Source organism: Megalobrama amblycephala, linkage group LG18 (genome assembly GCF_018812025.1).
Source record: "Megalobrama amblycephala isolate DHTTF-2021 linkage group LG18, ASM1881202v1, whole genome shotgun sequence".
In the NCBI taxonomy this organism is placed as follows: Eukaryota; Metazoa; Chordata; class Actinopteri; order Cypriniformes; family Xenocyprididae; genus Megalobrama; species Megalobrama amblycephala.
This window is the reverse complement of record NC_063061.1, coordinates 30,313,313-30,457,491: the sequence shown is the minus strand read 5'-3', so window position 1 is coordinate 30,457,491 and position 144,179 is coordinate 30,313,313. Positions and strand designations below refer to the sequence as shown.

Sequence of the window (144,179 nt, the reverse complement as noted above, 5' to 3'; positions counted from 1 at the left end):
ATTCGTAAAGCTTCGAAACTTCATGAAGCAGTGTTTTAGAATCGTCCATCACTAGATATTGTTGAATAAAGTCGTTATTTAGTTTTTTTGGCTCACAAAAAGTATTCTCATCTTTAGTACTTTTCTGGGCATCTGAAAGCATTAATTATCTTGCTGTCAATAGAGGCCTCACTGAGCCATCGGATTTCATCAAAAATATCTTTATTTGTGTTCCGAAGATGAACAAAGGTCTTACGGGTGTGGAACGACATGAGGGTGAGTAATTAATGACAGAATTTTCATTTTTAGGTGAACTAACCCTTTAAATCATACAAAATTAAGTTGTTTTGATTTTTTTGAAAATGTAAAAATGCAGAAAGTTTTCTGTGATGGGTAGGTTAAGGGATAGAATATACAGTTTGTACAGTACAAAACCATAACCATAAAAAGTCCACATAAAAAATGGAAAATCAAAGTGTGCGTGTGTACTCACGGCAGTGTTTCTGCTCTGTAACAATGGTTTAGTGTTTCTGAGCAAGAGTCTGTGGTCTGGATCCATGACGTACGGTTTGGACTCGTCCACTCTCCTCTCTTCCTCAGAATCGTAAAACGTTGTCGCGCTATTCTCATCAAACACGGCATCCTACAATCACACACATGATTAATGAACACAAATATCTAATGAATCCATAAATCCAAACACACTTCAAACCAAAAATAATTAAAGAGGTCTACATAGCATTATTTAGAGATATAGCACATATAGTTCTCTCTCCAACACTCCTTCATACCTGAAACCCTCAATGCTAGCATTGAAAAAGATTGAAAAAGAAAATGAAATTCAGATCAGCAATTTCGTGTTCAACTGAAACCGCTTTTCTTGATAGCTGAGCTTTAAAAATATGTAAATAATGATTAAATGCAATTTGTGCTTAATGATTTAATGAAAACACACACACTGGCTCACCTCTCTCCACGGGCTAACAAACTGTGTCCTGGCATAACGTGTCAGCATGTGTATGATGACGACCTGACCCCACTCCTCCACATCCACCAGCATGTTACACAGCTTCCGATAGTTCTTATGGATCAGGTCGATCCGTTCTGGACACACCTCCTCGAACGCCATCACCACGCTGCCAGCAACCAGCTATAAAACCAAATGACAAACAGCAGGGTTTAAAACTTAACCTGTTAGAAGCCTTTCATAAAGTGGTTCTTTCACTCTATGGAACAGTAGTAAATGTACGTTTAGAATTCTTGATTTTGATTGGTTGTTAAACATTCCAGGGGTGTGAATCAAATAATTCCATACCATTAATGTTGGCTTTTTCAAAGCAAGATAATTAACCCTCTGGTGCTCTTCAGTCACTTCTGACCAAAATATTTTACATTTTGATTTTTTTTTTTTACTTCATTGGAATGGTACTTTTGTGGCACTTGCTATGCGAACACACACACACACACACACACACACACACACACACACACACACACACACACACACACACACACAAATCGTGAACATGATTTGAAATGGTTAAATGATCCTAAAAATATAATAACACTTGTAGTCCTCTCAGTCAAAAAAGTTAACTCTTTAGTTTAGGGTCCAATTAGCAGCAGGCATATTACTAGGATATAGGCTGTTAATTAGTACTAATAAAGCCCATATTAATGCTTTATTCTGCATGACCTTATTCTACATCCCTTAATCATGCCTAATACCTAAACTTAACAACTACCTTAATAACTATTAAAGGGTTAGTTCACCCAAAAATGAAAATAATGTCATTAATTACTCACCCTCATGTCGTTCTACACCCGTAAGACCTTCATTTATCTTCGGAACACAAATTAAGATATTGTTGATGAAATCCGATGGCTCAGTGAGGCCTGCATTGCCAGCAATGTTACTGCAACTCTCAAGATCCATAAAGGTACTAAAAACATATTTAAAACAGTTCATGTGACTTCAGTGGTTCTATCTTAATATTATAAAGCGGCAAGAATACTTTGTGCGACAAAAAAACTAAATAACGACTTTTCAATAATATCAATATGGGCCGATTTCAAAACGCTGCTTCAGAGCTTTACAAATCAAATCAGCGAATCGAAGCGCCAAAGTCACCTGATTTCAGCAGTTTAGCCATTTGATAGAAGATCTGAATCACTAATTCGAGCTCAGAAGCTTCATGAAGCAGTGTTTTGAAATCATCCCATATAGATATTGTTGAAAATTTGTTATTTAGTTTTTTTGGTGCACAAAAAGTATTCTTATCACTTTATAATATTAAGATAGAACCACTAAAGTCACATGAACTGTTTCAAATATGTTTTTAGTACCTTTATGGATCTTCAAAGGTGCAGTAACATTGCTGGCAATGCAGGCCTCACTGAGCCATCGGATTTCATCAAAAATATCTTAATTTGTGTTCCGAAGATGAACAAAGGTCTTACGGGTGTAGAACGACATGAGGGTGAGTAATAAATAACAGAATTTTCATTTTTAGGTGAACTAACCCTTATTTTAAGTTATTTTAATTTCTTTGAAAATGTAAAAATGCAGAAAGTTTTCTGTGATGGGTAGGTTAAGGGATAGAATATACAGTTTGTACAGTATAAAACCAAGTAATAAATTACATTATTTTCATTTTTGGGTGAACTAACCCTTTAATAAGCAGTAATTAGGCGTTTATTAAGGCACAAGTCATAGTTAATAGTTAATAGTGAGAATTGCACCCTAATTTGGACTCTTAATTTTGGGAGGTACTATCTACATATCAGCCACAATGCAGAAAAAAGCACACAGGAATGAAGGGGTTAAATGAAAAATAATTTTTTTAAAAAGAATAAAAAAAAAACACACACACACCCACCCCTCCACAGCTTCTGTGCAATTATCACTCACCCGTTTTTCCTGCAGCAACCCTAAAGTTGTGCTGGAGGTTTATAATTGCAAATTAAGCTGATTAGGTTATATATGCGTCGTAATTACAAACCTCAGTGTGGTCTCAAAACAAACAGATGCTTGGAAGATGACAACCTGTTCTGCTTCCCACCGAGCTAATATAACACACCACTCTCACTTTAGACTAATGAACTACAGTATATGAGAGAGAGTGTGTGAAAACAACACAAAGAGAGAGAGTTTGAGCAGGTCAGGTGCTCATCATCATGTGACATCAATTCCAGCTCAGAGAAAGGAAATTACATGTAACTGATCACTTAAACCTTTACAAAAAGAATGCAAATTAACTTTTTCCCCACATTGAACAGTGGCAGGTAAACTGAAAAATACAGCATATAAATATTTCGTAGCAGCCATGAATTAGCATTTTGCCACATCTATTATTCATAAAACCAATAATGAGGGTTTGAGTCAACAAGGGCCAAATTGTTATGGCAAGGCGAATGGGCCAGAGTGTCTCTGAAATGGATTGCGTGTTGCTTCTGGTGTGTTTCTACCAACAGTGTCCAAGCCACAAACTGGTGACAGGGTGTTGGGCGCCCAAGGCTCATTGATGCACGAGGGCAGCGAAGGCTATCCCATCTGGTCTGAGCCAACAGAAGCTCTACTGTGGCACAAGTTACACTAAATGTTAATGATGGTTATGGGATGAATGCGTCACAACACGTCGCACTCTGCTGCGTATGGGGCTGCATAGAGGCAGACCAAAGACAAAGCCTATGATGACCACCGTCCACCATCGAAAGCGCCTACAATGGGCATGCCAGTGTTGGAACTCGACCTTGGAGCAGTCGAAAAAGGTCGCCTGGTCTGATGAGTCCCATTTTCTTTTACATCACGTGGACTGCCGTGTACGTGTGCGCCGTTTACCTGTGGAAGTGATTGCACCAGGATGGGACGACTGTGGGGCTCCTCTTGTTGGGAAGCCAAACACACCAAAAGAGGGACGAAACAATGTAGTGTTATAGAGCTCGCGCCACGCTGACCGTCCGTTCGGTGATGCTAACAACTCGTCCTTCCTGCACGATGACATGTCCGGCACAAGCTCTATACCGCGCTTTTTCACCCCACATTTGGTGTGTTTTGCTTTCCACACATTCCCCTTTTAGCAAACGCAAGTGATGACTGTAAACCAATCGACGTTCTGCAGTGAGTCTAGCTCCACCCTTTAGGTACTGGACTACTCTGCTAGGTACCCCAATAGAATGATGTCATACCTGCACCACTTTGTAGGCCAAAATGTGGAAACGAGTTAGCATTTTAGCACTTCCTGATCCATCGTGCCGAATTCATTGGGGTTTTTTTTTTTTATGGGATTTTGGTTAAATGGCTGAAATAAGGTCTGTGGTGAACACAAGATCAGGACACTTTCATGTTTTATTCTACGATATATAAAATACATCAGTATTACCCCACTCGTGATTTTTTTAAAGGTGCCCTAGAACCCTTTTTCACAAGATGTAATATAAGTCTAAGGTGTCCCCTGAATGTGTCTGAAGTTTCAGCTCAAAATACCCCATTGATTTTTTTATTATTCAATTTTTTAACTGCCTATTTTGGGGCATCATTAAAAATGTGCCGATTCTGTGCGTGTCCCCTTTAAATCCTCGCACTCCCTGCCCCCAGCTCGCAACTCTATAATACATTGCATAAACAAAGTTCACACAGCTAATATAACCCTAAAAATGGATCTTCACAAAGTGTTCGTCATGCAGCATATCGGATCACGTAAGTATAGTATTTATTTGGATGTTTATTTGATTCTGAATGAGTTTGATAGTAGCTAGGCTGCGGCTAACGGGGCTAAAGCTAACATTACACACTGTTGGAGAGATTTATATAGAATGAAGTTGTGTTTATGAATTATACAGACTGCAAGTGTTTAAAAATGAAGATAACAACATGTCTCTGGTCTCCGTGAATACAGTAAGGAACAATGGTAACTTTAACCACATTTAACAGTACATTACCAACATGCTAACGAAACATTTAGAAAGACAATTTACAAATATCACTAAAAATATCATGATATCATGGATCATGTCAGTTATTATTGCTCCATCTGCCATTTTTCACTATTGTCCTTGCTTGCTTACCTAGTCTGATGATTCAGCTGTGCACAGATCCAGACGTTAATACTGGCTTGTCTAATGCCTTGAACATGAGCTGGTATATGCAAAATTTGGGGGCGTACATATTAATGATCCCGACTGTTACGTCACAGTCGGTGTTATGTTGAGATTCGCCTGTTCTTCGGATGTCTTTTGCACAAAGCAAATTTACATAAGGAGGAGGAAACAAGTAGCCTGGGTGCCAGCCCGAACCCCGCCCACAACATTTTTTGGACGGGAAGTTCGGTCTGGACTCGATCCATTGTGGAGTAATTATGCTCGGCTCCCAGAAGGCCGAGCCAATCAAATTGCCAGGGCGGGCTTTAATCGATGATGGACAGGCTATCTGCGGTTACGTAACCACCCACGTCATCAAAGAGCGCTTGGGTTGAATTGGTTTTCACCAACGATGACTGCAGCTGGAGAAGTAAGATGTTTAGATTCCGCTATCACGTCTGTAATAAAAGAAATCGACAGCGCATTAATTTTAAAAGACGAACAAAGAACCGCAATCAAGGCATTTGTCGATGGGAAAGATGTGTTTGCCGTCCTTCCAACGGGATTCGGCAAAAGTTTAAGTACAAGTTCAACATACGTCACTTACTGCGTTGCTCTGATTGGTTGTAGGTCTATCCAATTGAGTGCAGAGTTTTTTTTTTTTACTAGTTCGGTTAAGACACGCCCCATAATTCAAGTGCAATGGAGCAGTATCAGACTCACATTCTGCCTAGAATATGAGTATGACGAAGTCAGGCTAGGAAACAAGTGTGTTTGAGACTCACTGTATGTCATTTCCATGTACTGAACTCTAATTATTTAACTATGCCGAGGTAAATTAAATTTTCAATTCTAGGGCACCTTTAAGCTGTTACGCGTCTTGGAAAAAAGTGGTTGCTAATAAGTGGCTAAATGGAACTACGGAGGCTGTTTGTGACATTAAACGTCATCACGCCAAACAGGTAAGCTCAGTCCGCTTTTACGCTTATAATTGTGCTCTTATAAACTATTCTAACTCAAACTATCTAGGAAAATGTTTTTATATAGAAGCTGAAAGAGTTTTCGGAAGCTTAGTGGTGGTGATGTTGAAGTCATGGGCCTGGTGTAGTTCGTTTATAGTCTACATTTAGCTTTTTACTTCTGGCAACTACATTTAGGCTTCAAAATTAATAAAAGTTGTGTTCAGCTGTGAAAATTATCTTGATGGACAAAACGTGCAAGTATCATAAACTTTTGTTGATCACAGAGCTTGTTTTTTTGCGATAATCCAGAAAGCCTATTGGGTTTTTGTCAAGGGAACCCAGCGGGATGCTAACTGCCGAATGGCCTACAACGTGACGTCATACCTACACCACTCTATGGAAGGGTCTCAAAAAATATGTACAGTACAGTCCGGTATTTTGGTACCATTCACAACCTTGGACAATCGAAACGGAAATAATTGCATACTGTACTGTACCTTACTGCTCGGTGGAAACGAGCCATAACACTTGTTCCTCATGCAACTTTGTTCCTCATTTCTGATTTGGTGACTTCAAATTGGGCTAAAAACTGGTGTCGCCACTTCAGACTTCAGACTCCTTCTACTGAAGTAACAGTTGTTAAAACATGACAGTCAATAATCTTATAACAATTTGAATTTCTTTTAATTCCCTGTTTACTTGTTGTATTTTTGGTCTACCTTTCTATTCACTGTTCATCTTTAGCTATCTTCTCCCTATCTTTCTGTTCCCATATTACCCAACAAGATCTCCAAGGTAAACTCCATCCACCATCAACAAAGCTCTTACACACACACACACACCATCAACAAAGCTCTTACTTACACACACCTCATCAACAAACCTGTGCTATCTCTGCTGCTTGACAAGACCTTAATGGAAAAATCACACTAAGCAAATGGTTCCTCTAATAACAATAAATTTCCTGTAAAATTATGAAGGGTACAGGACGTTTCCCTGGATCCATTTTGTCATGAATTCTAATTAAGGCCGGGCGTACTGACGGGAGAGGAAACGGGGAATGCTGGGTCATCAGCGAGCGAGGAGAGATAGAGAGAGAGAGACGCTGGAACGACGCCGCTGTGATTGATGCTGTGCTTGCCGGTCAGACTGAAGATACACATATTTCTTGAACAAGAACACAAATCCCAGTGAGCTTCCTGTACACACTTGCGCACCAGCGTACAGTGGAAGCTCATAGACATGTCTATTACTGCGTGACACAATAAACATTTACCAGTGCATATACGAGAAGCTCTACAGGTGAAATACGGCTCTGCACTAAAAGCCTACGAGGCTAAAAAACCTGACAACATGAGCTGAAACCCCACATCATGAGCAGACGTAATTCAGATCTGAAGACGACAGCAAAAAGCAAGTCCAGCGGACATGTTTTATGATAATGCACCGTTGAGACTTTGTCCAAGTACCTGGTGGGGATATTCTGAGTTCAGAAAGTGTTTACTGTACTGCAAGTAGTGTTTCAAATGGAGAGAAGAATAGAGATAGGGACTTGAGATAGGAAGGAATGTGGTGGTGTTGCACCATCTGGTGGTTGTGTGCTGTAAATGAAAGTTGTAAATCAATGCATTGAGCATTGAGCTTGATTAGTTTAATTCAATACAGCTCATTAGTATAACACCCCTTAAAATACACATTGTGCGGCTTTACTCGGGTATACATCATAATAGAGAAGAAAAGACTATCGCAGCTTCAGTTTCATGCTGACTTTAATGAGAACGGATAGACTACAGTTAAAATGATCTGCTTCATTATTCGACAAAATTAAAACATACACTGAGATTAATTATTTTCATCACTATGGGAATTAAATCACAATCCCATATAGTCATCCCTCAGTACTACAAATTCTTCTAAATGCACTTTATGTCTTTCTTTTGGGACAGTAGCATGTTATGTAAGGCTCGTCAAAAGTGGAACAAAAATAGAAAGATCGTAAGTTAGTCATTATTTAATTAGTAATTAAAATAAATAATAAATAATGTTTAGTGCAATATATGAGTCATTCCATGAAACCAGTATGATTTGAGTCCCTCTGACCTTTTTCACTGTATTTTATCTGTTGGGTCACCAAAATATATTTTTAAAAGCTTTTTGTATTAATTGAAATGTCTCCTTTAATAATGTTTAAAAACATGACATACATTTTATCTTCATATTAGAAATTATTTTGTTTTTTTCAGTTGACACCACCTATTTTGTCATGTCCCTCAAGGCCTTCTATGGGATATGAATAATAAAATTAGAAAAAAAAAGTTCATTCATTTTGCCATTCCCATAAATATCCATCTGTGCTTTTTTGCTGGTAATGTTTTAAGTAAATTCATGATTATTCATTAAAATCACATTATTTAGTTCCGTAGTAACTCCTCAACCCCGTTACACAAACCATTCTCCCCCTATATAAAAAAAATGAACTGATACTTATGTGACATCATTAATAGGAAGTGACATCATAGAAGTTTTCTGAACAACATTGTGAGCAAACACAGGCAAGTTAGCACCTTCTTTAATAATTATAACTAAATTATGTTGTGAAATTGTGTTTGTCAAGCTTAACGACTGAACACCGTTACATCAATTAAAGATAGAAAACTATTACTTGTGAAAATTATCTTTGTTATTTCAACATTATTCATGATTTCTTAATATCATGCATGCCACGTGCTCTCCATTTATTCACTAGATTTAGAGCAGTGGACAATTTGGGCAAAAAAAAAAAAAAAAAAAAAATCACAACCCCGTCACACTCAACCCCATCACACCTACATTTTTATTAATATTTTTTTTTGTTAAGTTTATGAAAAAGTAATTTAAAGTTTGTTGAATTCTGTCTAAAATGTTCAAAGCAATTTTAGTTCAAATTCTGAAGAAAATCTGAAAGAAATGATGAGGTTGCTGTCACAAAAGTGCCCATTTCAGGCTTTAGTAGCAAAAGTGTGAGATTTTATGTAACTTTTATATTTGCAATTACTGAATTAGTGTGAGGGTCATCTGATTAATAGGAAAATGTTGATTTTATCACAAATACATTTTATAATAATATTCAGATACTCACATGGTATCCATAGCTTAAAATAATGATCAATAATAGGGCTGTAACGATATGCGATATGAAACCGAAATCGCGATACGCAGGTCCACGAACCTGTATCGCGATGTGAGAAGGCAGAATCGCGACACACCCCTTCCAACTCCCAGAGTTATCCTTCCTGTCCAGATCCAATGCTACCACATTTTTAAATTACTATAAGTATTAGGGGTGTAACGATTTATCGTAGATGGTGTGTCTTAATCAGCTCTCTAGTTCAGTAAGTGTTTCGGGCACACATTGAATCTTGCAAGGTTTAAACGTTTCTCATGTCAGTCTCTTGCATGGTCGCGTGAGAAAAGTCGTGGCTTTCTTTCACCGCAGTGCACAGCAACAGCTGTGCTCACAGAAAAGCAAAAGACGCTTGCGATGCTTTGCTTTAAGAAGTTCTGTGGGCCCGTTCACATATTGCGTCTTTTCCGCGTGCAAGTCAGTTATTATTTTCAAATGTAGCTGCGCGGCAGGCGCGCTCATAATTGGATCAACGCGGTCGCGACGCGCATGCAATTCTCAACTTCTCAGAATGCCGCAAGCGCACCGCAGGTCGTGTGACAAGAATCAACCGATCAGCTATGGCCTTTCCGTAACAAAACATCAAAAGCTCAGCCGAACAGCTGATCATAGCTGTACATGGTGGTTTTTATATCTTATCTCCATCAATATATCTCGTAGTAAAACTAATGCAAGGGCTAGAAATCATTTATCCTTTGCAGAAACATCCTGATCCTCTTGGAGAGCTCAGTTCATGGAAAGAAGGAGAAGCGGTGCAGCCGCGCCTTCCACGCGCTTTTAGACGCGATATGTGAACGGCCCCTATTCATAATTCTAAGTTCATGTTAAATTTAACATTTTTTTTCAGTGACAGACAGCCCTATTCAACTGTTAATTTGAATACAGAAGGTTTTTATTAAAATTTTATATTTATTTATTTTATTGAAATGTGATCTTGTATGTACAACAAGGAAAATTATTTGTTGTTAATTAATTATTAGTTTTTTTAATAAATCTTGTTTGAATTTCAGTTTCATTTTGTTCAAAATATCGTGATACGTATCGTATCGTGAACTCCGTATCGAGATACGTATCGTATCGTGACCTGAGCGTATCGTTACACCCCTAATCAATAATAATAATAATAATAATAATAATAATAATAGGGATTTGATGCCTGAGATGGGAAAATATGTTTTTCTGGAAGTTAAATATGTCATTAATGTTATGGGGTGTTCAGAAAAGTAATACATTTTGGTAAAAAAAAAAAAAATCTAAAAATTGTGTAAGTCTAAATCGTACCGGTTTCGTGGAATGACATGCATTTTCTTTCCCATTTTAAATGCAAAACAGACCATTTAAATCTATTAAATCTCAATTATGTGTAGGACAAATAATAACAAGCAAAATTAAGATTTAAATTTAGATAATTTAATGATAGTAACAGCTCTAGAATAGAAAAACTGGTCGTTGTGTGTGTGCGTTTCTATCCTGGTGGGGATTTCAGCCTGAATGCACACAGACTTGTGGGGACTCGGGTCACCGTAGGGACCTAAATTGAGGTCTCCATGAGGAAACAAGCTTATAAATCATACAGAATGAGTTTTTTTGAAAATGTAAAAATGCAGAAGGTTTTCTGTGATGGGGAGGTTTAGGGGTAGGGTTAGTGTAAGGGGATAGAGTATACAGTTTGTACAGTATAAAAAACATTACGTCTATGGAGAGTCCCCACAAGGATAGTAAACCAGACGTGTGTGTGTGTGTGTGTATAGATATTTTACCGTGCTTTTGTCTTTCAGGAGTTTCTCAATCACTTCGATCAGATGTTCTTTCTGATCAGGGTCCAGACTGGAAGAAAAAAAGCAGAGACCTCTGTAAAACAACCTTATTCATTAACATTCAGTGTGTACCCCTGTATGAAAGCAAACATATTACCTGTAGAGTTTCTGAATGGCATGAGCGGCGGTTTTCCGGACGTAAGGTGAAAGGTCGGTGGATGCTTCTTTGATGGCCAGCATCATGATGGGGACGATGATGGGAACTCTGATACTGGACAGGACTCTGAGAGCACTCGCTCTGATCAGCTGATTAGGATCCTACACACACACACACACACACACAAATGAAGAAAACGTGTTAAATTAGTGCTGAAATAGTGCTAAAATACAGGCAAAACTGTCATTCTATGCAAAAAGGGGCAGGGTATAATGGGAGGAGACTAGGGGACCTATAATAATGGGACCAAAATTTTGTTATGGCTATAAAATAATAATAAAAATCATAATTATAACTTAAATATATAAAAATTACTAAAAAACAAAATAGTACTATTGTAATATTTCACTAACAAAAAGATAGAGTATTTAAAAAAAATAATTTTATTTTACATAACTGTAAAATTACTATACTAAAATTTACGGCTGTCTTAATTTTCAAATGTTAAATCACTAAAATGTTCAATCATGGGATAAGAAAGGGGTGGGACTTACCTTGAGGGCCCTCTGGAAGGTGCTGATTGACAGGAGGGCGAGATCCTGCTGTTCCTCTGCATACCGGACGAGGTACACATACACCAGCTTCTTCAGCTAAAACATACACACACAAATACACAAAATATTAAAAACAGTCCAGTTATTCTGGGCTCATTTGCTTTTGTTTGTTCTAGTTTCCTACTCACGAAACTTTAAGTAGCAGATAAACAAGCATCATCCAATACTAAGCTCATTTTTCATCTTAACACTGAGTCTATCATGAAACAGTTTTGCGCTCAAAGGTGAAGGGTCAAAGGTCAGCCCTCCGTATAATTGCGTCCAGCTCTCGAGGTGACGAGAGGTCATTAGCGATCAGGGAGTCACAGCGATGCATTCCATCATCATCACCACGGCGATTACCAGCCAAATGGAAAAACATCACTCACTTCATAAAGAGAGACATTACCCATCTGCCCCTCTGGTTAATCACATTTACATACAGCGGCCTGCTGATCAGGGATTGGAGCATCCGTGCGCATGTTAATTAGACAGCAGCTAAATGAACCGCTGGCATTTATGAAGCAGAATTATGAGGAACAGAGGGTTTGCTTTTTCATGCAAGATTGTTGTTGCTGGGTCGTTTAAAATAGGGACGCAAGGAACACAAAGAAAAGCACTATTCTGATTTGTTTGTCAAATCTTGAATAAATCCTAAGTCTATGGATTAAACCAGAGGTTTTCAAACTGAAGACGCAAGGAGGTGCCAGGGGAATCATCGGAGATGTTCAGAGAGAAAAAGTTAAAAAAAAAAAAAAAAAAAGTAAATTAAAAATTATACATTAAATTAAATGTAATAAAATAACAGTAATACAGATAAATAAAAATACAATAAAATAATAAATACAAGCAAAAATAAAAAAATAAAATCAATTATTTTATTGAAGTATTTTTTTAATTCTACTTAAAATTAATTAAATATAAAATAAAATCAATTAAAATAAATAATTTAATAAGTAATTATTATTTAATATGTACTAATTTAATAATAATTATATTTATATTGAAGTATTGAAGTATAATTATATTTAATTATTTCATTCTACTTTAAAATAAATTAAATATAAAATAAACTAAAATAAGTAATTATTTAATATGTAATAATTTAATAATAATTATATTTATATTTTTGAAATATTCAGTTAAATATAAATAAATTAAAATAAATATACTTTATATTTATTCTAAAATATAAATATAATTATTATTAAATTATTACATACAAAATAATTACTTATTTTATTTTATATTTAATTCATTTTGAAGTAGAATTAAAAAATAATAATTATTATACTTCAATACTTGCATATAAATATAATTATTATTAAATTACATATTAAATAATAATTAGTTATAAAATAAATTAAAAATAAATAATTTAATAATTATTATTTAATATGTACTAATTTAATAATAATTATATTTATATTGAAGTATTGAAGTAAAATAATTATATTTTTTAATTATTATTTCATTCTACTTCAAAATAAATTAAATATAAAATAAACTAAAATAAGTAATTATTTAATATGTACTAATTTAATAATAATTATATTTATATTTTTGAAATATTCAGTTAAATATAAATAAATTAAGATAAATATACTTTATATTTATTCTAAAATATAAATATAATTATTATTAAATTATTACATACTAAATAATTACTTATTTTATTTTACATTTAATTTATTTTGAAGTAGAATTAAAAAATAATTAATTATGATTATACTTCAATACTTAAATATAAATAGAATTATTATTAAATTACATATTAAATAATAATTACTTATAAAATAAGTAGTAGATTATTTAATTCTACTTCAAAATAAACTAAATATAAAATAAAATAAATCATTAAATATAAAAAAAGGCCTCAACCTAACAACAAGTAATATATCGCAATATTTTCCAAAATATATTTTATACACATTTATAGTATTGTAAAGGGATCCTCATATTTGGGGGTTATGAAATCAAATAGTTTGAAACATTACATTATAACTGAACTATTTCTTCAAAAAAAAAAAAAAAAAAAAAAAAAAGGGCAGTTAAAATATTTTAATGTCATAACTTATATAAAAAGTGGAATATCAATAATGAACTTTTACTGAAATTCATTTAATTCACTCCTATAGGATGTTCTGTTAAGATTGTCTCAGTTAGAAACAGTAACTAAAGAGGGGTGGAGCTTATTGAAGGGTCAGTTGTGTGTGTGTGTGTGTGTGTGTGTGTGTGTGTGTGTGTGTGTGTGTGTGTGTGTGTGTGTGTAACCCTGCAGTGAGTGGATCAATGGTTTCAGCTATAACACCTGTGGTCTTGTCTCATAAGTGTGTGTGTGTGTGTGTATGTTTGTGTGGATCAATGCCAGAGTCCCCGTGTCTCTGAGCTCCAGAGGGCAGCAGCTTTAGGCAAACAGCTGCCCAGCGCGGAGCATCAGACATGGGGGAGACAGAGAGAACGTGACTGGGCCACTAGACCACCAATTACACACCAGCCCCTCAGAACACCAGCGTCCTCTTCAGCCTGGACATTTTTCTCAACCATCTCTCATGTCTTTCCATCATCCTGTCTAAACATTCTTCTTTCCATCTAAACACTCATTTTTCATACACAAGGCCTTCCATGTCAGATGCCTGATCAAAAATAACCCCTTTTCCACAGGGGTCCTGTCACGAAGATACTCCGTGACCATGTGCGGACTATGGGGCACGTTCCCTCATTTCACATGTACATGCACACTTTTTACATTTACACTGACCGGGGATTTTGGGAAGAGATATGTTGGGGGCAAAATATCTGAAGTTGTGTAAATATATAGTTATTTGTGGTGGATGTATGTTGTCTGTATTATGGTATTTTCCATAGATGGGGCCAGGATGTTAAGATGGCCACCGGAAAGGTTCAGTGAGGGGTGTGGTAAATTGGCGTGAGCGTGGTCGGAGTACCGCCACTTTTTATACTGTTTGGTGTCCTTTGTTTGTATAATTTATTATTTATTTTTGGGTAACACTGCTTATTTTTTTTTCTTTTTGCATCTTGGGATTTATTTTTTTTGTGAAATAAATTTTTTGGGCGTCAAATGGAAATTCTGTTGTCTTCGTCACCTTAACCGCAAGGTTCATCCACGACAGGTCCTCACAGCTGTAAAATGATTTTCACTCTCAAATCAAATCAGAGAAAAAAAAAAAATCATGAGCAAAACTTATTTTGCACGTCGTGTGAGTGTTTGTGCAGTTGAGCATATTTTCTTACCTCAATGTTTTTACTTGCGACGTTCTTCACTACTGCCGGAAAAAGTTCGGATGCATTCTTTCCCTTGGAAATCAACTGATAGAGAGATGAAAATGAAGAATGAAGCATCACACTGATGTTTTTATGGCTTTTATGAGTGTAGTCATTCTTAATATGATCTTAATACGAGATGCCTGTCTCTCAGTCTGACGTACCCCGACTATCCTCTTCATAGCCTCCAGCTTCAGAGACTCTTTGTTGCTTTCCAGCATCTCCTTCAGATCTTCATTCCTGCAGGGAAACAGATGATTCAGCGTTACAGCAGCTCACTTTTAAACACACAGGAAAAACCATTTGCGTCACTGACATTCAACGTACCATGATAACCATATAGTTTTACTGATGAAATGAGAGTAGTTCAGTTTGAATGAATTTATGTAGTCAACAGATTCAGAATTTTTATTTGGTAAAAAAAAAAAGAGAAACACATTATATATATTAAACACCCACGTGATCTCATTCCTAAATGATAACGATTCGGCTGTGTCTATTAATCCTTTTACTAAATCACACCGGAACATTTAAATCTGCGTTGGTGCAGCCGCTGAGCCAGAGAGAGCAGTTATCATGTACAGTATAGGTGTGAAACGGCTTCACAAGTCTTTTCAAACACAGTTTGGTTATTTCTGCATTACAAATATTCATATAATCACATTAGTACTAGGATAAAAGATAATAGTTGAGATATAAACACTGATGTGATGTCATTGTCTACAGTAGTTGTCAAAACAGAGCAAATCTAATCACCTTTTTCCACTAGTAACTTGGCGCTTCAAATAACGATTGTATCAATCACATCGTTACGCCACCAGGTGGCGACAAGTGACTTAAAAATGTACGTAACTGAATCATTCATTCAAGAGATACTTTTAAAAACGCTGATTCATCCAGTACTGAAACAAGTGAAGTATTTATGAGTGAGTCATTGAATCATTCATTCAAACAGTTTTTTAAAATAATTCGCTTTTGCTGTGCCAAACTTGTGCAGTGTGAAACGACGCAGTGTTATAATCAGTGTTGGGCACGTTACTTTAAAAAAGTAATTAGTTATGGTTACTAGTTACTTCTCACAAATAGTAACTGAGTTACAACATTATAAAAGTAACTAATTACCAGGGAAAGTAACTTTTGTGTTACTTAAAAAAAAAAAAAAAAAAAAAAAAAATATATATATATATATATGTCAAATAACTTGAATGCCCCCAATATTAAATATAAGTCTAAGAATAAATAATTCTCGATCCGACTCGTGACTCATGATCCGCTCTTGCTTATGAAATTTATCTGTACTGTCATTAAAGAAAATGTAGTTTCATATATATGTTTAAATAGTCCTATGTTATGTTTTAAATTCATTTATTTGATTATGAAAAGTGAACAGCATGAGTAAGATGCATCATAAGATGCGCAATATATCGGGAGACATGGAGTGGCTCAGACATGATTTTGACCACTTAATTAAGTTTTGTTTTATAGAAAGCCTCTCTTTAAAGTGAATTTCGCTTTGTAAAAATTGTATCTTAATTTTAATCAATGTTTCATCAACCAATTGCCTGGATTTAATAAATAAGAAGCAAATATAGCAGACAATATAATCATGGATGCACGGGCGCGATCACTGGCACGTGAACCGGAGAGCGACTTATAGGCTAAATGAACCGAAACTCAGCGGCTGCTTGCCTCGCAGACATGAGAAATATATCTATAGAAAGCTTGAAATATCTAAAAACGAAAAGAAATAGGCTACTCTGATTATGTAGCCTAATCCAAATGAAATGTGCATTTCCTCTCTAGGCGTGTCCAGTATATGCGGAGATGATGAGAGTCAGCAATGTCAACTTCATCTTTGCAGCCGACACTGATTCAGAAAACATTACTTTATTAATAAACAATTAAAATGTCTCCTTGCCGTTTTTTGTCATATTCATAATTACTTTTGCCGTTTTTTTATGGCAAGCGTTATGCGTTCGCTTGAGTGCACAGCCTATATTACATAAACGCTCATTATTCGTTTATTCTCTCCAGTATTTAAGAAATTAAATTAATATAAATGTGATTAGTCAATGGCTTAAATGAACAACTACTAGCCGACTAGAAAAACTTATTTCACATATTTTCGTTCCAGCACGTCACAAAGGGTATTCTGGCTTGAGCTCGCGCTCAGCTCGCCCCACACACACACACACACACACACACACACACACACACACACACACACACACACACACACACACACACACACACACAGAGAGAGAGACAGAGCACCGTACATTATTATCAGTTTAAAATTATATTTGTGTATGACTAACCGCAGCACACACCAGAGAAAACTTTGCAGGTCCTATGGCTGAGAGAGAGCTTACTCGGATGAAAACCGTTTCAGTGAGCTCAATTATAGTAACGCGGCATTTTTTTTGCCAGTAACGGTAACGGCGTTGTAACGGGAGAAAAAGTCATTCGTTTGATTACTCGTTACTGAAAAAAGTAACGGCATTAATAACGCCGTTTATTTATAACGCCGTTATTCACTGGTTATAATGTTACAGCTAGACGCTTAAGCCGTGCACACACTTAACGATTGTAAGGCCGATTATGAATGTAAATTGATACTTATGACTGATCGCGCTCAAACGCGTCCAGTCAGAGCCAGTTGCGTTTAGTCCGCGATTACAGTCGGTGTTCAAATTCCATGTGTGAGTAAATCGGCTCCAGTCGAAGGAAACAATCGGTATGTGTGTTCAGTTCAGTCTTAGAATGTTTCAGCTAATCGTTAGGTGTGTCCCCGGCTTTAGCAACCGACAACCAATCGTGTGCCTCATATTCACGTGCTTTGGACAGTCACGGAAACACTGCACATTGTATGTAAACAATAAATTCAGCATTTGAGGGGAAAAATGTCAAATGCTGACATAAAACACGACAATTTGTGTGATGAAGAGACCGTTTCATTCTTACCTTTATAATCCGAAATGTCCATTCAGTGTAAACTCGATCGTACAGTCAACAATATGAGGATGTGCAATGCTAGAGCTATGTAAACAGGTCGCGTGCTGCATTTATCCAATCAATGACAATGACACTGCAAATATGCAAATAAGAATGTTAAACCGGGGTTTTAGGAATGTGTAACGTCAGTTTACGAATACCCAGGATTAATTGTTAACCCACTAGGTAAATTATGAGGGGTTTAGAATGACCCAGGATTAACTATTTAAAGTGTGAAAAGCACTAATTTAACCAGAATCACCATGAACATACAAAAGTTGTGTTAAATGACTGAAATATTAACTTAAAATCAAATAAATTGAATTATTAGTAATTCAAGTAAATAAATACTTTAGGTCAAAGGGATTTTGCTGATAAAAACGTTTAGAAATTCCTGGACACTAAAAACACTGAATTGATTTCCATTCAAGCAGATTCATGACAGTCAGACACATTAGATTAGTCTGTGTGGATTCTGGTCATTCCTCGGTCTGTACAGCTCTGTCGTTTATATAGACACCATGTGAGAGGCACGTTCTACAGACAATTTATCATGTTACAAATGGCCATTATTTAAGCAAAAGGAACTGGATTATAGAGGTTCATACCATCATATGAGTGTTTGAATGAAAGACCGAATAAGATGACAAGCTGATAAACTGACAGATATATTTCGACAAAGAAAATAGGAAGGAAAGCACTGAAAACCACTAGATATCTGTCTAATTTTTCCATCTCAGAAACAAATTCCTTGTTTCAAAGTGATTTAATCTTGCTGGGCATGAAAATCATGACTTTTATTCTTGAGCATTTCTCATACCCTCTGCTTGGTTTCTCCCCATTACCACTGCTGTGGTTGTTGGTCAGAGCCTGTTCCTCCAAGCTGAGGTCTGATTTCAGCGTGAGCTGAAGGTTTTCGGCAGAGACGAGAGCGGTCCGCAGAGCTCCAGCGGCCTCCAAGCGCAAGCTACCCAATCCTCCGTTCATCTTACACTTGTACAGAATTACTAAAACCACAAACCACAGCAGTAGAGAAGGTCAAGATGATCAAAAAAACTGGATGTGTTGGAAAAGCCATTCATCTGTCAATCACATCTTTGTAAATGCATGTAGAAACCATCCAAACAGGATTATGAGATTGTCCATTTCTCCAAATCAACCCAGAAGACCAGGTCTCAGAAGCAAAAGCCAAGAGAGAGTTTGACAGGGGATGAAAGCCAACGTCTTCTGGTTCCTCTCTCTTCACCGATGCCGTCGAGAAGACCAGAGAGGGACAAGATAGCACTATCCCCCAGTCTGACTCAATCATCTGGTTAATGGCCACGTGCAGCAGTCGCACAACCATCCAGTGTGACCATCGCACACATCAATTAAGTCCATGAGCGCTGAGAGACCAGCGAGGTTACAATGGTTCACTCTTATCATAGACTAAAGCCTGAATGCCCTCCATTTCCATCACAGCTCTACTGATATATGGTCAGTTTTCCAAAGATGTATCTTGCTTTTGGTTCACCATCAGAGTATGATAAAGCCTCAGGTCTCCATTTCTGGTTGAGAGATGCTGAATCTCAGCAGATCCAAAGTTTGCGTCCTTTTGAGTGCCAGTTGTGAATTGTAGCCAAACTAGGAAGAGGGGAAAATGGAAAAAAAGTCCAGCGAGGTCAAAACAACAAGGATGGAGAGTGTTCCTGATGTCTGAAACTATCAGGAATGCTCAACCTCAGAAAATCCAGAGCTTGCGAGTTGAGTCCCTTTGAGTGCCAGTTGTGAATTGTAGCCAAACTGACAAGTGGGTAAAATGGAAAGGAAGTCCAGCGAGGTCAAAACAGAAAGGTTGGAGAGCCGACTCCAGTTGTGGTATTTCTTTGCGGCAGTGGTCACCTCCCTTCAGAGGAAGTATAGAGGCTCTTATCTTCAACCCGAGACTTTCATCACCTACACAGAATTGCGTTCTTTGATTGCTTTCGTCGTTCATGGCAGGTCTGCTTATCCTGATAAAGTGAAACTTCCTCTGCCAAGCAAGGCAGCAACAGATAGCTAACAAGTCTGAAACCAAAGTCAAACTGAACTGGAGGCATGAACTGGAGGAATATTTTACACACATGGCCCGGCAAATGTGTTTTAGGCTGCGAAGACCATATTCAACTGGTTGAATTTGGTTGGATTTTTGTCATTATTTTCCTTCATGTCGATGCAAACCTGTATGCCGTTTATACCGGTGATAGTGAACACAGGCTTTTATAGGATTAGTTCACCCAAAAATGTAATTTCTGTCATTAATTACTCACCTTCATGTCGTTCCAAACCCGTAAGACCTTCGTTCATCTTCGGAACACAAATTAAAATATTTTTGATGAAATCAGAGAGGTTTTTTATCTCCCATAAAGAAATTACCACATTCAAGGTCCAGAGTAGTAGTAAAGACATCGTTAAAATAGTCCATGTGACTACAGTGGTTCAATTATAATGTTATGAAGTGAAGAGAATACTTTTTGTGTGCAAAAACAACAAAAATAACGACTAACAAAAATAAGCACCGGCCAATAGTGAGCCGGCGTTCGGACGTAAACACGGAAACTCTGCACAACGTACGTTGCATCAACTGCATCAAAAATGATCAAAAACATCTTGGGACAAGGTTTTCACACTGACAGTTGTCACTGTAAGAGAGTTAGCAACTCTGTTTGTTTGTCCGAGTTAGCAACAGTAACTAAGGGGGGGGGGGGGGGGGGGGGGCGGAGCTTACCAACAGGTCAATTCCTGACACGTGCCGATCGTGTGTTTGGAGCAAAGTAACATCAGGTTCTGTTTTAAGGCTGGTCGACGAGCGCATCTCTACTGGAGTGGAAGATTGTCCGTGAATAATAAACTTTGGTTTATTAATCTCATTGTATGGACTAATTTTATGATGCTTTTTGTCAATTTTGGATCTGACATCATAATTAATCATATGGAAAAGACCTGTAGATATCTATAATATCACAATTTAAATTTAAAGGTGCCCTAGAACGTCTTTTTAAAAGATGTAATATAAGTCTAAGGTGTCCCTTGAATGTGTCTGTGAAGTTTCAGCTCAAAATACCCCAAAGATTTTTTTTTATTAATTTTTTTAACTGCCTATTTTGGGGCATCATTAAATATGAGCCGATTTAGGCTGCGGCCCCTTTAAATGCTCACGCTCCCCGCCCACGGAGCTCGCGCTTGCCTTTAACAGCATAAACAAAAGTTCACACAGCTAATATAACCCTCAAAATGGATCTTTACAAAGTGTTCGTCATGCTGCATGTCTAATCACGTAAGTATAGTATTTATTTGGATGTTTACATTTGATTCTGAATGAGGTTGATAGTGCTCCGTGGCTAAAGCTAACATTAAGCCGGGCACACATTTAACGACTATCTAAAACATTCTAAGACTGTGCTCAACATACAAGCGATTGTTTCCTGCGACTGGAGCCGATTTAAATACTTACACATGGAATTTGAACACCGACTGTAACCGCAGACTGAACGCAACTGGCTCTGACTGGACGCGTTTGAGCGCGATCAGTCATAAGTATCAATTTACATTCATAATCGGCCTTACAATCGTTAAGGGTGTGCACGGCTTTACACACCGTTGGAGAGATTTATAAAGAATGAAGTTGTGTTTATGCATTATACAGACTGCAAGTGTTTAAAAAATGAAAATAACGACAGTCTTGTCTCCGTGAATACAATAATAAACAATGGTAACTTTAACCACATTTAACAGTACATTAGCAACAAGCTAACGAAACATTCAGAAAGACAATTTACAAATATCACTGAAAATATCATGATATCATGGATCATGTCAGTTATTATCGATCCATCTGCCATTTTTCGCTATTGGTCTTGCTTGCTTACCTAGTCTGATGATTCAGCTGTGCACAGATCCAGACGTTCTGCCCTTGTCTAATGCTTGAACGTGGGCTGGTATATGCAAATAATGGGGGCGTACACCCCGGCTGTTACGTAACAGTCGGTGTTATGTTGAGATTCACCTGTTCTTTAGAGGTCTTTTAAACAAATGAGATTTATATAAGAATGAGGAAACAATGGAGTTTGAGACTCACTGTATGTCATTTCCATGTACTGAACTCTTGTTATTCAACTATGCCAAGATAAATTCAATTTTTAATTCTAGGGCACCTTTAACATATCTAACATTAAGTACCAGAGAAGAAAGTAAGTCATACGGGTTTGGAATTATGACACTTTTCTCTTTTTTTGGGGTGAACTGTGCCTTTAAGTATGTGTTCTCAGTGTTGTTATCCCCATGTCTCATTCTTCAGGCTTCTCTCTCAGTCCTCATGACTTCAGCCTTCTGCTTGCAGTCATGTGAGCGAGCCAATTCAGTTAGGCCTAAATAACATTAAGAATCCTTCCGTTATTACCCTCAACATACCAATAATAACGCACACACAAACCATCCTACCATCAGCTACAACAGAAAACCATGATCTTGAATTCAGGAAGCAGAGAAGGGCTAATATTAGAAAGCAAACAATACCACACATGCAAACAATGACCCTCTTAACAACATAAAGAAATCCATACAATGTCGTAACAGTGAATAAATAAAGACTAACCAGCAGTGAAGTCTTTTTGCAGCATAATATAAGAAAAAAATTGCTTGTTACTGAAGCTTCTAGTGTCATTGCTGCATACTATAAGCACATACTGTGGTAAGTTTATTCAGGTACATGCTATCTTAAGCTGTTGTCTTAGGCTTTATGGCCTTTATGATACCTGATCATACTGCAGCATAATAAATGACACAATTCTCATACGTCCCATCAGATTAAACAATTAACAGTATCAGACTTCCTGTCTAAGGAGGGAAATTTGTCATTGAGTACAGTATTGTTGGAACAGATTCCTTAAAGCTAAATGGAGTTAAGATCCCATGGGAAGAAGACATGAGGGTTTGACGTCAGCCCTGTCTATGGCCTTCACAAAGAGGCTGGAGAAAACAAACACTGAGACAGTCTGGACAAATAGCAAAAACTATAAAGTATGCAGATCAAGATCCAGACAGCACAATAAAACAATAGAAACAATGTTATTTAGTGGCCCAGACCTAGTTTCGCCAAAGCCACTTGAAGGCAAGACTGTAAGGTTAGCAAAAAAAAAAAGCCTGCTAACGCTGTGGCATGCAGGGAAAGAAACCAGAGGCCATTTTTTTCTTTTTCTTAATGTATGTCAATGGAAGAGAGGTGTCACTTTGCTGAATAAACTGTTTTTGTGGGAAAACAGCTTATCATTTAATGATTCGACAGCCCATCGGCTAATCTTTAACATCTCTGCTCTTAAACATTAGTTTTGGATTGATCTATTTTTAGAGTTTACACCAAAAAAAGAGAAGTCACTGACAATTGCGCGACAGCCAGGTATGATTCAGTTTACAGAACTTCTCATTCGCATCCAAAAACAGTGATTGACTGTCGCAAAAACTCTGAACGAAATTCAGTGACATCAAGGCTGAAATGTGATTGGTTATCAAGGCACACATGATCCATGTTAGCCCTTTTCGCTTTCTCCAATGGTAGAGCCACTACTAGCTTGATGTAATATCTGCACCAGAGGGTCAGTAGTGCTCTGATATTACAGGCATACTGCCCCCTGCTGGAGGAGGGCTGCAACAACCAACTGCATGAGTTTGCAAGATAAACAAGGCTTAAATTTATGCTGACCCACCAGAAAATCCTTTTTTGTGCAGTTTTTTTTACAATTATTAGAAATTATATTATATATTATAATATATATATATATATATATATATATATATATATATATATATATATATATATATATATATATATATATATATATATATTTCAAAACACTGCTTCATGAAGCTTCAGAGCGTTATGAATCTTTTGTGTCGAATCAGCGGTTCGGAGCACCAAAGTCATGTGATTTCAGCAGTTTGGCAGTTTGACACGCAATCTGAATCATGATTCGACACAAAAGATTCATAACGCTCTAAAGCTTCCTGAAGCAGTGTTTTGAAATCGGCCATCACTATAGTCGTTATTTTGTTTTTTTGGCGTACCAAAATATTCTCGTCGCTTTATAATATTAATATTGAACCACTGTACTCACATGAACTGATTTAAATATGTTTTTAGTACATTAATGGATCTTGAGAGAGGAAATGTCATTGCTGGTGATGCAGGCCTCACTAAGCCATCGGATTTCAACTAAAATACCTTAATTTGTGTTCCGAAGATGAACAAAGGTCTTACGGGTGTGGAACGGCATGAGGGTGAGTAATAAATGACATTATTTTCATTTTTGGGTGAACTAACCCTTTAAGCTAATAGTTTTCGGTGTGGTATCGAAATTGGAATAGAGGATTGTGAATTTTCACTAGTCTCTAAAATACTGGTGTCAGAACTGCCTGTTTTCATTTCATGGCTGATACATTTTCTTAAGTCACTTGGCAGGTGTGGCAAAAAGTTTTAGGCCCTGTGTGTGTGAGTATTTAATATATATACATACACACACACACATATACATATATATATATATATATATATATATATATATATATATATATATATATATATATAGACCATTTTTCATTAGGCTCCAGTATTTCACTTTAATGGCAATAAAAAGGCAATTAGTCAGTGATTGAAATTCATTTTCAAAAATGTCACAGATAAAAGTAAAATTAAAAACATAAAAAATTTAAAATGCTCATTTAAAAGAAAAATGTCAGGTGAACTTAGTGAGACACAACAACCTACTGACCTGAAATAGCAAATGACAGATCTGTCAAACTCACACTGGCCTTCAGTGATAACTGTGAGGCTGGCTAATCTACTCTTCATGCAAACATTACAGAGGCAGTTGATCTTACAAAGGAAGTAGTATAATATATAATTCTGACCTAATATATCAATCCACAGCTGTCCCTCTCCACTTACACCATACTGGACGAGGCATCACCTGACACCCAATGCACAAAAATCATAAAACACACCAAATATTCTTCTTCATATGCTATAATAGCTAATAATAATATCTACAAACCACAGTAAATAAAGATGACTCCTCAAAAATCACGGTTAAATCAAAGTAAATATGTTTACTTTGTTTACGTACTTAAAAACAACATCTTCAGTGCTACTAACGGATTCATACATATCTGCTGCGTGTGTGCGTGTGTGTGTGTGTTCCGGGTCATCTCGTCTCTTACTTCTTGTAGTCGGAGCTGAAGAGGCTGAACGCGGCCCCGCCGCCGCTGATGCTCCCGGGGATGTTGCTGTTCTCCTGCGCCGCGTCCACGCCGGACTCCACCGAGCCCTGGTCATTGTACGACACACTGTTGGCGGACATCCCGAGCATTTACCCCGACTTACACTAGTCACTACAGCAGCACGAGCTTATTTACCCTCCGATGAAGCCAGCTGTGTTTTAACAATGTCGCGCTGCTATTTTTCACTGAATGAATCGAAAGACAAAAACTTTTTTCACTCCTGACGTACAACTTTTCCTCTCTTCCACGCAGAGTCGGAAGTGAGCTGGAGTTAAGTCACATGACTGTCACATGACGGCAGCATGACGAAGACCAAACACTCGACATTCTTTAAATGAAATGATCTGACTCCAAAACAATTTAAAAAAAAAATGATTTCAAGCTTTATTGTACTGTTTTGCGTAATTGCACAAGTAAAAAGGCAATTAGCTTATGACATTGCATGATGATGCATGAAGTGGCACCACTGGTTAATATAATTTGAATATAGGCTGTTGTTCTTAGTTTATGGCGCATATATATATATATATATATATATATATATATATATATATCTCCTATATTTGGAAACGGTAAGATTTGTTATGTTTTTAAACAAAGTTTCATCTGCTCACCAATGCTGCATTTATGTAATTAAAAATACAGTAAAAACAGTAATATTGAGAAATATTATTATAATTTTAAAAAACTGTTTTCTGTTTGAATATATTTTATAACATAATTTATTCCTGTGATGCAAAGCTGAATTTTCAGCATCATTACTCCAGTCTTCAGTGTCACATGATCCTTCAGAAATCATTCTAATATGCTGATTTGCTGCTCAAGAAACATTTATTGTTTACAATTCTACAAAATATTTGTGTTCAATATTTTTTCAGGATTCTTTTATAAATAGAAAGTTCAAAAGAACAGCATTTATTTGAAATATAATCTTTTGTAACATTATAAATGTCTTTACTGTCACTTTTGATCGATTTAATGCATCCTTGCGATTTAATGCATCCTTGCTGAATAAAAGTATTAATTTCTTAAAAAAAAAAAAAAAAAATTCTTACTGACCCCAAACTTTTGAACGGTATAATGTTACAAAAGCTTTGTATTTCAGATAAATGCTGTTCTTTTGAGCTTTCTGTTCATCAAAGAATCCTGAAAAAAGTACACAACTGTTTCCAACATTGAAAATAATCATAAATGTTTCTTGAGCATCAAATCAGCATATTAGAATGATTTCTGAAGGATCATGTGACACTGAAGACTGGAGTAATGATGCTGAAAATTCAGCTTTGCATCACAAGAATAAATTACTTTATAAAATATATTCAAACAGAAAACAGTTTTTTTTTTATTGTAATAATATTTCACAATATTACTGTTTTTACTGTATTTTTAATTAAATAAATGCAGCCTTGGTGAGCAATGAAACTTCTTTTAAAAACATTAAAAATCTTACTGTTTCCAAACTTTTCTCTCGTAGTGTGTATATATATATATATATATATATATATATATATATATACACACACACCTCTTATCTCCAGTCCTATAATTATATTTTCCATATACATTATTTTTTCATTCATTTGTATAGGCCTAATGTCCCTTTGTATCAAATGTCCCTTTGTATCACATGTTATTATCCTCATTAATGATTAATTATGTTATTCAAACTTTCAAACAAGGACTCTTTCTGTTTTTATTTTATGATCCTAATTAATTATTAAATAAAGCCCCCAAACATTCTCACTCACTCTTTGTATTTGTATATTTTTCTTTATTAATTATTTAAATTAATTAATTATTTATTTTAAACTTTCTTAAAAGACAAGATAATATTTTGTCAGCCCCGTACAAAAGTACTGTGATGGTACTATGTTATTAATGATGGTATACCGTGGTTCGGTTGTCACCTCATTTAACCCCTTGCTAATCAACGAATTTCCAAGGTTTTTCAAATACTTTTCCAAATATTCTAATTACTATATTAAAAAATAAATAAATAAAATAAAATAAGACAATATCCTAATACATAATATATAAATTATATACATACAATGTGTGGTTGTTATGGTAATTCCCGTAGTGATGCTCTTAATAACCAGCAGAGGGCGACAAATCCTGATTAAAAGTATTAGCACGCGTCCAGGTTTCTCATGGCGCTGCTGGTGATCTGAAAGCCCGTGTTTGCTCGTCAAATCTGTATGTCAACACAACTGGCCCGTTTCACTCGTGTTTCTGTAGTCCATGAACAAAAACCCCACTTTCTAACTTTACTATCAGCAACTATGGAAGCCCATTTCCGCCACTTAAGAACGAAAAATAATGCTTTGCAAATCATTAGACTTAGGACGAGATAAAATAAAAGTCGAAGTTATGACATACCAAGTCATAATTATGAGATTAAAAGTCGAAATCATGACTTAAAAAGTAATTATTATGACATAAAGGCCCAGTTTCACAGACAGGATTAGAGCTTAGTTCAATTAGCTTTTATAAACATACACAAGAAAAAAACATTACTGGTGTTGAGACATCTTGAGACAAAACAATGGCACTGACTTATTTTAAGATATGTCAGTGCAATTTGCTTTCAGTTAAAATGGCTCAAACAAACATTTTAGTCTGGGACTAGCTGCCTTGTCTGTGAAACCGGGGGAATAAGTTTATAACTTATTCGACATTTTATCTAATAATTTCCACTTTTTAATCGTATAATTATGAGTTAGCATGTCATAATTTCGACTTTATCACACTTTCAATGTTTTATGTCAAAATTTTTCATCTGAATTTCATTTTTTTGTCATAATTTTGACTTTTTAATGTCATAATTTCGACTTCTTATCTCTGAATTATGACTTATAATTATGAATTACCGAAGCATATTTGTTTTTCAGCGTGTGGCAGCAATGGACAAAACCCTCACCTGCTTACAATCACTTTTTTCTTTACTTCACTTTTCTTTTCTTTTCTCGTCACTTCCACATGTTTGACCCTATAGTCACCTTTACATTGTAAAGCTTTTGGAGAAGTCAAGAGTTACTCTTTAAACCAGAGCAATCAGATCATTGTTGACCAGGTCATTGTAAAAAGGCATATGTTTAAAGTTCTGCGTCTGTGCCGCAGAATATCTGAAACAGGTAAGGCTGGCGTGGGGGATGTTTTCTGTCTCGTAATGTTTATAGAGCAGAAGGCTAGAGGTCTCACAGTCTCAGGGTCAGTTAACAGGCACATTTACAGACAGCCTTACATCAGCTCTTCAGGGTCAGATTTCAGTGTCATCATGACATCATAGCTTTCCTCATAATAATTACTGCTGATCGTAAAATATTTGAGTTTAAGGGTTCACGAGACACACACACACACACACGTTTCCATGTTCTATGGGGACTTTCCATAGACATAATCATTTTTAAATCCCCTAAACATAACCCTCACAGAAAACATTCAGCATTTTTACAATTTCAAAAACCATAATTCTGTATTATTTATAAGCCATTTTCCTCATGGGGACCAAAACATTTTGTCTCCACAACGCAGGGAGTTGTTTACCAGGATCACAGATACACACACACACTTAGCAAAGAAAGAGAGGGAAAATACGGCATCACAGGATGTCATATTATTTATGCATGTGATACGAGACAAAAGCTTTAGTGTGTTTGTCTCTTTGGGCAAGAATAAGATGTATGTTTATTCATTGTAAATCTACAATCCCACACCGACAAAAACAAACCCAGTGAGCTAAATGTAAAATAAAGCCTTTTTTCAGAAATAGCAACAAAAATCTGCCCGATTTTGCCCAAATAAAAATTACAATTAAACAATACAAAAAATTCTATTTTATAATTTATATAAACACTTTTGTATTAAATTATTTTTAATACAATATTTTTAATGAATATTTAAAATCATTTAGTCTGAATGTAACTATTAAATAAAAAATATTTAAATAATCTAAATCTTGAGTTAAATTAGCATTGTGTTGTAAACACTCCATATCAAACAGAATTATTATTTTACAAATAATTATACTGATATAATTTAATTAAATAAATAATTATAATTATTCAACAACTGATTGTCAGCATTATCTCTATAAAATACACATAAAAAAGCATTATTCACATTATATCATGCATTATAGTCATCACATAATCCAACTAGTTTATTAATCAACACACGTTTTGATGAAGACATTTATTATCACTTTAAATAAGCTACACAGATCTGACCACATGTCTGTTATTATGAAAGCACTTCCATACATGAATGTGTTTATTTCAGTTTATTTGTGATTAATTACAATAATCTGAGATTTAAATCATGAAAATACACTGACTGAAGTAAAGGCTAGACTTGTTGAGTCAGTTTGAGCCTGTGAGGTCAGTAATACCTGTCGAAAGCTGTCCTTTATTCATCTCAATGACCTCCACCATCTTGGCTCGCAGACGCTCAGCTCTGGACGCAGTTGTTATTCACCTGAGCTGTAAATGTCATGTGACTAATCACCTAGAGCTTCAGGAGAATGACATCACTGATTACATCATAAGTGGCATAAACAATTATATGAACAAATGTTATATACTAAAAATTTTGCATTAAATTCTAATAGATGGTTCACCTGTGACAGATGGAAGATCATAAAAGTGTGAAATTTTAAAGTGATAAATATAATAAAATTGTATTTAGTAAATTATTATAAAATAAATAAATTGACTGTGCAATATTACAGTACAGTCCAAAAGTTTGGAACCACTAAGATTTTTAATGTTTTTAAAAGAAGTTTCGTCTGCTCACCAAGGCTACATTATTTAATTAAAAATACAGTAAAAAACAGTAATATTGTGAAATATTATTACAATTTAAAATAACTGTGTACTATTTAAATATATTTGACAAAGGAATTTATTCCTGTGATGCAAAGCAGAATTTTCAGCATCGTTACTCCAGTCTTCAGTGTCACATGATCCTTCAGAAATCATTCTAATATGCTGATCTGCTGCTCAATAAACATTTATGATTATTTTCAATGTTGAAAACAGTTGTGTACTTTTTTTTTCAGGATTCCTTGATGAATAGAAAGTTCAAAAGAACATAATTTATCTGAAATACAAAGCTTCTGTAGCATTATACACTACCGTTCAAAAGTTTGGGGTCAGTAAGAATTTTTATTTGTATTTTTTTGAAAAGAAATTAAAGAAATGAATACTTTTATTCAGCAAGGATGCATTAAATCAATCAAAAGTGGCAGTAAAGACATTTATAATGTAACAAAAGATTAGATTTCAGATAAACACTGTTCTTTTGAACTTTCTATTCATCAAATAATCCTGAAAAAAAAATATTGTACACAAATATTTTGTACAATTGTACACATTAAATGTTTCTTGAGCAGCAGATCAGAATATTAGAATGATTTCTGAAGGATCATGTGACACTGAAGACTGGAGTAATGATGCTGAAAATTCAGCTTTGCATCACAGGAATAAATTACTTTGTGAAATATATTCAAATAGAAAACAGTTATTTTAAATTGTAATAATATTTCACAATATTACTGTTTTTTACTGTATTTTTAATTAAATAAATAGCCTTGGTGAGCAGACGAAACTTCTTTTAAAAACATTAAAAATCTTAGTGGTTCCAAACTTTTGGACTGTACTGTACATATATATATATATATATATATATATATATATATATATCTCCCAAAACAATCTGTCACTAGTGAAACATTCACTAGAATTCAATGAAAAATTTCCAATAAACCAAATGTTCAAACAAATGATCTGATGTCATAATACATGTTGTATATATGATGTTCAAACAAATGATTTCTGCAACAATACTCAGGGTTACCAGAGTCATGCTTTCAATCTACATGCTCTTGTACAGATGAGATAGAAAGGTAGATAAAGAAACATGAAACAGACAGAGAGAGGTGGGATTGAGTTTTTCCTCTGGAAGAAACAGGAAACTGAGATGCCATTTCCTGATATTTCCATTCATGCTTGGCAGTTTGTGCCACAGATATCAGAAGTTCAGCCGAGCTGGAAATATAAACACAATGGACATGTTTTTTGTTCTTTTCCGAAAGCAGGGGGTTTCTAGAAAACATGTGAAAGACGATTTCCTGTTGTCAAAGAAATGAAGAACCTCAAAGGTTGAGAAACAGGACAGGCTGAAACACTGGAAAACTTGATTGTGTTGTCTTGCGCACTAAAACCAGAGAGGCAGAGAGTCACCTTTAAGACTTCTGATCTGATTTTTGCTGTGTGATATTTCAGATTCAGTGTTTAAATTGTTTTATTTAAGTCTTTTTATTGGATTGATATGTAAGGATTAGATCAGTGTGTGTGTGAGGGCTGGTATTGTGTGTGGTTGTGTGCGCTGAAGTGTGTTTAAACAGTGATTAGCAGCTGAATGTTGATGAATTCCTGCTCAGAGATGTGGAGAAGAGAGAGCGAGACCTCAGCATTAACTCTTTATCTGTCCCTCTGTCCTCTGACCTCTGTCCTCCCTCTCTTCCTCTGGGGAATCTCAAGATTGTCCCGTCAGTTCATTCATTCTTCACCAGTCAACCTCTAGTGCTAAAAATCACACAGTGAACACTAAACACTTCATTATGCACACTCATTTTGACTATACAAAACAAACTGCATACTCAACTTTAAAATATTCAAAACACACTTCACATTAGTGACACTAAAAAATATTATAATGAAAAACACTATTTCCCGAAAAAAAAAAAAATTTTATATGTTACCAACATTTTTTCTTTTGTCAAATCAACTTCAATAATTAATGTGGTTCAGATTACATAATAGTTTGAGTTTCTGTTGATTAAACCAATCACCTTCATTGTATTAACTCAATTTTTTAATTTCAATGAACTCAAAATTTTAAGGCAACTTACTTTTTTAAGTTAAACCAACAATTCTTTTTTACAGTGTACACACTAAAATAAACATTTTCAGTATTTCAATATTTATATATTTCAACAAATATAATTGATATATAATGGCCAAAACTATACTACTATAATATAGATTTTTAAAATATTAATATATTTTCAATGTTTTTCCTCATATTTTGGCCTTTTGTATATATAAAAAATTATTAAATATATTAAATATAAAAATATAAACATTTATATTCTCCAAAATACAAAAAAATAAATAAATAAATAAAATACTCAAAAAGTATTTTGAGGTAGGAAATGTATTTTCTTGCCCCTTCAAGTACATTTTGCAATACATTTTGGAATAAAATAAAAACAGACAACATACATTTAGCATATATTGGTCAGAATATTATTTATTTATTTTTTGCTGTATTGGTTAGAGTAGATGAAAATTCGAGCAAATTCGAGCTTGTTTTTTCTTTGACGTTCATTCAGAAAGTCATACAGGTTTGGAGCAACTTGAGAGTGAGTAAATGATGACAGAACTTCCATTTTGGGTGAAATATCCCTTTAAAATTCTAAAACAAACTCTGAAAAATCTACAGGAAAAAAAATGTATCATGCAATCTCAAGGAGATTCAAAGAGATTCGCACAGGTTTAAAATAAACAGAGGTGTCACTGAATTATGTGCGATTATTTTAGGAATAACAGCATCTTCTGATCTTAAATCTGCTCCTTTGGGAAAAAGGATTTTCCTTTGGTCTCATCCGCTGCACCTGTCCTCCCTCTCTCTCTCTCTTTTTCTCTCTCTCACACACACACACACACACTCAATAATGACAGTGATTTATTGGGGGTCGACTGCTGTGTTTGTAAACACACTGAGGGTCATGTAACCTCAGTGAGTCAGACTTCTTATCTACACCACACACACACACACACACACACACGCACGCACGCACGCAGAAGGAGAGAGAAACTCAAAGTGGAACACAATCGAAGGGAGTTCACAGCACTTGAAGACTTCAAAAAAGAAAAGTCTGAATCAGTGTGTCCTGATGATAAATGAAGCTCAGACTGTCGGAAGTGGACATTCGCTACAGATAAACTCACACACCTGTTGGACATATGCACAGAAACACACAGACAAGATCATGAAGATCTGCTCTGAAAAAAAAAAAACCCAGAGAACAGTGTGATTAGTCAAAGACTAGAAATTTGGACAAACCAAAACATAAATGATTAGTTTAAAACAGGTTCATAATTGGTTTTGCTTCAGGACACAGATTTCACATTAGACATGAAGTGCTGACCCATCATCAGAATAGTTGTACAATAGCAAACAAAAATCAAACATTGAAAGACAGACTTGGAGGTGGGTTCTTTTGACCAATAAGAAACCATCTAGCAACCACAAACTGACCTGGAGCTGAGTTAGAGAGTTTCAGGGCATAGTGCTTACGTGCATGTAAGCTATTTCTGCTCACTGGTGGAAGAAAATCAAGTTCAAGTGAAGAGTATGTGCGTATTGTACGCGCACCTCCAGATTTTTGTAACCACACATACTTGTACTCGCAGGTCGCACATGCGCATTTAATGGTTTTTGCAGTAATTAGTTTATCCACAGGGTGGCAACCGTGCCCTGGGGGCGTCAATTCACAAGGTAGTCAAAGAAAAAGTGCATAAACAGAACAGACCGGAACACATGCAAGCTACAGGGACAATGGAGGCCTACATAGATGAAAGATTGTGTGATTGTGTGATTTGTACAACTAAAACTGCATGTGTTGAACGTTGGTGTACGTACGTACATGAAGTATACCCAGGGCTAAATGTTAGCGAACACAAAAAGACGGAAGCTTGTTTCCCCCATGGAATAAAACAATTTTTCTCTCACAATTCTGACTTTTTTTCTCACAATTGTGAGGAGTAAAGTCAAAATTGCATGATATAAAGTCGCAATTGTGAGATATAAAGTCCAATTCAGAGGGAAAAAAGGCTCAGATTGCGAGTTTATATCTCAACTTTATAACATGCAATTGCGAGTTTATATCAGGCAATTCTGAGATAAGTCAGAATTGTGAGATAAGAAGTCGCAGTTACCTTTTTTATTTTATTGTTTTCAAAGCAATGATAAGATTTCACTTCTACTGTTAATGAAATTTTGGTACACTCTAAAAAATGCTGGATTAAAAACAACCCAAGTTGGGTTGAAAATGGACAAACCCAGCAATTGGGTTAAATGTTTGCCCAACGTGCTGGGTAGTTTTAACTCAACTATTGTTTAAAAATGACTATATGTCTGGCTTAAAATGAACCTAAACTAGGTTGGAAATTAAAAATCAGACACATAATTACTAGAGGCAACAATAATAATCAAAAGGTGAACATTTATTAATAAGGAATTTAATAAATGTTTATTTATTAATTATTATTCATTATATGTTCATTTATTAAACATATCAATAAATGTTAATTTCCAACATACTTTGGGTTCATTTTAAGCAACAGTACAGTAATTTTTAAACAATAGTTGAGTTAAATAAAACTCCCCAACAGGTTGGTCAAACATTTAAACCATTCGCTGGGTTAAAACAACCCATTTGCTGGGTTTGTCCATTTTTAACCCAAATTGGGTTGTTTTTAACCCAGTATTTTTTAGAGTGTAGGCTAAATGGTTTTCACTGTGAGATGGATAGCCTAATTGTTATCTAATTCATATGGTTAATTTTATGGTATTCCAAAAAGTGTTTATTTTTAAATGTGATCGTTGGTACATTTTACCAGTATTTACAAAGTCCCTTTAAGACAAGTCATTTCACTCGGCGGCCATCTTTGAAACGCCTCTCGGGCATCCTGGGCATCATGCCCTATCTCTTTGAATGGGGAAACATCAAATTCTACAAAACTGTTCGCCAACCTTACGATTACATTTCATATTTGAAATCACCAATGAAATCTGACAACAGCTGTCTCATAAATGTTTTATCCAAACGCTCGAATCATGACAAAAAAACTGTATTTTTTAGGTTGGATCAAGCTAATGCGCATGCACAGACCTAAATGCGCGTCTCTTCTGCCATGTTTCAGAGGCGCGCGTCTGACTGTTTCTATAGAAACCGGTGCTTCTAACGGCTGCTGCAGTGACGCGATGACTTTACCAGTCGGCGATTGGCTCTTATTTAGAAGGCGGGACTTATTCCGCCATATTGCGTGTTACACTTTCTCCCATTCAAAACAATACGAGTGACACGTCTTGTGTTATTCTATAGTCTTTGGTATTTACCATACTTTCAATACAAGTAAAATATGAAAAATATTCAATATAAAATAATTTTCAAATGAAAGCATTTTCTTTATAAAATACAAGATTTGGTCTTCAAAAAAGCTTTTTTTCCATTTTGAAAGGGGGGGGGGGGTCATCTTATATTTGGAACAATATGGTACTGTAAGCAGACATGGAAAAAGCCCGTCACTGTTCAGGGATGACGGATGACTTTGGAAAGATGATGTTACAGGAAGAAGTTAAACTTCCGCCGACAACATTCATTGTCGCCATGAGAAAAAAAAATAAAATTCATGCGCATACACACTCGCTCATAAAATACATCCCAGAATGCAGCAGGGAAATGATGTACGGTGGACAGGATGCGAGTAAGCCTGCATAGATACTCCTGAGGAAAACGGGAGGAAACGTTAGGGAGTGAGAAAGAGATGCCAACCAATAACTAACATCATCAACAGCCACCGGCTAAATTTACACCTCAGCAGGAAGTGACCTCATGGCCTACATCCTCTCCTGTACCGCGGCTCTTTTACCCTGGACAGGAAAGAACCACCCGGCACACATGACCTTTATGTGACCTCCAGCGCCCTCCGTTCTCTCTCTGTAGACGTCGTGCTCATCCAGGCCCCATGACCACACAATCTCAGGGTCAACAGTGTGTGAGTGTGTGATTAGTTTTACATCCTGAGGGCCATCAGACAGGATTTCACAGCCATATAACTCTTAAGAATGCATTAGGAGTCTCTTTTTCTTCTGATCTCTCTTCTCTGTTGCCTCTTTTCAAAATTAGCTGTATGAAAGTCCATGTAGATATTGAATGACAGGCTGATATTAAAACCCTCAGTCACAGTTAGATGATTTTGACCCTGCAGGCTTAAAAGAAGAAGAAAAAAAGAAGATGGATGTGACAAGGTGTAGAAAGAATCTCCATTAAGCAGCAACAGGAAACTACAGGGAGAAAGAAAGGAAAACTTTGATGCATCTATATTTATATTTCAATCTAGTAAACATTAGAAAAACTGATCGTTCTGGTTCATATCTTTCCTAAGCTGAATTCGCAGGTCAGAGTTTACTAAACTTGAACTTTGGTATATGCAACAGAAAGCGTTTCTAGTCTCTCATATTCACAGCATCATAAGTATCATGCTTAATGTATTTGCTTAATAAAATAATGTTTTAATGAAAGTTTATTTCCTTAGCATTTGTTTATATAATAAAAAATAGGTATGTAATACAGTTGGTAATATAACAAAATAATTTAATATTTATTTGTGTAATAACTTGCATTACTAATTAATATTAAAGGGCACCTATAATGCCCCTTTCACAAGTTTCTGCACAGCAAAATTCCCAGAGTTAAATCAACTCTGCTTAGAGTACATAGGTTCCCTCTCTAAATATTGTTAAAGTAACACTGAAGCAGAGTTAAAGTTAATGAGATAATTAAGCGATTAATTAAGTGATGATTGAGCATTAGTGATGAACACCTGCTGTTAACAAGCAGAATCACTAAAGAAAAGAGAAACACAAAAACTACAGCTGACTTTAACTCTGCTTCAGTGTTACTTTAACACTATTTAGAGAGGGAATCACAGCTCAAAATACCCCACAGAACATTTAATATAGCTTGTCAAATCTGCCCCTATTTGGGTGTGAGCAAAAACATGCCGTTTTTGTGTGTGTCCCTTTAAATGCAAATAACCCACTATCCAGAAGAGGGTGGAGCTTTAACAGCTCGCGCTTCGGTTGCTCACGACAACAAAACTGGAGAATCTCACGCAGACAAAATGATGATTAAGTATAAATATATAATGTACAATAATAATATATCTTCTATAATATTTATACTTATTTTATATTGAAATACAATAATATAATAAATACAAATACAATCTTTCAAAATAAAATCTTTCACAGTATAACCTAACATGAATAGATAAATCACTCCACAGTCGCGCAAGAGTCACTACACTGTATATAAACACATCAACGAGGTGATTTTATGATGAATGACATGAGTTAAATATTTTCTCAGTCACACATTATTAGCTAATAAAGCACATGGATGTGGTTCAGAGACGGCGAGAGAGTGAGTATCTGTGGGAATATGTCTGTTTTAAGGTCTTTGCCATCTGGGTCCACATGCTGAGAGCAGGAACAAAAGGCCAAGAGAAGGAAGGACGAGGAGAGGCGACCCAAAATAACGAGTGAAAAGAAAAACAGCAGGAGGGAGAGAAAGACAAATAAATAAATCACAGGTGGAGCTGAGACTAGACACTACGACATACACCTGACAACACAGAGTCACAGAGGAGCATGAACACACGCTCCTGTGAGTGCAGATCTGTTTTTGTGCTACTGTCACATAGAGTAAATCAACCCACTCCCACACAAATACAAGCACACTGTACGGGAACAGAGGTCATTCACCTCAGCCAAAGCATTTGGGGTGGATGTGATTGTGTACAGTGGCCCCAAAAAGTATTTGGACACTAATGCATGTCTGAATGTCATTGCATTAGATACAAAATATTAGACCAAGTGGCATTTCATTTATAAGGCACAAATACACTATTTCGATATAGTACCCTAGGGTTCTTAACTCAGTGTAAAGAACGCTTTATGCCAAAAAGGATCTATGTAAGAAGAAATGTCTATAAATGAAAAATAATATAAAAATACAAAGTGGAAAAAAATTTATTCCATTCTTTAGCAACAACGTGATGTGCATGAAACACTACATGAACAAATCAAAAGCCTTCCAAAGACAGTAAAACCTGATAGTGGCTGGTCTTTGTGTGCACTTTCACAGAACTAAGAGACTTTCTAAATATATATAAGCGATGTGCTTTTTTAGAAAGGAACATTTTTTCTTTGTATAGATGACAACGCTATCAAAATGATCCCCTTTCACACAGAGCCGTGAAAATGACTAAAAACGCTGTATTATGCTGCCAGGCCAGTAGTTGGCGATGTCACTTTGTAAAGAAACACTACGCGCCTGCACACATACGCATTCTTTTACAGAGCAAAACACAAAATACGTATGTGTGTAATGTCACTGTTTTCACAGATCTGCATTTTTTTGTTTACATGAAGATGATAACGGTATCGTTTTCTATAACTTGCACTTTGAAACCAAAAGTTTGCATTTTCAGGCCCCCAAAATGCTGGTGTGTTGTAAATGAACAGCCAAAACGCATAAAAAGTTTCAAATTTTCAGTTGAAAACTGTTTTGCGTAAACATACCCTAAAACGTGAAAAATAATTAGATGGTTATCCATAAATTATGAATGATTTACTGCCATTACGTGAATAATATGTAATTATGTAATCAAAAAAAGTAACTGTAGTCTGAGTATTTTTAAACGTAATATAATTGAATTACAAATACTTGATTTTTGGAATCTGATTACGTAATCCAGATTACATGTAATCAGTTTCTACCTAGCACTGATAATACTTTCATGTTTAACAGGATATTACATTTTTTTCCTAGTGATAAACTATGTTTACTAACAGATCAAACTCATAACCTTTTATTAAAATTAAAAATTAAAAGAAACGTAATTTCCATATGATGGGAACACCTAAACAATTCTATGGAGTGACTGATAGAACACTTTAGGTTCTGTAGAACCTTTTTTTATAAGAGTGAATGTAAAAGGTGTGTGTGTGTGTGTGTGTGTGTGTGTGTGTGTGTGTGTGTGTGTGTGTGTGTGTAATCAAAGACTATAGAATAACACAAGACGTGTCACTCGTATTGTTTTGAATGGGAGAAAGTGTAACGCGCAATATGGCGGAATAAGTCCCGCCTTCTAAATAAGAGCCAATCGCCGACTGCTAAAGTCATCGCGTCACTTCAGCGGCCGTTAGAATCACCGGTTTCTATAGAAACAGTCAGACATTTAGGTCTGCGCATGCGCATTAGCTTGATCCAGCCTGAAAAATAGTTTTTTTTGTCATGATTCAAGCATTTAGAAACCAAATTTATAAGCTGGTTGTTGTTAGATTTCATTGGCGATTTCAAATATGAAATTTAATCGTAAGGTTGGCGAACAGTTTTGGAGAATTTGATGTTTCCCCATTCAAAGAGATTGCATGATGCCCAGGATGCCCGAGAGGCGTTTCAAAGATGGCCGCCGAGTGAAATGACTTGTCTAAAGGGACTTTGGTGTAATGTAAACTTGAAGCACATTTTTAGATCTGATTATATTTCTCTACTATGACATCATCATCTTTCTGTGTGTTTGACTGCAGTGTACCACAGTCGTTTGCTTTTTGTGTAATGTTAGTAGCTGTGTTTTGCCGTCCTGAGTGAAATTCTAACCTGTGCACGCTGTCTGCATATTACTTCTTCAAATAAACTCCCTTCAGCTTCTTCCTCTACACCTCATTGCTGGCTGGTTTAGTTAGGGACACTTAACATTCAGGAATATTACTGATTTGACTGAACTGACACTATTGGATGAGAACTGAACTGAGCTGGAAGATGAAGTTTTCTCCAGAGCTGCCATGGCTAAATTAAACCCATTCAGTAAACTGAATCAGCACTGAACTGACCTCAGCTGAACACTATTTGGAGCTGCTTTAGAGGAATTGAACTCTGTTTGCAACATTGAAAGCTGCTTTGAAACAATCTGTATTCTATAAAGAAAAAAAGTCCCGAAGGATTTGGAATGTTGTAAAAGAGACACAGAAATGATGAGTAAGGTATTTTCCTGAACAGATAAATTGTCATATGTAGCTCTTTAACAGAGTTTATTGTAAAGCATTAACTATTTTGAAGGATCATTTCATTATGGGAAATTTTATTTTCATTATGCTGGTGTTGTGCTGGAATTTATTTTCAAGAAAGTACCTTGTCTATTAGGTTAGCTACAGTAACGTCTTCAGCTAGTCAGCTTGAGATCCTTTCCATCTAAACTGGTTATATCTCTTAAGCCTAGTATAGTGAATGTTTTATGCATAGTAGGATAATCTCATTTTTTTAGTTGAGAGAAAAAACCATATTCATCCGTAAAGTCACACAGAGCTGAAACACAACCAAAACAATGTTCTTCGGCAAAATGCATGCAGTTTTGTTTTTAACCTCTAGAGGGCCGAAATTTGTTTTTATTTCATTTTAAAGTTTTAGCAATTTTGTTGTGTTTTTGTCATTTTTTAAGTCTATAAAGTTTTAATTTTTAGTTTTAGTTTATTTAGTTGCAGTTATTTCAGTACTTAAACTAAAAGGAAAATGAAAAATGTTGCCTTGGCATAAGTTTACTTTTTTATATTTTATTTTATTTCAGTTAATTTTTTTATGGTTTTAGTTTTAGTTAAACAACGAATTCTCTTTTTAAACAGCTAATGTCGAATAAAAAGTGAGTGGCAGCAGATCAGTGGTGGGTGTGGTTTAGGGCGTGGCTTTTTTTTTTTTTTTTTTTTTTTTTTTTATTTGTTTATTTGACAGGGACAATGCAGTCAAACATAGTTACAGAACAAAGTTTGCAGCCGATGTGATGCACATAGAGTTTATAGCAAGTGCTAATTTTCAACTCCCGTCCCTGGATGGGCCTTTCTACTATAAAAACACAATATTCAGTTCTAAGAAAAAATACACAATGCCATTTTACATGTTCAGAACTTACTCATTCTAAAAACTCATTCTAAAAAGTACACAGTGCAATTTTACATATTCAAAACTCACTTATTCACGTTCAGACATCTACAAAATGGGTACAGTTTTGGTTTGTTTTCAGCCAAGCCTTAAGCCTAGAAGTGAACATTTTAAACTCAGAAATGATCTTAATCTCTGTGGGCAATGAGTTCCACAGTTTACAAGCCCTGTAAGAAAAGGCTGATTTGCCAAAAGATGTTCTGCACTGTGGGATTTTACAGTTTTGATTTGAGGAACCTCTTGTCATTCTACTGCTGTTTGGTCTCTGGATAAATGTACTCAGGGGTTCAGGAGCCAAATTATTGATGCACTTAAATAACAATTTGAGAAAACATAAATTGCTAAAGCTTTCAAAACTTAATAAATTATATTTCTTAAAAATGTAGCAGTGATGAAAGCGAATAGGTTTTCTATCCATAATTTTCATTGCTTGGTTGTAAAGTGAACCAATGCGCTTTATTGCTGAGGGTGCTGCCTGGGCACATGCTGTCATGCAGTATGAAATATGAGAAAAGATCATAACATGCATGTACAGCATGGCTGCCTGGTTCGGAATGTAATGTCGGATTATTTTGAAACAATTTAAATTTCGTTGTATTGTTTTTGATATTCTTTCAATATGTTTATCAAATTTTAGTTGGGGGCTTGAGATCAGGGTGCAGTATTGTTGGCCATGCAGGGGAGCAGCGATGGTGACATCACTTCCCATCTTTGTTCCTGACATTATTTTCAGGTTTTGGAATGCGATTCCTCAGAGACTGGATGTGAAAGCCCAGAACATAGAGCCTAAACTCTATGAACATCTTGTTTCATTCTTGTCTACCTCATTCAATGCAGCTGTCACATAAACATGAAATATGGTGTTTGAGAACGTTTAGGTCAGCATGACTCTAGGATTTTCAGTATTCATAGCCTGCTTTTGTGTGTGTGTGTGTGTGTGTGTGTGATGGTTCTTTCTCTGTAGGAAACTCCTGTCAGCACTGATGGGATTTGAGGGTTACTTCACATTTTCCACCCAACTTCAAAATCACTGTGTTTGTGTGTGAGTGAGAAACACTTAATTATCTTTCTGTTGAACAAATCAACTCAGATCAGCACATAATGTTTTTGTATTGTGCAACACATATGCATTTAGCAAGATGTCTGTACGTGTATAAATTTGGCTATACTTGTAAAGGCCAAATTGTTAAAAACTTTCTTGAAAAACTGGACTTTTGAAGTGCTGCAAATGAAATGCACATATTGGCATTTACAGCTTGTAATGTAATTTGCATCTGAAGTCTTCATATATATATATATATATATATATATATATATATATATATATATATATATATATATATAAAAACACACACACTGGCAGCGCAAACTGAAAGCACCTTAAGACCATCAATACTAATGTCCCTCTAAACACATTCACACACTGTGCACCTCACAAAGTCACACATCCAGGGTGCGAGGTTCATTAAAAATGTGTCAGAGCTGACACTATGTGTGCCTTTCTGTCAGCAGAACTATTAACTAAAATAACACGCATGCCCTCACACCTGGGGTGAATTATGGTAATACATAACATAAATCATAAAGCCAAATACACAGATGTGGATATCAGTTGTTTAACTGAATAAAATGAATGACATTACAGGTCTTGTCAAGCAGATATTTGCATAAGAACACTAATGAACCTCTGATTGGTTCCTTATGAAACTCACAACAGCCCAGACAGCCAATAATCTGTGAAATTTCCATTGAGATGATATGCTTGACCTCTGATTCGCCGTGTCAGCACCTGAGCTGCAGTAACACGCATGAATGAAAACTGAGCAGCCAAACACCAAACATATGTCTGGAATGACACACACTACCTATATTTGAAAGAAACTTATGTGGAGTTAGTACGATTTTGTAATGTTTTTGAAAGAAGTCTCTTATGCTTACTATAAGGCTGCATTTATCTGATAAAAATACAGTAACAGTTATATTATGAAATATTATTACAATTGAAAATAACTTTTCTATATCTGAACATATTTTGTAATTTAATTTATTCCTACACAGCAAAATCTCCAGAGTTAAATCAACTCTGCTCAGAGTACATATGGTCCCTCTCTAAATAGTGTTAAAATAACACTGAATAATAATTAAACAATTATAATAATTAGATAATTAATTGATGATTGAGCATTATTGATGAACACCTGCTGTTAACAAGCAGAATCACTGAAGAAAAGAGAAACACAAGAACTATAACTGACTTCAGTCACAGCCTTATTAATTGCTTAATTTTCTCATTAACTTTAACTCTGCTTCAGTGTTACTTTAACACTATTTAGAGAGGGACCATATGTACTCTGAAAAGAGTTGATTGTTGTCGAAGTCTTCAGTGTCACATGATCCTTCAGAAATCAGTCTAATTTGCTGCTCAAGAAACATTTCTCATTATTCTCAATGTTGAAAACAGTTGTGCTTAATACTTTTGTGGTGTTCCTCATATTTTGATGGTTTAATCAAACTTGTAGGGTCATTACAAAACAATTATCCCCTTCCGGACATCACTTTTGGCCATTACTGTACCCAAGGGAAGAAAACTGAATTAAACATGCAACACAGAGAGATCATGTGACAACAATGCAGAATACTGTCTAAATACTTCTATACTAAGTCCATTTATATGGTATTTAGTAGGCAGTATAGGCAGCGTATATAGGCACTATGTAGTATAAACTGCAGTAAGCATGATAGTATTTACTTCTGAACAAGGGAAAGAGTTCAAAAACCACACACTCGCCACCGATGGAAAAAGAGTGTGTGTGTGGTCCTGGCAAACCCTATACATTGTTGGGACAAAATGTACAGACAAGAATGGCAATACCAGAAATCTTTGACCTGGTGGGGACATTTTTGGTCCCCCTGAGGAAAAAGGCTTATAAATCGTAGTAAATTGTTTTCTATCACAGTTTGTACACTACAGTATAAAAATCATTACGTTTATGGAAAATCCCGATAAAACATGGAAACCCAAAGTGTAAGTGTGTGTGTTATTCAAGAAAGCCAGTGTCCAAACATTATTCTGTGTCTCAAATGTCCAGGAGTCAATGTGAGTTCAGGAACAGCAGACACATGTTCTTCTCCATTAAACTAAGTTTATTTCTCTTTTCTTCTCTCCATCTCTCATTTTCTACCGTCCTCTCCCAGAGGACCATTACTCAGATGTAAATAATGAAGTTTAAGATTCAGTATTAACTTTGTCTCATAAAAATCAACTAGATGTGTTGACATTTTTTACCTTTTGCTTCTGTACATGTCACCAGCTTCACCTTTTACTACAGTAAATGAATGGCATTCTCAGTCATGCTGAGTGACTGACAGCTTCTGACATAGAGGAAAGTTCTCCATTCCTCTCTGAAAATCAAAGCCGAGACAGATATTGAGGTCATAATCTGAGGGTATCTGCCCAGATGACTAAAGTATTATAAGTGTATTTTAGATGTGTGTGTGTATGGCTGCTGTTCCACTGCTTCCCTCAGCACAGAAGAATTTGGTTTCTACAATGAATGAGCCAATTTGACATCTTTCCACAAACACACACATGTAAAACCATATGTGCCATCATACACACACACACACACACACACACACACACACACACACACTGTTCTATTTTCCAGCAGTGACGTGACAGCAAGTTCTTGCTTGTTTCTGTTTGACAGATTGTGCAAAACTGCTGAATCCTGGAGGATATTTAAAGTTTAGTTAGTTCACTCAAAAATGAAAATTCTGTCATTATTTACTCACCCTCATGTCATTCCAAACCCGTGAGACTTTCGTTCATCTTCAGAACACAAATGAAGATCTTTTTGATGAAATTTGAGCACTTTCTGGCCCTCCACCTAGCTCCATTTGCATTACAGTAGTGTGTACTGTAATTTCATTAATATCATGAAACTTTGGTCAATAAAGACGTTCAATATGCTGTAGAGTATGTTTTTTTCCTTCAGTTCGGTATGTTTGCACAAAGCTTACACTCAAAATTACTAACTTTATAATTGTAAATTATAAATAATTTCTAATTTCAGTTTAATTTCCATGTTAAGTAAACTTAAATACATCAGTACACTTAAAATTAACACCAAGTTAAGTGAACTTAATTGTTTAAGTACACTATATAAACACCAAGTTTGGTGAACTTAATTTAAGTACAGTCAATGTGAGCACTAAGTTAAGTGAACTTACCCAGGTGAAAAAAAAGTACACTTCTATAAAGTGCTCTATTTTCACGCACTAATTTTGAACTTAATATACTAAAAATTCTTCTTTAGTACTACTTAAGATAATCTTAAGAACATCTTAGTGTATGCAACTGTGCTATTTTGAGAGAGCATGAAATATGAACTAATTTGTCTAAACCCCAGTGACGTGGAGGTTTAGGGGCGGGGTTAGAGGTTGGTCATTCGTACAAATTCATGCGATTTGTCTAAACCTCAGTGAGGGGTAGGTTTAGGGGCGGGGTTAGAGGTTGGTCATTCGTATGAATTCATGCGATTTGTCTAAACCTCAGTGAGGGGTAGGTTTAGGGGCGGGGTTAGAGGTTGGTCATTCGTATGAATTCATACGATTTGTCTAAACCCTAGTGGCGTGGAGGTTTAGGGGCGGGGTTAGAGGTTGGTCATTCGTACAAATTCATGCGATTTGTCTAAACCTCAGTGAGGAGTAGGTTTAGGGGCGGGGTTAGAGGTTGGTCATTCGTACAAATTCATGCGATTTGTCTAAACCTCAGTGAGGGGTAGGTTTAGGGGCGGGGTTAGAGGTTGGTCATTCGTATGAATTCATACGATTTGTCTAAACCCTAGTGGCGTGGAGGTTTAGGGGCGGGGTTAGAGGTTGGTCATTCGTACAAATTCATGCGATTTGTCTAAACCTCAGTGAGGGGTAGGTTTAGGGGCGGGGTTAGAGGTTGGTCATTCGTACAAATTCATGCGATTTGTCTAAACCTCAGTGAGGGGTAGGTTTAGGGGCGGGGTTAGAGGTTGGTCATTCGTATGAATTCATGCGATTTGTCTAAACCTCAGTGAGGGGTAGGTTTAGGGGCGGGGTTAGAGGTTGGTCATTCGTATGAATTCATACGATTTGTCTAAACCCTAGTGGCGTGGAGGTTTAGGGGCGGGGTTAGAGGTTGGTCATTCGTACAAATTCATGCGATTTGTCTAAACCTCAGTGAGGGGTAGGTTTAGGGGCGGGGTTAGAGGTTGGTCATTCGTATTCATGATTTGTCTAAACCTTGAGGGGTAGGTTTAGGGGCGGGGTTAGAGGTTGGTCATTCGTATTTGTTTGTCTAAACCCTAGTGGCGTGGAGGTTTAGGGGCGGGGTTAGAGGTTGGTCATTCGTACAAATTCATGCGATTTGTCTAAACCTCAGTGAGGAGTAGGTTTAGGGGCGGGGTTAGAGGTTGGTCATTCGTACAAATTCATGCGATTTGTCTAAACCTCAGTGAGGGGTAGGTTTAGGGGCGGGGTTAGAGGTTGGTCATTCGCATAATTCATGATTTGTCTAAACCTCAGTGAGGGGTAGGTTTAGGGGCGGGGTTAGAGGTTGGTCATTCGTATGAATTCATACGATTTGTCTAAACCCTAGTGGCGTGGAGGTTTAGGGGCGGGGTTAGAGGTTGGTCATTCGTACAAATTCATGCGATTTGTCTAAACCTCAGTGAGGGGTAGGTTTAGGGGCGGGGTTAGAGGTTGGTCATTCGTATGAATTCATACGATTTGTCTAAACCCTAGTGGCGTGGAGGTTTAGGGGTGGGGTAGGTTTAGGGGCGGGGTTAGAGGTTGGTCATTCATACAAATTCATGCGATTTGACTAAACCCCAGTGATGGGTAGGTTTAGGGGCGGGGTTAGAGGTAGGTAATTCGTACAAATTCATGCAATTTGACTAAACCCCAGTGAGGGGTAGGTTTAGGGGCGGGGTTAGAGGTAGGTCATTCGTACAAATTCATACAATTTGTCTAAACCCCAGTGATGGGTAGGTTTAGGGGCAGGGTTAGAGGTAGGTAATTCGTACAAATTCATGCGATTTGTCTAAACCCCAGTGATGGGTAGGTTTAGGGGCGGGGTCAGAGGTAGGTCATTCATAAAAATTCATACAAATTTGGCAACTTGTAAAATACATACGATTTAGCAAAACACGTACGAATTCGTACAAGTGAGGTCGTATGAATTCATATGAATTAGCCACCTCATAAAATATGTACAAATTGCTGTGAGATCGGGTTGGTAGCTATATTTAAATTAGCTAAGAAAAGACCTCAAATGAAGATCACTGAAAGACATCATGGCAGAGTAAACCATTGAAAAGACAAAAAAGTGGAATTCTGATAAAAATGGAATGAACAGGTTACATGAACAGCCCTAGTGAGCATCTGCAGCATGATCATACTGAACATTAAAATCATGAGAGATGTTTCTCTTCAGCTCTCACTCTCTAAATCCCCGTTCGCCACTTTCCCGCCCTGCTCTCACGTTGACGCAGGACTCTTTCCTTTAAGTTCTTACTCTCATTGTTCACTGTGACCCAAAGCACAATCTTCCACTTCCACACACTTCCTGCTTCCTGACTCACAGGAAGTGCTGTGCAGAGCCATTTCCTCTGCTTATTTGGCTTAATATATTCAGAATCAGAGTCATTTCATTTCATTCTCTAACACACACAAGAGAATAATGTGGATCAAATAAAAGCTGAAATCTTTTTAATAGTCTAATGTTGTTCTAATTCCCTATAAACCTACTAAAGCATTACAATGTCAGTGTCAGGACTGGAAGCAACGTCTACTATAGACCTTTTTTCTGGACTGATTTAATCTGATGGCTCAAATCCCCAAACCATAACTCATAACCCCCACCCACATCCATATAACCAGCCTGAAAGGAATAGCCCGCTCAAAAATGGAAATGGCGTCATCATTTACTCACCACAGTGACTCCCTTTCTTCTGAGAAACAAAACAGGTGAAATCGAGTAGAATCAAGGGGATTTTGAGGGAAATTATGTGGTCAAGCTCCAAAACAACAACAAAAAGACAACAAAAGACAACAAAATAGCAGCATATAATAGCCAAAATGACTTGTGTGTTCTCTGAAGCCATTCAATATAGCTTTGTGTGAGAAATGAAGATTTTTGGATTATATGTAGTCAACAAAAATCATTTAAAGAGTAAGATTAGATAAAAATCGCTCTTTGAGGTGACACATGCACCGTTTCACTTCAAATTTTTGGGTAAATAATCCTTATATTCCTAAATTGAAATCACAGGGCCAAACAGATCATCACAGTGTGTTTGCGGTCCTAGATAGAGACATGATTAACGCATACGGACTTGAGGGGCATGAGGGGAGTGTTTGTGCAGGCCAGAGGGGTTTATCAGCTCCAAACACTTGCAGGATTTCCGGTTTGGGATTGTCCGTCCAATTCCTGAGTTCCACAGGAAGCGCGGAATAAAAAGCAGGAGAAAAACGCCCAAAAGCATCTCATTCCTCGCCAGTCGGATCACGGGGAGCATCGAGACGTCGACCACACCGTGCTCTTTATCAGAGAGAAGAAGAGTTTATAAGAAATGGTGACGATGGAGAAGCGCGTCAGAGCGCGCGACAGGTGGATCGAATGGCCTCGAGCTCAGCGCGAGATCACGTGATTTTATTAACTGGGTGAGTGTGTGAACATTATTTAGATTGGCATGGAGATGTTCAGTAATAAGGCATTAAATATTATAAACAGAGTAGGCCTATTCACAATCAAATAAGGATATTAAAATTTCTCGACATTTGAATGGACGACGATTTAAAATGAGAATGCAATGTGTTCTGTCTTTATAGCAAAACTTTATAATAATTAATTGTATATAATGATGATGATGATGACTTTAAAATCATGAAGAAAAAAACGGTCACGTGTTTCCAAAATTTTTAGGCTATTAATGTACTGATTTATTAACAGCAAGTAATATTTGGAGCAGGATGTGATACTGCGCGTTAAACATAAAGGGTTATAGCTTCATTGCGTTTCCCTGCGTTTTTTGCGTTTATTTTTTTATTTGTCGGTGTGTGACCCGGTAAACTGAGCTGCTGCGGGTGAATTCCAGCAGCGATGACGTCACGCGGAGCCAGGGTCTCCCGTGAGCTCTTGCGTGAGTGTTTCTCTCGGGACGTCCCGGTGAAGGAGGGGCAGTAGTGGTGTGGTTACCCCCCTGCACGCTTTGACAGTTGTGAGAGAACTCAGAGTGTGCAAAAAAAAAAAAAGAAAAAAAAAAAAAAAATCCTAAACACGGAGAGCTGAGCTACGGGAAGCGCGCGCAGGAGTCTCGTGCCAGTGCAACTTTGGGCACACGCGTGTTTTTGGACTATTTATGAGATTATTTCACCTCTGTCCTCTGAGTTTGGTGGGAAACTTCGTTTTTGGGACGCGCTGGGGGACCACTCTCTTTCTATCCCGTTTTACATCCACGCACGAGCGGTTTATCTCGTGAACAGGAGTAATCCAGTGAGTCATTATACAAAATCAAATATATATTTTAAATTGTTTATGTAAATTCATGCATGCATCATGCATTTCATTATTGTCTATACGCTCATGCAACGGCTTAGTACAGCTCATTGTGTGTGTGTGTGTGTGTGTGTGTGTGTATTACTATAATTGTTATTAGATGAGACTTGAACTGGATCAACACTGGAATCTGTGAATGGTCGCAAATAATGTATGAAAACAGCGCCGCCTGCTGGTCGTTTACCGTTAAAGCGGCCAGACCGCGAACTATACACTCTAAAAAATGCTGGGTTAAAAACAACCCAAGTTGGGTTGGAAATGGACTAACCCAGCGGTTGGGTTAAATGTTTACCAAACGTGCTGGGTAGTTTTATTTAACTCAACTATTGTTTAAAAATGACTGTATTGCTTGTTTAAAATGAACCAAAGTATGTTGGAAATTAACATTTATTAATATGTTTAATGAATAATAATTAAACAATAAACATTTATTAAATGTCTTATTAATAAATGTTCACCTTTTGGTTATTATTATTGCCTCTATGGGTCTGATTTTTAATTTCCAACCTATTTTGGGTTCATTTTAAGTCATCCATATAGTCATTTTTAAACAATTGTTGGGTTAAATAGAACTGCCCAGACATTTAACATTTAACCCAACCGCTGGGTTAAAACAACCCAATCGCTGTCTATTTTCAACCCAACATTTTTTAGAGTGTACTTACACACCTTGCTGGTTTATTTAGCAAGCATACTCTGCATAGTTTGCATAAAATATTCAGATAACTTGGCCAAAAAACTTGATCTTCAGTTTCCAGTGTGATAAAGGATGAAGGTAACTGCTTTTTAAAATGGAATAGCCTACTAGTTAACTGCATACTGTGCAGTAGGTATTTTTTAAGCGCCAACACAGTTTTAAAGTAATATGTCAAATTTATAATCACTAGACATCCCTTACTGAATTAATTTTAGTGATAACAATGTAGCAAACTACTTTTATAAATGTTTTTATTTTTGCATTGTTACTACTTTTTAAGCAACAGTGTGCAGTATACACTGCACACTAAGCAGTATGCTAGCATTCCATTCCAAATATAAACACACACTAAAGGCTGGCCCTCCGTTAGTCTTAACAGCTTCCGCTTCTAATTAGTGCCATTATTTGTGATTATATGCAGTGATGTGGATCTAAATGTCGATGTGTGTTGACATACAGTGTTTTACATTCACTTTGAGGCTTTTTTGGGGTTTGGCATTGTGTTTAAACATACATTTTGCACTTATATATACTACGCTTTGCAATTCAGTGAATACTGTTGGGCAGAAAGTGGTGAAAGTTTGCACCATAATATCTACTTTATTGTCCTTAACCATAACTAATAGATGATTATCTTCGCTTAACATCACAAGCGAGTAAACTATAGTTTGTTTTTGATGTGTAACGCATATGACCGCTCAGAGACTGTGAGTCAGAGATCTGGCAGCGTTTATAAGACACGTGGTAAGTGTTTACATATGACGGCAATCAGATAAATTATGAGAGACGCACACGTATATAGTTTCTGTAACTCAAACAGTCTGCAGGTATATGGACCTGTAGGAACCATTAAGTGTTTGGCAGGAGATCTGTATGAAAGTCATCCAGAAGTCCTAAATCACTTTACTGCCTCATTGTGGTGTCACGTTCTGCGGTGGGTCGTCCGACTCAAACTGCCGACACTGAGAACGTTATCTGACCCACAAGCCTTAGGTTGTGATTTCAAAGCTCACCAGCTGCTGTAGAGGGGCTCAGCGCTGTGGAAAGTGTTGTTATCTTAACAAATCTGATATTAACAACCAGACGCACATACAGAAACACAGTAACACCTGAGATGAGGAATCACACACGATTAGCCAGTTGTACACACCATTACTGGCAGTTCACTTGAATTTCTGTGCGAATGTTGCTAAGCTAACAACACATGCTCAAAAAATATTGGGTTAATGGATTGAATGTTTTTTTATTCAATTTGTTACTGAATGAAACAAGTTTATTCATAACTGATATTTCTCTTGCTTTGCTCACCATCTTGGGTGGAATTTATTTCACCACTGAATGTTCTGGGATTGTCTCTTGCATAAATGATACATGTGATTCTGTCTTAGAATTTTGTCAAAATGGAGGCAGGGAAATTATGGTTGTGTCCCAAATGATGCACTATCCACCATGTACTGAAAAGTTACTTCCGGTCTGGAATGGCGTTCCTTGTCTGATAACATCAGTTTGACGGCTTGGGTTGAAAACGCTTAAACCACTCCCCTCCAACCGTTAGTCTGCTATGAGCGAGAGATGGAGAGGAGGAGCACTAAAGTAAAACCCTGCCCTCTATTCAATACTCAGTTTCACCTGGAAATACGGCACAACATTTGCAATTTCCGGTTCACGTGGATTTTAAAGCTGTGACCAGGGTTGCCAGGTTTTCACAACAAAACCCGCCCGATTGCTACTCAAAACTAGCCCAAAACTAGCCCAATTGCATTTCGGGGGGCTGTCCCCCAGTATAAATAGCATTCTGGGGGATAAAATCCACGTTTTTGGCTGGGTTCCCCTGGTAAAATTCACTTTCCAGGGGCTAAATATTATGTTATTTGGTGTCGCTTCAACCCGCGGATATGAAAAACTACAGTGTTAAAGTAGCCAATTCTGCGAGAAAACTGCAGACTTGGCAACACTGGCTGTGACAGTTAGGTGCATGAAGTGTCCAACATTCAACACTTTTCAGTGTGAACATGTAACTCCTGTTCGAACCACCCGCTCTAAGCAGGACTCGAACCCGGGTACGCTGGCATGGGAGTCGGGTGCTCTAACAAGGGGGCTAAAGACCGCAGTTTCTAGCGTCAGTCACTAGAGTGCCTCTTGAGATCAGGAGAGTGAAGTTTACACGTACATCTCTTACCGGCCAATGTCCGTTACAAACACGCTACTCTCACTATTTATAGGTACTACAAAACGACATAGAATAGTGCATAAGTACACAAATTGGGACACACCCTATGTTACCTTTATGTTAGCTTGTTGTTAAGTTAATGACAATGTAGTGTTGTCAAAAGTACCGACCGTGATACAGAGTCGGTACTGACATTTTAAAAATATGACGGGAGCATTTTAAAACACAGAAGTGTTTGAATTTGAAAGCATTTTGAAAGCGGGAACGGGAGTGTTTTGAAAGCAACGCTCCCGTGTGTATCTGTGTAAGCGCTTGGTGAAGAGCGTCACTGATGTCTATTTACAACATGTTTTTGAAGCATTGATCATTGTAGCCAATCACAGACAGATTTGATGAGCGCGTGAACACAATGGCCAATCAGAGGTGTTTACGAATCCACTCAACAGCGCTCAAAGCGTCACATTTAAAATTAAAAATTTCAGCACCGACTTGGTTTCGCGTTCGGTAGGCCTGCTTTTGACAACACTAAATTGCAAATAAAGATGTACTGCAGTACTTTAATCTTAATAGTCACATTTGGACAGTATCTTTTTTTCTTTTAAATCCAAAAATATACTCACTAAGTTTTGCTCGCTAACTTGCTCCATCACTGAGGTAAATCAAAAAACATTTAGTACCAGATCCAGACTTTAACAGTCAGAATCATTAAGCATAGATCAGGGGTAAGATGGGTCATTAATCTCCAGAAAATATGAGATGAGAGCTCATTTAAAGTGCTTCTTACACAAACACACATGCACAATCATATTCACAGCCTCTTGTGTCACTATTAGTGAGGATTTTCTATGGTCTAACCCAAGATCTACCCCTAATTAAAAATTTATAGATTTATAAGTCTTTTTAACTAAAAGTAACTAAGTAAAATGTCCTCACTGGTCGGATGTCATACTGTTTCACTATATAAGTGAGGATATTTAGCCCTCCAAGCCTGTACACACACACACACACACACACACACTCAGGTGTGGTAGGTATAATAGCTGAGGCTTTAGGCTTGTTGTCAAAAGCTCTCTAGGGAACACCGAGACCTGTTTTACACCGCGCTCTAAACCTGAACTCATTAAACCAGCAATAACCTAATGATTACTGTAAGCTGTTCAAGATGAGAGAACACACGTGTGTGTACATGCGCATACAAGTTACTATGAACTTCAGGAAGAGAAATGACTTTTAATATAGCTGGCTTTGTAAAGTCTCATTTTCATCTGAAACAGATTTGTTCGTGTGTGTGTGGTGGGACGACATGCTAAATGCTGTTTCAGTAATCAAAGCCATGTTTTTAATAACATGTTCTTCTTAAAATAATGTTTAACCTGAAATCTCCATGTTATAGATGGAAACACAGAAATGTGGCTTCATTACACCCAAATGAAAATGAAACCACATAGCTGCGTTATGAGTTATGATCTGATTTTAAATCGTCAGTACTGTTATAAAGCATGCGGATGTGTGTGTATTTATGTAAACACATTTCTTAGAGCCATGTTTGATTCAATCAGCTGTGATTTGTAACAAATGCACTACATAATGATGATTAATTTTCTCTAACTTTCTGCCTTTAAAAGTGCATTAACTCTCTAATGTTTAAACATGAAACAGGTCATAACTGTGTGCTTATGGGAAATGGTTACAAATTGCATGATTTAATTCTTAATGTCTATCTGAAGAACAGTTCTGTGTGCTGTGTGTACAGTATGATGAAATCCAGCTGTTCAGTAAGGAAGTATAGTAGAAATAACATTTCGTAAAGACTAGTTCAGTGCTCTCTAGGCAAAGATCTTAGATAAAGACAATACCATACTCTGATGTGGGCATTTTCAACTTAAAGGTGCCCTAGATTAAAAATTGAATTTACCTCGGCATAGTTGAATAACAAGAGTTCAGTACATGGAAAAGACATACAGTGAGTCTCAAACTCCATTGCTTTCTCTTTCTTATGTAAATCTCATTTGTTTAAAAGACTTCCGGAAAACACGCGGATCTCAACATAACACCGACTGTTACATAACAGTCGGGGTGTACGCCCCCAATATTTGCATATGCCAGCCCATGTTCCCAACATTATAAAAGGCATTAGTCAAGGGCAGCCAGTAACGTCTGGATGTGCACAGGTGAATCAACAGACTAGGTAAGCAAGAACAACAGCGAAAATGGCAGATGGAGCAATAATAACTGACATGATCCATGATAGCATGATATTTTTAGTGATATTTGTAAATTGTCTATCTAAATGTTTCGTTAGCATGTTGCTAATGTACTGTTAAATGAGGTTAAAGTTACCATCGTTTCCTGAATTCACGGAGACGAGCCGTCGCTATTTTCATTTTTAAACACTTGCAGTCTTGTATAATTCATAAACACAACTTCATTCTTTATAAATCTCTCCAACAGTGTAGCATTAGCCGTTAGCCACAGAGCACAGCCTCAAACTCATAGAGAATCAAATAAAACATCAAAATAAATACTTTACTCACATAATTCGAAGCATGCATACAGCATGCATGACGAACATCTTGTAAAGATCCATTTGAGGGTTATATTAGCTGTGTGAACTTTGTAAATGTGCTGTAATATAATCGAGAGCTCTGTGGCAGGGAGCACGCGAATTAAAGGGGCGGCGCGCTGAAAAAATCAGTGCATAGTTAATGATGCCCCAAAATAGGCAGTTAAAAAAATTAATTAAAAAAATCTATGGGGTATTTTGAGCTGAAACTTCACAGACACATTCAGGGGACACCTTAGACTTATATTACATCTTGTGAATAAGCATTCTTGGGCACCTTTAAATGTCATAACATTTATTTATTTTTTATTTTTTTTCATATATTATTGCTATTATTATACAGTATATTATTTTTATTATATATTATTTAATTATATGTTATTGCTACTGTACCTTTAAGACTCTGTAAATAATGTTTTATCTATCTATCTATCCATCTATCTATCTATCTATCTCAGGTAGCTGATTGGGGGACAGACACACCTGAAAGTCTCTCTTCCTGCTGTCAGACACACCCGAGAGAGAGAGAGAGCGACAGATAGACAGAGAGAGAGACATGTACACAGCAGTCCTGCTCTCCTCCTCTCTGTTTCTCCTGCATGTGACCTGCACGCCTCAGATTTCACGGTCACCACGGGTAACAGCTCACATACATACATACACACAGTAGTCAAGTCAAGTCAAGTCAAGTCTTCTTTATTTATATAGCACTTTTTACAATGCAGATTGTGTCAAAGCAGCTTTACATTGATAACTGGTACATAATTTTTGCTGCACAGCAGCTCTTAAAGAATAGTGTCAATGCAGGCAGATCAAAGCACTGTTGAATAAATGTCAAGAATACTGTTGAATATCAAATGTCAAGTCAAATGTCAAGTGTCCCCAACTAAGCAAGCCAAAGGCGACAGCGGCAAGGAACCCAAACTCCAACAGGTGACATCAGGTGGCAAACAAGTGGCAAATAGGTGTTAAAATGGAGAAAAAAAAAACCAGGCTTAGTCGGGGGGCCAGTTCTCCTCCTCTGACTTTGTCTGAAATCGAATACTTCCCTACTATATAGTAGGTGAAAAACAGTATGCCAAAAGATAGTAGTATGTCAGAAAACATAGTATTCAAAATTCCCCGGAAGACCTACTACTTCTGCCGAGATTCTGATAGACATTTGGTAGACACTTTACTGTCCCATGAGGCCATGGGAGGAGATTTATGAATGGAAGTGAAGTGACACAACTGAAGCTGGTAGGTCACATGACAGTAACAACATAGCGGATGTAGTGCATCTGAATTTCATTCATACAATATAGAACAAACTTTTTGAACAGTCGTGAAGTAAATTCAAATGTAGTACTTAGTACATTATTTCAAATGCAGCAGTAGTGTCAGGAAGTGTCAATTCACTTGCTCTTGGGCCTCAGTGGGGTCATGGGTCACTATAAGGTCAAAGGTCAATGCATATAATAGCAGCTAATTACATCAGTCAGTCATGTCCAGTTAGAACTGATGGACAGCAAGCTTTTGATACACAAACAAGAATGCAAATGTTTTTCCCAGCATTATATTCAACACACATTCATATAATATAATATAATATAATATAATATAAAATAATACTATAATATAATATAAAAAAATTATAATAATTTTGAGTCAAGATATGATTACACAAGCTATACACATACACCTTTCACAATATTTATAAATAATCTAAATATATATATATATATATATATATATATATATATATATATATATATATATACAAAAGTTTGGGGTCTGTAAGATTTTTTACAGCAAGGACAAACGATTTTTCCTTTCAAATAAACGCTGTTCTTTTGAACTTTCTATTCAAAAAAGTATCATAAAATTTCCACAAAAATATTATTTTTAGTTTTCAATTAAAAATAATCACAAATGTTTCTTTCAGCAAATCAGCATATTAGAATGATTTCTGGAGGATCATGTGACACTGAAGACAGGAGTACTGATGCTGAAAATTCAGCTTTTATCACAGGAATGAATTGCATTTTAGTATTGTCAATTGTAATAATAATATAAAATATTCCTCTTTTTGATCAAATAATGCAGCCTTGGTGAGCATAAACTTTCTGACCCCAAACTTTTGAACGATAATGTAAATATAAGCAATATTTGTGTGTGTGTGTGTTTCAGGAGGAGAGTGTGTGTTGGAGATGCGTGGAGTCGTCGTGTGTCCTACAGCACAGAGTCGTTCCTTCAGCCTGTACACAAACCTTACATCACCATGTGCCAAAACCACCGCATGTGTAGCACGTACAAGTAAGAACACACAAAACACAAGAAATATATATTATACTGCATAATGTACCATCATTTGACTGGACTATGTGTTTTACAGGACAATCTACAGGGTTTCTTACAGGCAGGTGAGCAGAGCAGCTCCTAATGTACACATCTACCCAGAATGCTGTCCGGGATGGCGACGTATACATTCACACAACTGTAACCAAGGTAAATGGAGGTCTACAAGCAGGGCCTAAAATTAACGTTTGCCAAGTGTCAAATGCGAGTAAAAATTTGTTGCCGAGTATATGAAACACAGTGTCAATCGGCAGTTGGCTGGTAACTTTTTTTTTATGAATTCTTCTAACAATGCAATATTGTGAGAACATGAACAAGCATGAACAACGCTCGGGACAGATGACGGGCCAGTGCTGCGTTGCATGAAAGTTTAACTGCAAAAAAGGGAACTCAATTCATTACTCGCACACTGTGTGGGAAGTTTTCTGTGAGCAAACATTCTAAGCGAGCGCCCAGAAATCTGTATCTCAGACCGCGTGCGAATACTGAATTGAGCTCTCTTTCACGTCTTCTTGCGCTTGACAGACATATTCAAAGAAAAGTATGTCAAAATACCAGTCTTGGCAAGTATCCTTGTAAACATAGTCAGTTATGTCTTAACTGAACGTAAATAGTTGAGAAGGAAAACGCACGTGTAACAGTATATTGGATCCGTGCATTAGCTCTTAAAGTGACAGCAGCCTAATATTCCAGCTGCTGTCTGTCTTTTCAATGTTAATCAAACAACAAAAGACAAAGAAAAATCTCTCATTGCTCTAGACTGAATAACTTTTGCAACTTGTAATGTTTCATGGCTGGTAAAAAATATTTAAAGGGGACCTATAATGCCCCGTTCACAAGATGTAATGTAAGTCTCTGGTGTCCCCAAAATGTGTCTGTAAAGTTTCAGCTCAAAATACCCCACAGATCATTTATTATAGCTTGTCAAATTTGCCCCTATTTAGGTGTGAGCAAAATCATGCCATTTTTGTGTGTGTCCCTTTAAATGCAAATGAGCTGCTGCTCCCGGCCCGATTTCCAGAAGAGGGCGGAGCTTTAACAGCTCACGCTTCAGTTGCTCAACAACAACAAAGCTGGAGAATCTCACGCAGCCAAAATGAGGATTGTCAGTAACGGTGTTCAGCCTTACATTGTTTAAATTGGAGTCGACACTGATGGAGGGACTTTACAACTTTTATAATGAAACCGGACGTTTCTGAATGGTTAGTGGATAAATTTATGTAGTTGTTGTAGAGTTGATTCAACTCATCGACTAGCATGTGCCGTCATGTTAATCTTTTGTGCAAATCCAGCATTGAATTGACCCTCGTTTGTGAAGCAGTTCGGCGTAAAATGACGGCATGGTAACAACACTCTACTACAACAGCTCTTCTTCTTCTCTAAAGCAGCCCAACATGGCCTCACCCCCTTTTTGTGTGTTCTCGGGGGCGGGGTTTATGTAAATTTGGGGGTTTGTGATGTCACTAACCCAGGAAGAAGCTTGTTGTAGTCCCTACCAGCCATTTGTTGTAGTCCTTAAAAAGTGATTTCTGTAAAAGAAAATATCTCCCTTTGCATTGAACTTTGAGCGTCGTAACTTTGCCGTTGTTTATGCTCAAACAGCAACATTACACACTAACTAAAGTTAAAAAAGTGAAATCATAATCAAGGATCGCTTTAAGGCCAGTAAATGTTCTTAAGTCTAACAAAAAGTTAGTTTTAGGCACTGTCTACAAGTCATATTGGTTAACGTGAGCTCTGAATGTGTTTTCGCATTTGGATCCATACATGCATATGTGTGTGTGTATTTCCATTCATCTCTCTCTGTAGCGGTGTGTGAGCAGTCTTGTGCAAATGGAGGGTCGTGTATAAGGCCTAATCACTGTGCATGTCTGAAAGGATGGACGGGACGATACTGTCAAATAGGTACTCACAAACACACACTAACGTTCATTTACAGTTATGTTCATGGCGCAAGACTTTTAAAAGATGTCTTTCTTTTTCAGATGTGGATGAGTGTAAAGAAGGTCATCGCTGCTCACAGAAATGTGTGAATACGCTGGGGAGTTATCGGTGTGTGTGTCAGGAGGGATTCAGTCTGGCTGAAGATGAAATAACATGTTTAAGAATTCCTCCCCCCTCCCCGCCACCCGTCGCTCCTCCAAAACCAGACAGTCGCTCATCCAGTAGCGATGCTGGTAAGACAAGACGTGTATATGCATTATAATCAGCCGCAGACATACTGATGTTGATACCCATCATCCACACTGGCTTAACACTCAAACTCAGAGTATCAGATACAAGAACCATGAATCTCCAGACAGATACCAGTCAAACTTTCGAATACATTTCAGAATAAATAGTAAGATTATCAAAATATATATATATTAATTGCTCCCCAGTTTGCTTATTTCTAATAGACACTAAAATGATGTACTTTTGTGTAATGACATCAGGACAAACTACACATACTTTTGAGTATGGAAGCATTGGGCCACATGACTATATCTTAAAATTTCATTGCAATACCACAGAACCCTGTTCGCATCCATCTAAATTCATTAGTTTATAATTCATTATAAGTTCATACATTTATAAACTACTATGGCAGTTTTGTCCTCACATTCCAGACCACTTTTCTGCAACTGAAAATGTGGGAAAATAACGGTCTCAGATTCCCCTTTTCCATTGCACAAGGGGTTGTGGGCAATATTAACCAATAAAGCATGCACAGATGCATACTTCACAAATCCACTAGAAATCCCAGCACTTTTTGCATACTGCGTGCAAAGTACTATGAATAAAGACACACTTGCATACTATTTAGGAAGAAAAGTACTCAAGCGTTTTGAAAACAAAACAAGTGAAAATGGGCTTAATTGGTAATACAATTACACTGTATCAGTATGTCATTATGGATAAGGTTGGGCTACTGTACTGCAGTATATAAGTGTGTTTCCCCTCTAGCGCCCCCTGCAGGTGGAACCCTGACCAGCCTCACGGTTCATTATTACTTTTGGTACGCGCTATGCCACTCTCAACTCGTACCGTGAGTAATAGTGCACTGTGACTGGTGACCACAGCGACAACATACGGGCCAACCACAAACCTGGACGACATCCGTCTGCCTCCACACAGTAATAAAAGACCACCTGCCCAACCATGGTATCTTTAAAAATATGAGCCTCGGCTGCAATGGCTCTCATTGACCTTATTTGTTAAGAGCAAATCATTCCACAGATACAGTGGGTACAGAAAGTATTCAGACCCCATTAAATTTTTCACTCTTTGTTATATTGCAGCCATTTACTAAAATCATTTAAGTTAAATTTTTTCCCTCATTAATGTACACACAGCACCCAGAAAAACACAGAATTGTTGACATTTTTGCAGATTTATTAAAAAAGAAAAACTGAAACATCACATGGTCCTAAGTATTCAGACCCTTTGCTGTGACACTCATATATTTAACTCAGGTGCTGTCCATTTCTTCTGATCATCCTTGAGATGGTTCTACACCTTCATTTGAGTCCAGCTGTGTTTGATTATACTGATTGGACTTGATTAGGAAAGCCACACACCTGTCTATATAAGACCTTACAGCTCACAGTGCATGTCAGAGCAAATGAGAATCATGAGGTCAAATGAACTGCCTGAAGAGCTCAGAGACAGAATTGTGGCAAGGCACAGATCTGGCCAAGGTTACAAAAAAATTTCTGCTGCACTTAAGGTTCCTAAGAGCACAGTGGCCTCCATAATCCTTAAATGGAAGACGTTTGGGACGACCAGAACTCTTCCTAGAGCTGGCCGTCCGGCCAAACTGAGCTATCGGGGGAGAGGAGCCTTTGTGAGAGAGGTAAAGAAGAACTCAAAGATCACTGTGGCTGAGCTCCAGAGATGCAGTCGGGAGATGGGAGAAAGTTGTAGAAAGTCAACCATCACTGCAGCCCTCCACCAGTCGGGGCTTTATGGCAGAGTGGCCCGACGGAAGCCTCTCCTCAGTGCAAGACACATGAAAGCCCGCATGGAGTTTGCTAAAAAACACCTGAAGGACTCCAAGATGGTGAGAAATATGATTCTCTGGTCTGATGAGGGTCCAAGATAGAACTTTTTGGCCTTAATTCTAAGCGGTATGTGTGGAGAAAACCAGGCACTGCTCATCACCTGTCCAATACAGTCCCAACAGTGAAGCATGGTGGTGGCAGCATCATGCTGTGGGGGTGTTTTTCAGCTGCAGGGACAGGATGATTGGTTGCAATCGAGGGAAAGATGAATGCGGCCAAGTACAGGGATATCCTGGATGAAAACCTTCTCCAGAGTGCTCAGGACCTCAGACTGGGCCGAAGGTTTACCTTCCAACAAGACAATGACCCTAAGCACAGCTAAAATAACGAAGGAGTGGCTTCACAACAACTCTGTGACTGTTCTTGAATGGCTCAGCCAGAGCCCTGACTTAAACCCAATTGAGCATCTCTGGAGAGACCTAAAAATGGCTGTCCACCAACATTTACCATCCAACCTGACAGAACTGGAGAGGATCTGCAAGGAGGAATGGCAGAGGATCCCCAAATTCCAGGTGTGAAAAACTTGTTGCATCTTTCCCAAAAAGACTCATGGCTGAATTAGATCAAAAGGGTGCTTCTACTAAATACTGAGCAAAGGGTCTGAATACTTAGGACCATGTGATATTTCAGTTTTTCTTTTTTAATAAATCTGCAAAAATGTCAACAATTCTGTGTTTTTCTGTCAATATGGGGTGCTGTGTGTACATTAATGAGGAAAAAAATGAACTTAAATGATTTTAGCAAATGGCTGCAATTTAACAAAGAGTGAAAAATTTAAGGGGGTCTGAATACTTTCCGTACCCACTGTATGTTGTCTTTTATTTCTTTAACACACTGTAAAAAATTATTTTCATACATTTTTTTTCTTTTGTCAAATCAACTTAGATCATTAATGTACAACCGGAATTCCAGAAAAGTTGGGACATTTTTTAAATTTTAATAAAATGAAATCTGTGAAAAAAGATTGTGGAAAACAATGCTGCTCAATGTCAAATTGCAAAGGCTTAGTGAAGAAAAAATCTCAGCGCGTAAGGGACAAGGCCGAAGACCTTTTTTGGATGCCCGTGGTCTTCGGGGCCCTCAGATGACACTGAATCACTCATCGGCATGATTGTGTCAATGACATTCCTAAATGGGCCCAGGAATACTTCCAGAAACCACTGTCGGTAAACACAATCCGCCGTGCCATCTGCAGATGCCAACTAAAGCTCAATCAAGCAAAAAGGAAGCCATATGTGAACATGGTCCAGAAGTGCCGTCGTGTCCTGTGAGCCAAGGCTCATTTAAAATGGACTGTTTCAAAGTGGAAAAGTGTTCTATTGTCAGATGAGTCCAAATTTGATATTCTTGTTGGAAATCAGGGAACGCCATGTCCTCCGGGCTAAAGAGGAGGGAGACCTTCCAGCGTGTTATCAGCGTTCAGTTCAAAAGCCAGCATCTCTGATGGTATGGGGTTGCATAAGTGCATACGGTATGGGCAGTTTGCATGTTTTGGAAGGCACTATGAATGCTGAAAGGTATATAAAGGTTTTAGAGTAACATATGATCCCCTCCAGACGACGTCTATTTCAGGGAAGGCCTTGTATATTTCAGCAGGACAATGCAAAACCACATACTGCAGCTATTACAACTGCATGGCTTCGTGCTGAATTGGCTTGCCTGCTGTCCAGATCTTTCACCTATAGAGAACATTTGGTGCATCATTATACAAAAAATCCGTCAAAGAGGACCACAAACTCTTCAACAGCTGGAAACCTATATCAGGCAAGAATGGGACCAAATTCCTACACCAAAACTCCTGAAACTCATAACCTCGATGCCCAGATGTCTTCAAACTGTTTTGAAAAGAAGAGGAGATGCTACACCATGGTAAACATTCCCCCGTCCCAACTATTTTGAGACCTGTAGCAGGCATCAAATTTGAAATGAGCTCATTTAGTGGATAAAAGTGTAAAATTTCTCAGTTTAAACATTTGTTATGTTATCTATGTTCTATTGTGAATAAAATATTGGCTCATGTGATTTGAAAGTCTTTTAGTTTTCATTTTATTCAAATTTAAAAAACCTCCCAACTTTTCCGGAATTCGGAAACTCAAATTTTTAAGGCAACCGGGTAACTTACTTTTTTAAGTTAAACCAGCAATTCTTTTTTACAGTGTATGAGAACCTACTGAACATCATACTCTCCCTTTGTCTGTCTCTATATTATGCCAAAACTAGCTTGTGTCTTTGAGCCTGTTGGCAGCGTCTCGCTCCTCTCCCCTCTTTTCCTTTGTTTCTTCATCTTCTCTCTCCCTACACTATTTCATATCTGTCTATGATTTAAAATTACAGCAAGAACAGAACCTCCTCTGGCCCTAAATAGTAATGTTATCTGTTTCCAAGCGACAGGCTAAAATAATCGCCACTCGTTCTGATTGTTGGCTGGAGCTCAAACACACATTCCTGGAGTTTGCTCAGTAGAAGAGAGCAGTACATTTTTAAATCTGAACAATAATGTCTGAATCCAGGCAGCTGAAATCTAGTAGTAAGGTAATCTAATGTAAACCAAGGTTTGTTGAAAACCTTGTCTCTATGGGAAAAGCTTAATTTCTTTATTTATTTTTAGATATATAAGGAAAAATATTTCAAAGTAAACCTTTAAGTGACCTCACACGCTAGTTTCTCTGTTCCCACGCTGGTCAAGCCTCAGTGTTGTTGAGTTTGACCCCGACCCATCCGGAGTCATCGACATCTGTCTGGTGGGACGTCCACTGGGACTCAAGGTGCTGAAGCTCAGTTTACTCTAAACCTGTCACCAGCAAGAGTAGTTCCCTTACAAACATGTACCATGGTAAACACAGTTTACACCAAATATGTTGCTTGCTACTGTTACTGTTGCTACAGTAAAAATCAAAATTAACAAAAAAATTAAATTAATAAATAAAAAAAATATATTTTACAGTTTAAACATAATAATAATTAATATAAATACTATTTATTTAAACTATGATAAAATGAGATGTCTTTCAAATAGTGTTTGCATTTTTATTATTATTATAATTTTTTTTTTTTTTTTCATTTTTTTTTTTTTTTTTAGAGTAGAGTAGTTTGCTTACACTTAAACATTTAGCTTGGTAACCACAGTTTACACCAATATTTAATTATTTATAAATTATAATTATTATTAAAAACTATTACTAAACAAACAACATTTTTTTATTTATAAATTAAACATTACTGATTTACTTGTACTTTTCTGTCTATAATTTGACTCTCTTGTACCAGTGTTATTTTAGTATTATTTATATAATATTGTTGTTTTTATTCATATTTTTAATTTGCTTTTTTAAAATTTCATTTTAGTTTAAATTTGAGTAATTAAGTTATGTGCTTTTGTCATTTTTATCCTTTTGAAATATTACTATTTAAAATTAAATTTTTATTAAAAATATTGTTTTTTAATAAAGTATTAATTATTTAAACTGATAATAAATATAATTTAAATAATTATAATTTCTAATTTAAGAGTTTAAACTAATAATTATAATTAATATAAATTATTAATTTATAAAAATAATTTATATTAATATATTAATATAAATAATTTATAAAAATAATTTATATTAATATATTAATATAAAATATTAATTATTTAAGCTATAATAATATGAGCATTTTTATCATTTTTTTCATTTTATTTTAAATATATATAAATAAAAAAGTATAAAGAGTATTTATAAAAAGTATAAAGTCTTTTTATTTGATCTTTTTTATTTTATTTTTTGATGACAGTGATAGCTAATTCCAGATGATTACAGTTTTTCCATCCATTGTTGTGCATTTCTACGACTTGCTGATTTAGCATATTTTGCATTTTTATTTAAAATATTATTTTATTTCAATCTAAAGGATCAGAGAAAGACAGACACAGAGAGAGAGCCCTGATCTCTAGTTATAAAGTCATTTTGACCTCATCAAAACTTTGTTGAGTTTATGGGGCCCAAAGTCCCTGAAACCTTGAGTTTAAAACTACATTAGTGTCATCAGATTGCTGAATGTTTAGCTGTATGATGATGGTGATTGTGCTTTTAAGGAGGCTGAACACGATTTGTAGCTGCTGTGTCTCCATTTTCGCTTTGGCTCAGTTCGCAGCTCGCATTCCAGATCTATCAAACTCAGACTGCTGGGGGTCACTGTTTTCCCTCACACAAATCACACACACAAAGCTTCTCTCGCTCTCTCCCACGTGTCTTCATAACACACACATCTGGGACAGATTGACTGAGCTTCAGTGTGTGTCTGTGGAAGCAGCCAAATCAAACGCTGAGGAAAATGTGCGTGTGTGTGTGTTTGTGTGTGTGTGTGTGTGTGACCCATTGACTAGTTTTTAGATTGATAGAGCACACAACCTAAAACATTCAGAACAACAGCCAAGGGGCGGGACTTACTGGGCTAATCTCTGATGTGATTGGGTCTTAATCACATCTGTTTACATAAGAACCAATCACAGTCATCGGTTACCCCGTACTGTGATGAAATATGACCTGATTTCATGTACTGTGGAGCGCAAAAGTCTGAAACCACTGGGATTTTTTTAATTTTAACCTGAAAATTAACAAAGTTGTAGATTTTTTTAAAATCATTTTAAGCAAAGAGATACCGTGTGATGTAACATTAAGAAATGTTTCAGATTCTGCACTCTTTCTAGGTCACAATAAACAAATTAGTGACATGTGACTCTTTGCAAAGATGGTCAGATGTCCCTGCTTCCACTGAAGCTCAATATGCTCTTTTGGACATCTCAAATTATGCTGTAAAATAATATTTTGGTCATCAGATTTTCTTCAGGCCAATCTGAATGCTGCTGTCATAAAAGCAAAAATGGAATACGAAACGGCACATAAAAAAAGAATAAATACATTATTTATTTAATAAATAAATAGTTTTAATTTAATAAATATTTTAAAATAAATTAAAAAATATATATAAAAAACAAATACAGCAAATAAAATACATATTTTATTTAATAAATACTTTAATAATTTAAATACTTAAATAAATAATTTTAAAATAAACATAAAATAATGTAATAAAAGAAGTAAAAATAAACAGCAAATAAAATATATAATTTGTAATAAATAATTGAGTAAATAATACATTATTTAATAAATTAATTTTATAAATGAAATACTTTAGTTAATAAATAAATAAAATAATGTAATAAAATAAATGAAAAAACAAAAACAGCAAATAAATACATAATTTGTTTGATAAATAATGTAATAAATAAAATACATTATTTAATAAATAATTTTAAAATAAGTTAATAAATTAATAAATGAATGCCAAATAAATAAAATACATTATTTATTTGTTTATTTATAAGTTATTAAATAAATAATTTAAAAATATATAAAACACTGAAATAAACATTAAAATTTTACTCAAATAATATAATTTATGTTAAAAAAAGTTTTATTAAACTGGAAAACAAAGAACAAAAATATTCACTAGTGGTCTCAGACTTTTGGACCCGACTGCAAAAGTATTTGCATCATATTCTTGCCAAACCTCAAACTTTCCTCCTTTGTCACCCCCTCCGCTCATTCTCTCTTTCTATATTTATTTACGTCTGTCTTTCTATTCTTCTGAGGTCTTTGGTATGCTCTGGGAGCGCTTTGGATATTAATCATGGATTCAAGCAAGCAGAGAACATTCAGAAATATAACATAAAACATTCGCTTTCTGGAAGTGTGTTTGCATGTTGTCTGAATAAAAGCGTTATTTATGTTCAAAGCCTGGATCTTAAAACATCAAAAATAGGGTTTTAATGAAGACTGAATGTCAGTGTGTGTGTGTGTGTGTGTGTGTGTGTGTGTGTGGTCCATCTATAATGTGTGTGTGTGTGTATTTCTTTTGTTCTTAAAGGTGGAGGTTTGGGATTGGTGGAGAACGTTACCGAAGAAGTTCAGATGCTTAAAAACAGAGTGGAGCTCCTTGAGCAGGTCAGAAACACACACACACACTCACCCTCAGGACACATCCTACTTCAAACGACAGGAAACTGTAGCATGTTTGCCAAGAGAGGTTATTGGTTCAAAGCCTCGCTAATGGTTTAATTAAAAGCAGTAGTCAACCTCACACATGACAGGTTCTGAAAAATAACACACAGATACAGGTCTTAACCGTCTTTGTTGGTGGGAAAAGAGTGTGTTTGGCAGATATTGCTTGTAAAGAATAGTTTGTTGTTGTTTAGTCAGTGCCACGGAGGAATTACATAGTCACATTAATAACAACATTAGTTTCAGTGCTTTTAAATATTACATTTTCAGCTCAGCACTTCCAAAAGGTTTATGTATAATTTAAAGTCATTTAAAAATGTTAATAAATAAGTTAGCAGTCATTAAAATCACTAAATTAAGATAGAAACAAAACAATATTCACATACTGCAAAGTATGTACTGTAAAATCTCTAAAAAGGTATGCATGGATGTAAGGATAAAACAGAAGTTTAAAACAGTAATATGCATATTAAATTTCATGTTCCTCATTTGGTGACAAGCAGTTTTCACCTCAGAAATAAATGTATTTTGTAATGATAATAATAACATATTTTGATGATAAAATATAGAATATGCTGCTGCAGGCATGAGTCAAGGCTACTGCCAAAACATGAACATAAACACAGATTATATACATATACATATACATACATACATACAGGTGCTGATCATATAATTAGAATATCATCAAAAAGTTGATTTATTTCACTAATTCCATTCAAAAAGTGAAACTTGTATATTATATTCATTCATTACACACAGACTGATATATTTCAAATGTTTATTTCTTTTAATTTTGACGATTATAACTGACAACTAAGGAAAATCCCAAATTCAGTATCTCAGAAAATTAGAATATTACTTAAGACCAATACAGAGAAAGGATTTTTAGAAATCTTGGCCAACTGAAAAGTATGAACATGAAAAGTATGAGCATGTACAGCACTCAATACTTAGTTGGGGCTTCTTTTGCCTGAATTACTGCAGCAATGCGGCGTGGCATGGAGTCGATCAGTCTGTGGCACTGCTCAGGTGTTATGAGAGCCCAGGTTGCTCTGATAGTGGCCTTCAGCTCTTCTGCATTGTTGGGTCTGGCATATCGCATCTTCCTCTTCACAATACCCCATAGATTTTCTATGGGGTTAAGGTCAGGCGAGTTTGCTGGCCAATTAGGAACAGGAATACCATGGTCCTTAAACCAGGTTCTGGTAGCTTTGGCACTGTGTGCAGGTGCCAAGTCCTGTTGGAAAATGAAATCTGCATCTTCATAAAGTTGGTCAGCAGCAGGAAGCATGAAGTGCTTTAAAACTTCCTGGTATACGGCTGCGTTGACCTTGGACCTCAGAAAACACAGTGGACCAACACCAGCAGATGACATGGCACCCCAAACCATCACTGACTGTGGAAACTTTACACTGGACCTCAAGCAACATGGATTATGTGCCTCTCCTCTCTTCCTCCAGACTCTGGGACCCTGATTTCCAAAGGAAAAATTTACTTTCATCAGAGAACATATCTTTGGACCACTTAGCAGCAGTCCAGTCTTTTTTGTCTTTAGACGCTTCTGACGCTGTCTGTTATTCAAGAGTGGCTTGACACAAGGAATGCGACAGCTGAAACCCATGTCTTGCATACGTCTGTGCGTAGTGGTTCTTGAAGCACTGACTCCAGCTGCAGTCCACTCTTTGTGAATCTCCCCCACATTTTTGAGTGGGTTTTGTTTCACAATCCTCTCCAGGGTGTGGTTATCCCTATTGCTTGTACATCTTTCCCTTCCCTTCGCCTCTCTATTAATGTGCTTGGACACAGAGCTCTGTGAACAGTCAGCCTCTTTTGCAATGACCTGTTGTGTCTTGCCCTCCTTGTGCAAGGTGTCAATGGTCGTCTTTTGGACAACTGTCAAGTCAGCAGTCTTCCCCATGATTGTGTAGCCTACAGAACTAACTGAGAGACCATTTAAAGGCCTTTGCAGGTGTTTTGAGTTAATTTGCTGATTAGAGTGTGGCACCAGGTGTCTTCAATATTGAACCTTTTCACAATATTCTAATTTTCTGAGATACTGAATTTGGGATTTTCCTTAGTTGTCAGTTATAATCATCAAAATTAAAAGAAATAAACATTTGAAATATATCAGTCTGTGTGTAATGAATGAATATAATATACAAGTTTCACTTTTTGAATGGAATTAGTGAAATAAATCAACTTTTTGATGATATTCTAATTATATGACCGGCACCTGTATATATATATATATTTTAATGAAATATTTTAAATGAACTAAGATCAATAAATGCTGTAGAAGTATTGCTCATTGCTAGTTTAACTAACTGTAGTTGACTAATGTCAACAAATAAAACCTTATTCTCATATTTGCTATTTGTTTAATGTTTAGTCATAATTTCAATGTCCTCAAATGTAAGAATACCTTCCTCTCTCTGTGTGTGTGTGTGTGTGTGTAGAAACTAGAGATGGTTCTGGCTCCCTTCACCACACTCTTCCCCTTGGATGGTGTGGGAGACAGTAACAGCTTCCTGCCTGAGAGGACCAACTTCCTGTCGCATTCTCTGCAGCAACTAGACCGTATCGACTCGCTCAGCGAGCAGGTCGGATTCCTGGAGGAGCGTATCGGAGCCTGTAAGCATATATTTAAGTGTATGAAACGTATCTGTACAATCTGTTTCAACAGGTAAAATAACAAAAACATCTTATGTGTGTTTTTATTAGGTGCTTGCCAGGAAAACTAGATGATCATTCAAAGATGGGCTGGATCCAAGTGAAACCAATATCTGGTGTCTAAATGAACAACTGCAGCACTGATCAAAGAGTCTGAAACATTTTAACATGTTCAATCCACTTAAAGAGCATGTAGGGAAGCACAATTTCAAACCCACAAACTTCTGTTTGGCCAAAATGGAGTTTAATGGAGGATGACCGGGTGCTTAGAATGATTCATAATGTTTTTCAATGTATTTCTCTCATTTAATCTTGGTGTAAGTGCAGCTGTATGGTCTCTCCATGGGTAAGTTTGGGTCAGGAGATATGTAAATTTATATATTTATAATTCCATGTTCTTCTCCTGAGTATTTCTATTGGGAAAAAAAATACAAAATTGTATTTTCTTTTTTAAAATATCATTTTTTTATGTTTACATTTTTTAAATAAAATTGCTTAAACTTTGAGTATTTGAGTTTGTTGTTCGCAAAGTTTACAATTTATACAAAATTTTGTACTGTATATAGTTTGGAGAAAAAAGTTCCAGACGTTTTCTTAAATTTGACAATCTGCTTTTTACTATGGAGGCAAAATAGTCTCAAAATTAATTTACAAAATATGCAAACAGCAATTCAAAAACCCATAATTAGGTTTTATATATAAAAATATATAATCCAGATACATTCTAAAAGTTGTAACTTCTCCCTGAGTTTCTCCATCAGTGGTTTGAACAATGTAAGGCTGAACACCGTTACTGACAATCCTCATTTTGGCTGCGTGAGATTGTCCAGCTTTGTTGTTGTTGAGCAACTAAAGCATGAGCTGTTAAAGCTCCGCCCTCTTCTGGAAAGGGGGCCGGAAGCAGCAGCTCATTTCAATTTAAAGGGACACACACACAAAAAAAGAAATCAGGATCAGGTTATAATTGGGTAAAGGGTAGGTTTAGGATAAGGGTTTGAGCTAGGCACTTAGTTCAGATGGGTAGGGTTAGGGTAAAGAGCTAGAGATTGCATTGTGTCAATGAATGTCCTCACAAAGATAGATGTACAAGAGTGTGTGTGTGAGAAAAACAAATAAGAGATTCACAGATGACATCAAGAACAATTCCTAACATTCCTATTGGAAAAACAGACGATTTTATTGACTCTTTGTCCTAGATGTTCTTAACACAGGTCGCATCCAGATTCTACCACAATCAACATTTTTATATATAATCATCGTCTTATATGACTTTACAGATTTTACAATGGGCTTTAGTTCATTTGTGTCTGGTCACCATTCAAACACAGACAAAGGACCACACACACACACACACACACACACACACACACACACACACACACACAAACGTACACAAGGCTGCCCATGACAGGTTCATCTAACGGATCTTATAATCAGAGCTTTTACAAGCTTCACTTGTTTTACATCCTTAATAGCTTTGGTGAAAATCTCACAACACCTTGTACACACTTTTGTACATTGATTCGTGTACGCAGCACGGTTCTCAGTCAGCAGGGCAAAAATTACATTGAAAACAAAGGAAAGGGGCTTATAAAATCTGTGACCTAATACACAACATAAAAGTATTCAATAATCGCATCAGTGTTTAAATTTGTACTACTGGTGGTAATAATAATAATAATCACTCGGCCTAATTTGGACATTTAGCAATAACCAACTCAAACATTAATTCAAATCAAGTTCTGAAAAGCTTTCAGCTCAACGAGCCGTTATAATGTAATGCGTACAGTACAGACCTCTTAAATAATATTGTACATATTATATTAAAGATGTTACACGTTCTTAAACAATAAGAACCGCAACACCAAGCATTAAATATAAGATTCAACAATGCAGCGCAATTAGAAACGTCTTTGAAATAATTACAAATATTTAATTTCCTGCAATAAGCTGGTGATACAATCCCTTTAATAAATAGGTGTTAAATAATTGGTCATTTTGAGATTAAATTGTGAACATTTTCAAATACATTTCATCATTTTTCATATGGATTTCCTTGGTAAAACTTAAAGTTTAAGATAAAGTTTAATATCTGATCTAAGAATGATCTGCGAATACGGTTCATTTCTAGAGCGCCATCACGTTTCTATATGCCAATATCCACTTAAAAAATATTACATACCTCAGCAAGTTACATTATAATAATTTCCTGGGATCATTTTATAGCAGGTGTTTTGATGCTACCATCTGCTGACAAATGTAAAATAAATTTAGATTTTTGAGTTTGTCCTTCAAAAGTCTGAATAATAATGACTCTTATACACATTTTAGTCAAGTCGGCTCCTTAGATAATGCCATAGTCTATATAGTGTGTTAGATAATACTTCAGAATCCATCAGTTATTATAATAATAGTTCACTTGTAAATGGTTTCTACTTTAAACAATAGGACTGAACGGTGTTAAATACATTTTTAAGAATGAAAATCTGTTGTTTTGTAACCTGAAAATAAACAAAAACAAAAGAAACGAGCAAAGCACTGAACATTAGCCAACTGGAACGTATTTCTATCCTAAACGTTGATCAAAGATCTTGATCACAGATCAATAATCAATAGCGTTTCTCACGATATTCTAGGCTGAGACACTTTTGACACATGGCACAGGAAGAAGCCGCACTTGATAATGCCGACAATGGACCTGTTCGTTAAGAACTAACCTTTCGATGACAAATAAGGAAACCGAACAAACAAGCAGCGCGCAATCTCTTTGCATTTTAGGAAATCCTTGGTTGTGACGACACAAAAAGCTTTACTCTGGAGTGTATAGGACATTTCCGAATTAACTTTTTGGTCAAAAGTTTTTCCTTTAAATCAACTATTTATAACAATTAAAGGGCATCTTTAAGTGCTCGCACTGGAAAAATACTCTGGCAACCAATGCGAAAAACAACAGAAATAAAACAAGCACAGATGTTCGTCACCGATTTCCCATAATGCAAGCAGAGTACCTCGAGAAAACGTGACCTACACAAACCAACGAAATGAGTCCTTGTAGATCAGTGAAAGGAAGAAAAACATAGAAGGTCAAAAGGCATGCATGTCGAACGCACATCCACAATGTTCTCAGGGCGTCGCTCCAAAACTCAACCCGTCATCGACAAAAGCAGTCCGACGTCGAAAAGGACACGGAACAAAGCGTCACTCCGGGCGAGGTGAAAAGTCACCCCCTCCCCCATAAAAACACTGTTCCGCTGCTTAGCGCCCCCCGGAGTCCAACGGGAGATCAAAACTAGGCTAAGATGACACCTTCTGTGTGTAGTCAATGTGAATGCTTGTGTGTTTTGTTTGTATGGACATGTGTTCCTGCTTCATTAGGCCATCGGAGAGGATACCAAAGCGCCTGGTTGCCATGGTTTCCGTCGCCACGACGAAGACGACAACGTAGTCTCAAGCCATCCTTGCTGTCAGAGCGAATGAAAGGGCGCGACAGCAGCAGAGCGCTCAGTGGGTCGACGGCCCGTTGCACTGGGTGGCTTGGCCGGAAATCTCCAGGAAGGCCGAATGCATGACGCCGAATGATTGGTCAGAGAGCGCCGTCACATCATCTGCCGTTAGTCCCTTTGTCTCGATCTTTGGAAGGATTTTCAGAGTGATGGTTCCTGTTAGAAACAGTGTGGAAATGTTCATTACAGTCATCAATTGTCAAAATGTTTTGATTCATGTTTTAAAATGTAGAAATTGCTTAATTTGATGTTTCAGCAAAATATTTGTAAAATATTTAAATATGTGAAATATATGGCAACTATATTTGAATTTTTTCAAAATGCATTTTAATATTTACATTTTGATATACCATTTAATTGTAATATTTAACATGAATTAAACCATATTAAATATTTTTTTATATTTCACACACACACACACACACACACTAATATTATATATATATATATAAATAATGTAAAAAGAAACAACTATTAATTTATTTAAAAATTCAAAGTACATTTAAAATAAGCTAATAATTATTTAAAATGGTTTCATTCATGTTTAAAAATATAGTTAAATATAACAATAAAATGATACCTTTTAAAAAGCTTTTTTAAAAATATCTGGCAAATATTTCTACATTTCACATGTATAAATAAATATTTTACAAATATTTTGATGAAACCACAAATTAAGCAATTTCTAAATGTTCATTACAGCCATAATCACCATAATTATCAATAATAAAAATGTCTCACAATGCATTTCAAGGAATAGTTCTTATTAAATAATAATATCAACAACAACAATTGAAATTTCAGCTTTCAGAGGATGTGGAATAAAGTGCATAAGTCATATGGACTACTATTTTGATGGGTTTAGATTAAATGTAATATTTAACATCTGATAAATGGTTTTAAAATCCAATTGTTAACATGTACATTACATTCTGAATATGTATTCTATTATGTTGCCAAATAATCAGCCAGAATACTGATCCAAATAATTGGCAAAATATTACTAATTCAATATGCAGAATTTTTTAAAAACTGCCATGCTAAAAATATAGGACTTAATTTAACTTTATTTACTTTAAATTCATATTATAAGCTTTAAGGTAATATTGTCAAAATAATAAAATAATATTGATTACATTCACATTTTCACTGACTGGATATATTTTAAATAAATTTGATAAAATCTGTTAAATTTACTCATAAGTTTTATAATAATATAAATCACTGATTACATTAATTCAGAAAATATTATTTTCAAAAAGTGTAATAATGTTTGCTCTACTATAAATTTACTGATGAAATCATTTATTTGTTTAATGAAAATATGCATCTTGAATTCATTTTGGCTGCCTGCTCCAAATGCCATTGAAAACAAACTGCTTGTACAATAAATTTATTTTTGGATATTCACATTTTTAGATTTTAGAAATCAGAATAGGGGCAATATTCTGGAAACAAATAATTTCACATATGTGACCAGAATTGGAAATGACTCAAATCAAATTTTATACTTTTCCATACGGTGCAGGAACCCTGTGTTTCTCCTTGACATACATCTGTAATGTGCATTACCTGATTTGAACTCTTTCTCTTTTCGTAGGTAGAAGTTACTGTAGGAAGAGAACACAATGGGTATGATGGGAGCCTGAGAGAGAGAGAGAGAGAGAGATGGTTGGTCGATGTGCGGTGCAGCAGACAGTAAGTCAGTCAGCAGGGATTAGAAACGCTCTCACACAAAAATATCATCAGACACAGACTCAACTATCCTCCCAGACTAATAATAGATGCAGAGAAGTGGTCAGTTCTCATGACGACACCGCTGGACAGTGTGTGTGTGCGTGTGTGTGTGTGTGTGTGTGTGTGTGTATATTATATATATATATATATATATATATATATATATATATATATATATATATATATATATATATATATATATATAGGGAAGTTAACTACTAATTTATATTTTAAAATCCTAAAATACAAATATATATTTAAAAAAGTTTAATTCTTGTTTTACTTAAATATTTTTTAATTCATGTTGTATTTTACATATACATATTTTATATATATATATATATATATATATATATATATATATATAAACTTATTTTAGATGAGATTAATCGATTTGACAGCACTAAAAATACATACAAATTGACATTAATTGACATTTTAAAAATGTTTTAATTCATGTTTAAAAATTTAGTTAAATGTAACAATAAAATGATCAATAAAAAATACATTAAATTGCATTTTTGGAGGTTAAAATATTTTGCATATATTTTACATATTTTATAAATGTATACATATGATAAAAAATAATATGTATATTTAAACTAAATAAATATTTAAAATGTTTTACTTCACCTTTAAAAATGTAGTTAAATATAACAATAAAATGATAAATTAAACATCTAAAATATTAAAATGCATTTTAAAATATTTACATAAATATGTGAAATACATGCAAAATATTGTTAAAATTGTACAAATATTTTGCTGAAACCCTAAATTAAGCAATTTCTACTAAACTTCTCAAAGTCTAGACCAGGTATAAAACCCTGTCAGGTCACACATGGCGTAGCTGCATAATGCCAAACTGCAAAACACAGATAAAAGATAAGAAAACAGAGACTGTTCACATATTTTACCTTAACTAATGAGAACCATCAGGGCTCCATTAGTCTGGTCTAGATTAAGTGATGTCTGTCCGCCTTAACTCACACGCTCATCTGGTTTTGATTATCATGGCCTGCCATTTTGATATCAGTATGCATCATCATCATCATCATCACACACACACACACGTGTAGATGCTTGATTTAAGTTCTGAATAAAGTAAAATTACTATTAACTACAACTACACACAAAACTCACACATACACACTTTCTAAAATATTCGTTTTTAGCACAAATTGATGTTACCTCACATGAACTTTTTGCATTTAGAAGTATTTCTCATTTCTAATTCATTCCACCTGCTCATTCCCGAAACCTCTTTACACCAACTACAGCTCAACTCTGAGGAGAAAATGCTGTCAGAAACCCTTTCCCGCCCCTCTTGTTTTGTCTGTGATCTCATCTGAATCTCAAAGTCACGCTCAAATATTTGGCTATTGACAGGTTTGTGTCAACATTACAGCAATTATCCAAAATATTTGGTTGTGGTCATAGAAATGTAGCTTTAGTATTTCACTTTTAATTGAGAGAGACAGGAAAGGCTGAAGTATTGTCGTTAGATTAGCCTTAAGGCTTTGTTAGCATTGAGTCTAATCTATATGCTGCTAGCATTTGAGCAGATATATGCATTTAACATGTACAGTCTTCCACTTCTGAGAAAATAATCAAAAATATTGATCACATCTTGTGTTTAGAGGCATGTATGATTTTTTTGTTAAATCAAATGCCCTCTAGATTGACAACACAATAAAGTGATTTAGCCATTACAAAACAAAAAAGAGAAGCATTTCTTTGATAACTTCCTGTTTCGAAAGGGGGGAAAAAAAAAAAAATCAGCAAATTAGAACGATTTCTGAAGGATCATGTGACACTGAAGACTGGAGTAATGATGCTGAAAATTCAGCTTTGATCACAGGAATAAATTACATTTTAAATTATATACAGTACAGTCCAAAAGTTTGGAACCACTAAGATTTTTAATGTTTTTAAAAGAAGTTTCGTCTGCTCACCAAGGCTACATTTATTTAATTAAAAATACAGTAAAAAACAGTAATATTGTGAAATATTATTACAATTTAAAATAACTGTGTACTATTTAAATATATTTGACAAAGTAATTTATTCCTGTGATGCAAAGCTGAATTTTCAGCATCGTTACTCCAGTCTTCAGTGTCACATGATCCTTCAGAAATCATTCTAATATGCTGATTTGCTGCTCAATAAACATTTATGATTATTTTCAATGTTGAAAACAGTTGTGTACTTTTTTTTTTTCAGGATTCCTTGATGAATAGAAAGTTCAAAAGAACAGCATTTATCTGAAATACAAAGCTTCTGTAGCATTATACACTACCGTTCAAAAGTTTGGGGTCAGTAAGAATTTTTATTTTTATTTTTTTGAAAAGAAATTAAAGAAATGAATACTTTTATTCAGCAAGGATGCATTAAATCAATCAAAAGTGGCAGTAAAGACATTTATAATGTTACAAAAGATTAGATTTCAGATAAACACTGTTCTTTTGAACTTTCTATTCATCAAATAGTTTCTTGAGCAGCAGATCAGCATATTAGCATCAGCATATTATGATTTCCGAAGGATCATGTGACACTGAAGACTGGAGTAAGGATGCTATATATATATATATATATATATATATATATATATATATATATATATATATATATATATATATATATATATATATATTTTTTTTTTTTTTTTTCTCCACATTTTTTACTGTATTTTTGATCAAACAAATGCAGCCTTGGTGAGCAGAAGAGTCTTTTTCCAAAAAAAACATTTAAAAAATCTTAATTATTAATTAATAATAATACACTACATACACACACATACAGACCTACTTTTCCATACAAAATAAAGCCTATAAAGTGAAACAGGAAGTATTTTAAGAGACAAAACTGCCATTAGTCCAAAACAAATATAATCCAACTGGTTTAACTTTATTCACAAGCCTCAAGAAAGGAAGAAATGCTGAAGGAATGTTTCATGTGGCTTTGAAAATGTGCAGATCAATTGCATAAGAGTAAAAGTTTCTATGTGGCTGCAGCAGAACACCACAGGAGCCGACACTAAACAATATAAGAAACAACGACTCCCTCTGTTGGTGAAGGTAACACACAACAACTACATGGGTAAAGCTAGTCTCCCTTGTGACCTCTGACCCCTGACACAGGTTTCATGGGTTAATGAGGGACCTTTGAGCTCAAACTTGTTCAGGTTGTGCCAGGTAAATTACTTGAGCTTTGTACTTTGCACCTGCATGTCAGGTTAAATCAGGTCAAGTACAAGGAGTCAAGGAAGTTCTTATCCTTGAGTTTCAGAGCTTTATTAAAAAAAAAAAACTGTTCAGGAGGAAATTGTTTTGTTTTGGTATAAGTCTACTGCATATGTCGAGAAAATACTCAGCAATGGTGCTGAATGAAGAATTGACACGTGGTTTGACACCATATAAACATATAGGACCCTATCATACACCCGGCGCAGTGCGACACCAGGCGTGGCACAAGTGATTTTTTCTCGCTTCAGCCCAAAGCAGTTATCATTTTCACATCCAGTGCCCACGGTGTTTAAATAGCAAATGCACTTGCACCCATCTGTTCACCCATGGGCGTGCTGGTCTGAAAACTGGTCTGAAAGGCGTGTTCAGGCTCATTGTTGGCGTGTTGCTATTTTTAGTGTAAATGTAAACAACTGCACCACTGACCAACAAAAACCTGTTCTAAAGTCAATGGCGCAGTATTTTTTATTTTTTTGTTGTTATTTAAAGAGCGTGTCAGTAATATGCGGGTGCACAAGATGTATACACTCTGCTTGTTACACACACAGGGACACGCAGCAGCACAGTAACATGCCAAATATTAAAAATAAAAGGATTACAATGTAAAAGATTATTATTTTGTATATAAAAGATAAAAATGCCTACATGTCATAATGGATAGTCATTGCATGTATCAGAATTACCCATTTACAGTAATGACGAATGAAATTGGCTAATTATTTGACCAATCGCGGCAATACACACATGTATCAACCATGACTCGTCAGGTTGAGGGTGTCTATAGTCCACCATGTAAATAGAATTCCGCCATGGTGCAAGCACACCTTTTCAAGGGAATGGGAGATGAGACTCTGATTGGTTTATTGCACGTTATGCCCAAAACACACCCATGACTCATTAAGAGAATATGGACAAACCTTTTAGACCATACACCTGGTGCGCTGGCCATTTTTTCTGTCGTTAAACTAGCAAAAGTAGATTCGGACATGCCCTAAGTGCACCTGCGCCGGGTGTGTCTCATACGTCCTGAAAAGTGAAGCTGCGGGCTCTTTGATCGCCCCCTGGTGGCTGGATGCAGTACAGATCATAAACCCTGCCCTCTCAATGCAGTCGAATGAGACTTCAGTGAAAACTTAAAAATAAATTCTGCTTCAAATAAAACTTTCTGAAAGATGGTTTTGGTCATTTAAGGTAGTTGTTATCACGCTGATATATATTCAATTGTTCGTTTTTGTGATGATTTAGATTTTAGCTAGCAATTTGATGCTATAAAAATGGGGCGTGTCGTCATGATTCGAAGTTGATTGACAGTTTGTCTGAGGACTATCGGAGCTTCGAGGGGAGATTGAAGATGTATTAACTAACTATTAATTTTCGATTTCTTTGTTATTTAACACCAACAAAATGGGTTGTTCAGCAGTAAACTGTACTAACCGACCTACAGGATCTGACGGATCACTGAACTTTTTTTCTGTAACATTAAATGTGGGCGTTATAAGCTAATTAATAAACGTTATTAGTTAAGATAACACACCTAATGTTAACCATGTCGGGAAAAAGCAGGTGATCGTTATCTGGCAGTTACTTATTATTTTTATGGGTATAAAATAATAATTAGCAGGACAAAATTAATGATAGCCTACTCTAATTACAGCAATCGATCTCCTGTAACGTTAGTTGAACTTGATTTAAAATGGCAGGACCGTTTCTGACGATTTAGAGTTGTTTCTAGTGGCATATTATATTGATTTTATCTACTGAATTTGCTGTTTCAAAAATATTATTGCTCTAGAAACAGAATATCCTATTATTTTATAGGTAGAATTTTAAATTGTGTATAATTTTTATAGTCTTGATAAGTTTTGATAAGTTTGATACCGCGACTCAGCCTCCGGGCTCCACTGACGATTCCTTCTGCGCATGCCCAGGCTCCAAACTTTTTTTTTTTTGACGTATTGCGTAACGTGTCAGCGCCCATTCATCGGCCCATTTTGGCTTCAGCTCAATACAATGGAAGGAAGCGGCGTCGCGGCGTCCATCTTTTTTTACAGTCTATGACCTGCGCCATGTGCTTCAGATCATGCATTTAGATCGTTAAAATAGGGCCCATAGACTTTTAACCACACCACGGGCGTTCTTAAGTAACACTCACCTGTGCTTGAACGGCCAGATGAAACGCTCCCTTTTTAAAGGGCAGAAGCCCGCCGTTCTGATTCCGTGTGCCTTCTGGAAACACCCACAATCGGATCTACAGAAAGTTTAATGTAAACACAAAATGAGATTGTTTACAGCACCCACTGAAAATGACTAACAAATAATATATAGATGGATAAATAGATGCAAAGAACCAAACCACAATTTAGTATGCAAAATATCACAATGACATCATTGCTGTTAGAATGTTTGGTATTAAGAAATCAATAGAAATATTTTCCAACTCATTTTCTCCACAGGGATTTCAAAGAATTCTTCATAAACAGTTCTAACTTCAAGACACAACATCACATGGTTAAAAAGCTAATATTTTTGAAAGTAGTAAAAATGTAATTTATTTCTGTGATCAAAGCTGAATTTTCAGCATCATTACTCCAGTCTTCAGTGTCACATGATCCTTCAGAAATCATTCTAATATGCTGATTTGCTGCTTAAGAAACATTTCTTCTTATTATTATTGTTGAAAACAGTTTGTGCCGTTTAACATTTTTGTGGATACATGATACATTTTTTCCCAGTATTATTATTTGAGAATAGTTCAAAAGAACAGCATTTATTTGACAGTAAAATGTCCTTACTGTCACATTTAATCAATTTAATCTGAATAATAAGGGAATAAAAATATCATACAGACCCCAAACTTTTGAACGGTAGTGTATTTATACAACTATATAATACATTTTAGACATTATAAAGACCTTGGCTGCATCCGAAATCGCATACTTCCCTACTATATAGTAGGTGAAAAACAGTATGTGCCAAAAGTAGTATGTCCAAATTCACAGTACAAAACGGCAAAAAAACCCTGCATAACCTACTTCTTCTGGCGAGATACTGAAGTGTGCGTATGATGGACACTTTACTATCCCATGAGGCCACGGGAGAAGATTTGTGAATGGCAGTGAAGCGACGCAACTGGTGCTGGTGGTCACATGATAATGACAGCATGGCGAATGTAGTACATCCAGATTATTAATTTTACACACATTCATAATATATAGAACATACTTTTTTAGCGGTCGCAAAGTACGTACTTATTCAAAATAAGTACCTACTCAAGAGAGTATGTGATTTCGGACACAGCCCTTGTCCTGATATGTTTTCTCTTATGGATTCATGGGTAGTGTAGTTCTTCACCTGAAATTTGGCTATTAAATATGATTTTTTTTTTTAACAACATTAACAAAGAAACTATGGTTCAAAAGGAGCATATATCATCAATTAACATGGATCGAGTTGAGACAATTCATTTTATCTCAGTAAAGACAGACCTTGTCGGCCAACATGGTTTTAGCAGCGTCACTCATGACGTTTTTGGCGTCGCTGGTCTTTTGGCGGTTGATGAAGACGATTCCTCCCAGCCAGCAAATCATGCCCACCGTCCCGGCCCATATCAGCTCCTTCTTAGCTATCATCGTGCAGCGGTCCGGCAATATCTCCATCATGCCTGCAGAGATGAGGAGAGAATCAGTACAGAAAGACTGATTGCACAAACTTGATCATGTGACATCTGGGTGTGTATGTAGAAAGAAGTGTATTCATGCAGGTCTGGTCATGACGGCAGAGCTCTTTAAACAGGATTTTGACACACAAAGCTTTTTTTGCCATGTCATGTTTTGATAGGTAAGAATGGTAATACCAAACACATCGAGTGTCGAATGTTTGTGTGTATTAGTTCACCTAGCACGTCAAGTGATGATTGGTGGTTGGAGATGATGACGTAGGGTCCATCTGTCTGTAGATGCTCCCAACCGCTGACCTGATAGCGCAAACCCAGGAAGTACTTCACATGACGTACCATGAACCGAATTACCCTACAGGAAGTAAAAAAACAAACAAAAAAACAACAACATTACAATCCAGAACACGAACAATAACAAATATAGCTTCTATACCTCTTTCAGTGCAAGAAATTATTCCATTGTTTAATCGTTCACCAAGCAAAAGCGTTTTAAACTCGCCAAAAACACGGATTTTACCCCACAGAATGTGATTTTTACCAGGGGATCCCCCTCTGAATCGCCATTGGGCTAGTTTTGAGTAGCAATTGGGCGGGTTTTGTTGTGAAACCCTGGCAACCCTGGCTTCAGTTCAAGCGAAGTGGCATTAAACTGATCATCTCTTCTGCTTTATTACTAGTTATAGCATGAAATGAACATGAATGAACATCAGAAGGTATGTTGAAAGATACAGTACAACTTACTGAAATATATCATGTCTCATGTAATTGCTTAATCAGTGTTTCAAGCATGGAAAGAGGTCAATAAAATAGCTTGTAGACAATATGTCATAAAAGCAGAAAAGCCATTTAATGTCCATAGCTCGATAGCTATCTAAAAAAAAAAAAAAAATAGCTTGAGGGGCATTTTGCTAAATATATTCACTATATTACATATTTGTTATATTTTTGCTTAGATTATTCTTCGGTATTTCATGTATGTATAAATCCATCATGAAAACAAGTTATCATCAATTGTTTAAATGGTTTAAATGTTTATATTTCAAAAAATAAGTTGAGCAGAAACATAATTAAGTCATTAAAAGTTATTATTAAAGCATTATTATAAAAACTGCCTTATTTTCAATTTAAATGTTGGTATACAAATCAATTGTTAAGTGTTTTTTTCCTTGAGAAAAATAGAAATGTACTGTACCTAATATATATCCAAATGAATCGTTATTGAATCAAAATCGTAATTGAATCAAATCACGTCACAAGCTTGTGAATCGAAATCGAATCATGAAATTTGTATCAATGCCCAGCCTTAAAATTTAGTAATAAAATGTGATAGAACAAGTACAAGCAAAAAGTAGATGGCAACACAAATAAGATCCATTAAGGTCAAAAAGTTTGTTTTAATCTCTAACGGCAATCCCTGACACATGTTAAGACAAACTAAATTACTAGGTAATACTAGGTACTATTCTTTAATCTTCTGGATAATGGATGTTCACTGTGATGTTGCACGATAAAACGGAGAGATTACAGATCTGTGAAACCTTTGAACACATAAGGGCTTCATATCAGTATTGTGAATAAGTGGAGCAAATGCGGGCAAAAGACATCTGTGGTTATGTAACACCGCAGCTGAAGAAAGAGTCAACAAAACTCACTTCATTCAGGAACCTGAATGACGATTATCTATAAGATGGATTTATGACAGTGAGATACAATGAATTGTTTTCAAATACTTAGTGTTAGTGGTTTAGTAGTGGTTTAGTACAACACTTCATCCACACTAATAAGCACAAGGCAACAGTGAAGCGATGCTTGACTTAGCAAACATTAAATATAAACATGTACTTGTTAATTTGTTTTTAATGAGCTTTGGTTCATCAATGCACCAAAATGCTCGTCTGATTCCTGAGTTTACACAGACATTAATTTCAGCAATGCTTTGACTTAATTCTTTGTGCCTATTACACGTCACCACAATAGTGATGGTTGTGAAATTACCCAGAGGGTTTGAGTTTTGACATGTTGTGAATAGTAAACAACAGCTCTCTACACAGAGATTTCGATCTTAGCAGTCACTGCATGTGCGTTTTTAAACACAGAGTATAACGTCTTTGAGACAAGAACCTGAGCCTGTTATGCAGTAAATCTGGACTGTACTATGGTTACTTTAGGTTTATTTAAATTTGTTTAGCTTAATGATCTGAAAGAAAGAAAGTTTTGAACTGTAGTGTACCTTGGAGTAACACGTTATTAGCATAGTATATGAATATGATAATGATACTGTATCATGGTGTTTATCAATGCATTTGCATCTAATACTTTCACTATACCAACACTATGCATTATGTATTCTTACTCAAGCAAGAATATCATCTAACGAAAAGAAAAGTACCATTTTGTTTGGGACATGTACTATAGAAACATCATGCCACATAAATTTGGCAATCACATGACCAGGGTTTAAAATAGCTCAAAATGGAGTTCTGTAGTAATGACATATTTTTGTAGGCCAACCCGGAAGTTAGCATCACCCTGGTTCCCTCGACAAAAACCCAATAGGATTTTTCCATTGGCTTTTGCATTATTGCAGAAAATAAGCACTGTGACTAACAAAAAGTTATGATTCACAAATGAACACAACTTTCATGAATTTTGAAGCGTAAATGCAATCGGCAGAAGAAAAAAGGTAAACGTAAGTGTAACAATGTTCAAGAAGGAGGCGGGAACTGCCGAATGTTCAACATAACTTTAGTTATACAAAATAAACAACTAAGCGAAAGTAACGCGGCAGCCCCTCATGGACGACTGCAACATAAACTAAAACAACAACATAAAGTCCAGGCCAAACCTCTCTTGTCCTTCAAATTTATCTACTAACCATTCAGAAACGTCCAGATGCATTCTAAAAGTTGTAACTTCTTCCTGAGTCTCTCCATCAGTGTCGACTCCGGTTTGAACAATGTAAGGCTGAACACCGTTACTAACAATCCTCATTTTGGCTGCGTGAGATTTTCCAGCTTTGTTGTTGTTGAGCAACTGAAATGTGAGCTGTTAAAGCTCCGCCCTCTTCTGGAAAGGGGGCCAGGAGCAGCAGCTCATTTGCATTTAAAGGAACACACACAAAAACGGCGTGTTTTTGCTCACACCCAAATAGGTGCAAATTTGACAAGCTATAATAAATGATCTGTGGAGTATTTTGAGCTGAAACTTCTGGGGAAACCAGAGACTTTACATCTTGTAAAAAGGGTATTGTAGTTCAGGTTTAAAAACATTTTCCCTGAAAATTGGAGTTATAATAGTTTGCAAGAGTGCAATTATAAACACATAGTAAGTAGATGAGTTTATCTGTTCAGCTGATGAGTTCAGTCCCATTTAGGCAGTTGTTAGAAACCACCTTTAAAATAAAAATAAAAAAAATAAAATAAAAAATAAATAAATCACAAGAGGGTATTTCTGATGTATCTTAAAATGCAGAATAAAATGTGAAAATATCTTGAGCTTGTTCACCACAGACTTTATTTCAAGCATTTAACCAAAAACCCTTTCAAAAAACCCAATGACTTCAGGAAGATGGAACGAAAATGCTAAAATGATAACTCGTTTCTAGGTTTTGGCCTAAAAACAAAACAAAACATCATCCCTACAATCTCATCCCCCACTCTATAACCAACAGCTATGGAACCGCACACATTTTATTTGTTACTACACACATCGTAAATAAACTTTGTTATCACAAATGTCAACCTGTGCTCTGACACGTTAACCTAATACACAAACACAAAGAAAGAGTTTAAACCCTGCCAAGCTTGTCTGTTATCAAAGATCTTAAACTTCATGAGTAGCTTATCAAGACCACAAACCAACTCAGACTGAAGGTTACTATGGTCTTTTTGAGATGTTTATTTTCTCATCATTTACTCACATGTTATTTCAAACCTGCATTACTTTATTTCTATTGTGAAAAATAAAAGGATATTTTCTGAATAATGCACAAGCCAGGGTTATTGCAATTAATTAAAACTAAAATCATAAAAAATCATCTTCTTTGAAAAAAAAAAAGTTAACAAAAAAAATATTTCAAATAACTGCAACATTTTTCATTTTCATTTAGTTTAACTTGATGTACTAAAAAATAATTAAAAACTAAAATGAAATTACATAGACATAAAAAAACAATAACTAATACAAATGATAGAAACATAAGACTAAGACTAACTAAAATGAAAAAGTAAAATTCAACTAAAATAACAACTAATTAGACCAATAGGTCTAAGGTTATGGAGTTCAAATATTGTTTTAATAAAGTTGCGAACCTTACACATAAATGCAGAGTTAAGATCAAAGTTAAGAACCAAGAAGAAAAAGAAGAAATTGAAACACAACAAAAATAACGGGTGAGAAAACAGCAGTTAAGAAAGATATATAGTATAGAGGGAAGATAATGAGTAAAGATAACCACTATAGAGGGAAGATAATAAATGAACAACAAATAAAAATTGTTCCTCATAAGTCATCACATGACTTGGAATATACTTTTTACGGTGATTTTGTGTCCTTTTAGAAGCTTTAAAGCTCAAATCTGCATTCATTGCAAGTGCATGTAAAAGAATGAAAAGATTTCCTCCTTTTATGCTACAAGAAAGAAAGCCATATAGGTTTGGATTAACATGAGAGTGAGTAAATGACAAAATTTTCATTTTTGGGGCAACGTTTTAACTTGATAAAATCTGTCCTCTACCACCTCTATCTCTAGTAGCCTTGTCAGCTCTCTCCTTTCACCTAATAAGTTTGGCATCCTTGCATCACCTCCGCGAGTGGCTCAATCACTCTTTCCTATCACACTGATAAAGAGAGAGAGACAGAGAGAGAGAGAGATCAACTTAAAAGAGAAGAACAAGACTGATGCAACAAGACACCACCCATCGTCCCCACGTCATGTGGTGTGTTGGTTAATATGGGTGTTAGGTCATCCTGACTTAATAGCCATGACCAAAACACTTAAGCTTGCATAAATTAGTTTCCACATATTTGCCACGATCAGATTCTAGTTTGTACAGTATTTGCACGCATGACAACACGTCAACACTTGATAGTCTAGGTACAGTAAGTCTACACCAGCCCTGACACATGAGATCACCCTGTCCTGGCGTAATTACCGGGTAACGTCGCACCCCCACATTCAAACGCTGTCCTGATCAGACCTGCTCATGTGGACGAGTTTACCTGTGAACTACATGGCACTGAATCACTAAACAGGTGGTATAAAATATCAGTGAACTTCAACTTGGGATAGATGATTGCGTTAATAACCGCAATAAATGGGTGTCTGTTATTCTGTGGTACCCAGTGTGTTCATTGTACCCTGCGTGTGAATGAACCGACTGTTATGAAGAGTAGAAATTGTCTAGTTTTTAGTGAGCATGTGAAATGGTCTCTTTCAAAGTTATTCAAAAGCTGCAGAACATCGTAACAGGCGCTGACGGGAACTTTTGTGCAAATGCAGTCAGACCACAGGTCTCCAATTTTCATATCCCATGCACACTATTAGGGAAGGCCATAAACACAAGGTTGCTTTTCATATCACATAAGAGATCACGTCTATGCCGGTATGTGTGTTCAGTTGAAATTACAAACTTGGCATGACCTATAAGTGTAACAACACTTATTTTTATTCACTTATTGGCTACTTAATTGAGATTAAAAAAGTTACACTCATGCAGAACTATATAAAATTTCCTGAAAACATTCATATCAATTGTAATTTAACATGTTGATATTGAGTAACACAATGATTCTGCTATATTTGTGAGGGCCAATTTGCCAAAAATCTCCAAACTTACATCTGTCGACAACCCCCACTAAATGTCCTATTTAAATAAATGTCCCAGGTTCAGTTCTGAATTAAGCTCACCACAGAAAATAACTTTGACTCATTCCTCATTTTGTAACTTACAATGGAAATATATGGGACAAGGCATTCTGGGAAAGTTTAAAAGTAGAAATGTAAAGCTCACCTTTTGTTAAAGCACTTATATACATTGTTTTCATAAAAAATTTGATTTATTTGAGCTGCTAATCTAAATCTTTCTTTTTAGTGATGGGACTACTTTTCTAGGCGGATGAACATTGTTGGTGGAATTTCAAATTTGACGCAATAAACCAGTAAATTCTTCAATAATTTTTAATTCTTTCCTGCGTTAAATTTCAGCACAGGTACGGTCACGCATGCCATTCTGCGAATTTTTGCAGACGAAATCCATTCATTTCAATAGGAATTCACATGATCTGGAATTTGGAATCTGGAACACTATTGACAATGGAACTTTTTTTGCCTGAGAAATTCCAGACCTTAACCAATCAACTCTAGAAAAAAAAAAAAAGTCAATGATAAAAGTCCACCCAAAAATCATAAGCAGTATCTGAAAACGCGCTGTTCCAGATTTCACCGGTAACGGGCGGGGCTTTCCCCCTACAGTAGGGGGAAAGCCCCGCCCATTATTGGTGAAATGTCGAACAGCACATTTTCAGATACTGCTTATGATTTTTGGGTGACAATCTGCCCTGTTAGCATAGATCCCGCCCTGAGTGAGCCGCACAGTCCGCCAAGTTTATATCCTCGCTATATTGATATAATGTCTGCGCCACATAAACATTACAAACGTTCCTCTCTCAAGATCCATAAAAGTATTAAAAACATATTCAAATCAGTTCATGTGAGTACAGTGGCTCAATATTAATATTATAAAGCGATGAGAATATTTTTGGTGCGCCAAAAAAACGAAATAACGACTTATTTAGTGATGGCCGATTTCAAAACACTGCTTCAGGAGGCAATCAGCATATCGAATCATGATTCGGATCGCGTGTCAAACCGTCAAACTGCTGAAATCACATGACTTTGGCGCTCTGAACCGCTGATTCGACACGCTGACTCATTATGCTCCGGAGCCATCGGATTTCAACAAAGATATCTTAATTTGTGTACCGAAGATTAATGAAGATCTTACGGGTGTGGAACGGCATGAGGGTGAGTAATAAATGACAGAATTTTCATTTTTGGGTGAACTAACCCTTTAAGTAAAGTAGCTAAAATAAAGAAAACATATTTTTAGGTATTTGTTTTATTCTCTTTGGTTGAACAAAACTACACACACCCACAACATCACAATCAATTTTAATGTATTGACGGCCCTAGTTTCCGTTAATCAGTTTAAATGTTGACTTTGACAGCGGGGGACCTTTGAGACACTGGGGGAAGATCTGCTGTTCTAGAACGTCCGTTACCATGGCAGCGACATTCTAGACTGGTACGGAAGGTTTCAAAACGATTTTCGGCGCGAACATTGATTCTAAACTGATGGCCTGGAATCCGCAATTCCATCGATCAACTGTCCAATGTGTGGAACGTGTGTGAGCGTTGGTTTAATCTAGCACCATCGACCAGGATGAACTCTGCTGCACCAGCTGAGCCATGAAACCAATCCATCATGGCCTCATTAATACAAATAGGAAGTCTTGGATTAGACAAACTAGAGCATGTGTAACTAGCAAAGCAACCTACATCCGTTTCACACGTTTCCAGCACATCATCAGAAAACAAACACACGCTTCGGTCGCCATCTCTGGCTAAATAGCACGCGCTGCTTAAATACACACAAGTGGGATATGCACGCGCTCTAACAGCATATTTACATTATCTAGTGTGGATAAAACACACAGAGCTTAATTTATGCATGCATCACTCTGATTTCGTGTTAAAAACAGAGGCCTGTGTGTGTTCTCGCGTACACTGTTCTTAGCGAGCTGGCTAAAGATTCACTGCCGTGATCCGAACATCTGTCCGGGGTAAACAGATGCAATGCATTCCGTTACAAATGCATTCATAAAAACATGTGTGGGTACATAAACGAGCTATTTACTCCATGCATATGACGTGTAAATGATAAAAGGTGTGTTTGTAGCAATGTTTCCCAGTCTTAAAATACAATTTAATCTATATTACAATATGTTTCTTTAGCCAGATTTTTGGTGTAACATTCAATAACCACATAAAACGACAGCCCGGTGTCCTGAATCAGTGCTCGAGTTCATAATATTGTGTGATTTGCGTTGTTGACAACTTACCTCATATTCTCAATGTCTCTGCCGCCGCTTTTCAGAATGCAAATCGGTATGGTGACAACGGCCAGCAGCATCATGTACGCCACATAAAAGCACTTTTTGAAATAGTAAACGAACGTGCTGCTGGTCCATAACAGGAGCGGGAGCACCAGCAGCACAGGCAGCATCCACACGGCATCCATACCCGCGACCAGCGCCTTTTTCCCGGCTGTCGAGAAATGATAGAAGGCCAGCGGTGTGGAGCGGAGGGAAGACCGTACAGGACCAACTCTGAACCGAGTCTAACGTTACATCAGAAACCACGTCCAAGTCGCACACTTGAGCAACTTTACCGATCCTCCTGCTTGTCGTTTACGTAATCTCACGCGAATGATGTGGATGTCAACAAGAACCGGAGGTTTATGGAGAGCCAAGCGCGGGTTATCCACTGAGAGCTCTGAGTGTAACCTTTGGCCGTCTACCGTATGAGTCACTAGCGGTGTTCGATTCGCGAATCGTTCTGTTCGAGATGATTCTCTCTAGCGTTTGTGAATGACTCCCATAATTTTCCACCAATTCTACAATTATTGTAAGCTCGATAAAACTGTTAAATGTTGTATTATCCAACAATATCATGAAAAATAAGTAAATAAAAGTGTATTTGTTAACATTACGGGCATTTAATTGATTTTATGTGAAGCCTATATTTATTCTTTGACAATACTGTACACATCTTTTATGAGACTGACAAAAAAGATGCAGTGTTATAATAATGCAATGTTTTTATTGTAGTCGAATGATTACGTTATTGTCAAAAAGAACAATTAAAACAATATTTCAAAATATGTTCACGACACATTGTTAATGTGAAAAATCTTGTTCTGAGCTTCTAAGCTATCTTAAAGGTATAGTTCACACAAAAAATAAAGGAACACTCCACTTTTTTTGAAAATAGGCTCATTTTCCAACTCCCCTAGAGTTAAACAGTTGAGTTTTACCATTTTCGAATCCATTCAGCTGATCTCCGGGTCTGGCGGTACCACTTTTAGCATAGCTTAGCATAGTTCATTGAATCTGATTAGACCGTTAGCATCTTGCTCAAAAATGACCAGAGAGTTTTGATATTTTTCCTATTTAAAACTTGACACTTCTGTAGTTCCCGGAGACACGTCTGTAGACCCGGAGAACGGCTGAATGATTCGAAAACGGTAAAACTCAACTGTTTAACTCTAGGGGAGTTGGAAAATAAGCCTATTTTCAAAAAAAGTGGAGTGTTCCTTTAAAACATCATTATTTACTCACCCTCAAATTGTTCTAAACCTGTATGAGTTTCTATGTTCAGCTGAACACAAAATAAGGTATTTTGAAGAATGTGAGTAACTGAACAATTGCTGGTCCTCATTGACTTCAATGGTATGAAAAAAGTCAATGGGGACCAGAAACTGTTACTAACACATTTCAAAATATCTTCTTTTGTGTTCAGCAGAATAAAGAAACTCATACAGGTTTAGAACAACTTGAGGATGAGTAAATTATGACAGAGTTTTCATATTTGGGTGAACTATCCCTTTAACTAGCTACCAGAACACTAATGTGTGATGATTCGGTTGAATGAATCGAACCAGAAACGAACCGATTCGCTCAAATGATTCCCCACGTTCTGTTTTATGCACAAAAGATTCTGCTGCAAGTTTGAATCCCTCCGGTATGTGTGTGTTTCCGGGTACTGGTTGCTTGTATTTCCATGTCATGTGTGTTTGGTGCAAACTACAGTTTATTTAGCATATTAGATTATGGCAATATTTGGAGTTTGTATCAATACCTCCGCGGAACGTTCTGGAACAGTGGAGAGAGTGTGCCGTGTCTTATGAAAATTTTCAGCACTGTTAACAGGACGATCCAGACAAGTCTTCTTGAGCACGGATCAAACCGAACTGAAGTATTTACATCTGATTTGATTATGTAAAATACTGCTGGGAAAGACAAAGGTGTCATGCTGTGCATACTAAATCTTCACTGCAAAAAACGCTGTTCTTACTTAGAGTTTTTGTCTTGTTTCTAGTCAAAATATCTAAAAAATACTTAAATCAAGAAGCATTTTCTTGTTTTTAGGAAAAATAAGTCAAAATTAAGTGAGTTTTTCCTTAAAACAAGCTAAATAATCTGCCAATGGGGTAAGCAAAATAATATTTTTTCAAACCAAAAATAAAATATATAATCTTGTTTTCAGTTTGGATCAAGATAATTTTTCTTACCCCATTGGCAGATTATTTAGCTTGTTTTAAGGAAAAACTCACTTAATTTTGACTTATTTTTCCTGAAAACAAGAAAATAATTTTTACTTGTCAAGAAAATGCTTTTTGATTTAAGAATTTTTAGATATTTTGACTAGAAACAAGACAAAAATTCTAAGAACATCATTTTTTTGCAGTGTTAGAAATGTCTTATTCCTGTTCACTAAAATAAAAATGAGTTACAGTGTTATTTTAGAATAATCTATTATTATATATTAGTATATAATAACTACTATTATATATAACTACTATTATAGTTTTTATTAATATTTTGAATCAGTTTTTATTTTTAAATTTTCACTTTAAAATTTTAGTATTTTGTCATTTTTAATAGTTTTTAGTACATCAACCCTGCCATAGACACACACCTACAATACAGTCTGTCAATTTTATTACAAAATTATTTCCCCTAAAATGTAATTTCCTGTCATTTTAGAATGCTGGTAAAAATGATGCCAAGTGTTGAGAAGTGAATAGCCAGATTACCGATTATAGGAGTTGCAGTTAACAAGATTAAATGGCTAATCAGGGTGTGTAATCAGATATAGCAGATCTTCAGTGCTGCATGTGGTCACGGAGTCATTAAGGTGTTTAAATGTGACCTGACCACAATCACTGCTCTGTGCCTGTGTGTGTGTGTGTGTGTGTTCATTCCCTAACATTGCTTTAGTTTCAATATGCATCAATGTGTAATATACGTGGTCTGTGATTATGTCAATATGAAAATTGTTGCCTGTCATTTTAAAATGACACAATCTTTATATTTCTTATCCAATATATTGAAAGAGTTGTCTTGATGTCACAAGAAGACTAATAAAAACGACGTTTTCTCAGCTGAGCTAAACAGCCAATCACTGCTTCCTATCATGGTGTCAGAGAGTAACGGTCAAGGGAGTGCATCGTGTCAACATCTACGGTGACAAATTTGAGCTAAACTTTGTCCTCAGAGGAGATGTTGTCACACTGATGAGATACTGTGACCTTTTATATAATGGATGTCATCCAGAAATGTAAAAACTGTGTTGTTTTATTATTAAAGATATGGATTGTTTAAAAACTTAATTGATCTTGTGCATTCCTTATTGATTTATTTTAGCACAATTCTCCATGAACCTTTATCGCCATCTGTTGTCCGTAACATGAATTGCAAGAAAGTAAGTTCATGTTACATATAAAATACTGTGACTATTTCACTCTCAGTGTGCTGCATGCAAGATGAAACCTCTGCAAGTACAAGCTTAGCTGTAGACATGTATACATTTTAAAGGTACACTGTGTTACTTTTTTTGTACAAAATTAACAAAATATAAATAATGAGTCAATACAGTGTTTTGAAATCGGCCATCACTATATAAGTAGTTATTTTGTTTTGTTTTTTTGGCGCACCAAAAATATTCTTGTCGCTTTATAATATTAATATTGAACCACTGTACTCACATGTACTGATTTAAATATGTTTAAATAGAAAATAGAAAATAGAAAAAAGTTGCTCCGGCTAGTCCGGAGAATCGGCCATTAAAAAAAAAAAAAAAAAAGCTGAAAAGAGGAGAGTGTGCTTTCTCCGAACACAACAGAGCTCGTAATAAAATGAGAATCAACAATGGCTTTGCTTTTCGGATATGGCAAAAACTGAGGGATTTGAAATGTTGTAAAAGCGACGTGGAGATGGCATTTTTGATTTTTAACTCCAACCGTTGCCGTCTGTCAGTCAAATAATGCTAGTGGATGGGAACTTCTCTACTATAAGAGTAAATAAAACTTGCATAGACAAGTCCAAATTAAACCACGAAACACGAAACGATCGGTTTGTGCGAGAAACCGAACAGTATTTATATCATTTTTTAACTCGAATACACCACTATGTCCAACCGCGTTCAGCATTCGCTTAGTGATGTCTGATCGCGCTCTGACAGCGGCAGTGATGTCTCGCTCTCATTGAAGTATACGCGCGAGACATCACTGCCGCTGTCAGAGCGCGATCAGACCTTACTAACGAGTGCTGAATGCGGTTGGACATAGTGGTGTATTCGAGTTAAAAAATGATATAAATACTGTTCGGTTTCTCGCACAAACCGATCGTTTCGTGTTTCGTGGTTTAATTTGGACTTGTCTATGCAAGTTTTATTTACTCTTATAGTAGAAGTTCCCATCCACTAGCATTATTTGACTGACAGACGGCAACGGTTGCAGTTAAAAATCATCATTTGTGTTCTACTGAAGAAACAAAGTCACCTACATCTTGGATGCGCTGGGGGTAAGCAGATAAACATCAAATTTTAATTTTTGGGTGAACTATCCCTTTAATGAGTAAAGCTACTGTAACATCTTCAGCTAGTCAGCTTGAGATCCTTTCTGTCGAAACTGGTTATATCTCTTAAGCCTAGGAATGTTTTATGAGCAATAGGATAATTATCCTTTTTTTTTTAGTTATGAGAAAGAATGATATTCATCCGTAAAGCCATGCAAAGCCAAAGCACAACCAAAACAATGTTCTTCCGCAAAATGAATGCAGTTTTGTTTTTAACCGCTAGGGGACCATAGTGTACCTTTAAGAACATTTATGCATTATTACTCATTTGACACTGCAATTACTTTTAGACTATAAATTACCTTATGCGCAAAAACAAATTAAAATATTTCTCTTTATTTTTAAGTCAGATTTAAAAGGATTCCCTATTGATTTCTGTTCTATTATATAATATTGTTGATTATTTATTTTGTGTATGTTTTATTCTATTTTTTTTTTCTATTTAGTCTCATGTATATGCTTTTAATATACTTGCAATATCCTTTTGTCTTTGGTCAAATTTAAAGAATATTATTATATTGTCTTTTCTTTAAAAAACAAAATTAAACACATTTTACAAAATCGAAAGTAAAGGTATTTTTAATTATATTTTATTTTATTTAATCACATTTAAAGGGATATTTATCTTAATTATATTCTATTGTCTGTGGTCAAATTTCAGGGATATTGTCTTTTAATTACATAAAACGATATTAAAGGCATTTTTAAAAGTGTTTTATCACATTTAAAGAGATTTTATTTTATTCTATTGTAATCAATCGTATTTAAAGGGACAGTATTGTTTGTTTTCTGTCGGTAGTGTAGATCAGGGTCTCTTCCCCTTTAAGACGCTTTGTGGAGTCGCAGAGAGGCCGAATCTCCAGCTGATCGTCAGTGATTCTCATTCTCGCACCGTCTCATCCACACGATTCGCGCTGATCTTTAAGAGAACCAAACATCTGTCTAAATATCCCGCAAATCCCGAGCTTGTTTTTAAAGCATCTTTGGCCGTGTCGTATCTCGTCGCGCGAGGATGATGCCTGGAGCTCGCGCGTCTCTGGATGCAGCGCGTGCAAATGGATGCGTGTGCGAGCGCGTGTCCTTGAGTTGAGCACCACCAGCATGGGATGTTTCTCCATCGCACGGCCGATTGCATCTTGAAACGAAAGCACACGGCGATAAAATAAGAGTAAATGTGTATTTTTTTGCTCATTGATGTGCTGGAGAACACAGGCGTGTCGTCTGTAATGGAGGAGACGAGATGAGAAAGTGACGGCGCGTTTGGAGAGGAATCGGTATTTGTGTTGCGCATCATCAGTGAAACTGTGAAGATGCCGAGGAGTTTACGCAGGCTGGTGCACCTGGTGCTCTTCTGTCCCTTATCGAAGGGTTTACAGGTAACTTTCTTCACTCGAAAGACAATGTTTGGTCTTATTTTTCCAACGGAAACCTTATAAAGAAATTGAAACAACACAGTAACACAAAAGTACCATGGTATCACTACGTTTTTGATCATGGCACCATGATAATATGTTTCCTGCTCATTGTGTTACCATGAATACTGTGGAAATACCATGATACATGAATATGGAAGTCATTCAAACCGGTGCTAGTTCACTTTTTACTTCAGTAAACATATCTCATATCTCTTTGAAAGTCAATTTTTGTAAGCTATTAAACATTTTTACTATTTTTCCCCATAAATATACGTTGACATTAAGGGGAACATGCCATTAAATAACCTATTTTAGGCTTTTCACTTCAGCAAAATGAAATAAATAAATAAAATAATAATACATTTTTAAAAATTATGCACACGAATTCATGAAACAGCAAATATGCTTAAGGTAGCATAAACATATCAAATAATTTCTGCTAGTGAAAACACACATTTGCGTAATTGTACTCCTTAAAGTTACTGAAATAAAGTCTTTGTGACCCAGTGTGACAACTAGCCCCATTCACCCGTATTCTTTCATGTAGCATTGTATGACCATTTGATACTATCGCTGTACCTCCTAATTTATATGCATTGCATTCATCGTCTGTATTTTTAAAAGACAGACTCCATTAATCATAAGAAAGTGGATCTGTCATTTTAAATGTTGCAATTAATATACTGTTTTCCCATCTTTAGCTAATCACACACACACACACACACACGGCTGGTCTGAGTGCTTAATGCACACAGTATGCTGACAGTATTTCTGTAGATCCGCACTAAGAGCCCTCTTTCATAAGTGCACTCACCGTAAGTGCACACTGTGACCGTTTGAGACTGTGTAGGTCAACTCTGTCAGATTCATTGCTGAACCCTGCGCTGAAGATGGCACAGATGACAAATGCATCTTTCTTTTCTCTCGTACAAGAGAATGAAAACAGCAGTGATTCAACCTGAAGTTAAACAAAAGCACAATTCCTCATATTAAACGGACCTGAAAATTCTCTCATTATTTACTCACTCTCATGCTGTTGCAAACCCATATGACTTTCTGAAATTGAGTTTTAGTGGCAGTTTTATGGGGACTGAAGCTTTCAGTCTTCAAGAATGATGCAAAAGCTTATTAAAATATAAAAGTGATCTTTATGCTATATTCCAAACCTTCTGAAGCCATGCAATAGTTTTGTGAGGAACAGAGCAATATTTAATTTGGTAACACTTTATTTTACAATGTCCTTGTTACACGTTTCGTGTTGTTAGTGTAGTAATATTATGCATACTTACATGGAACTAACCCTAATCAATTTGTGTTGTTTTTTTATGTGTATGCTGGCATATGCGCAGTCTTTCAAAGTATACTCCATTTGATAGCATGTGTGAACGCAGGCACATGCGCTCTAGAAAGTTTCATCTTTGTCCAGTGTCTGCGCTATTTTTCTCCAGAAGTTATGACGGATATCTCAAAACCCCCCTCACACAAGCGCTTGTCAGTGGCGTCTGTTGTTGTTGCAGTCTCCGGTATTTTGTTGATATTGTTGCTCTTTGTCGCTTTTTACTTTTGTTTTTTTTACTGTGTAACAACGGCCCATGCAGGCCAGTGCTGCCACCTTTTGGAATAACTGATTAGTGCAAAACAAATTCAATGCAAATGTGCGACGTGCATAGGGGCGTTCTGGTGACGACATTTGCATCATGCGCACTGTATGCAGACTCTGGCGTACACATAAAAACTGAGGTATACTTTGGCCTTAACCATAACCCTATAGTAAGTACATGTATATGTATACCCTATAGTAAGTACACGTAAATGTATAATTACACTGTAACACGGATACCTTAAAATAAAGGTGCAGTAAGCAATTTCTGAGAGATTTTAAAGGTGCCCTAGCATTAAAAATTTAATTTATATTGGCATAGTTAAATAACAAGAGTTCAGTACATGGAAATGGCATACAGTGAGTCTCAAACTCCATTGCTTCCTCCTTCTTATATAAATCTCATTTGTTTAAAAGACCTCCGAAAAACAGGCGAATCTCAACATAACACCGACGGTTACGTAACAGTTGGGACCATTAATATGTACGACCCCAATATTTGCATATGCCAGCCCATGATCGAGGCATTACACAAGGGCAGCCAGTATTAACGTCTGGATGTGCACAGCTGAATCATAAGACTAGGTAAGCAAGCAAGGACAATAGCGAAAAATGGCAGATGGAGCAATAATAACTGACATGATCCATGATAACATGATATTTTTAGTGATATTTGTAAATTGTCTTTCTAAATGTTTCGTTAGCATGTTGCTAATGTACTGTTAAATGTGGTTAAAGTTACCATCGTTTCTTACTGTATTCACGGAGACAAGAGCCATCGCTATTTTCATTTTTTAAACACTTGCAGTCTGTATAATTCATAAACACAACTTCATTCTTTATAAATCTCTCCAACAGTGTGTAATGTTAGCTTTAGCCACAGAGCAAAACCTCAAACTCATTCAGAATCAAATGTAAACATCCAAATAAATACTATACTCACATAATCCGACGCATGCATGACGAACACTTTGTAAAGATCCATTTTGAGGGTTATATTAGCTGTGTTAACTTTGTTTATGCACTGTTTAAGGCAAGCGCGAGCTCCGGGGGCGGAGAGCGCAAGCATTTAAAGGGGCCGCAGCATGAATCGGCGCATTTCTAATTATGCCCCCAAAATAGGTAGTTAAAAAAATGAATTAAAAAAAAATCTATGGGGTATTTTGAGCTGAAACTTCACAGACACATTCAGGGGACACCTTAGACTTATATTACATCTTGTAAAAAAACGTTCGATGGCACCTTTAAAATCAACCCAAACAAACACACCCCACCCTTCATTGCTCCGCCCCTAAAATGCACAAACATACAAAGCAAGAGTGGATGTCTCTTTATCATAGCTGAAGTGAAGCAAAATCAGAAAAGAAGATGAACGACAAGGAAGCACAAAAAATGCAGAAAAATGCTCAAGCAGCACACCAGCTCCAGACAAACAATGACACTCAAAACTGTCCTGTTATTATAGCTAACATTACAACAACAGCATATCTTGGTTCTGTGAAATATAGCATAATCAGTGTTACTCATGTATGTAGCAGAAACAAAGCTGCCTCTGCATCCGTTTTCAGGCCTTCCTGCTTAAGTCCAAAGTATACTTCCCTTTTACACAAGGTTCAGCGTAGTGTGCGTGACGCAAATTTCATCATCAGAAGAGTACGCGCGTACGGATTTTTGTAACTGCGTGTACTTTGTGTGCGCAGGTCGAACGTGCACATTTAATATTTTTTGCAGTAATTAATTTATCCACAAGGTGGCAACCGTGCCGTGGGGTCGTCGATTCACAAGGTAGTCAAACAAAAACTGCATAAACAGAAAAGACTGGAACACATGCAAGCTACAGTGACAATGGAGGCCTACATAGATGAGAGATTATGTGAAGACATTAGAAAGTACCCTCATTTGTACAGCTCTAGCATTAAAGAATACAAAAGCCCTGTTTCCACTGCAGGAACTTTCCTCAGGAACTAGGGACTTTGTGATGGTACTCGGTAGGTTTCGACCACAGGAACCAGGGTCTAAATTTCTCCCTCAAAAAGTCCCTGCTCGTGAGATAGTACTTTTTCAAAAGTTCTGGAACTTCTGAGGGTGGGACTTGGGCGCTGAACATGCTGAGTTAACACAGTATTTTGATTGGTTGGCTCCACGCAGCATATTATTTCTACTACCTTTTTTTAAAGTCTGTTACAGGGTGTGCAGTAAGAGTTGTTCGCTATTTGAATCAACAATGGGGTTTAAAAATATGAGGTTCAGGCTTTATTAGAGGGTTAGTTCACCCAAAAATGAAAATTCTGTCATTAATTACTCACCCTCATGCCGTTCCACACCTGTAAGACCTTTGTTAATCTTCGGAACACAAATTAAGATATTTAGTTGAAATCCGATGGCTCCGTGAGGCCTTCATAGGGAGCATTTACATTTACATTTATGCATTTGGCCGACACTTTTATCCAAAGCAACTTACATTGTATTATACTATACATTTGTACATTTGTGACATTTCCTCTCTCAAGATCCATTAATGTACTAAAAACATATTTAAATTGGTTCATGTGAGTACAGTGGTTCAATATTAATATTATAAAGCGACGAGAATAGTTTTGGAGCGCCAAAAAACCCCCCCAAATAACGACTTATTTAGTAATGGCCAAATTCAAAACACTGCTTCATGAAGCTTCGGAGCATTATGAATCAGTGTATCGAATCTGCTGTTCGGAGCGCCAAAGTCACGTGATTTCAGCAGTTTGGCGGTTTGACACGCGATCCGAATCATGATTCGATACACTGATTCATTATGCTCCAAAGCTTCCTGAAGCAGTGTTTTGAAATCGGCCATCACTATATAAGTCGTTATTTAGTTTTTTTTGGCGCACCAAAAATATTCTCGTCGCTTTATAATATTAATATTGAACCACTGTACTCACATGAACTGATTTAAATATGTTTTTAGTACATTAATGGATCTTGAGAGAGGAAGTGTCATTGCTCCCTATGGAGGCCTCACGGAGCCATCGGATTTCAACTAAAATATCTTAATTTGTATTCCGAAGATTAACGAAGGTCTTACAGGTGTGGAACGACATGAGGGTGAGTAATAAATGACAGAATTTTCATGTTTGGGTGAACTAACCCTTTAAGCATATATGTAGAGGACGAAATCCAGCAGGAACCGAAAAGTTGTGTGCATGGAATTAGACCGCGATGGAAATGCAGACTGCAACAGGTCTGGGGGGGGAAAAAGTTCTGGGTAATTTAGGTGGAAATGAGGCTAAATATATTTACATGGTGTTCTAACTTGTGGCGAGAGATTGCTCAAAACTGCGAACGCCTGTGTACGCGTACGAGTCAAGCGAAGTATACTTGGCAAGGCTGTGTGTTCGACTGTGTGTGTATGCAAAAAACGAAGTATACTTTGGGCTTTAGGTCTCTCCAGCACTGGAAAGCTTTTCTAATATTAAAGCTCTTGCCTGATCATAACCTTACTTTTTCCAGTAAAAGACCTACAAAACTTTTTGTAATGTCTCTCAGCCCTCTCTCTTTCTACAGTCTTTCTTCAAATCTCCCTCTTGCTCACACTCTCCTCCCCCATCATGAGTGGACACGCCCCCTACTGCTGATTGGCTACAAGTTTGTTGTGCCGCTCGGTCTGATCCACTTTCAACAGCGTTTATAAAAAATTGCTTACTGCACCTTTAATTGATTGAGTTGAATTTGAGAACTGAGTCAATTCAATTTGTAAACAAATCATTTAGGCTGGTTTTGAGAACTAGATCAATAGATTCATTGAAAAATTTGACTCAAAAGAATGAAATGTTCATGCATACGACATCTCTACTTTCATGAACTCTTAATGAATGTGCCAAGAAGAGATAGGGTGAGATTTTTTTTCAAGACTATTGTCATGATTTGAACACTTTCTATGAAACTTTTATGGCGCTTTTGCATGCTTTTTGAAGCTTGAAAGCCCCATTCATTGTATTTTCATGGCATTTCAATTGAAATGTTGTTCATATTAAGTTTATAACAACATGAGGGTGAGTAAATGATTATATAATGTTTATTTTTCAATGAAAAATTCAGTGCAAATTTTTACATGACATGAATGTATTTTAAAGTGCGGCACTGTCAAAACTGCATTTTTTGGACTGCGTGTTCAGGCCTTGTTTTCAGAGAGCACACACATGCACACGGACTGAATTTAGGTATCTAATAACAGTTGTCTGTATCAACAGGCAGTAATCAGATATGTGTGTTTTCACAGAGTCACACAACACAAACACACACTCACTTTCCCACTCGAGCACAGAGAACAGTTGCTGCCTTCGGCATTCAGTGCCCTTTTACACCTGAAAACTGTCCAAGAGAAGACGTTTAATCTTGTTAGGACACATGCTAATGACCACTAATATTGTTCACTGTTGCTTTCTCTCTCTAATTCTCTCAAAGTGGGATAAGCTACAGTTACATCGCAAGCCAATGTGCCCCATTCGGATTTTCTGCTCAAATCCAATTTTTTTTTTTTTTTGTGAGGTTTTTCAAATGACCTTTTAAATGTGGCACATATCCTACATAAAACACTCCACCCTGGCATATTCATCATAATGTCATCATCAACATCAAGTTTCAACATGTAATTTAATATAATTTTTACTTATGGAAAAAAGTGACTTAGGACTGTTCAAAGCAACACATTTAAGACATAATGCACATTGATATATATTAAATTTTAATTAATATTATATTTTGCATCTGTATATATTTTATGCATTTTTATATGCACCTTTTTGTCTATTACTTAATTTAGTTATTTTGTAAATAAACAATTCTAAATAATTTGCCTGTATATCATAACATAATGACAAAGGTTGAATTTAGATTGAAATAAAAATTTCATGATGGCAAATTCTGATATTAAGGTCCACATATTAAAGTGGCCCAGATCGGCATTAAAAATGTAATATAAATGAGAGCTTATATATTTCATGTGGCACATACCCCACATTCATAAAACATCCCACACTGGCATATTCATCATAAAGTCATCAGCAAGTTTTATAATGTAATTTAATATGATATTTTTTCTTATTATATGAAATTAAAACAACTTTGAACTTCTGATCTGCATCTCTTCTGTCATTGTTCAAAGCGAAACATTTGAGACATTATGTACATCAATAAATATTACATTTATTAAATTATTTATTATTGTGATGTAGTATTATACATTCTAAAAAATTACTGTAAAAAACGAAACAAATTTACACAGTAAAATACTGTTTTCCAGATTGAAATGGCAGTATACCATAAAAAAGGCATTCTGGGTAATAAAGAGGCCTATATGCACTGAAATAGTAATACACTGTACAAGTAATGCATTCAGGGTAATATTTGTCAGAAAGTAGCCTATAGGTTATAGGTAGCCTATATTTTCTCAAAAACAACCAATAATATTACCCAGAATGCATTGGTTTTTATGGTATTTTACTATGTAAATTTTTCGTTCTCTTTTTTTTTTTTTTTTTTTTAGAGTGTATATTCACATATTGCTTTTTTTTTTTTTTTTAAATATTTTCTTATGTTATATTTAAACATATTGTTATATGTACCCTTCTGTGCAATACTTTATATATTTATTGTAAAGAGAGTAAAATGATTATAAATTATCAAAGGTTGAGTTAAGAGTGATATAATAATGATTTTACACTGCACATTGAAAAATTCTGATATTTATCCAATTTATTTCCACATGAAAGTGGAAATAAATTCGGAGTAAAAGTGCAATATAAACGAGAGATTATATATGTCATGTGAAATATTGTTGAGTGTATATTTATGTGTCTCTTTCAGTCCCGTTTACCTGCAGTAAAGGTCAAGTACCTGTTGGTGGCGTGGTTTGGGATTCTGGTGGCCAGCTGGGTGATTTACATGCAGTATTCCTCTTATTCAGAGCTCTGCAGAGGACACGTCTGTACCATGCTCATTGTAAGTCACTGAAATCCTCCATAATGCATGAGTTGAACTGGACGTCCCTTCCCATGAGCGCCATTCCCTGCCACTTAGGTGAAATCAACGTGGAATAGAGAGGATTTGCTGCTTTAGACAGAGCGTGAGAGACTTATGATGATACATGATGATTGACAAACACCTCAGTGCGATCTTATACCGTACATACACACAGATGGTGTAATATTTATGCTGTTTGCCCTCTAGTATTCGTCCCTGACAGGAAGTCATTGCACAGAACTGCTGAAACTGGAAAATTAAAAGGAGGAAGCAAGAGAGGTGGCAGTTCATAATTATGCTGTTATGGAAACCACATTTAAATATTCTCCGTTTTATTGTCGCAGTAGGCTAATTATGCTGTTTGATTGAGTTTAATCACAAATTCTGTATTCAGCTACAGGATGTAAACAATAACTTCCTCTTACTGTGATGTTCTGCATTCAAAGTCACACATTCGTTCTTAATAATTATCTCATCTACTCACCATCTACTCGCTCGTGTTTTTTTTTTTTTAAAGGAACAATCAGGATGTGCTTTTCAATACAACACAAGTGTATCATAACTAGTGTGTTCAAGCTCCAAAATTACAAAATCCATACAACTTGTGCACCATAGTCTTTTAAAGCCACACTATAGTACTATGCGAGGAACAGACCTAAATTTTAAGTATTAGTTGCTGGAAACCTCATTTTGTGCTACATTTTCATTTTTCTAAAAACAAATTTGCCAGTCTTTTCAGAGCCTTAAAATGTGATGTTATAAAATACCTCTGTACGTCTGTGTCAGTGTTAGACACTTGGTGAGGCCCAGAGAAAGGAAAGGCCTTTTCAGCTCTTGTTTTGCAACATGTGTGCTGAAAGCCACTTGGGTAGATATCAGAAATGAAAGCGAGAAGGAAGAGAGAGAACGCAGTTGAGAAGGAGAAGTTATACACTGCCGTTAGACTGATCTGTGCGTTTGTGGGTCATTATCTGCACAAGAGCCAGTCCATCATAACATCATGACCCCCTCTGTCCTCTAACTGGCTGGTTTGTCCTCCTGTTGCTTGCACAAGACTGTTAAATTGGGAAAAGATGTCAAGATACAGTATTCACAGTATATAGTGTTTGTGATTAATGCCTGTCCATTTTCTGCGTGTGTTTAGTGTGATCATTACCGCAGAGGAATCATCTCGGGGTCGGTGTGCAAGTCTCTCTGTGAGGAGAAAACTCTGTCTCTTCAACACTGTCTTTCAACGTCACCAACGCACCAGGTAAACACACACAAGGATGATTGTTACAAAAACACATTTTAATGAAAAGAAATTATAATTTGCATTTGTTTTTTTGTCACATTTATTTTCCATAACAAGCACATTTTCCTATGGAAGCTTGTTTCCACCATTAAAAATAAAAATAAAAAAGGTAAATGCAACTTTTTATCTCACAGTTATGATTTATTTTTCTCAGAATTGCGAGATATAAACTTACAGTTGTGATTTGTAATTTCGGAATTATGAGATAAAGTAAGAATTGTGAGATATAAACTTAATTCTGAGAAAAAAAATCAGAATTTTATAGTTTTAGCAATTCTGACTTCATAAGACACAATTGCGAGTATATATCTCACAATTCTGACTTTATAACTTGCAATTCTGACTTTATCTCGCAATTCTGACTTTATATCTCACAATTCTGACTTTATAACTTGCAATTCTGACTTTATCTCACAATTCGGACTTTATAACTCGCAATTGCGAGAAAAAAGTCAGAATTGTGAGATAAAAAGTTGCAATTACCTTTTTTATTTTTTATGTAATGGCGAAAACAAGCTTTCATATTTTCCTCCAAATTTCTCATTGAGGTAATGAATCTAGACATTTTACTTCATATTTATCTTTTTTTATTTAATTTGCATTATTCTCAATTATGATTTTTCTATACTGCAATGTGACTTTTTCATTATTATTTTTTTTTCATGATTTTGTTTTATCTGATTTATTAAAAATAATTGAATTATTAATAATTAATTGGGTTTTTTTGTCACAAAGTGAAAAAAATTAATTATGGTCCTAAATAGGCATGTATATACAATTATGGATGATTCTTACAAAAATATGTTCAGGTCACATTTTAATGAAAAAAAGTTATATTTTGCATTTAGTTTTTGTGTGACATTTATTTTATTGAACAATCAAGCACATTTTTCTTTCCAAAATATTTATCTAGACATATTACTTTATATTTACCTGTTTTATTTGCATTATTCTCAGTATTGCAATTTATTTTTTTACTATATTCAATTTTTAATGCATTATTTATTCATTTATTACAAATAATTTACTTATTAATATTTTAAAGAATTTTTTACTTTCAATCATTTTTGGTCACAATGTAAAAAAAAATAAAAATAGAAAAAAAGAAATGATGGTCCTAAATAGGCATACATCTGTCACACACTTGTTGTTGTTATATGTGTGGTGCAGGTGTACAGTGCTGTGTGGAAGGAGAAAGCTGTGTTGGTGAAGTGTGGCATTGAAGAGAGTATGAGAGGAGAAAACGGTCCAGACACTCCACTACGGCATGACAACAACCTCTATGATAAACCCACCCGCGGTACATCCATGGATGAATTCAGAGCGATGCTGCATTCCTTCCTCAAGGTCTCTTCATCTACTACACCTCCTTTATTGTCAATGTTTCACATTAAAAGCAAATATCACAGTAAACCAGACCTGCATTTGACAAAGAAACCAGTTTTATTCTCATAAAATGCCTGTCCTTAAATTCTTGAACTTAAATTGTTGTGGTGCAGGCATTATATCAATGTTTTTCAATCGTATGCCGATATTCAATAGATATATTGATATTAATGCCTTTAATCTGAAATGGGTTTCACAATTTCAATTTAACAGCCATTGTTTTCAAGAAGATTTAAAATGTTTAATAGAAGTGAAAATCTAGTTCAAAATTAGTGTTTCTTTCTAAATGACCATTAGCATATAATATTTAATCATTTTAATACATGAAAAAACAAAATTTTTAAGTGGTTTTTGGACAGTTTGAACTTATTTTCCAAAATTAACTGAACTTACCACCTCCAATGCCATTTTTGTCTATTTTAAGTTTTACATTTATTGCAATGATTTTAAATGTTGATTAAATGAAATCACCAGTCAAGTGATCAGAAATATATGATGAATATTCGCAATATCACTCAGTTCTAATTGTGACTGATATTTGAGAAGTTCATGTCCTGCAGAGGAAAGCAGAAACGGAACTAAAGACAGTCTAACCCTCTCTAAGCTTTCGGCTGTTCCTCAAGGTCTCCTGTAGGAGGGTGAAAATGGATAGAAAGAGCAGGGGAGGGAGTGGGGTAACAGGGAAGAGAAGCCAAAAATAACTGAAGGAGCTTGAAAAGGTCACAGCCAGAACAATACACTCACTCTCAGTGTCACAGGGGAGAACAACAAACACACACACTTAAACACAACCCACACAAAATGCTGTAAATGGCCATGCACACTTCAGTATAAAGGCATATATGTGTACTGGATAAAGACTATAGTTTAGACATTTCATGAAATAAAAATTAGAGTTTTGTGGCTTTTAGTCCATGTCAGTTAGGCCCTGATTACACCTGGTATTAGGACGTGTTTTGGTCGATCGGATCACAAGTGGACGAGGCAGACACATACCCAAATACACCTGGTATTTTAATCGGTCTCTTTTCTCCACTTTCAACCACTTCAGTCCTGATTTCTTTGAGGGGAGGGTCTATTGGCAGGTAAATGTGTGGGCTTTTTCAGATCTTTCGATCTAATGGACAAAATAAGCTTGTGCAATTTACATATGAACATGCACGGAGACAAAAGAAAAACATATTGACATGTTAGAAATCAGGAATCAGGTGAGAGAACATTGTGCTTGGTACATTTTTCATCTTCAAACCAAACTTGGGTGTTCAGCCGACAAAGTTTAAATCCCGTCTGGCTATCGCGCTTCCCATAATGTTTACGCATTAGTTCAGTAGGCGGAGAGTAGGCGGTCTTTTGTGGCTGTTTGAACGCATTTGACCACATGAGCATTTACACTACAAAAGCTATCCGGTCGAATGTTTTCTCGACTACCTCTGGAAGTGATTGAAAGTGGATAAGCTCAAAACGTTTTAGACCCCATTTACACCTGTATTTAGCCGAGTCCATTTGTGATCCGATCAACCAAAAAGCATCTTAATTGAAGGTGTACTTTTTTTTTTCTCCCGGTAAAACAAAAATATTGACAATGATCTCGTATACATACAATGCTCTCTAGAATGAATTCTTCCCCTACTCCTAAATTATAAATACCACCCACCTCTGACTAGAAATAGAAAGTAGTAAATCATAGTTCATGATTGTGACAAAAAGGTTATTGATGGCAATTTATTCCAAAACTAAAATTTCTCTCCCATTCCTTCACAGGACAGTGTTGGAGAGCAATCGTCTCTTGGCACCCTTGTAAACCGTGTGATTTCTCTAGCTGATGTTAATGGTGATGGCAAAGTTTCATTAGCAGAGGCGAAATCCGTGTGGGCTTTGCTTCAGATCAATGAATTTGTTTTAATGGTGGCACTGCAGGATAAAGAACATGCTCCCCACCTGCTGGGCTTCTGTGGAGACCTTTACGTGACTGAACACGTAGCACACAGCGCCCTCTTCAGGCTGGAGGTGCCTGCCTGGCTACAGCCAGTGTTTCCAGAGGCGCTGGGCGTCGCTCTTAACCAGTGGCTCGCTCCCGCATGGCCCCGCAGGGCTCGAATAACCATCGGTCTGCTCGAGTTTGTGGAGGAGGTGTTCCATGGCATTTACGGAAGCTTCTACATATGTGACGCAAGCCCGAGGCGGGTTGGGTACAATGCGAAATATGACTTCAAAATGGCAGACCTTCAGAGCGTAGCATCGGAGGCAACCGTCAAGGGGTTCCTGCGAGGGAGAACTTGCGAGGCAAATGCCGACTGCACTTACGGGCGAGATTGTACCGCGACGTGCGACCGATTGGCAAGGCAGTGTAATGTGGAGGTGGTGCAGCCTAACTTAGCCAAGGTGTGCGCGCTACTGCAAGACTTCCTGCTCTTCGGAGCGCCATCAGACCTGAGGGAGGATCTGGAAAAACAGTTACGCACCTGTGTGACTCTCAGCGGACTTGCCTCGCAGATGGAGGTGCATCATTCCCTTGTTCTGAACAATCTCAAAACACTACTGTGGAAGAAGATCTCGAACACCAAGTACTCTTGAGACCAACATAGGGATGATCAAGAGAAAGGCAACGAAGAGCAGGAGAATTGGAGACATCCTGAGAGCGAAAGTGGGGTCAGCACAGCAGCCTCTGAAGGGCCAACAGAATAGCTGAACTCTGCCAGCCCCTACCGACATAAAATCTGTCAAATCAATCACCTTTAAGAGAGAATATGGTGTATGCTCTGAAAGGACATACACTACATCCCCACCCACTATTTTGATCAAGCGACTCAAATGAAGATCCTTTAATCCAATAGAAACACCCCTTAGCCTGAAAGACCTACGATGAAGTAAGACTGTCCAATTAGGAACAAAGACAATTGGAGGACATTTATTTAAGTGTGCAAACACCTTCCCAAATTTTTCTGAGTTCTGCTTGGTCAGCTTTTGGTTAAGGACCTGGGCTGCAAGCACAATGATAGTAGGGTCAATTCCAAGTAGAAGTAACCCAAGGAAAGGAGAGTTTCTAAGAGGATGGTCTTGCTCTACAACCCCAGCCTCTATTTTACTTGAGCAATTAATCTGAAAACCCTTTAACGCTATAGAAAAACCATCGGAAGAGTCTCTTTCCTAGATTTTCTAGCCGAAATTTCCAAGGTGAAGTTAAAGTCTAATTGGGAACAACTGGAGGATGTTCTTTGACCATGCAAACCCCTTCCCAAATGAAACCTTGAGTCCTGCTTGGTGAACTTTTGGTTAAGGATCGCGGCTACAAGCACAAAGACAAAGGGGTTCATTCCAAGAAGTGGTTTGCAAGAGGACGGTCTTGCTCTACAACCGCTATACCCTTGAGCAAGTCACGCAAATTTTGGTTGCGACTGGGGGACTGGTCCTGGAACGTTTTTGTGATGTAAACTACATCCACACACCTGTTTTGACTTTCAACATGGAACCAGAATGATCTTTAGCAATGTTTGGAAGCACCTTTCTTTCAAAGTCAAGAAATGTCTGGACTCTAGGCCAAAACCTGCAACACATCCAAGATGTCAACATTGGAATGAGTATGAGTAAAGGACTGAGTAAAGGTTATATGTCTTTTTACAGAGTGTATGGTGTGTAAATGTGTTTGTGTGCTTGTTCTAGGAGGATGCTTTCTCTCATGTTGTAGTTTCACAGGAAGGAATTCCTTTTCCGAGCGTTCTGAAGCATTTGTGATGGGATTTGCTATGCTTGAACTGTGAGATTACCTACTGTGTTTCTCAGGGTATGTGTGTTTATGTCCGAATGTGTTTGGTAAATGATTACTATTAACATTAAAGACAGAATTGTGGTGTCAGTACACAGTTTGAGGAATCACGGTCTAGTGACCGTGTATGTGCAGAAAGTGTTTGTGCACACTGTAAACACTTACACTTGACTCACATTAGCCACTTTTATAAACATCTCACACTAGCATAACTAACAGATCTCAGATTGCATCTCATTAATACTAACCAATGTGCACTTTCCACGGATAACCAACAGGAAGTACATCAGAGTATTTACATTAAGAATCATGTGACCAAGCGCACATTTTCAAGATCAATCTCCACCAAGACTTTGTGGGAACAACCCTAAAATTTCATTCTTGCACAGATTAACACACCTATGTGGGAGTTGATTTTGCAGACATAAGGCACGAAAGGACGATGAGCTTTTGTCTTCTAGTGTGTGTGCTAGGCTTTAGTACAATTACTTGTTGTTGAATGAAGTGATTTTATGTACTTTTAAGTCATGTTTCTTATTTTATTCTGTGTCTCTGTATGGAGAGCAGCACAATTAGCATCTGGCCTTGTTCAGGCTCCTAAATACTTATTTATTTTACCTCCATCATTCTGTTAAACTATTATTCAGTGATTAGTAAATGTTTGAAACTCATATTGTGTGTATGTGTGTTTTATTAAATAATTTTTTTGTGTTTTTTGAAGTGAAGCACAGGCACACAAAGTACAGCAATTGGTGGGAGGTCAAACACAACAGCACGTATCCTTTTACCCGACCTTTAGTAAGAAACAAGGAATCAGCATATATTAGTGCAGGGAGGCCTCCCAAACCCACCTCACCTTTAAAAGGACATGTTACTAACAGGACCAAAACTGGAGAGAAAAAGATTGAAAACTTGAACCAAACCTCAAACAAGCTGTTATTTATTTGAATATTTTTATGGTAAAAGAATTATCACATCCAACTTGTTTTATTAGTTCCATAAAATATGCAATAATTTGACTAGATGGATATACTGAATTATAGCATATTTACTTTAATTATGAGTGTAATTATAGCATATCATGTTTAATGTGAACATATGCTACTGTTCAAAAGTTTGGGTTTGGTGAGATTTTTAAAATGTTTTTGAAAGAAGTCTCTTTTGCTCACCAAGGCTGCAATTATTTAATAATAATAACAACAGTAAAAACAAGAATATTGTGAAATTTCAAATGTTTATAACTGTAATTTAAAATGACCTTTTTTCCTGATTCGAAGCTGAATTTTCAGCATCACTCCAGTCTTCAGTGTGACATGATCCTTCAGAAATCATTATGATATGCAGATTTTTGCTCAAGAAACATTTTATATTATCAATGTTGAAATCAGTTGCTTCATATTTTTGTGCAAGGTTTATTAAAATAATAATATTAATAATATTATAATAATGCCTTTCTCACATCAGTCAATTTAATGCATCCTTGCTGAATAAAACTTATTTTCTGTCAAAAAAACCCAAAAAAAAACAACAAAAAAAACACTTGCTTACCCCAAAACTTTTACTTTTTCATGAACAATTATGGGAAGAAAAAAAAAACCCAAACAAACCATGAAACAGTGGTATCAGTCTAAAGGTCTATTTTCTGATAATTATCTCTGTTATGACAGCTTTCAATATAAGCAAATAAGTAAATTGACATTGGATTATTGATGTGAGTGAAACAATTGTACAGTTTATGGCTCATTAAAAAATCTGAATGAATTATGTCATGGGTGATGGTCATGTGATCTTGTTCAGATGGTCAACATCGGATCTGGTTATCCTAGCCCAAAGAGAAGGTGGAGATCAACAACCTCAGTTGAGTCAGATACAGTATGTGACATGTAGCAGATGTAAATATTGCAGTCAGCTGACTCGTTCCATATGGTTTGTCATGTTTCTGAAATCATTAAAGCAAAATAAAGATTAAAGATTAAAACCTTACAGGATTCAAATCATCCCTGAACATGGACTTGTGCTGGATTGTAAGGGCTGTCACTCATTCTTTGCACCGTTGAATTATGGGTACAAAGTGCAGATTATAGCACCCTTCTGCTGTACGCTGCCTCATGACACAGACACGGCACGCTCAGCTGTGCTGCAACGCCTCGAGGAGCAATAAAAACGGTGTATGTGTGTGTTTACTGGAGGAAAACTTACTAGTCCAGCTTGCTGCAGAGTCGACCTTTGACCTCTGTTCAGGGTTGTACTGTGTTAAAGTGCCCCCATTATGCTATTTTAAAAGGATTGGTCTGCTCTGCTCTGATTGGTCAAATGGCCCGGTTTGTTGCGATTGGTCTACCATTTACAGCACATGTCAGAACGAAATGCCTATTGCTATATCTATATCTATATCTTTCTTTTGGTAGACATTAACTTCAATATTTGAAACTTTGCAGACCTTTTACATCTATATTACACACTATATGAAAGGTAATATACAAAACAGCATAATAGGGGCACTTTAAGCCACCACCCATGTGAAGCGCAGCTCCATTTCTTGTGTCTGTCTTGAGTTCACGAAGCACATAGTTAGAATCTAGAATATTCAAATACAAAGACAGTTTAGGAGAATTAATGGGGTATTTGGAAAAGGTTTAACAGACTGAAATGGGCTATAACACACACACACACACACACACACAGAGGTCTGGGTTGGGTTATCCGGCCTCGTTCCAAGCCCCTGGTCCACCATGCAGGACAGCGGGGTCGATCACAAGCCAGTTTCTTTCTGCCCACTCTTGGCACAACAGTGACATCACAGCCAGAGTTACGTCTCAAGGGGCAAAACCCAGAGAACACAACTACACACACTACACAAGACAACACACACTGACGGACTAGACTCCTAAACATCTTTTTTTCTGTGATTTGTATATAATTATTATGCACATTATATGTATATTATATTAGTTAAGATATTATGTAAAATAATTGTACTTTTAATAATAAAAAAGAGATTAAAATGCTATAGATAGAATACTTACAGTATCGTTCAAAAGTTTGAGGTCAGTAATATTTTTTAATATTTTTGAAAAGTCTTTTTTGCTCACCAATGCTGCATTTATTTGATCAAAAATACAGTAAAAACAAAAATTGTGAAATATTATTACAAATTAAAATCACTTTTCTATTTGAATGTACAGCTGAATTTTCAGCATCAATACTCCTGTTTTCAATGTCACATGATCCTTCAGAAATCATTCTAATATGATGATTTGCTGCTCGAGAAACATTCATTATCAATGTTAAAAAACTGCTTAATATATATGTGGAAAACATGATGCATTTTTATTCAGGATTCTTTGATGAATAGAATTAAAAAGTTCAAAAGAGCAGCATTTATTTGAAAAATAAATCTTTTGTAACATGTATGTGTCTTTACTGTCACCTTTGATCAATTTAATGCATCCTCGATGAATAAAAATATTCATTTATTTAATACTAAACACTAAGACCCCAAACCTTTATGAATTTTAATCCAAAATATTCATTGAAAACAAATGTGTGAAAATTTAAAACCTATGTATGTTTTAAATGATTTAGTAATGATAACATAATATTATTCACTTACTTTTTTTTTCTTCTCTAATTTAATTTGAGCAGAAGTAGGCTAGTAAAGTTCAATTCAATGTATCCAGGGTGCAACACAATTAGGATGTCCTTTAACAGAGACCCAGTTAAACATATTGTTGACAGTAAATCTTTACCTGATGGTGGAAAATCATGGTGGTTTCCAAACAGGAAGAAAAAGACCTTCATTCAGGGTCTGTAGTGGAGTTGAAACATAAATTATAACAGTGTGGTTACAGTACTTTGGATTGTGATTGACAGCAGCGAGTGTCACTTTGAATCGAAACCACGTGTCTTGAGCAGAGCGCTCACGCCCCCTACTGACACGAGCACGCTACTGAAAGCCACGCTGCGTCGCCTCAAAAGGCACTGCTGCGGTGTGTCCGAGAATAAAAATAACCCACAGCAATAAAACATGACAGCACGGTTACTTTTAAAGTTTTTAAGAGCCTAATTCAGGATTTTGCACTGTAGAGCAACGTTTTCGTGTTCTACTACAGGTTGGCGTATTTGCATGCAACACGTGGGCGGTTTAAGCCAGTTTTAAGCAAGAGGAACAATTATTGCGTTATTATGTCTGTAAACATTGCATATGTAACATTAGACCATATTAACTGCGATTAATGCATAGTAAATGTTATTGCATACATGGTTTTACGACGCCACGCTCATTACCATTACTAAGTATTCTAATGCACAAGATCTAATGTAGTCAAGATCTTATACAATATAATAATAAATAAAATGCTTATAACGTCTAATATAAATCGAGTGAGCAAAGTAATTTGCTTTGTAATATCAGGATATATTTATCATGCAATATGTGGATGTTGTTCTCACCTTCATTGCGGAAAAAAGAATAATCCAGTGAGTCAAGAGGAGTGGCTAAAGATATAGTGGAAGAACTACGGCAACCTGCTGGGCCATAAAAGACGGATTTGCAGAGTGAAATCCAGAGTCAAGTCAGTTCCTTCCCAAATAGGTCAAGCAAAAGGTCGAGGGTCTTATTGAACGGTATTTAAAAAAAAACACTTATGTATATTTTTCAAACATTTCAGTAATGATAAAGTTAAGATTACAAGTCAGAACAGGCATTTTTACGTGTTGCCAAAAGGTCACTAGCGATCTCGCGTTCGCATTATGAAGATAACCATAGCAACAGTACCTCATCATCACGCGCTTTCCATTGCGATCGCTACAACGATAAAGCAAAAAAAAAAAAAAAATAATAAATAGGCTACATAGCAGTGTTTGACTCTATTGCAGATTTACATATTACAAATATTATATATGACAAAAAACAGTAATATTTTGTTTTAAAATATTTTAAAATTTAGATATTTAGCTAATGAGTGGCAATAAACTTACATTTAGCTAATGAGTGTCAAGAAACTAAAACCAAAGTCCCTTTAAGACAAGTCATTTCACTCGGCGGCCATCTTTGATGCCTCTCGGACATACAAGTGCAGCTTGAATGAAGAAACATCAAATTCTCCAAAGCTGTTTGCCAAGCTTTCGATTAAATTTCATATTTAAAATCACAAATGAAATCTGACAACAACTGTCTCATAAATTTTGTTTCTAAATGCTCAAATCATGACAAAAAAAACTATTTTTCAGGATGTATCAAGCTAATATGCATGTGCAGTCTAACGCCTGTTTCACACTGCAAGCGTGAGCGCAACTACACCTTCACTGCAGCTGCAGAGACGCGCGAGTATAGAGTACCCCAGGGATGACGTGTTTTTGTAGGCCAACTAGGAACTTAGCGGCGCATGGGTTCCCTCGATTGAAAGCCTATGCATTTTTCCCATAGACTTCTGGAAAATCGCAGAAAATAAGCTCTGTGTTTAACAAAGGGTTACACATTTTGTCTATCAAGATAATCTTTACGAGTTAACACAACATTTATAGATTTTGAAGCCTAAATAAAGTGGTCAGATATAAAAAGCTAACAGTAGGCTATAAACGGACTACAGCACACCATGGTCGCAGATCAACGTCACCACCACCAAGCTTCCTCAAACTGTATTTAGAAAACAACTTCATTTATAAACATGCTCGCTGATTATGATCTGTGCTTTTATGAATACTTTTCCACTTTTTCATGAGAAATGCTGTCCAAATGTCCCGCTTTTAAGGATGACGTCTAAAGTCCCCGCCAAAGGAAGTAGTCCCTTTTAGCAATTTGTTAGCAACCGCCGATTTTAAGACACAGTAAAAGTTTAAAAAATCACAAGTGGGTTATAACTGGTGTGTTTTATGTCATAGATCAAAACGTGAAAGTATTTAGAGGCTTTGTTAACCACAGACCTTATTTCAGACGATTTAGCAAAAACCCATTCAAAAAACCCATAGACTTTACGGCGTTGGAAACGGAAGTCCTAAAATGCTAACTCGCTTCCGGGTTTTGCCTACAAAAATGCTTCATCCCTGAGGCACTCTATTCACACTGCAAGCGTTTGTAAAGCGTCACAGCAGCGGCTCGAAGCTGCAAATGAGCATTTCTTTACAAAGACAGCTATAAATTTGTTTTTTATAAGTTGGTCATTTATAAACTCGAGAGTCTTGAAAGTTTGTTAACATGGGGAGGTGTAACAACATTCTCATATAAATGTAAAAAATAAAAATAAATAAATAAAAGCCTTGTGTTATCCGTTGCTGCACACGAATGAGGTAAACTTTGTTTTTTACATCATCTGCCGCGTGCACGTTTACAAGACTGTTTGCAAACTCTGCGAAAAAAGCCAGCACATTTGATTTGGGTATGCTGCAGCCTATATATCTGTGTAATAACTAAAATAGTGTTTATATATCATATTTTCTGGCTGGTTTACTTTAGTTTTTTATAATACACCATACTTTAACCCAAACTGAATAATTAAAAACAAGTTTATATGGGTAAGTCTTCTATAATTATTTTTGGTTCTTAATTTTCTTTTCTGTCCTACTCAAATTCTTGTTAAAACGCATTAGACAATGCGTATTCTGTGCATTTTGAACACTTTGTGTGTGAAATTTTATTTATTTTGTCCATCAAAAGTGTGCTTTCACTTTAATTGAGCGTCAGCAGCGCAGCAAAAATAGACTCGGCGCCGAAACCCCCGCTTCACTGCTGCTCACGCTACGCTCCTGCTCGACGCTTATACGCGCTGCTCCTTCTGCATGTGTGAATGCATCCGTTGGTTAACATGCACGCCGAAAAAAATACGCGCTGCTCGTGCGCGTCTCTATAGGATGCGTGTCTGTTTCTATAGTTTAAACTAATTAGTTAATTTTAACCTATAGAAACAGTCAGACGCGGTCATTTTTTACACATTTGTTTAATATTTTAGATTAAAATTCATAAAAGTTTGGGGTCTTAGTGTTTAGTATTAAAGAAATTAATATTTTTATTCATCAAAGATGCATTCAATTGATTAAATGTGACAGTAAAGACATGTTACAAAATATTTATTTTTCAAATAAATGCTGCTCTTTTGAACTTTTTAATTCTATTCATCAAAGAATACTGAATAAAAACATCCTATTGTTTTCCACACATATATATTAAGCGGTTTTCAAGATTGATAATGAATGTTTCTCGAGCAGCAAATCAGCATATTAGAATGATTTCTGAAGGATCATGTGACACTGAAGAAGTTAATTAGTTAATTACTTTCCAAAACTCGACCCTCTGAAACTAATTTGCAAACTGACATTTATTTTTATAAATAAAAATGGACGATAAACATCACACTATGGATTTGTGAAACTTTATTGGGTTCATAACAAGTAAGCAATGGAAATCAAAACAAAACCAATAAATATTCAGTTTGAAGCCACTGGATTTTACACTGGCAAATGAAGTTGTTGGACGTCTTCAGTTCTGGGAAGGTTATTTTTTTATGTATTGAAGATGTCTGAATTTGAACTGCAGTTACTTCTTGGACTCATATAATTCCACTGAACTTTCTAAATGTGGACAGACTCTCTGATTAGAGATGTTGAAGCTCATCGACCTTCCCTCATACGGAGGATGAAATCCCCTTGAGAAGCTCCATCTGTCTCCTCTTGTCCTTTGCCCTGTTAACTGTCATTTTGAATAGCCGGCAGTACATTTCCATCGCAACAGGAGTGTCATCGTTGCCTGGCACTGGGTAGGTGATGAGGCTGGGGTTACAATTAGAGTCCACAATCCCAACCGTGGGAATATTCATTTTGGCTGCATCCCGGATCCCGACGTGCTGCTGGAAAACGTTATTGAGCGTGGAGAAGAACACGATGAGGTCTGGAAGTCGCACGCCGGGGCTGTACTGGATAGGGGCGTTGGTGAGCAGTCCTCCCTTCCAGTAGCGCGTGTGAGCGTATTCGCCGCACTCCTTCGCCGTCGTCTCCACCAGGTGACCGAACTGCCGCCTGCGGCTGACGAACAGGATGATGCCACTGCGGTACGCCACATGAGCCGTGAAGTTCAGCGCCCGCTGGAGGTGTTCTGCTGTCTGTTCGAGGTCCATGATGTCAACATCCAGACGAGAGCCAAACAGATACGGTTCCATCAGCCTAGAGAGAAACAAACAGAGAAACACCCTAGTGATCTCTGAAATAAAGTTCAGATTTTGTGACATATATATGTATGTTAACAATTATTAATAAAATGGTTAGTTCCTGTCCTTGATTCTGATTGGTCAATAGCTGCTTTATTCACGATAAAACACGGCTACGACCGCTTCACCCAACGGTTCTGTGTATCACTACACAACACACTTAACAACCACTCTTAGTATTATGTAGAAGAGTAATGTGAGAAAGAGATCGATTGAGCGAGTTTATTACCTGCATTCAGATTTAACATTTTCCTTCAGGTCAGCACTATGTTCATAATAAAAAATCTGTTTAAATTTCCACTGCAATATCTTGTCCTTTTAACAGTTAAGGGGTTTTCCCGTGACTGACAGCGCTAGTCAAAGCATTTGATCCGTGTTCACAACAATTCAATCTTTTCAATGTAAAAGTCTTCACTACTGACTGACACACTCATAAAGACAGTCTTTGTCTCCACCTAATGGCATAATAATGTAACTTCTGTTGCTGTTCATGGTCAGGAACTATTTTTTCTGGCGGAAGAAAGGCTTTTAGTAAAAGTTGTATTGATACATATTTCTGTCTTTAAGTGTGTGTGTTAAATACAGTAGAGGCTATCAGTGATGTCCAGCCTAGGAAAACTGACATCTTCACCTTTTATTCAAATTATTAAATTTTTTTTAAAGCACATTGTGCAAAGAAATGAACACATGCAAAAACAAGAGAAGCAACAAAATATTAACAACTGATTATGTTGTAGTCAATGTATGCTTTTTTTCTGTGAGATTTTTGTTTTTCTTGCATAGTAATTTAGAAGTTTTTGCATATTAAAATAAAACCTATAGCTGTAGTTTGCTGTAGTTTTTTTTTTGGCAAATAATTTTGTCAGATAAATACCTTAATCAAGTTTAGTGTTTTGGTCTTCCTTCATATTTAACATTTTAAAAAAAAAAGAAAAAGTAAAATATTTTCCTCATACTTTGATGGGTTAATCAAACTTATAGGGTAATTAAAAACAATACTGTATAAATATACACGTGTGTGATATATAATAATTTTGTCAGATAAATACCTTAACCTTAAAGTTTAGCATTTTAATTTTAAAATATTTTAAATATGAAGGACACTAACAAAACACTAAACTTGGTTAAGGTATCTATCTGACAAAATTATATATATATATATATATATATATATATATATATATATATATATATATATATATATATATATATATATATATATATATACACACACACATATATATATAGACACATATGTGTATAGGTGTTATAGGTGTTATACATATATATATATATATATATATATATATATATATATATATATATATATATATATATATATATAAACACCTATACACATATGTGTCTATATATATGTGTGTGTATATATATATATATATATATATATATATATATATATATATATATATATATACACACTATCAGATAAAAAATATAAATACAAATATTCCATATAAGAAACATCTTGTCATACTGCAAGACACTACTTGAAAATGTCATGTCAATTACCCACCTATGTCGGCAGCCTTTCTTATGTCCAAGATGAACACGGGCCTCAAACAGGTCCTTCATGGTGAAGAGCTCAGACAAGCGGAAATAGTCTGGTTGAGTAAGTGGGAAGTTCTGGATTTTCTCTGTAGCAGCTGCATATGCAAGACTGCATATTAGTTATGAATAAATATATCTCACACTCTCATTGTATGAGTCAAGTTTTTTTTTGTATAGCGCTTTTAAATATATTTTTCACAGCTTTACAGAAAAAAACGTACATATCAGGTACATATTTACATTAAAGTGTATACATCAAATTATCTAGCTAAAGAAAAAATAATTCTATATGCAAGCTGCTTCTTTATGAAACATCTTATACTTGGGTAAAGTTGGTTTTATATTCGCACATTCGGACATCCGTATTCAATAGCCTTGTTAATCACACTACATTGGACATTCAGTGAACACTCACAAGTAAATATGCCATTAAAACAATACTTGCCTATTTTGATCGACTGTGAAAAATGTTGTAAGTTGACAATCGTTGGTTGTCAATATCATGTCGCTGCTTAAAATTCGCAAACATTAATTTATTGCACATTTATTGAAAAGTTTGAATTTATCAGAAGTCCGAATGTGCGAATATAAAACCAACTTTACCCAAGTACATCTTATCTGTATTAACCACAGTGTCATTGTGGATAAGCAAACCATGCAAAATATTATATACCAAGGGTTTTCAATCTTTAGATTCCACAGGCCCCCAAATATGATTATCCTAACACAAAGGAACAACCATCCTAAAATTGAATGTTATATTTATGTTTATTTTTATGTAATATTACTTAACAAATTGTATTATTTATACTATATGTTTTATGTCTAATAATTTATATCAATAAACTCTCCAAACACTCCGTTGTGGCCCCCAGTTTGAAAAGCCCTGTTATATACTATACACAGATGTTTCAGGTGTTCTGTATGCATATCATAATCATAATAATAATCATAATCACCGGTGTCTCTCGCTGCTGGCGTTGATTTGACTGCAGCTGCTGCGGAGCTGAATGTCTGTCCGTGACACGAGAACACAGCAGAGACCAACCGAGGGCCCCGGAGAACCTGCGTTACTGAAAACCATCATATAACATTCATTTATTACATGTGATATATACAACCAAAGTCTGCTCAGTGTTCAGAAACTCGATAGTTTCACGCGTAAGGTATTGTGTCACTGCAAACCACAAGCAAGATTACAAAGTAATTATGTTGGTGATAACTATTCATATTTTAATATTGTTTACATAATAAAACGCACTGAAAGTGCATTAACGTTACATAAAAACACGTTTTATTTCACCTCTAGTTAAGACGCCCGCTGCCATGTTTCCGCTAGAGCTCCGCCCACTGAGCTTGAGGAAAAGCGCAGAGGATTGTGGGTAGTGATGTTCCATACAGAGCTTTGGTCTGATAAAAACCGTTTGCATTAAACACCACATGAACTACAAGTGCCACAATGGCCCCGTGATTTGAAATGAACAAAAACTTTATTCAAGGAACCAGTGTCAATTTGATTGCAACGAACAATTTAAATAATGGAACTGATGTATAAAACAAAAAAGTAAAAACAAATATAAAACCAGAACTTACAGTTACATTTTAAATATTATTTGTTACATTTAAATAACATAGTTCATATTACAATATTTTGTTGAACATGAGAACCTCCATTTCATTATATTTTCCAGTGGCTTCAGTTTATCTGTAATAAAACAAAACATCATGGACAAGTTCCACTAATGCGCAACAACCAGAAATCATCTAAATAATTTTTGTATGATCACTTAATCACAGTTCTTTACACAAAAACAACTTCCATCAATGTATCTATTTATCATGTGAGCCATCAGATGTTGTTATATGTGCAATTTAGTGAGCAATACTTCCATCTGTGTAGTGGAGACAGGTGTATTTACCTGGGCACACTGATCACAAACTGCAGCATTCGTTTGACTGTTTTGCTGCCCTACAACACACACACACACACACACACACAAACACACTTGTTTCACTATATTAGTGAGGACATTGAATGGATTTCCATTAATTTTATATCAGGTTAATGATATTTTCTATGGCCTAACTCATCCCATAAACCTACCCATCACAGAAACATGTGCAAAACACATAAAAACCTGTTTTGCCTGATATTATCATCTTTGTGGGGACATTTTGTCCCCATAATGTAGGGTTTACCAGGACCCACACACACATAGACAGACTTTTAAAACCATTTAGCTTATGTGCACATAATCAAAACCGCAACCATCACATATATTCTCTTAAATGTACTGAGTGTATCAAACCTGTTACATTAGTGTATGTGCAAGTAAATGCATGAATTTTTAATATATTTAATAATCTTTGTATGTACCTCTAGCTGCTTTTGAATATGGAGGCGTCTGGTTTTGAATTTCAGACTCCTCTCTTCCGTGTCCAGGGCAATATATGGACTTAGTAAGAACCCTGGATCTATAGAGGTGGACAGAGACCTGGAGCACACAGAAGAAACATATTTACACATACATACGCAGTCTCTGCATTTGTCATCTACAAACGCCAATAACTAACTTGATTGCTTATACTAATACTATAAATACAAAACGTTCTTTTTATAAACACTGTTCAATTTAGAGTTATAATATACATTTATGCATTTTTCAAACACATCTGTATGTGTGTTCACTCTGAATTTACTTTAGCATTTCAGTTTAGATAAAGCAATGAATCTAGAATTATACGTTCAAGTAAAAACAAAACATCAAAATTTACAATAGAATACATGCAAACTGTACAGAAAGCGACTATTAAAATATATATATAAAAAAACATTATTATATTGGTCTGAAATATCATGCATCAAGTTCAACCAACACAGCATGTGGACACAATAATGCAACAAACATTTCTTTGACAAAGAATAAAATTAGTTATGTATTACATTACATGCTTAAGAAATCCTCCAATCTTCTTTTGAGGAAAAATTGACAGCCCATTCCTTTTTGTGTCTTGATGAGTGTTTAATTACTCTAGAGTAAAAACATGAACATTCAGCAGGACAGAAATATATATATATATATATATATATATATAGTATATTCATCAGTCAGTTACACATGACGCAAATATAGTTTGTTGTTAAACTGCAAGGAAACTGTAGTTGTTTTTGACAAAATATTCAAAAGCATGCACATAGACTGGCATTAGCTTTAGTTTACTTAGACATCTGTATGAAAGGAAGCTACTTTATATTAAAGGGGTGGTTGATTATGATTTCACTTTTTTCCTGATTTCAATGTTGCTGTTTGTCCATAAACAACATCTGCAAAGTTACGACGCTCAAAGTTCAATGCAAAGGGAGATATTTTCTTTTAAAGAATTCTGTTTAAGGACTACAACAAACGGCTGGTAGGGACTACAATGAGCTTCTTCCTGGGTTAGTGACATCACTAACCCGACAATTTACATAAATCCTGCCCCCGACAACACGCAAAAAGGGGGAGGAGACCATGTTGGGCTGCTTTAGGGGCCGTTCACACACTTCTATTATGAGCACGCTTGCCGCGCACCTACATTTGAAATAATGAATTTGCATGCGCAAAAAACGTGATATGTGAAAGGCTCCTTAGAGAAGAGGAAGAGTTGTTGTAAAAGAGTGTTGACAATCGTCATTTTGGCTGCGTTAAGATTCTCCAGCTTTGTTGTTGAGCTACTGAAGCGTGAGCTGTTAAAGCTCCGCCCTCTTCTGGAAAACGGGCCAGGAGCAGCAGCTCATTTGCATTTAAAGGGACACATAAAAACAGCGTGTTTTTGCTCACACCCAAATAGGGGCAAATTTGACAAGCTATAATAAATGATCTGTGGGGTATTTTGAGCTGAAACTCCAAAGACACATTCTGGGGACACCAGAGACTTATATTACATCTAGAAAAAGGGGCATTATAGGATCCCTTTAAGATAAAACAGAGGAAGCTACATAAGATACTGCTTATAAACATGTACATGAACACTCACACGTTCATGCATGTTTGCACACGCACCCAGTTAAGAACCATACAGCCTTGTGTCTCAAAGTCAGTTTTTATTATACATCTTCAGAGATACAGTTTGAGTTTCTTTTCTCTGTGCAGAGCAGGGGACCAAAATTTTTTTTTTTTTTTTTGCAAAATATTTATGAAAACTGGCAATGCCCAGCATAGTCAGCATGAGTCTTTACTTTCTTCTCTTCTATAAACAAAAATAAATAACATTCTTTTCACATAGGAAAACACCTACATATAATAAGCAACAGAAACAGGAACTAAGAAATGTGTGGATAGAGGGAGGTGAGACTTGATAATTGTGTTTGGACAAGTATGCGAAAAGAGAAAGATGACTGAATATTGAAACACAGAGTTTCCTCCTTGTAATTTGCAGTGTGATATAAATCTCTGAATGCTGTAAGTTCAGTGGTACAAAAATAACCTAGTTATGACAAAAGAATATAAAGAATTCCTAACTAAATACAAAAAAAAATGTTAAAAGGGCACATCTGGAAAAAATGCATTTGTTGAGGGCAAGGTATTAATTCAAAGGGCAAGGATACAATAATTGCTACTGCCATTTTTCTGTAAAATTTTCATACCAAGTAAATGGCTGTTTTTCATACACATTCTATATACATATTGTATGTAAACTCAAAGGGGCTCATTAAGAAACACAAGCAGAACAAATTTATCTGTAAATTTTAAGACTATTCTTGCATAGATTGTCACATTGAACTGAATGGAACAATTTATACAAGAAGGGCTTTATGGACTATTTTAACAGAAATTCATTTTGCTCATGTTTCACAAATGAGGCCTATTTTAGTCCTTCACTGTTGCACTGAGAATTTCCACATATAAAACCCTCAGGAAACATTTTAATGTTACCGAGAGGTGACTCAGACTTCCCTCTCAGAGGTCAAGAGTCAAAATGATATCATTCTATTGTGGATGGAGGCTAAATTACTCAAAAATATCAAAAGATTTACAAAAAATGTTGAGAACCATTGAAAATGAATATGCATTGATGCACACTAAAACGGTTTCATTCTTTTGGCCTCTACATTCTGCAGTCCTTTTTACAGTTTTGTACTGGAAGATGCAATTTGCATGGTTTTATTTAACCTTTAGCAATATGTATATTGTTTTGTTGGGGCGAAAAATTTATTTATCTATGGATGGGTGAATATTTGAACCTGTTGAATTCTTAAACATGTAAACTCACCAATGATATTATCGTCTTTTCATAAACCTTTGTTTTTTCATCGCAATTACTTTTCATAGTCACAATTTTAAAACAACATGTATAAAGCAAAGTTTGTAAAGCAGGATTCATTGAGAATCGCCGCAGCTGCTGCAGAGAAAATATAACAAAAACAATAAAAACAAAGTTTAATCTCTCTTTATGACATCATGTCTGCTTTTAAATATATTTATAAATGTACAAACATACAAAAAAGGATGTGGTACACTCAAACATTCCTATGTGACGTCCCTTGAAACCTAAATAATACAGTACAAAAAGACAGAAATGTTGAAATGCAGGATGAGATGCTGCAGTCCATCAGGCTAATGCTAAAATAAAACACAACTAACACTTAAAGCCGAAGGAAAATTTCGGCTGTATGGTTGGGAAACTTGCAAAATACCTGTGGATCAGAATTTAGATCCATAATTCCACCCAAACCAATGACCAAAACACTCATTAATCATTGTAATTAAAGACAGCAACAATTTGATGAAGAAGTCTTTCGTATCTTAGATGGAACAACAGCATGGATAGGTACTGGGCTTTTGGCGATCATGTTCCCTCAACTGATATGTGTGTGTGTGTTTGGAGACAACAAGTAAGTACTCACTGATTAGTGGGCTGCTTCCTCCTGTCTTTTGTCTTCTGATCTTTCCTTTCCTCATCTGACTCTACATCTGTCTCATCAACACATTTCTCTTCCTCATCATCCTGCTCTTTCTCTTCCTTGCTAACAACTTCTCCCTCCCTTTGTTTTTCTCCTAAACTTGCACTGGATTCAGTCGACTCAGCTTGGTTGACTCAGCAAGGTTTGTCTTTGCTGAGAGTGATGGGAAAGCAGCCTGGTCCCGTTGCACCTGGGTTACGCTATCGCCCAGGTAGGGCTGGCATGGATGTGAGGTGGTGGGGGATAAGTGTGGTCTATCGGAGAGGTGTCTGTCCCTTTTCAGGCGGTTATGCAAGTAAAGTCCCTCTGTCCTGCCCCCAGGGGGTGCCGAAGTCGGGAGGTCACCAGTGATGACGGCAGGGTTATCTGCAGGGGAAATAATCTGAGGTTTCGAAAGAGGGGAGGGACAAAGAGAGCTAATGACATCCCTTAAAGGTATCCTGGTGGCTGATCTACTCTGGCGGCTGATGGGAAGGTCATTACAGTCTGCAGAGGAAGGTTCCTTGACGTCGCTCATACTGCTGTTAACGGGTGTCAACAGGAACAAGTTTTGGTGTTGATGACCTGATGAACGTGGCGTTTCTGACATCACAGAGGGTGTTGTGAAGGAGTTGGTTTTGATGGCATGACTTGTCGGAGTGTCCTTTCCTGTCTGGGAGCTGCCGTTCTTTGGATCTCTTGGGGTCGAGATCTCAAATTTTTGACTTTCGGTCCTCCTGAAACCCATAATGCAAGAGCTGCCTGGTGTCAGGACTGGTCCCTTGTTGAGTTCTGCAGGTGCATCCATGGGTATTGTGGGTGTGGCTAAGGATTCCTCCCACGTTTGACTTTTGCAGAGTCCATCAGAGGTTGACGTTGAAGCAGTAACTGGAGTTTCAATAAGAATCTTTTGAATTTCTGGTTTAACTTCAAACTCTGCAGATGAGTTCACGGCCTCTTCCTGTTTGATGTTCGTGGCGAGAGGCACTGACACCTTGGCCCTTTCAGCTAGAAATCTCCTGATCTCTTGCTCAATGCTATCATCGCTGTCAACAGAACTGTCATGGTCTTCTGCGTGTGGACTGGAAGAAGGGATGTCCCCATCTGTGGCCTTGGGAACCCCACCATTCCCAGTCGTCTTGTCGGTTTGTGCAGGGCTTTTAGATTGTTTGATGTTCTGGACTTCTGATTTGCCTTTAACAGCTTTGCTTTTAGAACCCTTGTCGTTTTTAGCCTGAACGTTCAGTGTTTCTTTGCCACCTTTCAAGATGCCAGACTTAACAAGCTTGGCAGGTGGGATACTCTTCTGGTCTGTGGAAGGTTTCTGTTTTTTCGTGACATCCAAAGACGATGCCTCTGAAGGTCTGGCATTTTTCCTTGCCTTCATGTCCCTCACTTTCTTTTTGACCTTTTTCTTAGTCTTAAGCAAGTCTTTAATTGCAGCATCTAGGTCCTCATCACTGTCCAGGGAGCTGCTTTTGTCACTGCTGTCATTTCTCTCAGAGCCAGTCACAGTCTTTGGGCTGGATGTACTATAAGTGGAACCTTTGTCTTTGGGTACACTAACATCCGAACCCTTGCAAGGTGGAGAGTTCTGCTTCTGTTTGCTGTTTCTTATGGTGGTTAGACTGCTTGAATGTGATGTCACAGTGGGAGTGGTAGAAAGGTCTGGTCTGGTGGTGTCACTATGAATCAGAGGTGTCCCTGGAGGCTCCTCTTTAACATTCAATACGAAGTCACCATCTCTGTCAAGTTTGCTTTGTTCCTCTTTAATCTTGCGTTTTTTTGACAGGGAGAGCCTAACTGCTTTATTCGGCTGTGTTTCCTTCGTCTTCTTCTTTGGCTCCTTGCTTGCTGTTGGATCTCCTGAAGCTGGTGGAGGTGCACCCGCTGTTATCGGAAGCTCTTTGTTCATTTTTGCTTTATTCTCTAAAAATTTCCTTATCTCCTGTTCAATTCCATCCTCACTGTCAACGGAGCTCTCATCACTTTTATTTTCAGATGGTGCAACAGTGGGGAATGGTGGAGCCTGCAGCAAATTTCTGTTAGCAATGCTCAAGTTGGACTCAAACACCTCAGGCATGACAGTCTTGGAGATGTCTAGAATGGCTTCTGCACACATCAGCTCAGCAGTGTTGACCTTCAGGCTGGAGTGGATCTGATGTTCTGTGTGGGTTTGTTTTGGGTTTGAAGGGGGGGGTGTAAACCCTTTAACTTTAGAGCCCTGGGATGTACACTTGTTCAAACAGTGGCTTACGGCCAGTGGTGTTGGGTGATTACCCTTCTTGGTTGCCAATTTCTTCTTGTTGTTCTTCTTTGACAGCGCTTTGAGTGGCTGAGTGCTTATGCGCTCGGAAGAAATGATGGATGGTTTGTTACGTTGCGCAGGCAGCAGTTGGGCAGGTTTGAGAGGACTTTTCTTTTTCTTCTGCTTGTGTTTGTCTTCCTGGAAGCGTCGGATGGCTTCCTCAATACCTTCATCACTGCTTGAATCAGAGTCCTCCCTTTGTCGTGAGGATATCAGGGCATCTTTGTCACTTTCCTGTTTTTCTCTTTTCTCCTGCTGGAATCTCTGAATCTCCTCTTCGATTCCATCATCGCTGCTTGAATCGAGACATTCCTCTTCCTCTTTAATGACCAGACGAGGTGGAGATCTGTCTATCTCAGAAGACGAGGAAGATCCTTTCTTAGTTCTGGGAAGAGGAAGACTTTTTACAGGCAAAGCTTTACTCGAGTCTGCTTTCTTAAAGGGATTTTCTTTGCTTAGCTTCTTCTTTATGACTTTCTTCTTTAAGGCCAGCGTCCCACTCAAGGCTCTCTGGATATGATTGCTAGCGGTTAACACCTTGGCACTACTGGAATGTGTGTGTGGTTTAGCAGCATCTGGGGCAGTTGGTTCTCTCCGCTGAAGTTTGGGAGCTGGGGGCGAACTTGTCACCAGATCCCCTTTGCGCTTGTGGTCCACCCTCTCCTTCAAATACTCTTGAATAGCTTCCTCAATGCCCCTGTCCACAGAATCGTCACTGTCTGAATCATCGCCAGTATCAGCCCTGGCGGTCTGTAGCTTAGTGTCTGCCCCTGCTCCCCGGGATCTCGCCAACGTGTCCATACATCGCATTTGACCCTTGTAGCCAGCTTCGTGGCTGGAATGAGCAGCCTTTTCGGTCTGCACGTTTTCACTCATGTCCGAAGACTGGGTGCTGTGTAGGCTCTCTATAATCATCTGGATCTTCTGTGGGAAGGGGGTGCCGCTAACAGAGGCAAGGTCGCTGTCGGACGCACTGTCATTGAAAAAGAGAGGCAGGCTGCAGCTTTTACTGGACCTCCATTCTGAGTGAATAGCCACCACCGGAGGAACCGTCTTCAGAAACATTCTAGAAGGTCGGAATGGAAGGGATGTAGGTGCATGGGGAATCTCCACCGGTGATCATTACATTCTAAAATAGAAGACACAGAATTCTTAATTTCAACAACATTATTTACTTCTAAAACATAACATGACAATGTAAGTAGAGTGCAAAATATCACATTTAAACTTACAAGGTTTAATTTTTCAAAAATATTAACCATAGGAGGGACCAGAGAGTTATAAAATTGTCACTTTTACCTACTTAGAAATTAGTTAGAGGCAGGGCCTTAGCCATCATTTCAGAAGTGAGGGGGACAGAAACGTCAAGTGTAATACCAGAGTTTTTATATCTCTTTTAATTGGCTAAGAAATCAAATACACTGCTGAACAATAAACACTATTTTGTATTTTACAATTTTATTTCTTATATTTTCCTTATGACAATTTTATGATTGGTTTATGTACTACAAACACTTGTGCATTAAATAATCATAGATTTATAACGTGAAAAAAAATTACCACTGAATAAGGCATAAAATACTGTAATAAATAAAGGCTATGTCGATTAGCACCGCATTATTCATATAATTTATTGTTATAAAAAATACCCAGAGATGGCTTGAAAAACACACATAAACCATACAATGTCATATATTTGATGACTTCTATGAGTCTTGTGGACTACAATGATTAAACGCGGACTAGATTTATTCACATTGGCCTATGAAAACCCTCACGTGAACAAACTTGCCTGGAATTTTAAAATACATTTTTGATTTTACCTTTTTAATTAAAAGGCTTAAACCAGGGTACATACAGAACAGATTAAAATCCAATGGCTCAGTGAGGCCTCTATTGTAAGCAAAGCCATTGAAACTCTCAAGATCCATAAAGTTACTAAAAAATATTTGAAACAGTTCATGTGAGTTCAGTGGTTATATCTTAATATTATAAAGCGACAAGAATACTTTTTTGTGGCAAAAAAACAAAAAGACTATATGGGCCGATTTCAAAACACTGCTTCATGAAGCTTCTGAGCTTTATGAATCTTTTGTTTCGAATTAGTGATTCGGATCTCCTATCAAACGGCTAAACTGCTGAAATCACGTGACTTTAGCGCTGCGATTCACTTATTTGATTCGTAAAGCTCTAAAGCAGTGTTTTGAAATCGGCCCATATAGATATTGTTGAAAAGTCTTTATTTAGTTTTTTTTGGTGCACAAAAAGTATTCCTGTTGCTTTATAATATTAAGATAGAACCACTGAACTCTTATGAACTGTTTCAAATATGTTTTTAGTACCTTTATGGACCTTGAGTTTGAATGGCTTCGCTCTCAATAGAGGACTCACTGAGCCATCGGATTTCATCAACATCTTAATTTGTGTTCGGAAGATGAACGAAGGTCTTACGGCTGTAGAATGACATGAGGGTGAGTAATAAATTACATTAATTTTGGGTGAACTAACCCTTTAAAGATGGGGATTTATCAACAACTTCAGTGCAGGTTACATAGTCACGCCAGTAGGTGGCGGCAAGGGACTGACTTTAAGATAGAGTTAGTAGACATTCGTTAAAAATGCTTAGGTTGTAAACAAGGAAATTATTTTAATTTTGAACAACACCTAATAAGGTGCAACTGACAAGAGGTAAAGCTGAATCTTATCTGACGCTTCCATTGACAAGTGCTGTACCAGTCATGGGAAATCCCCTTAACCATTGAAAGGATACCATGAAAAAGATATCGCTTTCCTTATTCAAACTGATTTTTTCTCCATTAATATATTATTAACATGTAGAATGAAAGCTGTTTCTTATACTTGATAAGCAATATCATGCTCATAATGGCGCTACCTATATCAGTGTTATATTTTGTGTAAAAAAAAGATTGTATTTGTGTTTTATCTAAAAAAAATAAGCACTAATTTCATATATATTTTCTCTCAATAATGAAAGCACTTTTCAAGTACCTTTTCATATATGTGGCTGTTTTCAAGGGTTTTCCAGGACTTAAATTTAAAAAAAAAAGTCAAATTCAAGCACCTTGTACGAACCCTGTTAAATTGAAACAGGGTGGATTTGGGGAAAGGGGTTGATTAGGGTTTGTATACAAGTCATTTTGAACATGTACATCTGATTAACAAAATATATGCATGTACAAATTTTTTTAATTTTTTTATTAATGTTACAACCCACCCTACCAACTGTTACAACTCAGCTAGGTTGTAACAGCAACACTCTTTGCAATAGCAACCGACATTAATTTACATAGATTAGGGATGTTACCACTTTAATTTGTAGCAGATAAACATTGGAAAACTGTATAAATTATTTTACTGAAAACTAGCCTATATAAGAGTTACTGACATTAAAGCAAACAGATGTTACAGCATACTTTTCCAGACTCAAATTTCCAAACCTTGTAGATTTTTCATATCACATTTAACATAAATCGTTCACATTCAGCATTACAGTTTGTATATAATACAGTCATCTATAAATATTTTATTATCTCTGTTCTTTTTTCATTGGTTGTCTCCAAGTGATAACATGAGCTTATAATGAGAAGAAACCTTTAAACCTAAAAAGCTTTATAACCTGCATATCTGACACATCAGTTTGATACTGTAATCGTGGTTTGATGTTGCACCATCATCAAACAGCAAAGTACAGTCCGGTTTAGATGATCGTTTGTTCCTTTATCAGTTGCTGGTTTGAGTGCCACAAACACATTTCTTTAGTGAAGTTCAAAATGACTCACTTATGGTAAAGACATTTTTCCCCCATAATTATCCAGACCTGGAAATTACCATATTTTTCCAAACTTCATATGAACCCTGGAGGTAAAACAATGCTAAATGCAAATAATAAAATGCAACTAACCATATAATCCTGTAATTTTTGTAATTACATTAAATATACAGTCATGTGGTATAAGAAAATCTAATGCTAATACAATATTTAGCCCAGTGTTTATGCCATGTGTAGGCTGGTAAATCACAATTCAATGATAATAGTGGTTAAGGCCCTGCCAAGCTTACAGGTATTGTATTGCAATTACACAGGCAAAAAAATAAACACCTAAGAGAGTATTTCTAAAAATGTTTCTAAGATTTGCAAAAGGCTCATAAATCACAACTTCACTTTGCCGGCTTCACTTTCAAAAATTTACTATCATCATTATCATAATTTAAGGAAGAACGTTATTGACTATACAAAAACAATATAGGCCGATTAAATACCATAAATCTCATGTTCTGTAAATTATAAAATTGAACACATTCAACACAGTTGTTCATAATGTTTACAAAAGCTGTTATTCAGTGGTATTTGAGTGAAAATGCTTTAAGGAAAATTATACATGTGTTTTATATTTATTTTTATAGTTAAAACCAATTAGTGGAATTATTTCATTTATAACAAATCATAATTTCTGTGTAAACATGTATTTCTGCTTTGATACATTTGCTGATGAGGGGAATGAAACACAATAACATTACTTATTTCATATGTATATGTTGAAAGTAGCCTATAAAGAACCACTAATAGAACTGATTATGAACTAGAATAGTTAAGAGGATTCACAATGTCAATATTCATTACGATTCCTATTCCTAATTGTATAAGTGCATCGGCTACATGTAACGATACCGAGCAGCGCAATGGCCGAGGCCCCTCCGCCGCCTTCAAATGCTTCATCTCCAGAGACAATAAACTCCCCTAAGTTATGACAAATAACTCCTTCCACTATGATGTTACAATGAAACTCCCTCCAAATAGAGACAATGTATCTTTTTTGTACTTCAGTGGGAGAAGCTTGTGGTGTTTTTTGGGGTTTTGCAACCCGCCCTCAGAGCTCCGTCTCACCGCACCGGGCTGTCCCTGCGCCCATCTCGCGGCTCTGCCTGCACCAGAGACCGGGGAGCGGAGCTAACAGACACCGTAGAGGAACGAGCGTCTTCCGCCTGCCGGCCACGGTAGCTCCGGTCATGTTTTCACTCGTTTAGTGTCAAAAGAGGGTCTGTTAGGTGGAAGTTCGGGGGTCCTGAGTTAAAAGTGTACCTTTAATAAAACAGCCCCCCTCAAATGTAGTACAGAAAGGGAAGAAGGAAAGCTAAAGTTCGCCTTGAGATGTATGCGGCTAGACGCTCGCGGGGCCTCTTCACTTCTCGCCGGTTCATTTCGCAAAACCCTCTTTGTATTGTGTCTCTAACGAAAACCATCACAGTGGTAACAGTCTGCTGTATGCAAGCGACAGATAAACGGGATGATGCTCACCTTACGACTGATGAACAGCTGTTGCGTTTATCTTCCAGTGTAAAAGATCCACCTTTTGTGATTCTTAACACATTTTTGGAGTGTCCACATCGGGTGCGGGTGCGCGCGGCTGTCTCGTGCACCCCTGCTGCCTTCCGACTTACCTTCAGAAATCACTTAAAGACACAGTACTGCAGAACAGACTGAATTTGTGGTGTGAAATGAATGATGAATATGTGACTTTCTTTTCAAAAGACATTTTTTATTTACTGTATGATGAAGAATAGCAGACAACAACAGGTGTCTAATATACTGGAGATGTGAAAAGCATCCTAAAATATATATAAAGTTGGTTGAGAGAATGTGCATGTCCAGACAAATAAAAGCTCAAATGTTATGTTTAATATTTAAGTGAATGCGTAGTTTTAGGGACTTCACTATTATTCAGAAGTGTGGAAAATAGTAAAAAATGTAAGCAGTGGTTGACTGAAAGTCTGTAAAATTGCAGGCACTATTGTGAAAACCTTCCTTACACCATGTGTTTAATAAAATCTATAATTTTTCCTGTGCAACAACGATTGAAATGTTCAGTAGCTTTTTTTGGAGCCAAGACTTAGACATAAATTCATCAACTCTTTAAAGAATAAACTTACTCTGAGAAATTACTTGAGTAAAAACTATTGATGTATACAGATTTGCATTGAAATTTGCTATTTTCAGTTGGCATGAAACGGAAGTTGCAATAGTCTTCGCATCTCCACTGTGACATACAAGTGAAACGGCTTCTCAAACAAGAATAAATGTAAGGCAGGACTTGATTTTGTCCAAAAGGAATTGATTGGATGGTTGCGGTTTGCTATTGGTTGATTTCATGTGAGTGACAGTTTGTCCCGCCCTCACACCAGCAGACACATCATCAGCAAAGAGATGGTTATTTTTTATTAAAGATTACGAGGGAACATGAATTTAAAAAAAAAAACCCACAATAATCTGCATGTATAAATCATTAATAAATACTGCAATATTCCATAACAAAAACAAATTGTCAATTTTGATTTCATGACTTCATATTTTGGCTATTCTATTCATGGTCATGACTTTACTGGTCAATTTGTCTATTATGCTTTGTAGACTCTAACATATCATTGTGAGTTAGGCTATGTTTATAATCATAATATAATTATTTATTTAGCAAACAATCTCAGCATTATTCTCATTGGAATTGGGCAGACAGATGAGATAAATGGTCCATGAGATGATGTTGTAGTCTATATTATGTGGATCAGTAACTTCAGTCCTACAGAACATCTTCAGTATTTTCATTTCTCACTCTTTCCTTCTACTCTTTCTATATTTCACACTCCAGCAGCTCAAGCTCACTTCTACTCAGCCATCAGAGAAACATCTGCTGCTCCCTTAGCTTTAAACTGAACCTTCAGGAGGTCAATGATTTTTTTCTTGTATACAGGTGCTGGTTATATAATTAGAATATCATCAAAAAGTTGATTTATTTCACTAATTCCATTCAAAAAGTGAAACTTGTATATTATATTCATTCATTACACACAGACTGATATATTTCAAATGTTTTTTTTTTTTAATTTTGATGATTATAACTGACAACTGAGGAAAATCACAAATTCAGTATCTCAGAAAATTAGAATATTACTTAAGACCAATACAAAGAAAGGATTTTTAGAAATCTTGGCCAACTGAAAAGTATGAACATGAAAAGTATGAGCATGTACAGCACTCAATACTTAGTTGGGGCTGCTTTTGCCTGAATTACTGCAGCAATGCGGCGTGGCATGGAGTCGATCAGTCTGTGGCACTGCTCAGGTGTTATGAGAGCCCAGGTTGCTCTGATAGTGGCCTTCAGTTCTTCTGCATTGTTGGGTCTGGCATATCGCATCTTCCTCTTCACAATACCCCATAGATTTTCTATGAGGTTAAGGTCAAGCGAGTTTGCTGGCCAATTAAGAACAGGGATACCATGGTCCTTAAACCAGGTACTGGTAGCTTTGGCACTGTGTGCAGGTGCCAAGTCCTGTTGGAAAATGAAATCTGCATCTCCATAAAGTTGGTCAGCAGCAGGAAGCATGAAGTGCTCTAAAACTTCCTGGTATACGGCTGCGTTGACCTTGGACCTCAGAAAACACAGTGGACCAACACCAGCAGATGACATGGCACCCCAAACCATCACTGACTGTGGAAACTTTACACTGGACCTCAAGCAACGTGGATTGTGTGCCTCTCCTCTCTTCCTCCAGACTCTGGGACCCTGATTTCCAAAGGAAATGCAAAATTTACTTTCATCAGAGAACATATCTTTGGACCACTCAGCAGCAGTCCAGTCTTTTTTGTCTTTAGACACTTCTGACGCTGTCTGTTGTTCAAGAGTGGCTTGACACAAGGAATGCGACAGCTGAAACCCATGTCTTGCATACGTCTGTGCGTAGTGGTTCTTGAAGCACTGACTCCAGCTGCAGTCCACTCTTTGTGAATCTCCCCCACATTTTTGAATGGGTTTTGTTTCACAATCCTCTCCAGGGTGTGGTTATCCCTATTGCTTGTACATCTTTCCCTTCCCTTCGCCTCTCTATTAATGTGCTTGGACACAGAGCTCTGTGAACAGCCAGCCTCTTTTGCAATGACCTTTTGTGTCTTGCACTCCTTGTGCAAGGTGTCAATGGTCGTCTTTTGGACAACTGTCAAGTCAGCAGTCTTCCCCATGATTGTGTAGCCTACAGAACTAAACTGAGAGACCATTTAAAGGCCTTTGCAGGTGTTTTGAGTTAATTAGCTGATTAGAGTGTGGCACCAGGTGTCTTCAGTATTGAACCTTTTCACAATATTCTAATTTTCTGAGATACTGAATTTGGGATTTTCCTTAGTTGTCAGTTATAATCATCAAAATTAAAAGAAATAAGCATTTGAAATATATCAGTCTGTGTGTAATGGATGAATATAAAATACAAGTTTCACTTTTTGAATGGAAGTAGTGAAATAAATCAACTTTTTGATGATATTCTAATTATATGACCAGCACCTGTATATGTATAAGTAATAAGTATAAGTAAAACAATATACATATACACCTTTTTTACCTTTGTAGGGGCTAGTTTTTATAATTACCTTATTAAATATTCTTGAATCTGTGTATCTGTTGTTAAAATACCTAAATTTAACGAGTTACTTTAATCAATCACTATTCTACAGACTGTTACCAATCTTTTTTTTTCAACCATCAACTAAAGCCATTTTTACACTGCAAAGCAGGAACAGAAGCCACACCTGACATGGCATTTATGTTTATGTACACATAGGCCAACTGTTTAATGCTGCTCATTATATTGCATAACGTAAAACGCCTATAAACTTAAAAGTCATTAGCCTAGGGGTGAAGCTGCAATGTCATGACAAAATCATTATGGTTAATTATTGCTCTTAAAATTGTAATGATGATTATTAAATTGACTAAGATTTTTGGTGGGGAAAAGCATCATATTCTGGCTATAATTAATTTCTTTACTGCTTTTTTACAAATTAGCAAAATAAGTCTTAACATTGATTATTTCAGTAGCATAAAAATTTTTCAAACTAGGAATTTAGCCATTACATTAAGAAAGCGATCAAAGAACACCGAAACGGTCCATGAATTCAGTCTAATCTAATGTGAGTTATGCACTTTCGCAAAAACTCCCGATAAAGCCTCTGAAACTGTCTATACTGCAAAATGAATCTCTTACTTGCAGATTTTCTGCATTTCAGTGTTTATGATGATGAACCGTCCATACCGGCGTGATGAATACGATCCTCAACTGGATGGAACTGAAATAAATACTTTGAATGTTGCGATCCTATCAGATTTATGATAGCAACCTGAATCGTAACAAAGCACTGTTCGCCAGAGGAGAACTGGCCCCCCGACTAAGCCTGGTTTCTCCCAAGGTTTTTTTCTTCTCCTTTTTAACACCTATTTGCCACTTGTTTGCCACCTGATGTCACCTGTTGGAGTTTGGGTTCCTTGGCGCTGTCGCCTTTGGCTTGCTTAGTTGGGGACACTTGACATTTGACTTGACATTTGATATTCAACAGTATTCTTGACATTTATTCAACAGTGCTTTGATCTGCCTGCATTGACACTATTCTTGAAGAGCTGCTGTGCAGCAAAAAATATGTACCAGTTATCAATGTAAAGCTGCTTTGATACAATCTGCATTGTAAAAAGTGCTATATAAATAAAGGTGACTTGACTTGACTTGACTTGATGAACAATTAACGTCGCACACCTGTAGGTAATAGATGCGTAGGAAAAAAGACTGGTATAGTCAAAATATGAAAAAACAGGAAAATCCCGTACACTATCAACTTGCAAAACAATAAAAAAAGGTACTTTATTAGCAACGTTTCGGATCGTAAGATCTTCATCAGGCATAAACATTATATTCAAACTCCATTGTTTTTAAAACAACATTACAAATCACAAAGAATCATCAATATCCAATCAAGATATTTTTATGTTTAGTGTTTATGATGATAAAAGAGAATTCATGTGAGTTCAGATTCATAATTCAGTCAGTGAGCGCGTGCAAACCTTGACATTGAAATTTGCGCAGTGACTAATCACAACACCTCTGATTGGATGTTGCATTGCTAAACTCAACAAAAATGTGTGATTGGTTATAATGCTCAATACTAGAAACTACATGTAAAATAAAATTTGACTATAAATATGATGTAACATACTGTAAACGTAATGCCGCAATTTTCATATTTATAGGTAACGCTTCATTTTACTGGTAGATGACTTTCTTTGACTTATTTTGTTGTCCTTCAGGGGGGATCAAGGCTTTATTAGGGGGGTCAGACCCCCCCCTCCCCAAACCCTCCATAATTTTTGCCTAATAAATATGAATAATCATGTAATGTATGTGACAGTTTTTAGCTACTGTCGGTTTAGATTATTCTCTTTTTAAATTCACTTACACCATTTCTGAAGTTGAGGCTCTAGTTTATTTCATGTATTCCAGGACTATACATGGATGATGACGTTAAGCCCGGAACGCACCAAGCCGACGCTGACAAACTAGTGGCGACGAAAGCAGACTGCGGGGTTGGCTCACGTCGGCAGCATCTGGGTCCAAAGTTGACCTGACACACCAAACCGATGCTCGACACGTGACGGCCAAGTAGCAAGTCCATTGCCTGGAAAATCCAGCCTCATCACTGTACCAGCGGATGAGTCTGGCCGGCCATTGAATCAATTAGATTTCTAGGGTGGAGCAAATCCAAGCAAACAGGAAGTGGAGTAAACCAATCAGAGAAGGGCGGATATGACGTTAGCAAAGCGACAAGAGAGTCAACAGCGAAAAGTAAATAATTAATGTGTTTTTGGTCATTTAAAACTGAATTCACGGCTGAATAGAACAAACTGTCGTGTCTCCCGTGCACAATCTTTGTTGATATTGAAGGGACTTTCGCCGCACTAGAGTGACGCTGTTTGCGTCACTGAAATAAACAAATCTGATTGCATGGTACGGTTTGGAGTTGACTCGAATCGCGACGGAGGGCGGACTGACCAGACTGATATATCTTGTAGAAGATATATCAGTCTGGCCTTGCCAGGCAAGCACGTCAGTTCTGCGCCTGCATAAGAAGAAATGCCTTTCCGTACCAGCAGGTGGCAGTATCTGAACAGCCAATCAGAATGATCAGATGGCCCCACTTACCGACGAGCTCCGACGCGGATTCCACGTCGGATCGGCTGAAAAAAGCCGACGAGGAACAACTTCAGCCGACGGTGCGGAACACACTGAGAAAACTTAGTCGGCCGACCATCGGCTTGGTGTCTTCCGGGCTTTAGACACTATAAAGCATTATTTTAGTATTATTTAGGTATATATGATACTATTTATTTATACTTTTTAATTAGCTTTTATTTTTATTTTTAATTAATTTTTTGTCATTTTGTTATTTGTTTTTGTCATTTTTATTAGGTTTTGTTTTTTAAATATTACTATTTAGCTTTAATTTATTTTTATTTTAGTTGTAGTTCGGTTTCAGGCTTTACTTATTTTCAGTAATTTTAGTGTTTCAACATTAAATGGAAATTGGCAACTAACTGAAATAAGTTTAGATTTTTCATCTAATATTTATATTTTATTTTATTTCAGTTGTATTAAGCATTAAGCATTATTTTTTATTAAATCATTTCAACAAACAAACAGGCATTAACATATTATCAATGATAGGCATTAACAATTAGACCAAGCAGCATACTGTAAACAAGATAATAGTAACATGAATCACGCTAAATCTAGAACCTCATGTGAATCACTAATTTTAGGAAGACGCCGAACAGAACAGAGTCTGCTGGCAAAAAAGAGAAGGCGACAGAGCTCGTAATAAAAGGAGAATCAACATTGGCTTGGCTTATCGGAGATGGCGAGAACTGAGGGATATAAAATGTCGTAAAAGCAAGCGGAGGTTTATTTAATTACTCAACAGGTGCGTAGCTCTCTAGAGTTCATTATAGGTTGTTGTATAACTGTACTGGAATTTATCTTCAAGGAAGTACCGTGTAATTTGTCAGCTTGAGAGCCTTTCCACATATTTTCTAGTGAATGTTTTATGAGCAGAAGGATAACCATATTCATCCGCGCAATCACGCAGAGCCGAAGCACAGCCAAAACAATGTTTTTTATTTTGTTTTTCAACCGCTAGGGGGCCAATAGTTACAAAGTGTAGCTTTTAAATTAACTTAAATCAATTGTTTTCATTTTAGTTACTGTTAACGCAGACGATGTCCATCTTGATCTTGATTTTTTTTTTGGTTCAACTTGTAAATTGATGTTTAGCTTTACAAACAAAGTGTGGATATTTAAATCAGAATACAGGGAGAGTCAAGAATAAAAACATGTTGACTCCTTGTTTTCTGGTTTGATTCTTTCTTTTCATATCTGCTTATGTTGTGTATTCCAACTATTCAATTATATATTCATCCACACTTTGTTTGTAAAGCTTGTAATAAATTCTCTTAAATTGTTCATTCCTAAGAGGAAAGTGAACAGAAGGGATGAGGCTGAATTTCTTACAATCTCAGTGAATAAGGTTTAGCAGTAGCCTAATATTGTTTGAATTGTATATTGTAACAGTCTTTGGACACATGGTGGAGCTGTTTACTAGAGTGAGAATCATGGCAGACTGGCTGTTTTTGAAATGCCAGAAGGGGATTTGGTATGTTTTGTTGTATGTTTGGAGTTTCTGAATGCTTTTCTCATCCATTACTCAAAACTAACTTCACTTCTCTTCATCGTTTTTAGTTCAAACTGTTTTCTCAGCAGAGTAACCGCTGGTGTACTGTAGTGCATGACATGTTTTTTTTTTTTTTGTCCTAATCTATTGTTTTATCATCTAAGAAGTTTCATATGTCATTGCAAAGTCTGTACTTGTCTTGTTTCATTGTAAAAGCGGGGTCTTGCTCATCATTGTGTAAAGATGATATTTTGTATGCATGTGTGGGAGGAAAAGAGACGGAGACAGAATGGGTGTGATTTTCAGATTGATTTGGCGGATGATTCAGATGTGTTTCACTGTCATTATAATTTTTACCTACTGTCTCTTCTCGTCTGCCTGTAACACCTACACAGTCCCAGACACAGCATCTCTTGTCTTCCTCATTTCTCTCTGATCATTTTGACTGAGTTATTTAGGGCTGTATGTGGCTTTATACTTTTGCAGCACCTGCATATTCAAGATTTCCTGCCAGATGACTGACATTTGCACTGAATTTATTAACGAAGCACATAAACAAACAGAAATCTGATATAATACGCATACATTTTTAATATACTCTTAACCCTCTGATACATGAATTATGACAACCTGAATCACTTTTTAAGTACTAATATGTACATTGAGGGTAAATAAGGTACAGAGGTGTACCTTTTGAAAAGGTACCACCCTAGTGTTTTTTTTTTTTTTTTCCTGAGAATTAGGGGTTACTCTTGTCACTTCTCTGCATTTCAAGAGAGGTGGGGTCCCACTGCGGGTCACAAGAATATCAGCTAGATGCAAGTAATACACTCGCTCAGGCGATCTCTCTCTCATAATACTCTACATATTATAATGAGTTTCAATGAAGCGACTCAACTATTAAAGTGTCAACTTGAGATTTGAATCTGTGGCGGAAGGAAGTAGTTCCTCACAAAAGAGGGTTTTTAAAGACACTCTGTTGTTTACACGCTTGTGCCATCGAACTGTTGTATAAACACAATATCACACTCATAGCCGTGCGATATGGCTATATATCGGCACGGCTGTGATTCGGCCGTAGATACCGTAGGTAATCACAGCGTGCTGATATACAACCATATTGCAAGGCTAAGAGTGTGATATTGCGTTTATACAACAGTTTGACGGCACAAGTGTGTATTATATATATTATACAATATATATATTCTTCAGGTCAATCATAATCACAAAATCAGTTTGAATGTCCGCTGAGGAAAGCGATATCTTTGTCTTTGTCCTTTTAACATTTAAGACATTCCCATGACAGGGCTAGTCAATGCATTTGTCATTTGCGTCTTGTAAGATATTTAAAGTAAAAACAACATCCTTGTTTCCTTGTTTCAGTCCATTTCAATATAAAAGTCTTTATGACTGACTCACTCATAAAGACAGTCTTTGCCGCCATCTCATGGCGTATTAATGTAACTTTCACTGAAGTCGAAATCACTAACGGACTCTTTCTCAATATCAAAAAATACAGCATGTTTTTTATATAAAAATAAAGAGATTAATAAGCTTTATACCTCATGTTTAAACAAAATGTACATAAGAGATGGCTGCAAATTTCCGAAGGACTGGCCAAGATGAAGCTGTTCTTTGCAGGTACATGAATGCTGAACGGTCACTGACGGCCTGGAGCTCGCATCTCTGAAAGCGTCTAAACAAATTTTCAAATAGGTGCTATGTTTACATCTGGGGTCTAAACAACTATATCCTCGCCTAAAAACTACATTGCGTTACAAAATAACCGTAGTATCTATAAAAATATGGTGGGTTTGCTCATCCACCATGACACTCGCTGTGAGAATGCTGACAACGGAGTGATTCAAATGGTGATACTGGTAGAATATCGCATGGCTGGAAAGACCTCTCAGCCAATCAGATTCGAGAACCAGAAAGAACTGTATAAATAATGATAACGTCAACTGATTTACAACTAAAAAAACTTACTTACAAAATATTTTACATCATCTCTATGTCATTGCACATGCAAAGTACTTTTCAGTTTTGGTTTTCAATCCGACCAAGTGTTTAAATGCCCTCTCGATCAGATTTGAAAAGGTTTAAGCAACCCCTTACAATCCGAATGAAATTTTAATCAGATTTGGCCAATTCATTCGCAATGAAAGTTGAATAGCCATCCACTGTAGTCACTTGGTTAAAAATAAATGTTTCAAAAGGGGGGTTTCACAGTGATGCCTTAGAAAAAACACTTTTGAACCTTTCAGTGATCAGTTCTTAAAGCAACCATTTTTTTTTTCTTAGTGTGAAGAACATTTTAATAATCCAAAGAACCTTTTTACACTATAAAGAACCTTTTGTGCAGTGGAAAGGTTCCATGATGAATGTAAAAGGTTCCTAATGGAACGTCAATGGCAATAAATAATCTTTATTTTTAAGAGTGTCTTTGGAGTAAAATTGCATTTTACTATTGGAGTTATAGTAACCAGACTGTCACAACACACTTTGTGTTTTATTATGCAAGATAAACATTTGGAAACATCTATTTTCTTCATTAGTATAATTTTCCACATTTTAGAGTATCAATATTGTTCTCAACAGATGTAGTGTATCAAAATGATCTTATATTTCAACTTCTTCAACATTAAGGAAATGTATGCACAACTATGAAATGTATTTCAAGCATTTGAGCAAAAGCTGTATATCATAAATTAAGCCAACTGTGTCCAACTTTTGAGAAGACTAAAAATCTTGCCTTAAATTATGTCCTACAGCCGTGGTCACCATTCACTTTCACTGGGTGAAAAAGAGCAGCTTTGACGGTCTGCAAAATAACTCCTTTTGAGCTCCATAAAAGAAAGTCACAACATGATGGTGAGTAAATGATCAACTAATACTTTAAGGTTTATATTTATTCATCAAAGAATGACAATTTTCTCAACCAGCCCTGGACTGTCATACTTTCTCTAAATGTCTATCAGTGAAACAAGTGAGAGGAAGAGAGATGTTTAAGCAGAAAGATGGAAGTGATGAGTATTTAAATGAACGTGTTAGTATTCAAGTGAGGTGTAAGAGCGAGAG

General features: G+C 36.3%; 6 protein-coding genes, 1 long non-coding RNA gene and 2 other non-coding genes across 12 annotated transcripts in view; 2 read left to right on the top strand and 7 right to left on the bottom strand.

Moving 5' to 3' along the window:
• The window catches only part of ap3b1a (adaptor related protein complex 3 subunit beta 1a), a 76,788-nt gene extending 51,250 nt beyond the window's left edge, over nucleotides 1-25,538 (bottom strand). Inside the window, exons 1-8 of one of the 2 annotated variants that reach the window (XM_048165419.1) lie at nucleotides 25,200-25,538; nucleotides 15,140-15,215; nucleotides 14,946-15,020; nucleotides 11,652-11,747; nucleotides 11,098-11,258; nucleotides 10,944-11,010; nucleotides 947-1,129; nucleotides 473-622 (exon numbers count right to left, since the gene is read on the bottom strand). In XM_048165419.1, coding sequence (XP_048021376.1) covers nucleotides 473-622; nucleotides 947-1,129; nucleotides 10,944-11,010; nucleotides 11,098-11,258; nucleotides 11,652-11,747; nucleotides 14,946-15,020; nucleotides 15,140-15,215; nucleotides 25,200-25,348 — 957 coding nt within the window. In that variant the 5' untranslated portion in view covers nucleotides 25,349-25,538. The remainder of the gene's footprint in view (nucleotides 1-472; nucleotides 623-946; nucleotides 1,130-10,943; nucleotides 11,011-11,097; nucleotides 11,259-11,651; nucleotides 11,748-14,945; nucleotides 15,021-15,139; nucleotides 15,216-25,199) is intronic. The other variant, XM_048165418.1, reaches the window with a different exon arrangement.
• Nucleotides 25,539-48,512: 22,974 nt separating this feature from the next.
• On the top strand, nucleotides 48,513-70,735 carry egfl7 (EGF-like-domain, multiple 7). The gene is given in 10 exon segments (XM_048167667.1): nucleotides 48,513-48,807; nucleotides 55,591-55,754; nucleotides 55,756-55,769; nucleotides 57,302-57,427; nucleotides 57,507-57,619; nucleotides 59,279-59,374; nucleotides 59,455-59,646; nucleotides 67,423-67,499; nucleotides 70,016-70,190; nucleotides 70,281-70,735. Coding segments are annotated over 9 exon segments (879 nt in total). The 5' UTR covers nucleotides 48,513-48,807; nucleotides 55,591-55,688; the 3' UTR covers nucleotides 70,301-70,735.
• Nucleotides 70,736-71,387: 652 nt separating this feature from the next.
• On the bottom strand, nucleotides 71,388-90,971 carry agpat2 (1-acylglycerol-3-phosphate O-acyltransferase 2 (lysophosphatidic acid acyltransferase, beta)). Its single transcript, XM_048167668.1, has 6 exons — nucleotides 90,512-90,971; nucleotides 82,609-82,742; nucleotides 82,200-82,375; nucleotides 80,867-80,962; nucleotides 75,305-75,377; nucleotides 71,388-73,888 (listed from the first exon to the last, which is right to left on the bottom strand). The coding sequence occupies exons 1-6, from the start codon at nucleotides 90,688-90,690 to the stop codon at nucleotides 73,731-73,733; spliced, it is 816 nt and encodes a 271-aa protein (XP_048023625.1). The 5' UTR covers nucleotides 90,691-90,971; the 3' UTR covers nucleotides 71,388-73,730.
• A 4,875-nt stretch (nucleotides 90,972-95,846) lies between these two features.
• dipk1b (divergent protein kinase domain 1B) lies at nucleotides 95,847-111,218 on the top strand. Its single transcript, XM_048166229.1, has 5 exons — nucleotides 95,847-96,465; nucleotides 103,949-104,083; nucleotides 105,249-105,356; nucleotides 106,569-106,745; nucleotides 108,546-111,218. Exons 1-5 carry the CDS (start codon nucleotides 96,400-96,402, stop codon nucleotides 109,356-109,358), a joined length of 1,299 nt encoding a protein of 432 aa, XP_048022186.1. The 5' UTR covers nucleotides 95,847-96,399; the 3' UTR covers nucleotides 109,359-111,218.
• Nucleotides 111,219-112,062: 844 nt separating this feature from the next.
• Nucleotides 112,063-115,339, bottom strand: LOC125252707. 2 transcript variants are annotated; one of them, XR_007181263.1, is made up of 5 exons: nucleotides 115,325-115,339; nucleotides 115,000-115,074; nucleotides 114,297-114,355; nucleotides 112,747-113,125; nucleotides 112,063-112,486 (listed from the first exon to the last, which is right to left on the bottom strand). It is a non-coding gene; the product is annotated as an uncharacterized LOC125252707 (long non-coding RNA). The 2 variants fall into 2 exon arrangements; XR_007181262.1 differs by lacking the exon at nucleotides 115,325-115,339 and having other exon boundaries at nucleotides 115,000-115,288.
• LOC125253648 lies at nucleotides 112,569-112,706 on the bottom strand. The gene has a single exon (XR_007181511.1). It is a non-coding gene; the product is annotated as a small nucleolar RNA SNORA17 (small nucleolar RNA).
• On the bottom strand, nucleotides 113,246-113,375 carry LOC125253650. The gene has a single exon (XR_007181512.1). It is a non-coding gene; the product is annotated as a small nucleolar RNA SNORA17 (small nucleolar RNA).
• A 2,559-nt stretch (nucleotides 115,340-117,898) lies between the features above and the next one.
• mrps2 (mitochondrial ribosomal protein S2) lies at nucleotides 117,899-122,128 on the bottom strand. Of its 2 annotated transcripts, XM_048165425.1 has the most exons (5): nucleotides 121,960-122,128; nucleotides 121,618-121,724; nucleotides 121,274-121,387; nucleotides 120,280-120,409; nucleotides 117,899-118,701 (listed from the first exon to the last, which is right to left on the bottom strand). In XM_048165425.1, exons 1-5 carry the CDS (start codon nucleotides 121,986-121,988, stop codon nucleotides 118,167-118,169), a joined length of 915 nt encoding a protein of 304 aa, XP_048021382.1. In that variant the 5' UTR covers nucleotides 121,989-122,128; the 3' UTR covers nucleotides 117,899-118,166. The 2 variants fall into 2 exon arrangements, with proteins under 2 accessions (XP_048021382.1, XP_048021381.1); XM_048165424.1 differs by lacking the exon at nucleotides 121,960-122,128 and having other exon boundaries at nucleotides 121,618-121,930.
• A 3,589-nt stretch (nucleotides 122,129-125,717) lies between these two features.
• On the bottom strand, nucleotides 125,718-133,997 carry ppp1r26 (protein phosphatase 1, regulatory subunit 26). The gene is given in 3 exon segments (XM_048165423.1): nucleotides 125,718-126,392; nucleotides 126,395-129,674; nucleotides 133,863-133,997. Coding segments are annotated over 2 exon segments (3,411 nt in total). The 5' UTR covers nucleotides 129,611-129,674; nucleotides 133,863-133,997; the 3' UTR covers nucleotides 125,718-126,197.
• Nucleotides 133,998-144,179: the final 10,182 nt, after the last annotated feature.

What these genes read in the sequence shown, in the direction of transcription:
- dipk1b (XM_048166229.1), top strand. Translation starts at nt 96,400, where the DNA reads ATGCCGAGGAGTTTACGCAGGCTGGTGCACCTGGTGCTCTTCTGTCCC. An exon ending in ACGTCTGTACCATGCTCATT is followed by an intron (nt 104,084 to 105,248) that starts GTAAGTCACTGA and finishes GCGTGTGTTTAG; the next exon opens with TGTGATCATTACCGCAGAGG. An exon ending in CAACGTCACCAACGCACCAG is followed by an intron (nt 105,357 to 106,568) that starts GTAAACACACAC and finishes TGTGTGGTGCAG; the next exon opens with GTGTACAGTGCTGTGTGGAA.
- agpat2 (XM_048167668.1), bottom strand. Translation starts at nt 90,690, where the DNA reads ATGGATGCCGTGTGGATGCTGCCTGTGCTGCTGGTGCTCCCGCTCCTG. An exon ending in AGAGACATTGAGAATATGAG is followed by an intron (nt 82,743 to 90,511) that starts GTAAGTTGTCAA and finishes TACTTCCTGTAG; the next exon opens with GGTAATTCGGTTCATGGTAC. An exon ending in AAACCATGTTGGCCGACAAG is followed by an intron (nt 80,963 to 82,199) that starts GTCTGTCTTTAC and finishes AACTTTCTGTAG; the next exon opens with ATCCGATTGTGGGTGTTTCC.
- mrps2 (XM_048165424.1), bottom strand. Translation starts at nt 121,756, where the DNA reads ATGTGGTGTTTAATGCAAACGGTTTTTATCAGACCAAAGCTCTGTATG. An exon ending in AGCGGGCGTCTTAACTAGAG is followed by an intron (nt 121,388 to 121,617) that starts GTGAAATAAAAC and finishes GATGGTTTTCAG; the next exon opens with TAACGCAGGTTCTCCGGGGC. An exon ending in AAGAAAGGCTGCCGACATAG is followed by an intron (nt 118,702 to 120,279) that starts GTGGGTAATTGA and finishes GTTTCTCTCTAG; the next exon opens with GCTGATGGAACCGTATCTGT.